The sequence below is a fragment of the Hyposmocoma kahamanoa genome, unplaced genomic scaffold, assembly GCF_003589595.1.
Source record: "Hyposmocoma kahamanoa isolate Upper Pololo Valley unplaced genomic scaffold, ASM358959v1 80, whole genome shotgun sequence".
Classification (NCBI taxonomy): domain Eukaryota; kingdom Metazoa; phylum Arthropoda; class Insecta; order Lepidoptera; family Cosmopterigidae; genus Hyposmocoma; species Hyposmocoma kahamanoa.
This window is the reverse complement of record NW_020654051.1, coordinates 5,805,265-5,927,710: the sequence shown is the minus strand read 5'-3', so window position 1 is coordinate 5,927,710 and position 122,446 is coordinate 5,805,265. Positions and strand designations below refer to the sequence as shown.

The following is a 122,446-nucleotide window of genomic DNA, read 5'->3' as shown; positions in this document are numbered from 1 at the left end:
TGAAGCTCTTGCTTCAATCTGCATTGAAGCTCTTGCTTCAATCTGCAACTCCTGTAAAGTGGCGATGGTTTCAAAAGGTTGGTTGTAGCAGTAAGGCGGTGGAGATCCGTTGATCAGTCCGTGTTCTTTCTCCGCGAGTCTTGCCGTCATTGTCCGCAAGTCTATACAATCAGTTGTCACGGTTCTACTGGATCTAAGATAACTATAGTTGGTTACTACGTGCATGGACCACCAAACAGTTACCACATTTTGAGCACATCCCGTAATCTAAACTCGACTACACGCCGATACATTACAGGGCTCGTGTCTCGTTCTCATATAATTTATTAAGATTAATAGGAAGCTTCGGCGTCTATTTGGTTTAAGTGGTACTGACATGCTACGTAGGATATATGGAATATCTAAGTATAACATTACAATATAAGGTAAAAAATAGATGGCGCTAGTCGAGTAGTTAGTTGCAAAGGGAAGTGAAAAAGTCAAAACTGCATTTGTACTTTTTCCATCCTCTAAGATTTGTACTGTATAAATATAATGCAAATACATTATGTAATTTATTTTCTCTATGTCTACAAATAAATGTCGTGTCATAATTACAAATTTCAAGATGAATATTAGGTAAGTACGTGAAACGAAACGTTAAATTTTAGTTCGAGGCAATACCACCCGAGGGCGTCAAAGTGCGTCAACACCATGGTGATGGCAAAGGCGACGTCAACTGTGTGAATAAATTTATGTTTTCTACGCGAAAATGTTGTTTTTTGTTCGTTTATAAGTTAAAAGACTGGACACAAAGTTACTTGAAGTGTTTGTCTTTTACCCAGTGCAAAGGTTCTCATCTGAAAGTTGAAAGTTTTGTGTGTGAAGTTGTAACGAACTCTGCATCGAGACTTCAGATGTCAACGAGGTAAGGAATGAAGCTTATTTCAAGATTACGACTTCTAAAATTAACACTTTCGTTTTCACGGTATTAAACTTGGTAATTAGGAGCAATGCAGTTTGATAAAGCGTGTCCGTTTGCAGGTAACAGTTATTAATAATTCTTGTATAAGGTTAGGTTGAGTTCTGTGTTGTGGTATTCTTGCTCAGCGTTTTTGGGTACACGTTCCGAAACCTTTATTTGGCGGCTAAATCATCTACTGGCGCATTCTATATATTTTGTTCAACTTTAATAAAGTTTTATTCTGTACGTACGTACGTACGTTATTATGACCCATTTTTTTAATACTGGTTATGTCCCTGTCTTTCACGCTTGTTTGAACTTTTTGGACGTATATAACAAAATAATATAAAAAAAAAGTTGAACACTTAGTAGTGTTTTTAAGTTCCCTAAATCAAGTAAAATAAACTTTGCTTCACTGTAATTTGTAGCAGTAATTCATTTTAATTAGTGTAATTTTAGTTTTAGTGGTCATTTAGTAGGTATTATTCACTACATAAAATGTAAGCTTCTTGAGACTGCAGACACATTTGTTTTGGTTTTGTATGATTCAAAAGTACTTGATCTGTTCTAATATTGAGTTTTAATAATGAATTTCTTTGTTATTGCTTTTTTCTTTCTTACTAATATTTTTAGTTGTATATTAATTATATCATGCAACTTGATTTCTCAATTGAATATTCTATTCAAGGAAATACACATGATATAAGTAAATAGACATATTTGTTTTAAATTTTTAATTTAAAGGAAAATAATAATAGTTAAAAATTTACAAGATCGGATCACCAATTCTAGGTGCGGTCACCTGTGAGATGAGAAACTTATTTTCTCTGTTCCTCTAAGCATTAAATACACAACCTTATGCAGTGCTACAACAGATGTCTTTTGAATAAATTATGAAAAATTGACAAAAGAATATAATTATAAATGTAATAAAGTAACAGAAATAGTGTACAAAAAATGTCATTTCATAGTTGCAAATTTCAGCTTTGTGTGCAACCAATGGGGTATTTTTACATAAACACTGCAAGACAGAAACACTGGAGCTAAATTCCATGTACAAATGAATATATTCTTGCTTCATTATAACACATTTTTTTTGTGTTTTGCTATGGGATTACAGATCCTCCTTATTTTCTTTTCGTATTTCCTCCTATTTACTGTATAAAGAAGCCATGCAGAAAAACAATTTTTGTTTTAATTTGAGCAACCTTAGATCATAAGGACTCATGCTTTTTACATCAGCTTCTTTTGATGTAGACTTAAAACAAATCTAAATTTCTAGTAACATATATATACCATACATATCCATGTTTAATCTGATTACGCCCTTGAATCTCAAGAGTCCAACCTAAACCGTCAATTAACAAAATTTCGCGTGACAGACAGTGCGACTGCAGTGCTGCTGCAGCGCGGGTAACAGCGGCTAATTTGAACGCGCCCTTAAAGGTGTGCTTGAAAATTTTAGAAATGACATAAAATCCTGAAGAATATTTTCACTACATTTTCATTGACCTATATTTCATTACAACACATTTTAAAAACATCATTTCTTATTAAAATAACGTCTACCATAGGGCACAATCTAAAAAGTAAAGCACATAAAAAAACAGATGTGTCATGAATCCCTCTTTTAAAAAAAGAGTTTCGCAACAATCAATTCCCTTTGTGCGCGACATCAATGGGCGGTCGGCGGTACCTATCCTTTGATCTTGCCGCCCTTAGAAGATGCGACAGTGCGCTAATATTGTACCCTCGGCTCAGAATGGCGTAACCGCCCTTTTTAACTCACCTCTGTGATATATTGAGTTTTACATTGCTTATGAAGTCTTCACTTTTGATGTGTTGTTGAACATAATTGTGTAAAGTTTATTTTTGAAGGGTTTGCTGTTATCAAGACTTGTTCACTTTTATCATAACATCCTTATTATTTCAAATATGAAAGTCATTTATTTTTCGGGACTGTCTAGATTCAAATGTAATTGAAGAATATCGCACCTCAAACCACATACTGTCTTAACTTAAAATTGTGGAATTGAGAAAAGTCAATTATTAATTATTGCGAATATTGTGACTGTTTTTATTTACATTGATATTTAATTATCCATTTATAAACAAATTAATTTTCACATCATGTTTTCTCAATTTCACAATTGTGAGTTACGACAAATTTGGTTTCGAGTGCGGTAAGTTTTTTGGAATGCTCAATTTGTCTTTGTCTATATTCCCAGTTATGCCATGTACGCAAGTACCTTATATAGATTTAATTTCCAGGCCTCATAACTGCTGTTTCTCTATAAAACTGCACACTTATTTTACTGTATCACTGACTTTCTGCTCACTTCGGTATAAGTTTTAAAATGTAACATATGTATAATTATTATTTGCAATCAGGCTGTTACGACGTTATAAGTCGGCTCACCCAACTGCCAAAGGGGGCACAGCTTTGTTACAAGTGGGACTTACTGTCCCTAGACTGCAGATCACAATCGTAAGTAGACTTCAAATAAGAAAGAAGACCCACTTACTTTGTAAAAAGTATATAAAATTATCGAAGTTCTGTTTTTTCTCTTTGTCGGGTTACATTTTTTTTAAAGCTAGTATAACAAAATTTAATCTTGTAATGTAAAAACTTGATATGCGGGCATCTACGTGATTCGGTAGAAGTTTTCAGACTTTTTCGAAAGACAAATATCGGACTGAGACATTCGCAATCTATTAGGCGGCTTCTTTCAGCTAAGTTTTCCAGATGCGGGAAAATTCTAATCCTGGACATTTTTAGTATAGGTTTTGTGAACTACGATTAGAAGCATAATAAAATATGTGTATTCTAATATACGAGTGTCACTACATATTTTAAGAGCACAGTTTTTCACTGCAACTACAATATTCGTGTAGAAGACTGTTCTTAAACAAACTTAGACTACCTATTGTCATCAATATACATTCATAACATGTTAATTGTGACATAAGCCTGTTTAGTATACAGTAATGGTCCTTAGATTGCTTTTTATATGCGCTGTCCGAAATCTGATGTATAACATAGATGTACACAAATAGAAACACTGGACGAGACTGGCGCCCATCAAGGGGCCGGCAAATAGTCGACGCAATTAATGTTCGAACCGACTCTGTTGCTAATCGACCGATAGAATTAAATGAACGGACATCACTAATTGGCAGAAGACAAAGGGGCAAACACTCGCCTTTGTGCCCGTGTCTAGTGACACTTGAGGCATACACCGGAGACCTATTGACAGGACCGTGCCGACCGAATATGTGGGCCTAGATCAAGACTTAAGGTCAGCTAGCCCCTTACCAATGGAGCTAGATTAAACACAGAGCAGGGTTAACCTTGTAACCGCCAACTACCAAAGACCATTTTCATGCCAATAGTTTTAGAGAGTCCATTTGGCTCTAATGTTTCCAAGAAGCTATTAGAGTATATTGGGATTACTGTTTACGTTGAAAAGGGCCCTTGGGTATCCAAAATTGATTAAAGTGTAATTTGATTCGGCCCTGTCTGGGACAGGTATGTTATCGGGCAATGTGCGGTTGAGTTATCTGCTTGATCTCTCTGGCAATATGTATATATCACATGTCAATCAATCTAAGTAGATTGAACTACTAGTACAGTCTACTCACTAGATAGTTCGTGGACGCGTTCCATTATTATGGCCGTTGCGAAATTTAATTTCTCGGGATTAATTTGAGTTTGGCAATCCATTACGAGGATCATATTCCATTAATAAACACCAGCACTAGTGTCGCAATATTCATTCAAAGGTAAAGGCTCGGAAACGTCAGGATTGAATCCATTTCGAATTTGATAAACTCCGCTCAAAGGCATAGATTGTGCATTCATTGCCCGTGGTCCAACTGCGTAGTCCAACTAGTTGGACCAAGGGCAAAAAACTTTGCCCTTCGCTCAACTAGTTGGGCTACGGGCAATATTGTATGGGCATTGGACCTACTAATCGATTAGTGCAGTCACCGTCAATATTAATAATGTTGCTGGTTCTGGGTACCTACAATTGTTCTCTAGGATGATTGATCCCTATGACAGTTCACAAAAAAATCGCATTATATAATCTTGTAATAATAACGTGCACTGTGGATTTTATTTTTGTTATGTAGTATATGTATCTCTATTGTTTTCTGAGCACTTCACAAAGTTTTGATTTAGAAGCCAAATTAAAACACAAAATTAAAATCGAGTTCTTAGGTTTTCGCGATTGTACGATCGCGAGGTGGTACAGTATTCAACCAGTTATGTCTAATATTGATGCAAACCACCCCATTTTTTCACTATAGTTACAATAGTTATTAATTAAATACCTTATTTTTAATTTTACAAAGAAAACATTCCAATTTGTGCTACATTAACTTTACAAATTATTTTATTGAATGAATTTTTATTAAGTTCAATTTAGTATTAATTAATAATAGAAATTAGAATAAACTAAAACATATTAATTAGTACTGCAGTCTTATGTCTGTTTGGGATTTTTCATTAGAGGAAATACTGGATCCCAAACTGGTGGTACGGAGAAACCATCTTCGCTGTTGAAATTAGGATGTTTTTTTAATTTCAATGGCCTCTCGCAGCATCCTGGGTAGACTTCTTTTGGAAGGACCTGGGGTTTGTCAAACTTCATTGAATGTGTAGGTTTATCCATGACATGCTCGCAGACTGCAGACTTGTTTACGCGACGGTGTTTGACATCAGCTATATGTTCTTTGACGCGGGTACAAATACTTCGCTTTGTTTGTCCAATATAAGAAAGACCGCACTCACAGTCAAGTTTGTAAACTTCTGCAGCCTGTAAGGGAATGTTACATTTCACGGGTCTCAGGAACTGAGAAATCTTCCTCAGGGGCTTGAAATAGGTCTTGATAGATGCACGCCTGAGGACTCTTCCGATCTTGTCTGTAACATGTCTCACGAAGGTAAGATGGCAGGTCTTCGCTCGACTGTTTGCATATATATTCGCATGTAGGACTTGCTTTACATGCTGAAGTTTTCCTGCCAGATGATTACTGTCGCAGACACCATGTGCTCTCTGAAACAAAGATTTGCCCACGGTAGCTAACTGGCTAGGATAGTGATAGGAATTACCATTGAGATACCTATCTGTATGGGTTTTCTTTCGAAATACAGTATGGCCTAAGGTGTTATTAGGATTTCTTTTAATTAAAACATCTAAGAAAGCTAAAGTACCACAATTCTCTTGTTCCATAGTAAATTGGATCTTAGTACTAAAAGAATTAAGATGGTCCAAGAAAGAAGGTATGCTATCTTTAGGTAATATTGTGAAAGTATCATCAAAGTACCGTTTGAAAATCTTCGGCCTAGCTGGGGCCATGGGTAAAACTCGCTCCTCGAAGTCTTCCATGAAAATATCGGCAACAACGAGAGATACCGGGGAGCCCATCGCTATACCGTCAATTTGTAGGTAGAATTTATTATTCCACAATAGATAGCCTGATGTTAGACAGTGTTCTAATAATTCTACATATTCAATGGACATATTATGTTCCCTTAGCTTTCTACGTACAATTTCAATGCAGTCTTTTACTGGTAGGTTGGTAAACAGCGACTGAACATCAAAACTGACCATAGTGTCATCATCAGTTAACCGTAGATCTTTGATTCCACTGATGAAATGGTATGAATCCTTCACATGTGTAGAAGTGTTCCCTCTCAATGGTGACAGTACCTTTGCCATGTGTTGAGCCAGTTTGTAGGTTAGTTTGTCAATCTGGCTAACTATGGAACGGAGTGGGGCGTCAGCCTTATGTATTTTTGGTAACCCATACAGTTTTGGAGGTTTTACGCAGCAGGGTACAAACTCACTTACATCAAGTTTCAGCGTATCGGAGTGCTTAGATATTAAGTTAGTTGTTGTTTTTAATATCTTGGTGGTAGGGTCTTTCTTCACCTTTTTATACATGCTTTCATCCGATAGTAAGTCAGTTATTTTGCTGTTATAATCTGACGTATTCATGACCACCGTCGCGTTACCTTTATCTGCACGGAGGATGACTAATTCAGAATCTTCGCGGAAGGTCTTCAGCGCGTTATATTAATCTCGCGTAAGATTCGGTCTGGGCTGTTTATTTGAACGCAATATTGACGAAACGTCTTGGCGTATTGCCTCCAAATCTTCCTTTCTCATGTTGTTTTTAACTAGACAATTCTCAACGTTACAAATAATTTCTTCGTGTGGAACACGACTGCGTAATTCAAACCCTTTTTCTACCCGTTTACAAGCTTGACTGTGAGTGCGGTCTCTCTTATATTGGACAAACAAAGCGAAGTTTTTGTACCCGCGTCAAAGAACATATAGCTGATGTCAAACACCGTCGCGTAAACAAGTTTGCAGTCTGCGAGCATGTCATGGATAAACCTACACATTCAATGAAGTTTGACAAACCCCAGGTCCTTGCAAAAGAAGTCCGTTATCTATCCAGGATGCTGCGAGTAGCCATTGAAATTAAAAAACATCCTAATTTTAACAGCGAAGATGGTTTCTCCGTACCACCAGTTTGGGATCCAGTATTTCCTCTAATGAAAAATCCCAAACAGACATAAGAGTGCAGTACTAATTAATATGTTTTAGTTTATTCTAATTTCTATTATTAATTAATAATAAATTGAACTTAATAAAAATTCATTCAATAAAATAATTTGTAAAACGTTTTGTATTAGACATAACTGGTTGAAGACTGTACTGCCTCAGTCAACCGTGACTATGGGACCTGTAAAGGGTCCGAAACGTTCGGTTTGTTTGGAAAAACAAATAAATGCTATTTAAATCCGGAAAAATAGTTTCATTTCCTACAAAATTAAAAACCAAAAAAGATCGCAAGTGTTGATTAAGAACAACGAATTTATAATGGGAGTTCAGATGGAACTAATAAATTCCGAAATTTCTGTAGCACATGCTTTGGACAAACTGCGTTAAACCAATCGGACGCCATTTTTTTTTTCAGAAACGAGCATTCTTTTGATAAATTCGCCAATTTTACTGTTCTATGTTTTGTGACGGTAACCCAAATAGTCTAGCTAATGATCACAATGCATCATGAAAAGCCCCAATTGCTACAGTTTTAGCATAAAAAATAATTGTGTTTTAATTTTTTCTCGAAATTGTTAACAAAAATAATTTTAAGGCAAAATAAAGAAAAAAGACTACCAACCATGGCAACTTATTACAAAATTTGGCGCAACTAATCTTCTTCTTTTTTCTGTCCTTATCCCACGCTAGGTGGGGTCGGCACAACACGTATTTTATGTGAGTACGCGTTGTAAACGGATTTGGCATGATGTTTTATGACCGGCCGCCTGCCTGACGTCAACTTTCCTTGGGAATACTCTGTTTAAAGCGTGGCCAGAACCCCTTTCGCTATGTGCAGGGTGCACCGAGTACAGGCGAGGTTGGTTTGTGGCCCTGGTAAGTGGAATACTTATAGAATTTATAGTCTTATTTCACCCTAGACCGAGTTTGCTGATTCCAGATTCATTCCAGAGTAGATATGACGTTGAGTTTTAAAGCCAGCTACGGCGCTCTTCAGTGACTGCACGCACCATATGATATTTTCACTTAATAGTGATACTTACAAAAATAATTCATAAAATACATTAAACAGTGCACGTTATTACAAGGTTATATCTTGCGATTTTTATGAACTGTCACAGGGATCATCCTAGACAACAATTTGTACTTAGCTCAGAACCAGTAACATTATTAATATTGACGGTGATTGAACTAACCGATCAGCAGGTCCAATGCCCATAAAACATTGCCCGTAGTTCAACTAGTTGGACTAAGGGCACAGTTTTTGCCGTTTTTTACGCAGTTGGACCACGGGCAATAAATGAGTTAGTGGTAGACGTATAAAGAGTAATTTTTGAGAGCTTATTGACATTCGACAGAAAATGTTCTTTGATGAAAATTAGCATAAAGTTGACCTTTGTTGTATAGAGTTTTACAAATTTTATAGCCGTTCTAATTTTAAAACTATTTAATTTAACGGGAAATTGACAAACGGCGACCTTAGTTATTGGTTCCTTGATTTGTTATAGTATCCGAAATAAAATTTCTTTTCTTTCTGGTCAGCGGACTAAAGCACGTAAGTCAAAATCCATCATCATTCATTTAAATTAATACATCTACTGGCTAAAGCACATAGGGGCCATTCCAAAGTGACGGGTGGGACATTTTGACTTCTTTTTTCTTGAACTTTAAGTTATTTCTCCGTAAACATTGGTTAGTAAGACTTAAAATGAAAATATCATGAAGCCAGATATGCAATTCAACTGCGACTATTTATTTACATAAATTTATGACATTGTTTATAATCAAAACTTTTAATTTTCTAAGTGTGCCGGGTGGGACACTCACGACACCCGCCTGTTTAAGTTGATGGCTTCATTGCTAAGATCAAGACAAAGTATTAATATTTTGTTCAGCAAGTTTTTTATATGAGATAACTTGAACGTTAAAGTTCTATTTTATATATACACTTAATTAATAACTTTGATAAATTTTAAGGAAATTAATAGGTTAAGTTGTGACGGGCGGGACGAGTTACAATTGAATACACTGAATTAATAAAATTACACTGTTTAATATGAGATCCATCGTTAATAAGCAAATATTTTATAAATTTTGTCGTATTAAGACATTATAAAATATAAAAAAACAGAATTAAAGAACTGATAAATTAATCCTATTATTTTTCTTGTAACACTATCTATGACGTCATGAAATCAAAGTCACGCATGTCAAATGCGTTAATAAATTTGAAAAATCCTGCTGCATCCTTGAAGGTTATGTATCTTATCAAAATATATCTAATTTTAGAAGTTTCGCTGGAATATATAGTTAAAACTAGTGGAGATTTTCATGGATTTCCTGATACTAAAAACCATCAGGAAAAGTGTTGTCACTTTTTAATTTTCTTTTTGTGTGTTAAAATGTCTCAATTATGAGAAGAATTATAAAAAATTTGCTTACAAATGATGTATCTACTTATAAACAGTGTACTTTTCTAAAATTCTTTATATTCTAATGTAACTTGTCCCACCTGTAACAAAATGATTTCCCAATCGTCACAATTTAACACATCAAACGTTAAACTCCGAAATTAAAGCAACTGTAAACATCGTGAAAACTCGAATCCATGAAAATACAAACATTTATTTAAAGTAAAAACGTTTAGAAGTGTGTCCCACCAGTCGCTGTGACGGGTGGGACACACTTTCAAATCTTAATATTTACATTCCAATTTACGTGCACAATGTCCAACCAAGCCAAAATATGTCCCTTAACATAACTGATAGATACTTTTACAAAAGCAAATGCCAATAGATTGCATATTTATTGGTTAAAATAAAAATATATATGTTTCATTGTGACGGGTGGGACTTGAAATTAGTATTTATTGAAACTTTAATAACTCCTCACCATATATACTTCCATGCACACATTTATCACTGGTGTAAAATTCGTAAATTGTATTTTCTTCGACATTAATAACCTTTTTAGAAAGACGCACAAATAACCGCGAAAATTGTTGTTAACATTGTAGGAAAAAATGATTCACTATAGATAGTCAGCACTATGACTGCGTTAATGAAGACAAAAAATACAATAATTGTACAAGATCCGAAAAATCTCATTTATTTCTAATGATTTGATTTACTGGGCGTATTCTAGTTATACAATTAAAACCAAATTGTGTAATTTATTTTTTGAACCGCGGTGTCATTTTCGCTGGAATAACCCATAGTAAAATTAATTTGTTAAACTTTATTCTAGAGGTTATTTAACTTTCAACACTAAAAACAACATAAAAATATATGTAGTTATATATTAACAAATGAAGCACTTTTTTGACTTATATGCTTTAGTCTACCGACCCTAGATTTAAACTCGTAATAAAGTGTGCCAGCTGAACTACCTTCTTTTAAGTTCACTGTGACATTAGGAGAAATAATTTTATCACCATTGTCAACCCACTATAAGTATTTACTGATCATTAACAAATGTACGTAACATACCATCGAGGTGTGGGTGTCTACTCTCGTATTCCGCCCGATGTCTGTCCGAAATAATTACTGTCAAATAATAATACTGGACTAAATTAGTTAACAATGTTAAGTAGGTTAGCTTCATTCGCATCATGCGTTTTTTTTAATTTGGTCGAGTATTACTTATTTGACTATAATTGTAATTGTAATAGTACAGGGCCTGCAGGTTGATTCAGAACTCTTCGGTATTTTAACCGTATCGTTTGTTGAATATCGTTCTCGAATTGAAAGGCGCTTTCCGAGCTATTCAGAACATTCCGAGTAAAATGTTCGATTCGGATACGATATCGTTATTCAACAGCGTTTACGCAGTTAGTCGGCGAAATAGATTATATGAAAAATGAAAATCCTTTTATATACATTTGTAAGATTTTAAAGGCCTAAAATATAGGAATGCATTAGTCTCGTATTAAAATAAATTGAACTAAATCCAGATTTTATTTAAAATAATAAAAGATTTCCACATTACATTCTTGCTTTGTAAACAATACGACGTTCGATAACTTTCATTCGATAACTGTGTTCTGAATAACATTTATAGCCTTTGCCTGTCGAGAAGTTCGAGTAATCGTACGGGTGTGACGTCATTTCGGTTCGGTTTCGAATACGACAGTTTGGCGTTCGATTCGGGTATTGTGAATAAAAATGAAAAGAAATCGTACGATATCAAATCGAATCGGTCGATAACTGAGTTATCGTAAGGTTCTGAATCGACACCCTGAACTGCAAAGCAACCGTTCTTCCACCGTCGTAAATAACTTATTTCACAGAAAAGTTCCTTCTATTACGTCTGTTGTCACGTTAAAGTGTTGTCACTTCAAATGGACAGTAGGGGATGACCAAGAATACTATGCATTTCTCGTGTTTCGGGAGCATGCTACAATTTCACAACGGACGGTGAATGGTGCTCGAGTAGCAAAACAATCCCTGCTTGTCAATTATTGGACGCTCAGACAAGCCTTACTCCTTGATTTGTGACAGAGGAACGAAGATGGAGTAAGTGCGCATGTCGATCGTGTTTTCGACTTAGAGGAACGGTTTTCTGATATACTGTTTGACGTATGCACGCTGCGTAATAGCTGTACACGATGAAAATTAAAACAAAGACATGATGCGAGAACAGGGCTTAGGTATTTTGCCTACAACCAATCAATGTTAAATTAATTTTGGCAATTTTATAATTCAGTATAATTATACTTTGTAAGTGATATCACAAGAGTTGTTTCGTTAGTGGCACTAAAATTAATGTAAATTTAACTAGGCTATCAGTTGCTTTTTTTTTGTAAAGAGTTTTCAAAATCTAGAAATACTGAATTAAAAACAATCTTTTCACCTGCAATTTCCAGAAAATCGTTAAGGATTTTTATTACTTTGTAACGTAAAACGGAACGGAATCTCACGGAACGGATCGGATTTTTATAACTTGTAATTTTTTGGCTAATGGGCTAATGGATGAAGTAGCCAATGTCTTGAAATATATATTGACAGATCAGATGTCAATATCATTCTTGTATAATTAACGGAAAAGGCGGCAACTTTCGAGACGGGAAGTTCGATAATTTTTGCCAATTTTGAAATAAATTTTTCGTAGCTAATGCACTGAAATACGCAATTGTTTTTAATAAGCCTAAAAATGCCAACTCGTTGCTCAAAAATACATCGTTCTTATCTTCACATGAAATTAACGGTTTTATTCCAGCTTTAAATTCAGAATGCACAGGAGTCATCAAATTCATCCCAACGGACTTAACATGCAAGCATTTATTTGATAAATTGATCAGTTCCCAGGAAATATTATCTGTCCGAAGATTCGCCAAGAAGACTTCTGAAGTTGCAGACAGTTTCACTGACATTCGCTGGTAATGCGATGAAATGCTCAAGTAAGTTATGGTCTGTGTACACTTCCTGTGGAAGTGTATATTAAGCCTGTATTACAATGCTACAAATGTATAGGTTTTGGACACACAACCAAATATTGCAAAAGAGATGTTGTATGTTCAATCTGTTCTCAAGAACATTCATAAAGATTGTACCAATGTCGATAAGCCTTCGTGTATCAATTGTAAAGGAAAGCATATTGCTAAGGCTAAAATATTTCCAGTAAAACAGAATGATGAATAACGATGAATTTCTGTTGTATATTAGTAACAAGAAGCAATAATATCGGAATATTTACACAGATGGATCCAAAACCAAAGACAACGCAAAAGCTGCCTATTATGATTCGTCTGCTAAATTTGGCCGCTGCTTTAATCTGGACAAGAATACTTCGATATTTACAGCCGAAGCTTATGCTGTATATGCGACACTTCAATATATAACAAACAACAATCACTCCTTTTTCCTGATCGTAATTGATTCCTTAAGTGTTGCCTCTTACAAAACTAATATCTATATTATTAGAATTAGACAATATTTATATGAAATTAATGATAAACTTATAGAATTTATATGTGTGCCATCACATTCAGGAATAACGGGGAATGAAGTTGTGGATAGTCTAATGAAAATTAATGTACCAAACATTAATGAAATAGATCCATCATCATATGATTATTCACCACCATCAGTTCCTATGACCGATTCTACACAGTACTGAAGATTCGTATGTTTGATTTTTGGTCACGAGACTGGGAATACACGAAACAATTGAAAGGAAAATGGCATGGAGAAATAGAGAAGAATATTCCCATGAAACCGTGGTACTTTAACTTAAAATCACCATCAAGAAAATTTATAACAACCATCAACAGATTACGCTTTGGACATGGAAATTTCGCAGCTCATTTGAACAGATTAAAACTTAGAAATTCAGCCACAGGTGAACATTGTAATAATGATGAAGCCACTCTCGATCACTTGCCTCTATATTGCCCTGCCTTCAGTGCGCAAAGACTGCTTCTTATAGATGGCCTACTAAAGATTTGTAAAGAAGAAGACATTCCCCGCCTCTTACCATCTTTACTACAGAATACGAAGACTTATGTACATGTACGCATACATTCTTTCCACCATTGAAGAGATATAGATACCTTCAAATACTTAGAAGAATATATTGAAAGTAGAAAGTTTTATTTAAAAAGATAGGAAAAAAACTTGACGGTTTGGCTTGATGGATTATTCCGATGCTGTGAAACTAATATTAAAAAAAATAGGTAACCAATTAAAATTACGTTTTTGAATATTTTTTTTAAATTATGATTATGACTAGTATTGTTATAATTTACTAATTATTTACATAATTAAAAAGTTCATTGAAGAAAGGTTTTTGCAACTTAGATTTGGTACTTACCAACTTTAGGTTACATGAAAGTATTGCTCGAAGTACCTAGCTACACAGCTGCTGGCTGTCTCCGTACCGGAGTCACCAGTAGCCATGCAGGGATTCGCAATGAGTGAGTTTTAAATAACGCACACACTCAACATAGCCCCGCACTAGGGAAACCCTGTGTCGCGGGTGCCACGGACACACACATAGACAACTACAAATTACACCCAAACTCACGAGAGACATAAATGTAAGTCATACAAACATTTCTCCCGGCCCGGGAATCGAAACTGGGACCTCTGCGTGGCAGTCCGGCATGGTAACCATTCGGCTACGGAGGCACTTTCGTTTCAACTTAGCACATTTGACTTCATAACTTTGAACGCAGAGACGATTTTTGCGCGCAATTCTTCGGCACTCGTAATCTCCTTCTTCGCGTAAATCAAAAGTTTTCAGTCGCGCTCTTGCAGTTGATGGTAATGCAGGTTCTGATGAACCTGGTAGCAATTCTGTTTTGCACTAACTCTTATTTACACACCAAACCAAGTGAGCGTTTCGTACTAGAACTACTAGAACGAAACTAGAATTGCGGCGAGTTCGGCATAAAAAATGTCAATTTATGTTTGTTTAATGCCGCCATCGAAAAGGAATTTTGTTCCCTTTCGATGGCGAGACGAGTTTAATGATAAAAATGAAGATCTTATTAAAAAAATCAGTCTCAAACATCCGATGTTTCCAATACCATACATATATAAAAAATGGACACTATCTGCCTGTTCAATCTGTATTTTTATTCCATTTGTTACCACTGGCAACTACAGGGATATTTTAAATTCCTTTTTGTCGCCAGTGGCAACAACGGATATTTTTATCCCATTTGTCACCATCTGGTGACATATCGACGCTTGAAGGACAAAATGGGATAAGCGATACTTGGGCTAATCAGCTATGTTTCTGATTCCAACGGTATATGTAACTTAATATGATAAAAAAAAATTGCCTTTCAAACGTCGATATGGGTTATCTTTCCCCGTTTGTCCCCAGTGGAGATCACCACTGACAATTACTTAAATTTTTTATCCCGTTTGTCACCACCTGGTAACAACATATTATGGTTTTGTTCTCATTTGTCGCCAGTAGGAACAACCTATTCTTAAAATGAGCGCTTTATAAATGCGCAAAATATTATTTTCAAAATCACCATAGACATAGTAACATTTTTTTTAAGCTAGTGGCAAAATTGCACGGACTTTTTGGCTAACCCATTGCGTTATATAATACGGGATGTCCCTCCTAGTAAAATCGCAACGTTTGAAGAGCCTCGTTACTACACCTGGTCTCCGACACCCCTAACGATATCCTCAAGGATTGCCTTGAGAGACTTGACTGCACAGGCAAATTGCTGTGTGAAAAATGTGACAATTTAAGTATCTATATCTAACGATGTCCTCTAAGGGTTTGAGACAGTCCGCCACACTAGCCCACCACGAGTTGGGTAAAGTGCCCACTGAGAATAACTTATATAACGCCTCTTTGACATTCTTTATCAAGGTGTTCTCACACGTTGTTATAGCTGTACATAATTCGACAAATGCAGTCACTTGGAAAACTGATATTTTGCATTATTTATTGGCAAGGATGACGGCTAGGGTTGGACCACACTTATCAGGACAGTGACCTTACAATAAACGGAGTTTGCTGTAAACGGAGTAAGCGGAGTTTGCTGGTACTTATAGCAAAGGTTTTTCTTTTTAAAGTACCATGTGTCGAATATTTATATTTTACTATTTTTTTGAGTTTTATAGTATAAATAAATAAAATATTATATAGTTGGTATTTGTAACGTTACGTATATATACACTTCCAGCAGCTATGCAAATAAATATTGTTATGAGTTTAAGCGCAGTGCTTTGGTGTGCTGACAAGGGGGTCAATAGTTAGATTTGAGTGGTTCTATTCATAACTGAGAACCATGGCACACTTTGTAAATATACCTATGGTAAAAGTTTAATTTTACCCCAGTGAATATATTAGAAGAGTCAAGCGTTGATAAAATTAGAGATGGCTGCCTGTAATTATAGAGTAAAGAAACAAGTGAATATAATAATAAAACTAAGTCTCTTCAATATGTACAAAACACGCATTTTTAAGAAAATCATCCGATATTTAGAATGATTTATATGTTTATTTATTAGGTTTACCAACGTCTGTGTACAATATTACTTATTGTATCTTATCATACTTTTAAAAGCGATGTAATTGCCACAAACACTTAGAGGTAAACACAACATGCGCTAAAACAACTACGTTTAACTAAAATTAAAAAAAACGAACACTTACACCTTTGACAAATAACAATATGATTAGTGTGATATGCAGAATGTCGCTGCGCACACTTTATTTCAGTTATTTTTTGGTGTTCGGCTTGTTTTTGATATTCCGCCGAATAGTTAAAAACAAGAAGAATGAATAAGAAAAAACAGTAATATATTATGTAACTTTTATTAATACTGCTGTGCATTATTGCAAGTACGTTCGCGAAAGCGCAATTTTTCGCTTCTTTATCTAAAAGGATATCTAACATAATTAAAATGAGTGATTTTTCTAAGAGATCAAAAGAGATAAAAAAATTCTAAGAGATCAAAGGAAAAATACGTACTTGTTACCTATGTAGTTTACTCATTACTAAATAAACTAACAAAATCAACCAAGTAGGTACTTATTATTTGAAAACCAAAATAAAATTAAGTTTTTAAAAGTTAATCAAACTGACATGAAATAAACAATTGATTTCTTCATGAAGTTATAAATTTAAACAATGAACTTGAAGTTTAATGTACCTTTTATGTTTCATTGTACAGATCTATGTATCAAAACTGAAGTTTGATGTTTTATTTTTTGTGCCAATTTTCGTATGTGCGTTAATATAAGGGAAATTCGGTCACGCTCCTGGCCAAATATTCGGTATTCGGCGAGAGGTCGAAAATACTGTTAGTTGCAACACTAATTTGAATGCAATCGCCAACGTTCGTAAAGTTCCGAAGCTTGGACTTCGGAAAATAAATGTAACAGTGAAGGTCCTAAAATAAGGCTACGGCACGGAGCGCCAATTCTACACTAAATGTGGGACACTCGAAATTTTAATATTCAAAATTTCCCTACGCATTTCTCCGAGTTTTAGATGTGTTCCGATGTGGAAGCCTTAATGTACTTAATATAAGGCTGTATGATAGAATGTTACCCTAAGGAGTATCAAAAGGTTTTATACATTTCATATGTTGATAAAATTGTGGATTGACGTCAGATGTATGAACTCCGAGCTAACTTCGCGACTTTTCACCAAAGCCCACTCTGCTCTTTCGACGTCGCCGAGCTAAGAAACTCGCTGTTTATTTTGTAATGTTCGTTACGTGTGATTAATTTACGTGAACTTTATAGCAAAGCTTTAACTGCTAACACTCAGCGGCGTAGTTGCAACGCTTTACTTTTTTCTTCCAATCACAGATCTTTATTTTGTGATGGTTGAAGTTATTGCCTGAATAGCGAAGTCTGATCGGAAGAAATTGGTAACGCCGAATTCCGTGGCTGTGTTTCAGTACGTGTGGGGTTATGTTATGAATCCTTTGCGGCTGTAAAACATATAAATGTTATTTATAACAGCTACTTTTTTCTGTTTAGTTTAAAAGGACAGTCTCTGGAATACTCTAAATTAAGTAACATGGTAAATAATTTGCATTAGGTAATTTGTAACACTATTGTTAGTTAGGTTCGAGGCGATAGTAATGAGGATAATTATCATTATCAATTCGGGATATGCTAATGTTTACATAATTAAGAAAATAATTATTATTTGAATATTATCGAGATAATATTATGTAATAATAAAAAGGGACAATATTTCATTCACCACTCATCTCCCTTGCGCTTGACACGGCAAAACGACTGTCTGTACCTGAACGTGAGTTGTTAATTTTGTTGTTTCCCTGCCATAAAAATAAACAAATATAGAAAAAAAAATCGTTTCCCGCGTATAGACCAATTGTTGTTTTATTATGTTTATTCCTGAAGTTAGAAGTTTTAACACTGACAACATGACATGTGCAAAAAACAATTTTCAAAGCTCTATTGCCATTAAAAAAACATTAACACTACTTCCACGTCTTGGATAATCGACTGGTTGATTATCTTACAATTACATTTTATTGATGTATGTACTAACATTTGCCTCATATGATAATGATCTGATAATTATGGTCAGCCTTATCTTGATAATTTCGACCATTAATATTTAAACAAGAAATCTGTCCTTACGATATACACGCACCTTTCAATAGGTAGGTACCTACGTAACTGATACTCGTAGATCATCAAAAGACTGACTTTATGAAACGATGTGGTTAACACGGGAAGTTAAGATTAGTAACGTATTTCATTATTGGTGATTAGATTATCAAATGTATAATTAGAATTGTTTGGATAACGTATTTTCTAAGAAATTAAGTACCTATCTACGCGGTATGTAGGTACATATTGTGCTTCCGATCTACGTAAGTCAGAAGCATTGTTTCTATAAGTGTTGAATTAATTTAAAAGCTTCACAAACTTCTATTTCTTGCAACGGAAACAAACTTAAAACACGTTTTAAATTTTTTTTACTCCGTACAACAAACGACACTCTAAATCACTATCTCAATTAAAGCTCACAATGTACACAGGAAACATCCGAAAACAGAAGCCAAAAGCTGATTAATTGATATCATCTACGACTTCACAGATATTAGTAGCTCGCGGGCGCGGGAGGGTGTGGGAGTGTCGGCACGGTCAAAGGGCCCTTTGATGTTTGCCGCCGGCTTAATGCACCGCCCGCGGCCCCCGCACTGTTCATCATTAGCAATTTCCCTGTAATTTATTATCTTTACCGCTATTTATTTGTCTAATTTCATGGATGTGTTATCATTATTGCAATTCGCACATTTCAATTCGTTCGTCGTACTCTTTTAAATCCTTTTTTCGAACAGATGAGTTTCGACTTGTGAAGGGGAACGAACCTGTTTTCATTCTACGTTACATGTTTGTAGTGTATACATATATCCTACTGAGTAAAATTTACTTGGTTCTTCGTAATAAATAAACATGTTGGTTGGTTAATTATAATCGCATTGTTATAGTATTTATAACAATGTGATTATAATTAAAGAAATCTGATTGCTGTATATTAATGTCTACGTGATATTGTATTTATGTTAGCCGTCCAATTTATAGTTTATATTTCCAAAAACTGTCTGAAAATTCAGCAACACGTGCTTTACGTGCCTGCGGCAGAGTGTGGGGTCTCATTAGCAAGACTTTGTGACTGCGCCGGCTGGATCAGGAAGAAAATCCAGCTTGTCGCAAGCCGCCCTTTGAAGTTTCATGTCGCCACGATAAGTGGTAAAAAGAGGCTTGATTGTCATCGCGATAAGTGATCCCAGACCTTTTTTGATCTAACGAATCGAAAACAGATATCTTGAATTGTTTGTCTTCAATTAAATTTTTCCATCTCCTTAATTATAATAATAACAAAAATAGGAAACCACAACAATTCCCTGATCACAACTAGAATACTACCCAGAACACCCAGACCAGAAAGGTGTCACTGGCTCTCCTCATCTAGCAATCAATCGAAATCTATTGCGTTTTTGAAATGTATAAAAATAAGGGACGAATGTAAATTACAAAAGAATTTAATGCTAAGTATAATGTTTTGGGTTTTCACGATCTTTTAAAACGACGGCGACGGTACAACTTCCTATGATTTAATTACGAGTTTAGAGTACCTGCGCAACTTTGCCATCCTGCGACAAGCTATCATTTATTCGCCATATTTCCTGTGGACAATGCAGTTTCAGTTAATTCGATAGCGGCCACTCGCCGGATGTTAAACTAATTATGAACAAACCGACCTGCCCGCAGCGCGAATTTGTCAAGCTCCATTAGCTTACTATTGTTTATCTTGGATATTCCAACAGGCCTCAAGTTGACAACATTACGACTTATTAATGGCGAAGGAATATAAGAGTCAAGTATCGGAAGTAAGAGAGTTGCCCCATGATGCGGGAATGGCTTGAGTGGATTAGAAAAAAAAAAATTCACGTCAGAAAAGAGCGAAAACGACGTTGCGCGTTTCGCTTCCGCTCGGGTCGCCGGCGCAATCTATGTAGGCCATAAAGCTTTTTCTGACCGGCTTACTCCGATTCCGTATCGATAACATCGATAATCATGGGATGACTCCCTTAGATGCTACTAGGCTTGCCAGATGGCCGGAAAATCCGAGATTGTCCCGAAATTTTTCGTCTTGTCCCTTGTCCAGTAATTAGACTTTACTGTCCCAGACTCCAAACACTTAGAAGTTGTTTTGTACAAACTTCCTAGAGTCCTTTTCATAAAAGAAGTCCCCCTAGACGCAGCGCTGTAGTCGTGCGAAGGAATGTCGAAATATTGATTGCGGATGACGTATTTTTTTGTAGGCAATTAGCTGCAATTAGCAATTAGACTGAGTGAGTATTAAAAACTCAGAAAGATAGTAGAAAACTATGTTACGGTCATGTTATGACTGTCAAATTAGATAGATGGCTAAATTAGTTCCGGCAATTGCCGCGGGATTTATTTTCGTATATTTGTTGCTACGCCCCGTCTCCCTTACCCCAGTAGATTTGTCCCGGAAAAGATAAGTCAGTATCTGGTAATCCTAGATGGCACGCAACAAATACTGCAATGCAAAACAGTTTCAATTCAATACCTATGAGTATAAATTTCTTAAGCAAGCCTACTACCACCTATACCTAACAATAACTTCTTGTAAATGTAAATATCGTCTCTGGAAAGCGATAATGCTGTAACCCGCAATACCTCCAAAGATGCTTTTCTTGCATATTCTTGTTCAGTTTTTTTTCTGCTTCGATTGGTCTGAAATGAAAAATAAACTCTGGACAGCATAATTTTTTTAACGCTTTGTTCTGAATAAGGAATTTTAAAACGATTTAACCCACATAAAATCCAGTGTTTTTTTGGGAAATGTCCGTTACATCAAGAACACGTAATTAATTTACTGTGCCTCTGATTAGAGCATTTTTTCGTTCCCTAATATTAAAATTGTACCACTTACAGCATTTACTTGGGTGTTGTTAAGTATTAACAATGTGATTTACAGCGTTTTAAAGGTCCGAGTTTTAACAGTGCAATGAGTGTTACGATATTTAAAAACAAATATAAACAAGTACAGAACTACTCCTTACGTCATTTTATCCTTCCCTCGCTAAATGACACCGCGATTTGCAGCAATCTTGAGAGACTACGCATGCAGCAGTGAGGGTACTTGTGTGTGTTGTCCGAAGTTTTTTATAGCAAAATCGAAAGTATTTTTTCAATTATTATTGAAAAAATTATTTCTTTTCCTTATTGTATTTTATTGCTTATTATATTTAATCTCATTTGTTTACTCAGACCATAAGAGTCATAAATTAATGAATTACGTAGGACTCGTAAATACAATGCATTTAAATTATAGTGAAAATTAGTCAAATCACCGTAATTAAAGTGATTTTATTCGACTGAGAAATCCTATTAAGTTCAAAGTTATTGTGATATGTAGGTATGATAATATGTTTAGGTGATTATTATTCACTAAGTCACTAAAACACATTTAGATACAATATTGCAAACAAGCCATTTTCTGGATACATACATATATCTCTCGCCGTTCTCCTATCGGGGCAGGCAGAGAAATGTTTATACCTGTAGTGCGTTTCCGTCTTTTTATTAAGTTTTTCTCGCATCACATAACAGTAATTATCATAATTTATTCAGCATGAATCCTGGCACAGCCAATAGCACAGATTATGTCATAATAGTTACTATCAATGGTCTAAATGACTGTAGGTATGTTAAGTCATGCATACCACAAAGTTTAATTACTAATGAAATAGATACACGTATAAAATATATTCTACACATGCTAACAAATATAAAAACACAAATAATGTCACAAAAAAGAAGAAAATGGCTAAGTGAGCTAAAAAAGAACAAAGAAACAATTTTCTGTCGACGAACACTATGCTACTAGATCAAAACTATCTTAGGGTCGTATTCCAGAACTCTACTCAATGCTCAAGTCAGGATTTGAGCAGACTTGAGTATGATTTGAAGCACTGGAAATACGACCTTAATGGCAAGGACTTGAGTATGATTTTCAGTGCTCACTGCAATACTCAAGTCCTGACTTGAGTATTGAGTAGAGTTCTGGAATTCCAGAACTGCACTCAATGCTCAAGTCAGGATTTGAGCAGACTTGAGTATGATTTCAAGCACTGGAAATACAACCCTGATGGCAGGGACTTGAGTATGATTTCGAGGGCTTTAAACCATACTCAAGTACAGATTTGAGCATTGAGTAGAGTTCTGGAATACGACCCTAAAAGACTAAGACTGAAATTTTAAATAACAAATTACTACGGCCATCAGACGGTTCTAATAAATTGTAATCTAATCCAATGTGCAACAATCTTCCACCGAGACTAATTTAACCAGATTCAATGCTACAAACTGCGTCAAGAAGCTCAGTGACATGTCACCAAAAGATATGCAACACGCCAAACTCAAAACTAGTCTTTACAAAAATCTGATGCCCACGGTTAGAAATCCTGAGAAAAATTTATTCAAAGTATCTACTGAAATGATCATAGAAAATGTGTACTTTCAAAAAGACCAATAATACAGAAGCTGGTTGCAGTTACCGGACCTAACCAGTTACCACCCGAAAATATCAATGGTGTACAAACAGGTTGCAGTTCATGGAATATGACAAAGAATTACGACACTATTTAGAAGGTTTAATTATAATATTTTTTTTAAATTTTGAAGTTTGCTTAATGGATGAATATAGTTTGGTTTTAATTTAAATTATAATCATGATAAAATGTTTCTATATTTTTACTATTTTCGTTCATTATCTAGTGCCTACGGGGAATAGGGATGGTTTAATTATTATTAAATTTATACTAACACGTAATAATTTTAAATCTTTAACATGTAGATAATCTTTTTCCTTGTGCCAGGCAATAAACTAAAATAGAAAATATAAGAACAGAAAATGAAAAACTAATAATTAAGACTAGTGGATGAAAATCGTTGATTATTAAAAAAAGTTGTTGATTATTATTCTTTTACGGAATTTAAGGAATTTATAATTCATCAGTTCTAAGAACGATGTAATATGGCACACAAAATGTCAATGATTTTGTTTTATTGTGTTAAATCTCCAATATTGTAATTCGATTTGTTTCATTGTTCTCATTGTGAGCAAAGTCTTTTTCACAAATAGTGGTTTTTTTTTAATAATAAACATTTTAAAAGCCATGTAAATTGCATGTGATTTTCACTAACACCATTTTAATGTAACTTCCTTTGGTTTACAAAAATACTCTTACAGCAGTATTGAATTCCGTAAATCTTAAAGAAGTTAACATTTAAAGACCAAAAATGTGTTAAGGAGCTCTAATTCATTTACATCACTCTTAAAATACCGTTTTACGGTATTAGTCACACCTTCATACAAATTAACTTGAAAGTTACAGCATTCTTTGGGGTTTAAATCTCAAAATCAAATTGTCGTAACATGGTCGTAACCCACATAATTGTCATTAGGAGTCCTATTTTTTATAGGTTTATTTGGCTCGAACCGTTTCTGAGTTATGATTGTTTTTCGTTTTTGCAATTTTTGTTTTGGCTCTAGTGAAAAGTTGTGTTTTTTGTTGTTACAGCATTATCGCTTTCCAGCGACGATATTTAACAAAAAACATAGAAAATAAATCAACAAATTAGATATCAAATGTCAAATGTCAAAATTGTCTAAGCCCGAGCTATCAAGCTCGTAACATATATGTAGTGACGTAGTGTATAATGTAGTGTGGAGGTTGCACGCGCAGCCTTTCAATATTGTCTTTACGCTTTTTATGTACACAGCATTTCGTTCAATTTATGATTTAGTCTTGTAACAATTCTTTTGTGTTAAACAACTCATTTTGTAGTTAAATAAGATCTCTGTTTAAAAACCGATTTGCCGACCACCTATACTTATCACCCATCACGAAATAGAAAACAAACAAAATTAATGCATTAGCACAAATAGTTAGCTGTTAAATATAAAAATAATGAGTTCTAATGACGCGCTGAAGCATAAAATAAATTACGTTAAATAAAGCAGCGAATTAACCAATTACTGTGTTTTCGGATTTAAATGGCGTAGGTATTTTTTGTTTTTTAACAAAAAACAACATTTCACCGTTACAGATTCCATTGTCACGGCTGACTGAGATACTAAAATCATCAATGAGCTATGTCTAATATTAATCTTAATCCACTTTATCGAAAATGTCTTTCACGAGAATAATAACTTATGAGAGTAAAAAATTTAAAACAATCAAGGAAATAATTATGTTCTGTTAACAGAAAATGGTTTTCAATAAATTTTCAAACCCTTTGCAATCCAGCTGCACTTCTACGAAGCGGGGTATTAAAATGGCGGAATCAATGTCTAGAACTGCAAAGACGAGATTAAAACCTGTTAGAGGAGTGCAGAATGGAACTTACGCATCGATTGATGCCGCCTTGCGATCTTGGGGCAAACAAAGACTCGGTGTCAAAGGCTGGTGAAAAGAAACCAGTGACAGAGGCAGTCAACAATGGGCCTGTTTGCGACTGTGCACTAAATGAGTAGCGGTAGCGAGTCTCATAGCGGAGGAAAGCGATGTTTCGGCAACCAACTGCATTTCGGTACTAGGTTTAAGCTACTTCGGGAGTAAAAGAGATAACAATACTGGTTTAGCAATTCTTTCTACGCACATTGTGCTGTTGGATCAGATGTTTGCGCATGAGAGTGATAATTTCGAGCTCAGTTGGGAATGGTTGCTTTTCAGTTGAGAGAACAAATGGTAGGAATCATGTAATACCTGTCGCTAACCATCATGCAAACCAATATGATGGAACTTACATGTCGAAGAAGTTCACAACCACAGAAATGTAAAATAATCAATAGAAGTCGCATACCTACGGTGACATTGTCGCAGCAGAGGTGGCACCAGTGCGCGAGCTGTCGTTCAGTATTGCTTAAAACTGCAGAACTAAGTAAAACAGTGTGTAAAAATGGTGTTTTGCAGCAATAACTACTTGCGGAAACTTCCACAAGCTGTAATAAGGGAATTACATTTTACCGGTAAATTTACTTTGAAGCACAAAGGCTGTTCTTATTAAAATATATTATTCACTATGAGAATCGGCTTATTCGTGTTATCGTCAATGTGAAGATACCATTGCTGCATAAGCTGTCAAATATCTACGGCGTTAGAAACCGCACGGAGCAATGTAATACGTTATCTACGATATCGTAACTTTAGCTAGTGATTTAACTACATACTTTTTGTTTTGATAAATTATCGACATAAATGTTTTGTGCGTGTGACAAATTATATGTATTTGTTTTATCTACCACCTTGACATATGGTGCTCAGACATGTACGCTCACGTAGGAGACTGCATAAAAGTTGAGAGTTGCACAGAGGGCCATGGAGCGCGCCATGCCCTGAATCAGACTTGTAGACCAAGTTCCGAACGTTGAGAACCGACGACGGACGAAAGCCCAGGAAGCTGGAACTCGGATCATGGAATATCCGATATATTAAAACAACAGGCAAAAGGAACTGGTATCTTACAAGCTATGGTAGAATTTGTTCAGTACATTTTAATGAAGATGACTTTAATCCTACAACAAAAAGTAAATACTTTATTATACATTAATTGGATCGATAAAATAAACCTTATTTTATTACTAAAGCAAAGACAAGTGTTTTAATCATCGACCAAGCCTCATCTCTAAAGATCATGAAAAACGAAATAACAAGTGTCGACCATAAACAACTATGTGGCGACAGCCGTTTCGAAAGAAATAAACTAGAGATGAAACGGATATCCGGCAACTATCCGGTATCCGGCCTATTTTACTATCCGGCCGGATACCGGATAATAGAAGAATATTCAGCCGGATACCTGGTATTTAAAACTACGAAAAATTCATGATCAGTACGCCAAAGACATTGATTTATTGATTAAACATGATAGTAATAGGATAAACAGCAACTAAAGGATCGTTGACGATCTGTTTATTATTTGTAATTGAAAGAACTATGAAGCTGAATAACGCTATCTACAAATTTAGTTCTCAAATTTCTGCATTAAGTGGTAAAAGTTGGTTCTATTTATTGTCATAAACGAGACCAGCTTCAGAGGACAGTTGAACTATAAACTCTTGCAAACTTTGTTAAATGATGTACTACTTGTTATTGCCAGACGACCAAATGAAAGGATCGCGATCGCGATCGATTTGAACAATCTTCTGTTTTCGTGTACACAATGTGGCACACAGTGGGATCACAAACAAATTAGTGAATTCAATTTGAAACAAAATAATAACGGGCGTATCAAGTGCAAGGCTTATATAATACTTGCACTAACTAGAAATTTTAATATAGGCAAAAAACGATGTAATTGCTTTTTTCTTCTCTACCTCGAGAAACTTGCATTCGGCACAACAAACAAACAGCACTGATATGAAAATATTGCCATATTTGCTTTTTTTCACTGTTAACATTTTTTTGTTATGTATTTGTTTGTATTATCGAATAAATTAATCGTTTTTATAAAAAACCAAGTGACCATAACAAATCAAATCGTCAATATGAAAATGCAATCATTCACGGTCGTGCGCGCATTAAACCGGTCGCGAAATGTTTACGGCAGTGGGTCAGATATCCGGCGGCTGGATATCCGGCCATCCTGCCTAGGTGCTCGCCGGATATCCGGTATCCGGCCAAAACACTATCCGTTTCATCTCTAAAATAAACCTTGTTTACACTTTTAGTGCCTATTTATTTAGATTTCTGTGTTCACAACCCTTTGAAAGCATATCGAGTCCTCATACCGTACAGGGTCAAAATGGCCAAAGCCACTCTTTGCAACGAATCCGTGTCCTAGTGATTAAATAAAAAACCAATACTAAAGATCTGAAACAAACATAGAGAATTTCGTAAGGTTTATTAGAGTTGTGATATTTTACCATTTGAACGTTGCATGTTACCCTAATAAGATTTAAAAGAAATATAAAGTATGAGCTAGCGTTTTTCAAAATCGTTAATGTCAATAGCAATGTTAAAAATAATAATAATTACGTTTCCTGTAGTAGCGGAACTTTTATTCAATTTAAAAATCCTCCCCCAATAACGACATTCCCGCTGTCGCACGTAATTTGTTGGCGCACACAGATGGGCTGCCGCTTTGAGCGCGCGGCGTTGATACGGCACCGATAAATATTGTGACATCCTTTGAGCGTTTGTTATACCCCTAATGTACACCAAAAGTCATACTGCGCCACCAACACGCCACTGGACCGGAATCATAAAGTTTTTCACTTGCTAAATATGCTATCGGGGCTAACACTCTCGTAAGGCTTTTTACTCACGAACAAAAGTGTGCCATTGTTTTTAAATGTAATCTAACCTGACGCCCAAAATTATCTGTAATGGATGTATAAAAGGCCAGTGATTTATTGACACTTAAAAACGCGTAATGCGAAGTCCTTTGATCGAGAAATAGTGCACCTAAATGTAGGTACTACAAATTCACACAACACTGACACTACATCCAATAGCATTTTCAATACTTCTTTTGCAATATTTTCTCGGCGATTTTTTGGAAGTAAGTAATCAAATTAAAACTTCTTTGGTTTTCAATTGTGTGCTTCTAGTCATATCTACGCATGCTCCTAAACGTGTACGTTGCTTGCTTGAGTTACACAGCAATGTGAGTACCTCAGTAGAATGCAATAAAAACAGTTAAGTAACTTATTTTAGTGCCTGCATGTAATTGTAAGCAAGTAAACCACTTTAGCAAAGTTTTCTATTAGGCGTCAATTATCTAAAGGTGCGAAATTACAAATGAGCGCGCGAAATCAATCGCCAAGCGAGGACTTGAGAGGCGGCGCGGTAAGATCAAAGAGACACAAAGGGCTCCACTGACCGCTCTACGCCCTACTGAAACGTGTGAACCTGCGAAGCTGCCCTTCGCACCCAGGGTGTTGCAGCCCTCGTATAACTCAAAATATATTTTATTGTTAAAAGTATTTATTGATCGTTTGTTTTACAGTTTATGTTCTGCTACAGTAGGACATCTTTTATTTTATCGATTATGCAATTACTGGAGATTTAACAGGAGTTTAAAAATATATTAGAAGTGTAAAGCACTCGTATTTTCTTCGGAAGTAATTAAAAGACAGATAATCCTTAAGCAATTGAAGTGTCAACCCTTCCAAACGGCGCTACAGCAAAAAAAAATTATAAAAGAGATTGGAAAACGTCATCTGCGTGGAGTACACTCGATAGCTCAATACGATCGGGTGATAGGCAGGGCGGTGCCTGTCAAAGAGGTGATTTAATCCAAGGAACGATTTAATTAGAAAGTCGCAACACGATCTGCGACGGAGAAGGAATAATGTGAAAGGGCCCTATACTCTACATGCTACGACTAATGCTACAACTAAAGGACCTTCGATTTTGTTAATACCTTACTAAGTTCATAGAAACAAGCATCTTCTAAAGTGTATAATGTAAATTTTGACGAAAAGACGTCAGAATCAAATTAATATCTCTGAAATAATAAGTACTGTCAATTATAATAATTATTACCATACACCATATTTACCTGTGAAAGTTTTCACATCAATTAACTGAACTCCACTTTATGTTTTACTTTACGTCTTGAATCCAGCAGGCTTTAAAAGTTGCTAGCAAGTCTACTTTAAAACTTTCCATGTGATATACCAAAAGTACACTTTGCTTCGTCTTCAAATATTTCTGTTTTCCTTCATCCACGCGACTCAGGTTCAAAGGGAGATATAAATGAGAACGTTCACTCCTTTCTGTGAGATTTCGTTGAATTTTTTACGCGGCCTGTTTGTATGTGGAGTGCCTAATGAGAAATTTTTGCGATGCTTAATGCTTCACATGTTCTATTAATTGTTGAAATATACATTTATTTTTCTCAACGCGACGACAGGGAGTTGTAGCTTTTAGAGGTTATTATATGAAACTCATTGCTGATGTTTTCTGCGAAAACAATTTCAAGGAGTTGAAATAATAATATTAGCTTTGTTTTATTCTTTGCCTTTGACTGATTTAATAAAAACTATTATGCAACTGTTAGACTGTGTTCTCTGATCACTAGTATATTGACTGGGTAATTATTTAAGCCCGAGTTGGGCGCCAAGCTTCGAAAAGGTATGCAATACCTATCGTTAATGATTAAATTACTTCTTATACTCGAAGTGGATGAAAGGAAGAAATTAATAACGGCGTGCTCTTTGTCTACGCCTTGCAATCAATTCTTTGTATTACAAGGATGCCACAGAGTCCTCGGGTAACATCAATTTGCAATTTAGGGTTGTCTGTAATTTTTGTCTTGCTAAGTAGATTATTTTTATCAGATCAATTAATCAATAATTTATATATTAATAGACACATTTAAAGATTTCTTATATTTGTCTTTGGCTATGGTTATTTGTTGCAGTAGTTAGTTTTCGTTTTAGTGAATTGTAAAAAGTTTCTTAATCATAAAAACCATATAATACGGGTATTTTAAATTGAATAAATGGAACTATGTTATGTACAAATTTATAACGAGCAGATTATGGTATCGAGTTTTTAAGTTTTCGCTACTACTACAAATTGGAAATGAAACTATTTTTAGGACCTAAAATCGCGTATATTTATTTGTTCTCAAACAAACCAACGTTTCGGGCTCCTTACAGGTCTCGTAGCTAATCGCGGAAATCCGAAAAAAATAGTTGCATTTGTAATGAAGATTATGATGTTTGCCTTAATCTCGTTGTGGGGCTTTTTATTTCTACTTCTGTTATCTATCATAAAAAAATCACATAATTGACAATAAAAATATTGATAGGCACGTATTGTTACCCAAAAGCTTTGAACGTTGGCAACCCTTAGTCAGTTGTATTTGGCCTGCTTCAAAGGAGAAATTATTATTTAAAGTGAAAGTTATTGAGTTTCGTTAAGGTTAAGTGAGCCTTTGACTGTCCTTGTCTTGTCTATCGGCTGGAGGTATGGGGAAACGGCGTCGAATTTCGCTTTAGATACCTTTCTATTCCTTAAATGGGCTTAAATTAATTTTAAAATATTGATAAATAACTGGTATGGTATAGGTACCACCAACGTTATTTGGAAAAACAAATCTTGAATAAAAAAGTTTTAGTGGAAAATGATATAGAATACAATATACTGTAAAGAGTTCTCGGTGGGGTTGGGTGTTATGTAGACGTCATAAAATCCGGTCCAATTTCTTCGGTTGTATCATTTACGTCAATGCCATTTAGCAGATTTTATAGCAAATATTTTTTTATAATATAATAATACAAGTAAAATGTTATAATCATAATAAGACATTTATTATTAGAATTTAAAAATCGCCCCAACCGACTACCATTGCCAAGTAATACCTTGTAATACTAATACCTTGAAAGTCTATTTAAAATTTAAATTTTATCATCTAAACCATGGGAGAGGCGAGAATCTTGATTAAATAACCGAAATAATAATAATAAAAAGTACTGGAAATACAAATATGAAATATTTATGATTAAAATTAAATCAACGTACAATATAAAGATGAAAATAGCACATAAAACGATGTCTATAAAGTTTAGTAGCACTAGATCTCCATGTGAAAAGAGTTCGTCCAGGGAAGTCCTGCCACTTATGTTATGAAGGGAAATTACAGGCACATGGGACTTGGTCAACTTCTGTCTCAGAGTGACGGGCGCTGTGGCAGTGCCCCTCAGATCTGTGATAAGTGATAAGTAATAATAATAATAATACAATTGTTTATTTATCAATTTATCACAATACACACAATAAATAAATCTAAGAACTATTTACACATTATATGGTTTAGTAACAGACAACAGTGGTCGGAGATAAAAAGGTCTGTTGCTCAGCACATTGGCGGAGTGTTTCTCAGCGCCGCTAACATTCTTAAAAAAAAAACGAACTAACACATAATATCATTCCAGTTCTACGACTGCTTGCCAGCAGATTACTAAATACTTAGCAACATACAGAGAGAGACAAAAGAGACAAAATATAGATTTATTGATCGAACATCTCGATCAATAAATCTATATTTTGTTTTTTTTTTTTGTTGTTTGATTGTAGGGTACATACAACACGTACCTCCAAGGTTTGCCAAAACTAGAACCAGTTGAAATATTACTTATAGAAAGTGGTGAAATTGCAGGCATATGTAACTTGTCAACTAATGGTCCAGATAAATAGGGTTATTATGTCAAAAACACAGAATTTTCGGGTGAGCAATTTTAAAGTTTCTTCTAGCATTATTTCAACCGCTATTGTTATTTGGTTCACCTCACATTATATGGATTTAAACACACACATTTAATACTATTTTTGACTACGTCATAGTTCTTTTTCAGTTCCGTAGTTTTGAGAAAATCTTGAAATTGTTCAGAGAGATCTTGAAATTGTTCAGAGAGGTCTTGAACATAAAATATTTGTGATTCAGAGTTTTAACTAAATTATTCACGCTTAATAGTTTTAAATGAAAGAAAGAATAATATTAATTCGATAAACTTTGAATAGTGGTAGGTATCTCAAAAAGCTGCTCTATACTATAAATAAGCATAAGAATTCAATGAAAAAAATATCCCTAATGAAGTATTACTTTGAAATAATCGTCTTTGTTCTAGAAAGAAATATTTTTAAAATACACTTACCTTATTAAAAACATGCTGTGTTTTAATACCCTGTTCAACGAACGACGACGCCTTGACGACTACAGCTTCGTGTGTAATATTGAATACGACTGTGTTGGTCAATGTTTGGGGCCAAAACATGCAAAAAGGTCAGAGATCTACCCTGCCTGTCGCGCCATTTGACGTCCGATCTTTATAGCACCTTGTCCATTAGAAAGATCTCGATTTTTGAAATGGGACTGCATTTTAAATTAAAAAGTCCAAATTTTTGAGTTGATACCCTGTTCATCCAAGGCAAACATTATGTCCCATGTTGACGGGGGCAGTCGCAGTGCATATAAGCATCAAGCATTTTCAAACGTCGTCGTTTAGAAATTAGAAATTGTTAATATACGTATTACCGTTGATAGGCAATACGTTTACCCTTTGTGACATTGAATCCACGTGAGGCTTCAACGGTCGTTCTCTAGACAGGTAATCGAAGTTGGTTTGGTTGATCATTAATTTCGTGATCTTAATTTGCCATTTACAACTTTACCAATATCGCTTCTTGACCCACGGCGATAGCGAAATCTTCAAGTTAATATTAAATAGTGTTATCCAACGCAAGACCAAGACAAGACCAACCCCGTACTCGGTTTTTTTTTATGATACCAACTGACGGGACGAACAAGTTATGCGCCTGATGGTAAGCGACACGCCAGTCCATATTGAGATTTAAATTACAAAGATCTGAGGGGCACCGCCCCCTTTTTTTTTGACGGGGGGAAATCTTTATGGATACCCCTGAGCCCAGGGAGACTCAGGGGTTATGTGGGGACTCTCCCTCCAGACTGGAGGGCCTACCCCACTAAAACCCCTCGGGTTTCCCTCTCGCCGGTTGAGTCGGCGCCGTGGGATCGGTGAACATTCACCACGACGCCGCCCGGCCGCCCTAGGTTGCGCTAGGGCTCCCGCGCCAACGGAGGGGCGAGTCGGTTGTCCTCCGACCCAGACGAGTGAGGCCGTGCAATGCAGGCTCCGGAGTCCCTGTCCAGAGCCCGCTGGCCTCACTAGGGGATCAGGCGAGCAGCGAACTGCCTTCGCTTTCTCCCCGTACGTCTACGCCGAAGCGGGTGCGCGTCCGCCGCGTCCTCGCGCACCCGCTCCGCGGCCTCCTTTTGCGACATAACCTCCGCGCAAAAGGAGGCCACCGCCTCCCAGGACACCTCGCTACCGAGCATGGCGGCAACCACGCTCGGCAGCGAGAGGTCCTGCCCTACAGGAGGGGCACTGCCCCTGCGCCGTGGGCAGTGCCCCTTAGATCTTCTGCATTTGTTATGGACAGGCGTGTAGCTTACCATGAGGCGCACGACTTGTCCCATCGCTTGATATTATATAAATGGAAAATGAATGAGTATGGGAAAGTATAAATAAATGTTTTAAAGGAATTACGGTAAAGGATCTCCATTAATATATATATATATATATATATTTATTTCATAATTGTCTTATTAAAAAAAACTTTTTATTGATGTACTGTACTGGTTAGTAAAGAACAACGCCCGAGCTCCGTACAATCCTGGACGAGCTAAAAAAGTAGACGACCGTCAATCGTAGATACAGGGTTTAATTTATATGTATGTAAGTTCTATTTGTATTTTATAATTATACTGAATGAAATTGTTTTTCAACTAGTTGGTTTAGGCAACGTTTTTTTGAGGTTATGTTAATGATGAACTTTAATATGTTAGTTTGTAGTCAGACTACAATATTCTAAGGTTAGCACTAACAGCTGACTAATTAAATTTAATTGTTTGCTAACTATGGCGTCAGCCGTGACCATGAGATCTGTCAAGGGCCCTAAACGTTAAGATTTTGATAAAACAAATATACGGGATTGATATTCCGAAAAAGTTTCATTCCCTATTGTTCTCTAGTTTTTAAAGGTCTAGTTAGTTTTTAAACTTTTATGCAGTATATACAGCTCTATTTTTGAGTGTAAATAAATAGTGGAACGTCGCTATTCGCAAATTCCCGATAGCGTTGCGGCGTCCATCAAGGCGCCTGCTGCATTATGCAGATTGTAGGCGCCACGCTGCTTGGTGGCCAGAGACGGCTGCAGGGTGCTTCTCTTTGAAAACATGCATGGCATTATTGACATTGCTATTTCAAAAGCTAGGCCTTACAAAAGACCGATTTGTCACGTAATTTTTAACTGGTGACATGTATCGTGAATCATTTGTATTGTAGAATTAATGAATTTTATCTTTTCTATCCTATGATACCATGATTAGCCGTGAACCATGGAACCTGAAAAGGCCCCGAAACGTTGGTTTGTTAGAAAAAAGAAAATATATCCGTTTCAGATTCGAAATAAATAGTTTTGTTTCCAATGTGTTGTTACACATTGGAAACAAAACTATTTCTTTCGATTTATCACGAAAACAACTCGAAATTTATCTTTTCTAGTTTAGCACCTTATTATATACTGAGTAAAATTATGGAAATTCAGGACCGTTTCAAAGTGTAACCATCGAACCAGAAAAAAATCTGACTTTCACATCTATTTATCGTAATAAAAAAAGATTCAACGTAAATTATCATTGTAACATCTCTGTTCAGAAAAACTTCCCCTGTCTTTAAAAATGTTCACAACCAGAATCCGTGTCTGCGTATCGCGCGGCGGAGGCGCGGGCGCCGCTCGGTCTGCGCCAAACCAAATTTATCACATTGCCTATTCACTCCGGGAACATCTGCCTGCGAGAATAGAAAAATCATGAGGCTCACGCCTACTCGATAAAAAAGTTAAGGAAATGGATTTTGGTTAAGAAGTTGGAGTTTCCCTTAGGTATTTCAGCAACGTGTAGGCGGTTTTAAAGATAGAATGTGACCACTTAGACAGATGTACCAATTTGTACTTAAATTATATACTCGAGAGCGTACGAGCGAGTATGAGCAGCGTCTGAAAACGGAATTGTCTGAATAATTTCAGACATGTAATTTCAAGTTGTTTTGGTTTAATAATAACATAAATCCGTCTGTTGAGAGAAATGTATTTTTTTTATGATACCAAGTCGTTACTTAACGAACAAGTCGTGGGCGTGGTAGTAAGCGACACGCCTGTCCGTAACAGTTGCAGTGCCACTTAGAGCTTCTTTAAAACGTATACATCGGAGGGATACTGCCACTGCGCCCGTGATCGTAAGACATAAGTTGACAAGTCCCATGTACTTTTACCAGCACCCTTAACTTCCAAACCGCAACGCAGTAATGCTTACATTACTGCTTGGCGGCAGAAATAGGTAAGGTGGCAGTACGTCTCTGGACTAACTCTTTCACAAGAGTCTTTTTACGATTTGCGTTATTAAGTTTTTGCACCCATATACTTAATATTTGACGACCTTCACGGTCGAGTTGCTTTCACACCGGTTTTCATGTAGTCGCCATCTCTGAGGACCCGGAGTCGATTCGCGGCCGGTTCATTGTAGAAAACTAATTTTTCTATATTAGGTATCTCGGGTAGGTGGTGGTACTTCCGATTTCCATAACACGAGTGCTTACTACTTACTCACTAGTTACTTGCTTTGGGATCGGAGGTACGTATGTTATTTTGTCTAATATATATTTATACGTTACATTTTAATATATTGTAACAATGTCGGGATTCGGGGGACGAACGCCATCGAGTCGGCGCGGCGTCGCCAAATAAATTGACTTTGTGTCCCAACCCCGCAAGTGCATCGGATAGACGCCCAAATTATTATTCCAATCTGAGACCCCAGACTACGATGTTATTGCTTTAGCTTTATCGAGTTCCTTTCTACTCATATGTAAATACCAAGTATGTCCCGAAAAGGTAAATATGAGAATCGAGCCGTAAGTATGGTATTTTTTAATTCACAGACACAACACTGAGAACCCTTTACAATTGGATTATGGTTTTAAGATGTGGCGCAAGAATAGGTATAATAACTCCTTACAGTACTTCTTTATTGGAAAGGAAACTACTTTTTCCGATCTAAATCGCGTGTATTTGTTTTTAACCGACTTCAAAAAAGGAGGAGGTTATACATTTATGTTTTCCGATTTCTCTGTCCATTGTGAACCGATTTTGAAAATTCTTCTTTTGTCTGAAAGGGTGCACTTTCGTGGTGGTCCATTTGTCACCAAGTCAGAATCTGATAAGGGGAAGAAGAAATCGAGGATAATCCTCAAATTTTATAGGCATGTAAGTGTACTCACGTATTTCTCCATCAATTGTTGACTGATTATAAAAATTCCTTTTTGTTTGAAAGGGTATAACTCTCGAGGTGGTCCCTGATGCTGACGCTGCTGTTCCAGGCTTATTACGGTTATCACAAATTACTAATTATTTTCCGCAAATAAAAGTCGACTTTTCACTTTACACAATACATGTTCTCGACCAATCACAGTTACCATGACAACCAGAAAAAAGAGGTGTACAAAGAAGTCCGTAACAGGCCCATTGTCACCAAGAAGTTAGAAACTAATGAGGGGACCCCTTGGAAATCGAAAAATCCGATAAAGGAACTTTTGAGAGCGGTTTTTTTTTTCAATGAAAAATTACAATTATTATTTAAACAAACCAAAATTTCGGACCCTTCACAAATCCTATGGCCACGGCTGATTTCAAACTGACAAAGATCGAACGCACTCGCATCTTTTCTTTGGATCAGACCCGTGTCCAGCAGTGGCAACGTGTATTATCCCTTACAACACTAATAGGCATAACTAAGTATTGTGACGCAGATCAATTATTTAAATCTCAAAACAGAATTCATAGTCGAACTATGAAAACAACTTTTTACTGTCAAAATTGTAAGTTACATCTATTTGTTCTAAACAGGACGTTATAACAGTAGACAGCATAATCTAAGAAGATTATGATTAAAGATGATGAGATTAAACTAAGAAGTTTTGGCATTAACTGTATACCCAGATCTCTCGTTAAACTCCGTAATATATTTATTTGTATCTAACATGTTCTTGTAGACAAAGTTCTTTGATTTGTAAAGCCAATGTTGAACTATGTCTATACTTAAGCCGTTCAACGTCAAAGAAAACCGTTATTTGCATAAAATTCACGGACAGGTTATAATAAGAAAAGCGTCTTTTTCCCGAAGGATATTCTTTACATCAAACGGAATGCACTACTGACAGGGTTACTTCATACTTTATCTGTAGGTACATTCTGTTTTTCTTTCATACTGTTTATTACCTTGAATTACGCCTATAATCTCGGTTATCGTATATTCCTAAAGGGCAATTTAAATGAATTTTATAGGGCGCCTTACAACATACCCTATTGAACTAACAAAGGGTATTTAAATTATTGGTCTATAAAGAGCATTTTATACGCTGTTTATAGTAACAATACCAGGTTCGATTGTTTAAAGTTTTCACTAAGCTCAGCCGGTCAATTGAACAACAAACTAGATTTCTAAATTTTTTTTATTGAATATCAAAATGTTATTTACTACAAAAAATATATGATATAGTCACATTTTTTTTTGTGCAAACTTTCCACTGGTTTATTATTGTAGCCACGTTAGGTGATAGACGCTGGTTCGAGTCCAGTCGGGTTAAGGAATTTTTCTTTATGTTTGTTTCATACTCATATGTTTATTAAATTTCTACACTTTTTTTTTATAATATCAAGTGACAGGAAGAACAAATCGTGCGCCTGGTGTTAAGTTACACGCTTGTCCATAACAGTTGCAGTGTCACCCAGAGCTACAAATCGCAAAGATCTGAGGGGCACTGCCACTGCGCCCGTCACCCTGAGATATAAGTGGACAAGTCCCATGTGCCTGTAATTTTACCGAATGGTTTTCTTACATGAAATCTACATGGTTTCCTTAGATCTACAATATATAAATTGTCCCTTAGACATGTAGTACCTTGCTGGGGCTTCGCAATATAATATTTATTTACGATTGTTCGAACAAATATTGTTCTCGCTAAATCGAAAAACAATAATCTCAGTACTGAGTACTAAAAAACCGCCCTCAAAAATTCGTGGAATTACATCTATTTGCCAAGTTTTGTTAAAATCGGTTACCGGAAAGTGCCACCTTAGAGGTGGAACATTTTCTTCAAATTTAACAAACCCTCTTTACAAAAAAAGAATCATCCAAATTTTGTCTGATTGAGATCCTCCTCTTTTTTAAATTTTGTGGTTTAACTCTTTACATATAAAATCTCTTAAGTAGCAGCCCTGCGTAGTTGACAGTCCAGCCGAAGGACCATAAGATGAAAGGCGGCGTTCGGCACAACAAAGCTTTGTCTCGCGCCAACTCTGACTCCGCGACGCTTCACTGCTACCCACTACACCTCAGTGTGAACACTCCTTCACGAGCTCGACATCTGCGTATTGGTCACTCTAAAGTGAGTTTCTTTTTGTTCTCTTTTATTACAGTAGCAACGCCTGTAACTACTTGATATCTTATACGTATTAACTACCAACATGATAAGTAATACTCTTGTTTTTTGTAAATTTATTTATTTAGGACTACCAACAAGCTTAATCAATAGGACTACCAAAAAGCTTCATGGTGAGAAACGACTGAAATGCATAAATCATAAATTAACTATGAGAAAAATAGTAAAGGAAAACAATTACGCGAGAAATCACTGGGAAAATAACGTTCTGAAATGTAGTGCTGCATGAACGTTATGTAAATGTGATTTGAATACCATGATATTTTACTACGATCATATTAATTTCTTTTTTGTGATTTTTTATGATGCCAAGTGTCGGGACGAACAGGTCGTGCACCTGGTGGTAAGCGACACGCCTGTTCATAATATGTAGTTCAGTGCCGCTCCAGAGCTATACATCGCAAAGTATGATAAAGCCTCTGCGTACCCCTGTGGGAATCCAAGGGTGTGAGTATGAGTACACTTATGTGTGCGAATGTGTGTGTGTGTGTGTGTGTGCCTGCGTGCTAGTGTGTAACAGAAGCTGTAACCAATAGTATTGCCCAAGGGTTAATCCAAATACTACAGAGTCAGATGGTCAAACATGGAGGCGACATACTCAATTCCTACTTTAATTGCTATAATAAATCTTCGGCTTAGAATAATATATCATAAATCATAAGTCGCAGAAGAAACAATGCTTAATAAGAAAGGTAAATACGTTACCCTAACGTTTCTATATTTTTAATAACATTTATTTATCACTCCTACAATAATATAAGTACAATTATTTATGTAAGGCAGACGCCTGCACTAGGAGTGCCCTCCATTCGCCTCTTTGGTTGCTCAAGTTCTTCACTTAAGAATATTTTTTGCGTGTAAATGTGTGTGTGCGCGTGTATGTGTGCTTGCGCGCGCGCAGGTTTAAGTGTGTGCATGCGCGCAGGTTTAAGTGTGTGCATGCGCGCGGGCGTGTGTAGTAATTTAATTTTTGTGTTATAATATTTAATTATTTCCGTTATAAAGCCATTATTGGTATCTAAGGCAGTTTTTCTGTATCGGATTCATTTAAACTGTAGTTAAAAATAGCACATGGCTAATTGAAGACATCAGCTTTTGCATAAATTGAAGTAGTTGTCGTAGCGCCAGTTGTTTACTCGGGACAGTGTAACTGAGTAACGAAAACAGCTTACCAATCCAGTTCGTTTGAACGTTCTAAAGACGTTTCTTTTTCTTATTACATGAGCCCTGTGATAACTCACCTAGAATTACAAACGGTTCTTTTGTACACAACTAGGTTTTTATGGAACTTTGATCACAATTTCTCCCAGGTATTGTTGTTTAAAGTAAAGCGTATCCTTTACCTTACGTAGTACGCAAATATACAAAAATTGCCACGAGAATTTGATATGTTTCTTTCATTTCATACATTCAACATTAATCTAACAATTACTTTACAATTTAACGACGCTTTTTACGAGCCAGTGTGCGAGCAATGATGTCATTGTTTGTTTGAGTCCCATGTTGGGCGTCAATAAAGCGATGGGGTGGCAAATTGCCGTTGCAAAGTTTTAATTCGAGTCGTATGCTCGATGATGACACAACAGAACACAAAGCATAAAAGTAATAAAGGGGTGTCGAGCGTTCGCGATTCGCGACCCCGCTCCAGGCGGTCACACGTTGACAAATATTAAAGCATTTGGTTTTAAGTTAAAATAATGAATCAAATGCGGCATTGTCTGTTTCTTTACAATTTAACGAAATAAATGTGCGTTTGCGACATGTTCTATTGTCCCGCTCCCGATGGTCAGAGGGCAAGTGGCGGCGACGACGAGAGGCAGGCATTCGCTAATCGCAAATAGACAACTCAAAGTGGGGCGTGCAAATTCGAGGCCGTCCGGGAACAATAAAAGTGCAGGTGGACTAACCCCGCGCCCTCGCTTCACATCAAAGGGGAGCCCGCGAGACCATACAAAAGCCCTAATGAGACAAACCCGTGGCGTAATCGAGGCGACGGAAAAAGATGAGGCCCGAGAGGTACGAGGCAAATTTTAATAATTGTCAAAGCGGCGGCGCCGATCAAACGCGAGGGGGCGCCCTTCCCGCTGGTGGTTCGCCCTCCCCCGCCCCCAGCTCGCACCTGTGACGTGTGCTCACCGCGGGCCTCATTAGTGCTACTGATCTAATGCGAATTCGAACTTCGCCAGAGACGTCTAATTAAACTTAAACAGAATTTCAATTTTATGACTGAAATTTTAATACTTAAAGCCGAGCCGCGAAGGTTCCGCAAAGGAGCACGTTCAAAGGCGTCGTCGTGCACGTTTTCGCAGATATTAAATGTGTTGACAATTTAATTTTTCATTTCCTTTAGGCGGCACGGGGCCGGGGCGGCGGGCGCCTCCCGAGCGCGGGCCCGCCGCTCCTTTGACGTCGCGATATTGTCTTTGTGCGCGCTGTGGGGTGAGGGGGGCCCCCGGCGGAGACTTTGTCGCAATACAATGTGTATCAATAAAACTTAGGATTGGCTTTTAGTGGTTGCACTTACGCTTTGTGAGGCGGCGCGCTCACCCTTTGACATTATATGTGGGGCGCGTGTGGTTGTGTGAGTGTGCGGCGGTGGGTAAGTGTGCGCGGCAATAATGCACGCGAGACGAGCCGGCGCCCGCGGCCGCTGCCGCCTGCACGCCGCCGTACTGTTGCGCTGCACCGTGCCGTCGCGCCGTATATTAATACAGCCGATCGACGGTATTGCATCCGCGGCTGCCGGCGGCTGGTGACGCCGACGCTGCTGGAAGCGCTTTATGAGGTTTTCAACCGGTTCTCATAATGATACTACGAGCACACTGACAACTTGTAAACGTTTCAACTTAATAACTTTGCCAATATCCCTTCGAAGCTGTATATACTTACTATAAGGCGGTGTCCTTTATCGAAATACTTAGATGTTCATTTAAATTCCTTATTTGTGTTTAGTGACAATAGAAGTTTACAAAACAGTTCAACCTCACAAATTTGTTTTCATTTATCTGCGTAGACATATACACTAAGTAGACATAAAAACATATACACTAATAAATAAACACATAGAACCATAGCGCGTACCAGCTATGTATCTACGTTTTTAAGGAGTTCGAAGTAAAGCATCGTAAGAATTATTAAAGAAACCACTTTTGCCATTCATACTTCATAAAAAAATCCTTTGGCAATGTAATCTTAAGGTCCTTTTTGGTCAAACAACCTCAAATTGAATGTTTATCATGTAACAGTTCTTTTATACTGGCCACTCTTTGATGTCTTTCAAAGAGATGCGTAGAATTTCCAAAACGCTTTGATAAAAAAAGAAAAAGCTTGTATCCTTTGACCGCAACTATCGGGATTGCATTCATGTCACGGCGTGCAAGTGGAAAACATCAGAGGGTCGCTTTGCTCGACTGACCACAAAAAGTATATACATTTTTGTAATAAAATTACCTGTTTTAAAAGGACGTTACTACCGAGATTAAGGCGAAGAGATGTAGTTAGTTGTCGGCCGCTGATCAAAGGGATGTTTCGACCAATGGGGAGGCTGTATTTTGCGTAGCCCCTCCTACATTTAAGGCCACGTGCGACGCGCGCACGTTTCGGAGTTTGAATTCGGGCAGTTGCGCCTGAGCTGCCGTCAGTGACGAAGCGTCGTCGCGTCTTTACTAAAATTTACGAAACGTTCGTGGACTTTACGAATTTCGCTAAACTGTTTCAACTGTGTATTAAAAACCTTAGCATTGTTAAATGTAACGTTTAACTGTAAATTAATACATTTCCTTATAAAAATAGATATTCGTGTCTTAACTTGAATAAAGAAGTGTAGTGTTTGTTAAAGTTTTGTAAGTGTATCGTAACTTTTGGATTGTGCTTTGAAGTTTGGATTATAAAAGCGGTTATCAGGTATAAATTTCGTAACAGTTTTGTGTGACGTTTTACTGGCAAGTTTGGGGTGGTGGCCGTGAACCTTCTTGGCAAGTTTTTGTCGTAGAACCCTTGGAATATTTGTTGTTAGCCGCTTTTGTTCGTGTTGTACTCGCTAAAGTTATTGTTTTATTAAACTTATTGTTTCTATACCAACAGAGTTGTATTGTTGTTAGCTTGAGTTACTTTGCTTAATTTTGGTTTCTATTGTTTGAGTCGATAATAGAAAGGCATATTATTTATGTTAAATGTTGTTTTGCTTATTTATAAGCACTTATATTTTGAATTGTTATATTTTAATGTAAGGCACTCAGCTTTGTGGAAGTACTTAATGAAAATCTTTGTTTTATTCAAGGCACTTAAAATTCTTTACACACTGCATGCTTGTTAGTTTTTGTTGGTTATAGTTTGTTTAAAACAATAGCTTTGTGCTATTGTCTGAATGCTCTGATTATGTAGATGTGTACCAAACTTAATGGTTTATTAATACTGTTAGTTATTAGTTATAATATTATCATTTGACTCCAATCTCATCTGATGGTATCACGTTTGCCTTGCATATAGGATGCCTATACACTTTTGCCTGGAAAATGGCTCGTTTTGTACTTCTAGGGCACTAAAGAAAGTTCCACTCATTATATCAACTATCCACTGATAAGCAATAACGTGTTAACCCACAAAAGCTCGAAAATTGGGATATTAATGCTAAATTGTAGCTTATCGTCTCGTTTACACTTACATGGAACATAAATCATTAGCCACAACCACGAACAATATTAAATTTTTGAAAAGTGCCATAACAACGAACACAATTTTTATGCGCCATTATCTCAAAAGTGCCACAACCACGAATAAAATTTTTATGCGCCATTTTCTCAAAAGTCCCACCACCACTAACAAAATTTTTATGCGCCATTTTCTCAAAAGTCCCAGAACCACGAACAAAATTTTTATGCGCCATTTTCTCGAAAGTTCCACAACCACAAACAAAATATTTATGCGCCGTTTTCCCAAAAATATGATCATGTCTGTTGATACTATTCCTTATCAGCAATAACATTTGATAGTATTGTACGTTTTCTTCTATACAAAAGAGTTCAACGCTATTATTCCGTCTTTACCGTCTACAGAACATCTGCTTTGTATTGTACGCTAATACACAATGGACTCGGGGTGACCTATTAGTAACTGTTAGCTACATTCATCCAATATTCTCTTTCATAATACTTTGAGATTACTTTGCGTACAACTTCAATAATAATAAAACAAACTGGGATAAAGCTCTCTACCCTTGGTCATCAAGTTAAAAGTTGTATTACTTAAACTTTAAAATATTCCTTCAGATTTCCCTAAATATAAAGCGGAAATATTCAAAGGAACACACATTACCATAAAGGATTACAAATTTCAGGAGCCTGCAATGCATTAATTAACACTTAAAAATCAACATTCACTTAATGTATGCTTAAATTGTGCTTAGGGGACGAATATAATTAAGCAGTAAGTACTTGCCGGTGTGTTTCCTTGTTCGAGCGACAATTTATCACCGCCCTCCTATAAATAGCCACCTAGGGATAAAACTTAGGAGATAGACGGCAGTAGATACGGCGATATCGGGAAATCTCTCTTTTTTCGGATTTGTCTTTGATTTGTTATCTACAAGAATTTAAAGTTATAAAAACTTTTCTGAAAAATTTTATGAACTCGATTAACACTTAAAAATTCCCGACGCGAGCTCAAGTAATCGTAATAACCTATTTTTCGTATGTAAACAAATTACACTTGAAATCGTCAAATTGGTTAGTAAACTATTTTATTTATTTTGTTTTTAACATTTTAGAAAAATTCACGGACAGATAATACGATTTTAGTTTTTTATAGTTTTAATTAAATTTAAAGTGCTTACAAGCCAAAAAGAGATTTTGAGGAAAAAACAAAGAACAAAGTTACATAAAAAAAAAGAAAGAAAAACATTAATAATAGACAAGTGTGTAATCATTATGTTATTAGGTACTTATTCGTAAGGTATATTCCCATAAGAAGAATGAATAAGAAACTCTAGGGTTACTTTTACTAAACAAAGTTTTGAAAACATTTATCATTTAAAATATTTATTTCAGATAACTTAGAAACTACAATTTTAATTACTACAATGAATTTTTGTCGTACAAGTACGCAGAAGCTATAATAATAAATATAAAGTTTTCGTTTATACAGTTCTAAACGTGGAAGGCAAATTTTAAATATCAACAAGAATTTTGTTAAATTGAAGCGTATACATTGCCTATATATGACATATATTTAGGACGCTAATATCTTATATATTTACACAAATAATAGAAACATTTTATTTGTGTAAATACGTGGTTTACAAAGTTCTCATTTCTAAAGATCTTGTATTCATTCAGTTACGATGTACTTCCAAAAAATTAAATACATAGTTTTTCCAATTACAGGGCTATCAAAATATATTTGTAACGCTAAACATATTTTATTTATTATACGTGGTTTACGAAGCCGCAATTCCAAAGATCAATAAAATATTTTTTTATAATAGTTACTTTTCTAACGTAATAACAGACAATGTTAAACGTTAACTGGGTACTTATTTCGACAAAATGCCATTATACAGCTTAAAATATGTGCCAACGTAGCTTAATATAAATTAGAGACACAAATAAATCCAAAATCATCCTTTAAAACCTCTTCTGGACTTTGAAGTATTAGCCGGTTTTCGAGTTGACCGAAGCGGAATATAACGTATAATTATTCCTCTCCGGACTATGTCTCTCATATATGATACAATTAACTATATCTTGCGTTTTTTATGCGAACGTCGTGGAAGGGTTCGTTTATGATGCTCAAACTTCCATTAGTAACATCTGACGTCAAAAAATATAATATACTTTCATGTTATGTTACTTAAGTCAATAACAAGGTGACAAAATTTTGGTATGATTCATCGCTTTTCTAGTTAACGTTACTTTAACGGAAAATGTCGCACTGACGTAAGTTGTTTGGCATTCTCGATACTGGTTTACCAGAAGTATACAGAAAAAACTGGACCTCGTAAAGAAATTAAAATTATTCTATCTCGTAATAAAAGAAAAATAAGTATCAAAATTCCTCGTCTATTAAAAATTAGTTCAGACGTTACTGTATGGGCGCGTTCCCATTATATCGTGACGACAGATAGTCGTACAGTTTAAAGTGTCGTGACTTGTATATTTAAATGAAGGTGTGACGTGTTACGACTACAGACTGTCATGACAATGGGAAGAGCTAGAAAGACAGTCGTCAGACGATAAAAAATAGTCACCATATAAATATGACAACAGATAATCGCAGCTTCAAACGATTCTGTCGTGCAAACGACAAGGCGGCTGTCGTGCACCAATAAATTGTCGTCACGATCTAGTGGGAGCAGGCTAGACGCGACAGTCGTCCAACAATAAATAAAACGTTACGACATAATGAAAACGCGCCCTAAGATTTCAAAGCTACAAGAAGTGCTGTAAGGGTTGCGCAAGCGCACGGGCGCTGCTTGTCTACTTGTCTCACGGCCCGCGCGCGCCCTGGCCCCGTTTTTGAGAAAAAGGATCGCTGTGCTAATTTCCAAACTCGGTTTTGCTCAGATAAGGCGAGGTGGCTTTGATGTGCCGGCCCTCTGACTCCGAGAGCTTTCAATGAAAGGATTTTTTTCATCTTCTTTCCCTTTGTACTTAATTTAAATTTCGTTTATATCAATGCTCCGAGTTTCCTTTGGGTGTGTTTTCTCTTTTACTTTGTCGCGCTTATCCTCTTCAATTTGTTATATTCCAGTTCGCTTTGTAATTAAATTTAGTGTGCCTAATCTCAGCTGTAATTTATAATATTTTTTTCTCTTCTGCAGACTACCGCGCCGGTGTAATTGCAATTTATAAATTAGATGTCCCTTTGATTTTGAGTGTTTCTTAGAAGCCGGCTACTCTTAGTGGAGTTACTTTGTGTTCGTTAAAGCTTTGATAAACGTTTCTTTTATAATTTTTCCTGCGCCGCTCCACCGATGAATCCAATTCTAATGCAGCAGAATATACATAATGGTGTTATTAAATTATGTTACAGAACTTCATTATATAGCCACTGAGTGAAACAGTACATCTGATTTATTTATTTATTTGAATTAGGTTCTATAGCACACTCAGTGATAGGTTAAATCAAAGGCTTAGCAATGAAAATATACTGGAAAATTTTAAAAACTGTCGACTCTTAAATTTTCGCTTTTGGATCAATCTATATAATAGATATTTGTTTTGAAACAAAATCAACGTTTCGGGTTCTTTATAGTTTCTAATAACAAATAAATATTTTTCGAGTTCTTAGGTTTTCGCGATTGTTACACATAGGAAATGAAACTATGGACGCGAGCATGTCATGGATCAACCTACACATTCAATGAAGTTTGACAAACCCCAGGTCCTTGCAAAAGAAGTCCGTTATCTACCCAGGATGCTGCGAGAGGCCATTGAAATTAAAAAACATCCTAATTTCAACAGGGAAGATGGTTTCTCCGTACCACTAGTTTGGGATCCAGTACTTCCTCTAATGAAAAATCCCAAACAGACATAAGACTGCAGTACTAATTTATATGTTTTAGTTTATTCTAATTTCTACTAATAATTAATAATAAATTGAACTTAATAAAAATTCATTCAATAAAATAATTTGTAAAACTTAATATAGCGTAAATTGGAATGTTTTGTTTGTAAAATTAAAAATAAGGTATTTAATTAATAACTATTGTAACTACAGTGAAAAAATAGGATGATTTGCATCAATATTAGACATAACTGGTTGAAAACTGTACCACCTCAGTCAACCGTGACCATGGGACCTGTAAAGGGCCCGAAACGTCGGTTTGTTTGAAAAAACAAATATACGCGATTTAAATCCGGAAATATAGTTTCATTTCCTAAATAAATATTTTGTTGAATCTAGAGTGGCTTTGTGACTTGAAGTAAATTAATTTGCTCTTGGATAATATATTTCTGTCTTATAACTAAAATACATTTTTGATACGTTTTTTTACTATTATCAAGTAATTGTTCTCTAGCGTCTATCGAGAGGATCGTTTTGTTGGATCAAATAAATTTGTCTTCATAACATTGACTTTATTAAGTCAATGCTTCATAAAAAGAATTTTGTCTTTTTCTAAGTAATCTGTTTTTTACCGTGTGTGGTCACGGCGAATTGTAAACTGTCAATTATTAAGTATTACAACCACCACACGAAGGGGATGATTCCAAAATTAATACCAAAAATTGTATTTTACATTTAATATATTGTACTCGAGTGGGTGTGAGGATTTAGTATGAAACAACTGATTATTTTTTTCAATTTCATACGGTTCTACATTGTAAAAAAAGTTCGAATTAATAGCTGAAAGTTAAACACACCCCTTCGGACGTAATGCAATTAAGTTAACACGCAGTAGAGTAATACAACCAAAACAAGTTCAGGAACCAGCTTAGTTCAATATTAAGTATAACATCTAAGTAAGTAGTATTCGACTTGTGATTTCTCAATTTGTAACAAAGTGATGTCGAACTTTGTTGAAAGACGCGGCGCGTATTGATAAAAGGCAAACGCCTACAAAGTGAAGAAAATTCAAATGAATCTTATAATTTTGTGTCTTTTAGATTTTAATTAAGCTTATTTGCAGTGCAAATCGATTTAAAATGTACGAAATAAATCGTTTCTTTATAATACAAGTTCCTTTATAGAAGCAGTAGAGCTCCTTGTGAATGAGTTCGTCCAGGGAAGTACTGCCACCTTACTTATTTCTGCCGCCAACCAGCAACGTGAGCATTACGACGTTTCGCTTTTGAAGGGTAAGGGTGCTGTTGAAATTACAGCCACATGGGACTCGTCACCTTACGTCTCAGGGTAACGGGCGCAGTGGCAGTGTCTCTCAGAGCTTTGTGATTTAAAACCCAGAACCCTGTTGCAGTGCCACTACAACTGTTGTGAACACGTTCCTCCACAAACAGTTAGACCTTTAAATCGCAATGACCCGAGGGGCGCTGCCACCGCGCCCGCCATTCTGACACATAAGCTGGCAAGTCCCATGTGCCTGTACTTCACCAACACCCTTACCTTCCATGACCGGAACGCAGTAATATGAGCAGAAATAGGTAAGGTGGCTGTACTTCCATGGACGAACTCTTTCACGAGGAGCTCTATTGTTTCTTGAAGTTCGTCTAGGTTTTATTAGTTTGTAATCTCGCTTTAACAAGTTTGTTTTTAACCCCTTACCCAAAAAGAGGCGTATCGCTGAATATCTGCTTGTCTCTATGACTGTGGCATCGTAGCTCTTTTTTATACTGGTGCGCATTTGATCTCCATCTCACCTGATGGAATCACACGGGGTAGACGATGTAGCATGCACATCTAAATAATGCCTGTTCGCTCTCGCCTTGAAAAGGTCCAAGTTATAGCGTCCGCTGGCAGGAAATTCCACTTCCTAGCAGCTCGCCAACGAACTCCCGAACGGCTGGACTAACTTCAAAGCAGTTTTATTTCTGAAGGCTGGTTTGATCGGGATTGTTCTTAACTATGTTTGATTAACGTCTGCTCAGCTGTTCAAAGATCATCAGCTCGTTTCCCAGTTAGTGTAGAGATTTCAGTCATAAATTAATATTTATTTTACTTCCGTTCCGTTCATTGTAAATCCGATGAAATTACAATAACACAGCAACCCTGGTCCGTTACTGCAACCAGGACATTGCAGACTACGTGACTTCAGAAGTTGACTTTATTAACGTTTTGGAGTACGTTGTTTAAATGGTTATCTTTTATTCCAATGTGTTTACCAAAAAATTACGAATGGAGAATCTTGGGAAAGAAATTTATCCAGAAATTGAATACTGTTTGGCAACTAAAAATAGTAATTTTATATTACATAAATAGGTAACTACATATTGTCATTGATTGTGTCGACCCTTCTCTTTTAGGTGAAAGAATTAGGGTGTTGTCGGTGTAGTACACGCCGTTCAAACCTCTGCAAAGCTTTTACTTTGATTCGACGTGTCCCCCACTTTTCTTTTGGTTTGGTCAAAGTGACTTGTTCTCGGTCGTCTTTGTCCACGTTTCGATCAGATTTTCATGAAGTATCTCCTCTTCGGTTCTCAACAATTTTTAAAGATATTTCTGATTTCCTTCACTCTTGTTAGTACTTCCTCGTTAGTTATTTTAACATATCAATTGAAGAGACGAACAAGTCGTGTGGCTGATGGTAAGCTACACGCCTGTCCATAACAGTTGCAGTGCCACTTAGAGCTTTAAATCGTCTAAAGATCTGAAGGGAGATACTGCCACTGCGCCCGTCACCCTGAGACATAAGTTGACAGGCCCCACGTGCCTGTAATTTCACCAGCACCCTTACCCTTCAAAACCGAAATGTCGTAATGTTCACATTACTGCTTGACGGCTGAAATAAGTGAGGCGGCGCAGTACTTCCCTGGACGAACTCTTTCATAAGGAGCTCGAATGCTACTATAAAGAAACTATATTATTTAAAGAACGATTGAATTAGAACATTTGAAATTGTTAACATTGCAAATAAGTTTAGACAAATGTGGCGATTAAAATGACCGATGACGACTGACGGGGCAGCGCTCGGCCTTTCTTTAAACCAGTGGAAGTTTTCTAATTTTGAGATGAATGTGGATTTAATAACTATAGTCTGAATACATAGATTGAAGTCCAGTTGAAAACCAAAGTTTAGCAGTTTCTCTGTAGTACTTAAAGCGAAAAATCTCTATATAAAAATTATGTCCCAAGTTAGATATTTCTGTTTTCACGATTTTATATGATCGAGTAAAGTACGTTTTATTGTGTAATAAATTGGTACATTGTTTATACCATATTCTTAGGTGCATCGTATATTTTTTGTAAGATCTGGACGGTTTTTATAATGTTTATTACCTGTTTTAAATCTTTGATACTTTAGGCTACTGCACTAATGTTACCGGCGAAACGCATAAATAGCAATTTTTCGCTTTTTTTTTTAATTTATTGAATAATAAGTGCGCATTTGACTTCCATCTCACCTGATGAAAAGTGACGATGAAGTCGACGATGGAGAATGCACACCTAAATAATACCTTTCACTCTTGGCTTGGAAAGGCCCAAGTTACACCGTTCAGCGAACATGTCTGCAGGCAGGGAGTTCCACACTCCATAGCCGTTCGCCATATAATATGGAAGCGAATCTTTGGAATATCCACAACATAGTTATGGGTCTGGTCCCTTATGATAGAAAGAGGCAGGCAGAAATAATTCGTTTGTGCACTTTCTGTGATTTTTCCTGTATAATACCCATAAGCTGGCAACTTTATGGCGGTGTTCAAGGCTCTGCAGCATCACCTGTACTAATTCCGAGTCGCCTCTTGGAAAGTAGTACTAAGTATTTTCAGTAGTACTTCTCTTACACATGCTCCCAACATACTTACATGTAATTCACCAACGCTGTACATACTTTGAAAGACAAAATGTAGCATCTAATGGCATCGCGCCTTTGATACAGTACAAATATGGAATTTGAAAAAAATCCTCTTGCCACGCTTTTCAGGTGAATCCAAGGAGGCCAGTTGGTATTTAGCAGAACCATCCCCTAGGTGGCAGCACTACTCCATACACGACTGGACTTGTGCTTTTTTTTACTTACAAAGACTATACTATATACTATACTGTATACTATATACTATACTGCCTTCGGAGGAAAGAAAAACACGAGTAGCGATGTCTAAATTCGGAGATAAATGTGTTTAAATATTTATTAGGTTTATCTGATAAAAAGTATAGTTGAAATATACGTTTCATATTTGCTAGCTTATTTAGTATATTATAAATACATATTTATACACATGATTTATACAGACATTTTCATTGTATTTTCATCTATGCTCATAGGAGAGAGAAAAATATTATTGCATATAAAGGGCATAACTAATTTAAATGTGATTTTTAATACTTGACTCGTGAATAGAACTAAAGGGCATAATTTTATTAAGTTGTGCCTTTTTCGAGTTGTTATATTGTAATTGCCCTACATAATGAGGGCACTGTTCCGTACATTACTAAGTAAAATCTTTTGATATTAGTGTTTTTAACATAATAAACGTCAAATATGACTTTTTATAGTAAAAAATCTGATTATTGATTAACTGATTTTTGAGCTTGTAGTATATTCAACATTTATAGAGATCTATTTCTACAAAAAAATAGATATGCACGCGACTCAATTTTGATAAAAATAATTGTGCCCTTTTTCGTCCCGAGGTCAGTATACATCGAGACAATTCTAAATTAAAATAACTTAATCAATATGCACGTAGTATCCTTTAACATACAAACAGATTCTCCAAAGAGGAGGTTTCTCGGAAACTGAAGGAAACCAGTCAAAGGCTTCTCGGGACAAACACTTGTTTGTCCTGAGACGCCTTTGACAGATAAAGTACTCCGCTTTGCACTTGCAAAATCCCTTTATGTCAGGGAAGAAGCGTTGTTTATTCGTAAGCCACCAACATAATTTTGAATTTAAGAAAATCCTCGTCGCCAATGTAATCTGATCCTGGCTGAACCTAAATTAGAAATATGTAGAAACAGTCCATGGTATTGCTCCAGTTTAATCAGTAATTAAGTTCCAGTGTTACGTAGTAGTTCCAGCTAGGATGGCTGGAACTACTACGACAGGCTGGCCGCCTGTCGCATGTGCCACTGAGTGTATATTCAAGATTTGCAACTGATTTGCTACCTTTTCTAAATAATTGCTACCTTTGATATGTTACGAGAAATAAAAAAAAAATTGACCAGCCATTCTGGCGTCAGGATAGCTGAATTTTTCAGCATGAAGGGAGCAGCCATTTCCAGAAGAATGTATTACTAATAATTTCTACCTATTTGCTACCTTCACGAATTAAAGGTATATGCTTCCTATCTACATTAATTAAAAAAATATAAACGATTGAAAATTTTACGAAGAAGTACCAACGCCTGAGTTTTGTATTATGGCAATAATACAACTAATATAATAATAATACTAATTGAGAACCTCCTTCTTTTTTTTGAAATCGGTTAAAAATATAGTCGCAACTCACGGGACGCTTACGTCGATTTAATTTATTCGTTTTTAAGTCTTTTTACAACTCTGACTAGGTCATGTAAATATAATACAAAATATTATCATAACACATTTTAAATGTCTATGTGCATTATGGAAATAAGGAAAAACAAAATTAGCTAACCGTGCCGCTGAGGCAAGGACGTTGCACTTGAGCTGTGTTCTAATGTACCCGATGTATTTTGGAATTACGTTTTGACTAATTACGTTAATTAGTTAATTTTCTGAAAAGCTTACCATCTTAATAACGAGAGCTATTTTAGGTTTCTCTGCTTCACGTTCTTCTCGACTCTGACGAAATAGAATATTGGCGTCAAAAGTACAGCACATCTTAGTTTATCAATCCATCAATAATAAGTTAATAAATATTTAAATCTTTTGGAATTAAATGTAGCATTTTCTGTAAAAGTTAACGTCCACCAACCCACCACATACTCCGTGTCGTCCGTGTACTTCGGAGTTGCGGCTCAAACAACCCTACAAAGACAGCTAAACACTTTTAACTTTCGACATCAAAGCACTTGCCCTATTTGATCTCAAAGGGTCATCAATATAAGGAAATTTGCAATGATACAATGTTTTCCATCGAACACTGGATACGTATATTATGTTTTCTTTATTGGATACAGGATTGTTTTTTTTACAGAACTAAGTTTTTAGATGTGCTTGATCAAATTATTATAAACAATTATGGCGCTTCTCACTAAGTAGTGTTGATTGTCTTTAGTAACCTTACTATTGCGGAGAATACAATTATTAAATTAGGTGAATTGACACTCAACAATATCCTTAATAAAATGTAAATAGGTTGTCAATGGAAGAAGCTTATTATAATAGTGTTTGTAAGCTCACTGAGTCTGTTGCGGAGGTGGCAGACAAAGAGTTTGCCCTACGACAACGGCGTTAAGGCCCGGGACCGGCTTCGGTTTGTTCAAACCGTCATCTAATAAGTGTAGGAAACAAAGGGCAATGTAAATAAGATACAACAGCATGCCCTATAATCCTTATAGAGACGAGCTTAATCAAAATTTGAATTGACAGTGTTCTGTTTAGAATTGAGAATTAATTTAAAAAGTGTATCCTCGAACAATTAAAAAATTGTATATATTAAACTTTGGCGAACCTTTCAACAAGATCAAAATACTCCAAGATTCATTTGTTCTCATAATTGTATTACTTACAGTTTAATTAGCGCAGCTTTCATCGGCGGCGCTTTGAGATTGTGAACATTTCAAATAGATTTCACGAGAAGCACTTACAAAGAGAGCACCCCTAATAAGTACTGAAGAGTCCTCGCACGTGTTTATCAAAGACAGCCTTTCGTTACTCACCGTCTGAATAGCCTCAAAAGAAACTCGTGTAAAATGCTCCACAAAGTGCCGTATCAAAGAGAAGGCGGGCGCAAATATCTGTTTCGTAAACTAGTAAAAACGGAGCTCTCAAAGGTACACGTACTCGCGGCAAATTAGGCGGAGTTAAATACAAGCGCCGCTCACAAATATATTACTTTCAGAGTGACTCGCTCATTTTTTATGTAAGTCGTCGTAATCGTCAAACGAGATCGCTCCTATGAGCATATTTTTGACAATTTACCGGTTCAGTCCGGCAGTATTTTTGCCAGGACCTAGTAGGCGCGGCCCGAACAACTTGTCGTACTGCGTGAAACGTCTGCTCGTGTGCTTGCCGCTTCACATGTGTATCTATTTAATGCTCAATTCCCACATAATTTAACTTTGCGATCAAAGCGAAATTTTGCAAAGAGCTTCCCGGCACCGGGACGGGGGCGGGTGCGAGTGGGACGCAGACATCGGAGTTCTCGAGATCAAATGCTGGGCCAAATTAGTCACTCTCCGTCTCTCTATCTCAAAGCCGATCCGTAGCAAAGTTTGCGCGAAGATGACATCAAAAGGAAACCACACACTGGGGTGGCGCGCCCGACGCCCCGCACCCCCGGCCCCATACTTAAATCCGCCGTGTCTCGCTGTCTTATTGACACGCCGCTGACGACTTGCGAGTCTCTGCCGCCACCGCCGCACGACGCGGGCCACTGTTACTCCACTTTGCCAGGACTTATTTAGTTAATTAATACGGAATGTCCTATTAAGTTGGCAACTCCCGCAAGGCTGTATACTCGCGCTCACGGCTGAACTGTAACGAAACTTTAATGGCATGGGTATGTTTGGACTGATGTATGTAGATATTAGATACTTTGCCCTTTCTATTCACCTTACTTACGGTGTTTGACGGACTTAGGAATACTTTACGGAGCAACTGCTTTTAATAAATAATAGGTAATGTTATTTAGTCTTGTTTCGCACATCGCATAAATTCATTGAGGATGCCTCCAATGAAAAACAGTATATAATATGTTTGACACGTTTACCCAGTACTACGAACAATGGTACTTATAAGTACTTCCACGTCCATGTTACAACACTGCTACCGAGTTGAAACGAGTGTTTAAAACTGCGCAACGGAAACCTTGGGAAATTAAAAATGATTTCGAAACTAATTTTATATTCGGCCCAAAGTTTCGTCTAAGTCATAAAATTTAAAAGCACAAAATAACTGCAATTATTAGGTTTCCCGAAGTTGCGAAGACTTAAAAACTCGCGAACTTGTTTCGCCAGAATGCTCTAAATGTTTTCTTATTTCTTGGTTATGTGCAATTGTTTCCTGGTGTTTCACAAATTTCATAGGGTGCAAACGTTGGGATCACGGAAGAATTACTAGTATTTATGTGGTCTGTGGTTGGGATATTGACGTTTCACGGTTATTTATTTGCTACATACAGAATGCTTTATCCCAATTAAGGGCTAACCCGTTGGTAAGAAATGTAACGTAATGAAGGAAGTAACAACAATAGTAACCTATTTTTCTGAAGAACATGGTCTTCGAACTGTGAATGTAGCGGTTAGTTCGTTATCAGCAAACCAAACGGCAAAGATAGTGGTCAAATATTTTCACCAGAAATTAAAATTGGCTAGAGGGAAGTCCTTCCTGCCTGTCTTTGGAATGAAAATGACCGAGAAAGTTGTCCATTACGTTGCAGGTATATCCGAGACAGGACCAACTTTGTAGATTTTTACCAGATCTGGAAAACATTGATGATGTGGATGATTGATGATGTGTTTGGAGTGTGACAAAAGTGACGTAAACCAGTCCTGGAGATGTAAGTGGTTTAAAAGATATCGAGTTCTTTGGTTTTCGCGATTGTTACACTTAGTCAATAGTCAATCAAGCCAGTCAACCGTGACCATGGGACCTGTAAAGTGCCCGAAACGTTGGTTTGTTTGAAAAAACAAATTTAAATTTAAATTTAAAAACGCGATTTAAATCCGGAAAAATGGTTTCATTTCCTATGGCTTAAAAGATTTTGACTTGTTGAGGTTAGGCGGCTTTCCTTCAGTCATCATTACGTGGCCTTTGAGGAGGAGCTGATGAATGGTGGATACTGGAAACGTTTGAGACATCCGGGAAGTGAACCATCATTAGAAATTTAAGGATTTATTTCATAGAAGTGGAGTGTATACCAGCGGGTTTCTTTAGGAGCCCTAGTTGGTGACTCTTCACGAGTACTCGGTGGCGCTGAAGATCCTTCTCTATTTTTATACTAAGTCTTTTTTCTTTTTTACTTGTTAAGTATATAAACGTGTCTACTTATTTACCTACCAACGATTTCGCTACGTCAAAATACGATAGTGTTTGAGTAGTAATTATTTATAGAATCTGAATCAATTGCAAAGCAAAGCGATATTGAGAATTATCCCAAATTGTAATCGAACTCGTGTAAAAGGAATTTACTACAAGGAGAGCGTTTGAACCTCGGGGGTGTGGAAATATCATTATAACAAAGCCACAAACTTATATTTGCAGATGAATATATTGGAATTAAAAAATTTTGAGAGACGGGAGAGCTGCGATCTATCGTAAGATAATATGTGTGTGCCAGTGCCGTGTGCGCCAGGGTTGTAACTTTTTTTCACAATACAAACTCTGCACTAAAATTAGAACACCATATTAGTTCTTCATCATCATTACACGTGGAATCAATAATTTTACTTACTTTTGTTCTCCGTAATCTAGTACAAAATGTCACTGTCAATGTGGAGTACAAAAGCTGTTAAACTATAACTGATAATCAATCAAACAAATAATTGGTCAAATTTGTTTAAATTCATTGTTGCTCTGGATATCCACTTATAATAGTATATTTTTTTAAAGAGACGTTAAAAATTGAAGTCATGATTGGCAACCCTAGATGCATCTGAGTTTATGAGCGGCCGGCGCGGCCGGGCCCTTCTTCCAGGAACTGCGCCCGCGCCTATACAAGCCTCTACCTACGCCGCCGCCGCCCGCTGTATTTTTTCTGCAGGTGACAAAATCTGGATTTTATCCAATGCGGCTCTGGATTTGTTTCTTAAATAACCTTGGTAGGGTTGTTAATCTCGACTGTAAATTGATAAATATTTTTTGTTTATAAAGTTCTGTGGGTGTTTTTGTGATGGTGTTTCTTTATAAATCTGTCTAGAAATCTGTAATTTTCTTTGTATGTACTATTTGAAAGTACAACCAAAGGTCTTATATAGAACCTAGTTTCGAGACTTCAATAAAGATGGTCAACAACGTGCTTAGGAATGTGAAATTTTGTTATTTACTATCCACTTGCCTCCCATGCTTATGAATGTATTGTAGCTAAGTAAACCATCGTGTAGTTTAAGATTTACTTATCAAAACTCAATTCTAACCTTGTAAACATACCAGTGAAACCACCATGTTCACTCTTCTCGATTTCTAATTGAATTCCTTTATACTTGTCCTCAAAAATGTCATTTATATACTTAGGAAACTATTTTTTTTTATTAATGATTACAATACTTTTGAAAGGTCTTGTAGTTTATGTTTTAAATTAAAAGGTTTTGGTTGTAACAATAACCGCGCGTTTAACAACTGCCAATGACTCACAGTTGGGGTTTACAATTTGCTCTCGGATTCTATCTATCGTATGTACCACCTGTCTACTTCATATTCTGCGCCGCGTCCATTCTTACCCTCTATTACTGTAATATAATTATAATTTTCTCGCATCAGCCTTGTAATGTGATGGCTGTGTAGCAGTTGCGACCTTGTTGCTAAGGGTTAGGGTTTTGATTGTTACGATGTTGAAGGGTAAGTAAGGTAGTTTGCGCGGTATCGGTGCACAGGAGAAAGCGTAACGATGGTAGTCGTTAACTCGTGGCACAGAAGAAGCAAGAAGGAATGATGCGAGTGCAGTACTAGTAGCAGTAGAGCTCCATGTGAAAGAGTACGTCCAGGCAAGTACTGCCACCTCGCCTATTTCTGTCGCCAAGCAGTAATGTGAGCATTTCTTACTGCTTCCAGTTTGAAAAGGTAACCGGCTCAGGGTGACAGGCGCAGTGGCAGTACCCCTAAGATCTTTGCGATTTAAAGCTCTGAGTGGCACTGCAACCGTTATAGATAGGCGTATCGCTTACCACCAGGCGGACGACTTTCGTTCGTCTTGCAGCTTCATTGAGTGCCTGGTGCAATTTTGTGTATCTATTTACCTATGATATTAATTTGTAACGGACTTAAGCTCGATACAAAATATATTTGTGATATCGAGTTCTTAGGTTTTCGCGATTGTTACACATAGGAAATGAAACTATTTTTCCGGATTTAAACCACGTGTATTTGTTTTTTCCATCCAGTCAACGTTCGGGCCCTTTACAGGTCCCATGGTCACGGTCCATGTCAACCGTTTGTTTGAAAAACAAATATATACGTAATTTAAATCCGGAAAAATAGGTTCATCGTTTCCCATATATCTGTTATGTTTACTTGTTAATTCAGGAACTTGAACAATTACTGAAGTCGATTAAGTCAGTTTAGCCTGTGCTGATGGGTAAGTTCCTTCCGTGAAAGGTTATTTTGAGCTTTTGAACATATGTCTTGGCACATTATCAATCCGTTTATTAACGTTACGTGTCAGTTTTGGTCCTTTATTTAACAAGAAAATATTCGTTATTGGTAACTTTAAACAGGTAAATGCTTTGGTGTTACATTTATTTTGTTTCGCCTTATCTTATGGCTGAGACCGCGTTATCGGCGTTCATTGAGCCGGGACCGGTTGTGCCCGGAATGCTGGCGCGCGCGCCGCTTTTTGCTTTACCGGCGCGCCCACGCCGCCCGCCGGGCCCGCCGGCGCCAGTGCACTACATCTTGCGTTATTTGAGCTTTATTTCACGTTTGTTGAAGTAAAATCTTATGGCAAACTCTCCTTTTGATCTTTTAAATAATTAAGTACCTGGAGCTGCGTCGATGTCGCCTCTTATGTTTTATTTCTACAAATTAAGTATATCAATTTTAATATCTAACTTAAATCTTTCATTATTGTTTTTCTCAATTCGACTGTATTTTTTTAATGTTCCGCGAGGACTCTGTGGAGGATTTGTGAAGCGATTTTCATGATTCTTATTTTGTTGGAAAGAGGATGCCTCAGTATTGGTCCCACTTAAATTTGAAGAAAATATTGTACCCCTAAAGGTGGCAAACTATGGGATGAATCCGGTTTCGCGCACTTCCCAGTAACCGATTGTTAAGTGTAGAGGGCTGGCTGCTTATAGAATTATAACCAAAACACTTGACAAATTAACGCGGTCTAATCTTAGACTATGGTAATTAAAGGACGTGTTACGTTGACATATATAAATCGGACGTTATATGTATATGATGCATTTCGACGTCGAAAACATAAACATGTTATTGTCTTTGTTTAACTATTACGTGTCGTCTTAAGCCAAAAGAGATAGCATTACATTGGTCTATGTCAAACACGGGAATCGAAAATACGTAACGTCATCATAAATGCCAACCGTGTCCATTTCGCAGTACATGAGGTACATGATACCGTTGTCAAAGGGAAGTATATCAAATGTCAAAACAAATGTTTTTCCAAATGTGCTATTGAATTATTCGCATGTATTATAATTAAATTGGACAAAAATATTGACAGTGAGAATAATTAGGTATTAATAAAAATGCGACGCTGCAGCAGATGTGGCTTTAGAAAAAGTACAAATCAATCGAATGTTACATTGCACAGGCATGTGTTTTTTTTGTCTATAAATCTCTAGTTTAACAACTCTAATTATTAAAAATTACTATTTTTTTAAAGCCTGCAGTACAATGACATGTTAGTCCAACGTTGCCGCGTAAAGGCCAATACCATCGTATAGACAGCTTATTTGCCTTGCCTTGCCATCGTTCGGTTTAATAATAATATACCACTCGAGATTAAATTATTAGACTTGTATTTGTTTTGGCATACTTTGGTTACAGTAAACTAAAGAAACAAAAAAAAAACAGTTTCAACATTCAAGCGATACATTTGCATGTCGATAATGACTTATCGATAGATTATGGTACAACACTAAAGAAATCCGCCATTTGTAACTTTCAAATTTTGGTTATAAGCACGTTGATTCTGTAGTTAGGGCAGCTCCTTTCTTTTATTTACAAGGCAAGGCACAAAAGGTAGGTACAGAGACAATTTTGACAGCAGAGATCTTACACAATGACTTAGATTTACGTACATTCAGCCGTAAATGCTGTAAATGCGAAAAGTTTTATTTCATAAGAATTCTATAGATACATAAAAATCGCAATATATAATATATAGCATTGTGTTATTATTGGCACAGCATTGTCGGATCGTTACAACACAAGAGGCAGTCCGAAGATCTCGGTAAACAAGACTACGGATCATCCGCCATTAGCAAATTGCCACAAATATTAACATTACTCTTTGCATTGCAAGATTGGCACGCGCACTTTCTATTGATATTTCAAACGTTCTCTATTAACCGTGAACTGTAGTCGTGGAAAAAATAACGCTTCAATAGTCGTGGGTTCAATGGACCCATGCATTTTGGGATGGTGATAAAGTAGAAAGTGTGGTATATTAATAATATTTTTTATTCAAACTATTATTTTAACTTTAACAACTGCAGTATTGTATAAAATTAACGGTATACATCTATGTCTATTATATCAGTAATAATTTTCTTAATCTAAAATCAGATCTACTAAAAACAATCAATAAAAAATTAAACAAATGTCAAAATACAAAAACTTTTTTGTAAAATATATTGTTTTACAAAAAAAAAATTAAATGTACGTTCTCGTAAAAAAAACTGACACTAGTGCAATTTAACCTAATGATGCACACAGTTTTTTACATTTTATCATGTAAATAGCCAGGTATGTAAGTTCGCAGAAAGATCCTTTCAACTTTATTTTCATTAGGATTTTCGCTATCAGATATTTCAGAATGTTTCGTGATCACTAGTTCGGACAAAATCTTCGTAATCTGAAAACTCTTTATCAGAATTTTAAGTTACAATATTGCGTGCAGATATAGAATTTTAACCGATTTCTCCCTCATCGCTGTCTAAATTAGCGTTCAACCATTGCTCTAATATGTCTTCTTGAATTACTAAGACACTTCTTAAATTTGGCCATGACAAGGAATTGAAATAAAAAAGAAAAATGGATAAAATATGTCACACAAGAAATTTACTATAGTCGCGAGATGTAAATCATTACTTACGTTTGGAGCAGCGAGCAAAACATGTCCAGCAAATCATGTACGCGTTTCGGCGTGCAGTCGGAAGGTACTGAGTGGGAAGAGCTGCGTTGCCTGCAGCGATTTCTATGCGAGTTTAAAGAATGAATTTGGATCCACTGGACCCACGACTACAGTTAAGGGTTAAACAAATACAGGAATATATAACAGGACAAGAGCACAGGCAAGCAGAAATGTGAGCATTATTGGGTTCCAATTTTGAAGGGTAAGGGCGCGTTCAAATTAGCCGCTGTTAGAAGCGCTGCATCCGCGCGGCGGCCGCGCAACGGTCGCGCTGCTGAAGTGCGACCAAATTTTCCCATGCTTTTTTTATCCAGTCGATTGGAATAACTGCTGGAACTGCAATATTGCAGGTTGTTGTTTTATAATAAATTCTTCAATTCAATTTTCATCCATCGTGGTTAATTTGAAAAATTAACTTATACACCTCACTAACAGTGACTGCAACCGAGCATAACTGCAGCGCGACTGGTACGCGGTTGCAGCGCTTAAGAAATTGTATGAAAAGTGACAGTCGCGCTGCTGCAGCGCATCTAACAGTAGCTAATTTGAACGCGCCCTTAGGGTGCTGGTTGACTTTACAGGGTGACGGGCGTTGTGGTCAGGGCTCCTCAGATATTTGAGGTTTAAAGCTCTGAGTGGCAGTGTAACTGCTATGGATAAGGGTGTCATTTACCACCAGGTGCGCGACTTGTTAGTCCCATTGCATGATATTATAAAAAATATCGTCAACCAGTTATTTGTTCCACTGTTAGGCACGGGAAATCTCTAAAGAGACTGTTAAGAGCAATGATTCTCATAGTGGTCTATATCGATCCACTCCAACCTAATCTAGCTCACCCAATGGTGACCTCTGAGTTTTCGAAGAAATGACTTGAACGATGAAACTTTTTTAGCAGTAAAGCTCTTTGTGGAAGAGTTTGTCAAGGGAGGTACTGCCACCTTACCAATTTCTGCCGCCAGACAGTACATTACTGCATTCCGGTTTGGAAGGGTAAGGGTGCTGGTGAAATTACAGGCACATGGGACTTGTCAATTTATGTCCTAGGGTGATGGACGCAGTGGCAGTGCTCCTAAGATCTTTGCGATTTAAGGCTCTGCGTGGCACTGCAACTGTAATGGATAGGCGTGTCGCTTTTTTACCACCAGGCGTACGACTTCCTCGTCCTTTCACTAGGTATTATAAAAAAAAGATTGTAGTTATAGCATTTTTTGACTATGTATTATTAACGTCCGACACAGTGGCGGCCAGTATTGGGAAATATATTTAAAAAATATGTTTACGTGTATTTGGCGCTGTCTGTTTACAAGTGGTATCATGATAAGATGATCTGTTTTTGCTAGGCAGTTAATTTGAAAAACCGCGCAGCATACTGAATGATAGTGCCGCGTGGCAATGACCTTACTGAGACAACGCCGAGCTGGCCCGAACGATGCAAGAAGCGAGTGCAAGCGAGCGATTATGCAAACAATAAAGGCTTACTATTATATAATAAAGATTTTTTTTCCAATCAAATATTAGGGACTGTAAGATTAACTCCCGGATATCCTTCCGCATCGATCGAATGCGAAGTTCGTAACAAATTTTGTTACAAGCCTATATATAAGCTAAGACTAGTCTCTATACTTTTCGTGGTTCTTCAGTTTCTTGTTAAATATATAGTTACAAAATCAAAAAGAGCTCATTGATTTTGTAACATATTTAGGTATACATATTTATTTATTGGCATAAATTTTTTTTATGAAATAATCCACTAATTTCTTACTATTATTGATGTAAAAACCGAACAACACAAAGAAAAATTCCTTAGAGCTGACTGAACTCGAACCGGTGTCTGTTGCATGCCGGTGCCACCGCTCTTAACCATCTTGCGAACTTCTCTATGCGCTTGTTATAGATATTTGTATTGGGTTTCATTCAACAGCTTTTTGCCGTAGTCTGTGAGAAACTTATGAAAATTTCTTCAGTCGTCCAACAACTCAACACTCAACCTTTAGATTTATCAGAAGATTGATAAATATATCGCTATTTTAATATCTAAAATCAGTAAAATAAATATTGCAAAAGGTAGAATTGCTTTTGTCCCATTTCCAGCCAAAAAAATTCACGAAATAGTTGATTGTTATTGAAGATGTCATGTCGTTGTATCCGGGAATTGCTATTTAGGAAAAAGACTTCTGATATCGAGTTTTTATGTTTTCGCAATTGTTGCACATAGGACATGAAATTATTTTTTCTTGATTGAGTCAACCGTGACCATGGGACCTGTAAAGGGCCCGAAACGTTGGTTTGTTTGAAAAAACGAATATACGCGATTTAAAGGCGGAAAAGAGTTCCTTTTCCTATATTAGCTTCGGATATACTTACTGTTATGAGAAATTTTTGAAGTTTCTTCACCATGACCATATTTGTTGAGAGACCTCAATTTCCATCAGATAGAAAGTTTTTGTAGTCAAATCTATCATATTGTCTCTATGACCACCAAATTGGAAAATATAAAAATGACGCGCTCGGAAACATGTCTAACAAATTTGTTCTCGCTGATACTATCGACGTAGATAACAACAATATTTTCAAAAACTAAATACTGCTATGATTTTGGGTAAAAGCAAATCCTTCTAAGGTACATGTAGAGATTATAAAATCTAGCCATCATGGCTATCGGACAAGACGTACAGCTTAATATTAACGATGCTCTTAAAGACTTTAAGAAAACCAGAGAATTAAAATTCTAATTAAAATAATACGACGTTATTTTTTTATCCTTTTCAAATGGGATCAGAATATCGCTGAATTTTTACCCAATACCTTTGCGAAATTGCAAAAAAATTAGGACAGCGAAATTAGGTACCGCCCTGTTTAGCAGAATACTACGCTATGTCACTGATCTCAGCGACATGGCGTAGTAAACCCAATGTCCTCACGATTCGGTCGATTAGATACAAGTTACATTGATGGATCCAGGAGCAATAGCTCGTTATTCTGAATTCCGTCTTCCTAATAGTCGTCTATAGGTCACCTGATGACTCCTCTTCACACATTTTCAACCAAGCACCTCCGCTGTTTGTCTTCAGGCTCTTGCATTAATATATGTTGTGCATAGACAACAAAATTGAGTTAATTTTTTTTGACAGCAACACTTTATTATTTCTGCCGCCAAGTAGTAAAATGAGCTTTGCTGCGTTCCGGGTCTGAAGAGTAAGATTGCTGGTGAAATTACAGGCACATTGAACTTGTCAGCTTATGTCTCACAGTGACGGGCGAGTACAGGTCTTTGCGAATTAATGCTCTGAGTAGCAGTGTAACAGTCACGGACAGGCGTGTCACTTACCACCAGGCGAACGACTTCTTCGTCCCATTACTTGGTATAATAAAAAAATACAGACGTCAAAAACGCCACCATTCTGGAGTCTAAAATAACTTCAGTAGTAAATGCAGTTTTATCTAACTAATGTAATGTATAAGAAAGATATAGGTATAGGAAGAAACTATTTTTCCGGATTTAAACCTTACCTTAACTTATCTGTTATATAACTGGTTGATGACTGTACCATCTAAGTCAACCGTGACCATGGGATCTGTAAAGGGCCCGAAATGTCGGTTTGTTTGAAAATACAAATATACGCGATTTAAATCCGGAAAAATTGTTTCATTTCCTATGTGTAACAATCGCGAAAACCTAAGAACTCGATAATGTAATGTAAATAGATGACTTCAGTGGTCGAGTGGTTAGCACAACGGTTTCCATAATGTAGTCATTTCTTTCGATCTCCGGCCGAGTCAATGTACAAAAAACTAATTTTTCTATAATACTGTCTTGGGTCTGGGTGTTAATGGTACCGTCGTTGTGGCCGATTTCCATAAGATAAGTGCTTTACTTACTTACTTTGGAATCGGAGCAACAGATGTGATGTTGTCTAATACATATTTATTTACTTATTCTATTAATGCTTTTTTATTTTGTTACAGAATGATATACTCCTCATACGCGGCACCGTTTAGCTGAGATTTAAGGTAAATATCTTCACTAAATTCACTATTTTTATATAATCTGTTATGAACAATAACTTTGTGTTCTTAACAATACCCGACCATCATCTTCATGATTTGTTGATCATGACCAGTGTCCCTTTTTGTACGAATAAAAATAAACTAGAGCAAGATGTGAGGGCGTAACGAACTCGTTATAGCAAGTTAATAGCTACAATAATATTTCTGCAGATTTTCCTGCACAATCAAAATGGTGAAATCCCATTTCGATTTACTACATTTAATCTGCAGCGTCGACACAATCTGCCAATAACGTAACTGTGACGTCATTGTATCGTGGTAAAATCGTAACGAGTTATTACGCTTTTGTGCTTGGTTCTGTTAGATCTTGCTGAATTCGAGTTTCAGGAGTATCGCCATTTTTATTGTTTTTTTTTCTTGTTAACTTTTTAATGTTAAGCACTACGAGTATACTTACATAGGAAATACAATGGGCCTCAAGGCCGCTAATTTAACTGTCTCCTTGGCCGAATTGTTCCCATGCTGAACTGCCTCGCAGAGGTCCCGGTTTCAATTCCTCGGTCGAGAGAAATATTTGTATAGGTGCCTACAGATTTGCTCGACATGGTTGATCGAACAATGTCGATCGAGTGCCTACAGATTTGCTCGACACTGTCGATCGATATAATGTGTTTTGAGATAGAAATTTTGCCGCATGTTTACTTGTAAAACTGCAAGTACATGCAGTTATATATACATATATAGTATACAGTACAGTGCATATACTTGCAGCTTTACAAGTAAAGATGCGGCAAAATTTCTGTCTCAAAACATCATATCGATCGACAGTAACGGTCGGCAAAATCGAGCATGTTTGTAGGCACCTTATGGCCTACGTTTATTTTTCTCGTGAGTTTGGGCGTCATTTGTGATTGTCTATGGCACCCTCGTTTGTTTTATACAACATGCATTTATTTTGAACACTGTAAACAAAATATAAAGTAAACATAAACAAAAATTTATCCATAAAATGACCTATGATAAAACCGAAAACTTATTAGGTTTTATACAGTACTTTTTTCTCTTATAACCAACATACACTCCCAAACACATTCAATCATTTCCATTCTACTGACAGGGAGGTCACTACTAAAATTATAAGTAAATTATAAGTAACTTTAAATTTAAACTCAAAGGCTCTAGGCGTACTTTAGAAGACAATGTTATCTTTGAAATCTGTCACATGTTCTTGTATTCACGGAAGAGCGCTGATGTCCGAAATACAGATAATTAATTATCTAGTTTAGACACAGATGTCTAGCCCTAAATGCAACATTGCAAGCTTAAAACATTCTGTCAATGTGAAATTTGTCTGTATGTTTATGAAATAAATTTATTATTATTACTAAATTACTTAAATATATAATTTCCATGGTAGTTTTAGTAAGGCAAAATCGATCGTTAGTTTATGAATAAATTCCTTCACTGCCTAGCTGCTGACATTCTTTTGAGACACAACTGACATTGCAACTGGGTTTTATTAGAATAACAGATATTATAATAATTGCATTGTAGTATTTTTTTTAATAATATTAAGTGACAGGACGAACAAGTCATGCGACTGACATCATGTCAGTGATCACGTCGGGGTCACCACTGTACAAGGCGGGCTGCGTTCTTCCAGTCGGGGTCACCACTTTACCATGACGCAGGTGAATGGATGTTTGTTGTTCCGCTGCGCCATGGTGATATAAGGTAGAAATAAATGAGTCGTTGGTTGATAGATGACTGTTATCTGTTATCTTTTGCTTCCACTAAGACGTGCCTGAATGTCGGAAGAGGGTTCGACATTCTGGCACGTCTGGTGGCTACAATAAGCTACACACCTGTCCATAACAGGTGCAGTGCCACTCATCTTTAAATAGCAAATAGCAAAGGTCTGAAGCCACTGCGCCCGTCACCCCGAGACCTAAGTTGACAAATCCCATGCGTCTGTAATTTCTTCTTTCTTCTTTGTTTTTTCTTACCCTTCCAAACTGGAACCCAGTAATGCTCACATTACTGCTTGGCGGCAGAAATAGGTAAAGTGGCAGTACTTCCACCTAGGTATGTCTATTCCATTGGTGGCGGAAAAGTTTCCTTATGGAATACAAATACGATTTCTGAAAAGATTTAAAGATTCTTGTTGATCATCTGTGGGTCGGATTGTTTTCGATTAATTAAAATAAGTACAGTAAAATGAAGATAAACTGTAATGATTTACATGTTCCTGAAATAACGTTGTTGCAAAGATTAGTAAAAAAAAACACCAACAGGAAAACAATTGTTTTAAAAAAATTAAAATACGTAATCCAAATTTTGGGTTTGGTTGTAGAATTTTAATCATCATTTCCTAACAAGAATTTAATTATAAGATTGCTATGTAAATCGTGTATATTCTTCTTTTATCAAACAAACCAAGGTATTGGACCCTTCATAGATCCTAAGGTCACGTCTGATGTATTGTCATCGACCAGTTATGTCTAATATTAATGCAATCCATTGTTGTTGTTGTTGTGTTGTACAAAAGTAATTAATTTAAACACCTTATTTTTACTAAAGCGATTTTTTTTATTAAAATTATCTGGAAATAAAATAAAACATATTAATAAGTAAGCAGTCTCGACGACTTGGGATTTTTCATCAGATGAAATTCTGCATCCCAAACCGGTGGAAGAAACCATCTTCCCTGTTGAAATAGGATTTTTTTTTAAATTTCAAATCTCTCGCACCATCCTGAATGAAAAACGGACTTGGTTTTCAAGGACTTGGGGTTTGTCAAACTTAATTGAATATGTAGGTTTATCCATTACATGTTCGCAGACTGCAGAATTTATTACGCGATGATTCTCAAAATTTATTTATTTACATAAAACCTTAATATTACCATTTTACATGAAAACCAGTAAACTACAGCCATAAATTAGACATCAGTACCTTGATTATTGAATCAACTTAGTATGACTTTATAAATATTACTTCAGCGAATAAACTGGATATACCGTCTATACTCCGTCCAACCATTTATTTAACTTTTGACATATGCATGCCTCCGAAGTTCCGTAATTATAGACATACAACCACAGACAAAAAAATTGCAATACTTTCTAGACTCTTTTATTTTTTAATTTTAGTAAAGTGGCGTGCTCTTTAGCTCCGATATTTATCGAACCAACAGATTATGTAGCGAAGACTATTCAAGTTTTGTTACCTGTCTAATAAATTATAAATGAAATAAATTATAAACATTTACAATAAATTCTTATTGTTTATTATAATGAATAGACGGATTCTTCTTCATATGAACGGGAATCATCACTGGAATCCTCATTAACATAAATTATTAATTCTTGAGTATACAAATTGTCAAATGAAGCATCACTATCCCAATCATACAATATCTTCTTTTTTGAACCCGCTCACATTCACGATTAAAACTTCCTCATGAATAAAATCGATTGTTATAAAAAATCGAATCGGAAACGCATAAGGACATCACTAATTGATTAGAATTCGAGCTATCAAAAGTTAAATAAATGGTTGGATGTAGTACTTTGTGTTTAATTTATTCATGGAGACCGAATGACTGCATTAAATTCAAGTATACACCTGGTGGTTTACCTTTTATCGCCCTATAAATCCCAAATTTCTACAAGCTTTTTTGCAATATAATAAAAAAAAACTTACTACTTCAGATTTTTATTCACATTATGAATTCACAAAAAAATGCAATTCGCATTCACGTTTGAACTTTAAACGATACCGTAATTTCGTTGTTTACGCTTGAAACTTCAAAAGAAACTGCATAAAAAATATTTTTTATTTAAACCTGTGTTCGCATAGAGGCAAATTAAGTGACATTATGGGTATAATGCTAAGGTATGAAAGTCGAGTGATGTATGCTAGGATGGACCGAAAAGAGCTGAACCCTGGAAAATATTCGCTTTCGAAAGCATGCCTTTGAGACCTGTTTTCTTGAAAGCTGTAGTTTATTTTGTTTTTTCTTATTGGACTAGTAATTTTTGAAAATTTGCTTTTCGAGAAATTGTTATTACAGTCTTTGTCTCGGTTTGGTCGTGTATAGGATTCCACCTTTTTTTTTATTATAACATCAAGTGACGCGATGAACGCGCCTGATGGTAAGCTACACGCCTGGCCATAACAGTTGCAATGCCACTCCGAGCTTTGAATCGCAAAGATCCGAGGGACACTGCCACCGCGCCAGTTACCCCGCGACGCAACCTGACAAGTTCCATGTGCCTGTAATTTCACCAGCAGCCTTACCCTTCGAAATCGGAACGCAGAAATGTTCACATTACTGCTTGGCGGCAGAAATAGGTAAGGTGTCAGCACTTCCACTGCACAATGGACGAACTCTTTCTGCTCTACTAAACCTCAACTTTAAGGTGAAGTGAGATCCATAATAGACTAGAGAATAGATAGAGAGTTTTCCACCATGGGATCTTTAACATTTAGACTGACGCCAAATTAAAAGTTTTTACTCCACTCATCTACGAATAAGTAAGTTTCGTTCAATTGTTATTAGAGATATTTTCTTTTCCGTGTTCCGTAATAAATACATCAGGAGACTATGAATTCTTTTAACCGACTTCAAAAAAGGAGGAGGTTCTTAATTCGACTGTATGTTCTTTTTTTTTGTATGTATGTTGCGCGATAACTCCGGTATTTGTAAACCGATTTTCATGATTCTTTTTTTGTTGGAAAGGGGGTACTTCCATAATGGTCCCATTTCATTTTGAAGAAAATTATCTACCTTTAAGGGTACGCATGAACATTCATTTTTATAAATAGCGCCTAACTTTAATTTAGGAGCAATTATTTTAATGGGTGATTTTGCTATTTCTTCAATTCAAGGCGTTTTTCTTTCAATATACTTTGAGTAGTGAGAACCGATTATTATTATCTCCAGTGTAAAGTCCGGAATAGTGGCGAACTAGGGGATATTTCAATAAAACTTAGCAAATAGACATAATTCCACGTACGTTTGAAGTCGGTTTTTTTAGTACTCTGTACTGAGATTATTACCATAAGAGAGTATACTGTGTTTTTAAAAGGTATATGATTAATAAATATCGTATAATGAATTTGAGGCGCGCCTCTGCGTTTATTTCATACGCTTCAAAATGCGTAATCACGATACCATTTCTATTTAAGCGCCATCAGCCCCAGAGTTTGTCCCTCATTTTAGCAGATGTCGGCAAACCAACATACAGGCTATCTCCCTACGTTCCTCCACCATGTGCGAGGTTTCCATTAAGCGACTTTAATAAGACTATTGTTCATAACAAGTTTGTTGTTTTGCTTTTATCCACTTTCCACGCCCTTTCAATTGCAGTGAATCTAGTTCCTGCAAAATTTTTTTTTTCCCCATTTATGGTCCACCTTCGTTCGTTCTTTCTTTATCTGTGTAACTTTTCTAATAGGCGCTTTTAATGATCTCGCACTATTCTTATTAAAAATGAAATTTTCTTGTCCACAGCCACGACGTCTGGTTTACTGAAATATATACAAACCAGTTGGATTCTTTTTCAATTCGTCATGTCATGTCATGTCATGCTTGTCCATGCTTTTGGAATAAGTAAAAAAAATCCGTAGCAATATTAGTTGTTAATAAATAACAATTTGTCTTAAAAGTAGGTTAGTAAGTAATTATTTATGCATTAAAATGAAAAAGGAGTTCACAATATAACCATTCCGAAACCTGTTAATTCCGTTTATGGATATATATCCCTTTCACTAGTTCCATCCAATATTTGTGGATGGGACCCTCATCCCTATCCGCAATCATCTTCACGACGTCGTTGGTGCTGCAGCGCAGTCAGCATCTCAGGTAGTTCGCTTTTCGACGCATAACCGCGAAGAAATCATCAATGGGGCTTCGGCAAAATGTCATCATTAGGTATTTCTCCTCTCGCCGCAATTCGCTGAAACGTGAACAGTATCTGATCTTTTGGAACACTGGTTTTCAAACCGTAGAGCTCAAAAACTTAGAACATTAATCGGTACCACATACATCGTTTTTAAGCAGACAAGTCGTTTATTCCCAGTAGTGCTGACGTTATCCGAAGGGATTTTTTTTCTACCCACCGTATCATACTCGTACTCTTTATTGTAACTGTTTGAAGGGTTAAAATGCTGTAACTGCTGTTTAATGCTGGCTACTGCGTGATGGCGAGTCTGTCTAGTCTCTGGGGTTATATAATAGTTCCTCGCGGCAGCGACAGCCACTCCTGCCGTAAGATTGAAGAGGGTCAGCGTGGTTAACCGTCGCCGACGTTCCACGTTGATTCTTTTGTGGCCGGATAGGTCATCTGTACACAAAACCTTATCCTTTATAATGCGGGTTTGCCGAAGATATATTTGCTAGTAACTAAATTAACATAGGTAACGAAAATACCCTTACGTTTTCATTTGGCCAAATAAGTTTGGCTACTAACATGCGTGTACATTAAACTTAAGTAGGGTAAAACCGGGATTGATGCCCCACTTTTTGAAAGAGCCTCGTAATTTAAAAATTATTAGTTTACCATGAATAATTCCTATGGATGTAACTAGTTTAATCTTTTACATTACATTTAGACTTGATTTTATTGATCTAACATTTACTGATTATGAAGAAATTGACTTTTTGCAAACCTATTTTTTTGAGGATAGATGCCTACATAGGTAGATGGATAGATGCCACAAAATGAAAATACTAACAAGGATAGATGCCCTTCAGAATAAAATAATAAAATTCATAATAAAATGTTTTATTTGTAATCTTTAATATAATGTGTATACATATTGAAATATCGGGAAAATAAAAAGAAGTCATACCGTGGTAAGAAACCTGATACTAGTGATAATCATTTAGTGTATACATATTACATCTTTAATAATAAATATATACGTATTTAAATTTACTATCTACTTCACTTCGTATTTTTGTAGCTATGAAAACATTTACTTGTCTGTTTCACTAAAATAATGTATTTTCTTTTTTCTTTTCTTAACTTTCTTGTCTTGTCTCTTGCCCCTAAGGGCACCTATACCCTGCCTGCCATGAACTGCCTCTGTGGTCGAACGGTTACCATGCCGAACTGCCACGCAGAGGTCTCAGGTTCGATTCCCGGGCCGGGAGAAATATTTGTATGGGCTACATTTATTTTTCTTGTGAGTTTGGGTGTAATTTGTGGTTGTCTATGTGTGTCCATGGCATCCGCGACACAGGGTTTCCCTAGTGCGGGGCTATGTTGAGTGTGTACGTTATTATTATTATACCGCGAAAAATCGAGGCGACTATCCTACTCGATATGGATAGATGCCCTTTTATTATTTAACTAAGCTATATACAAAAGAGCAATTATTGGCACCTAGGTGCGCAGTTAATGAACTAGGGCATAGTTATAATAAAAATAAAACGGAATTCATTATAACTTACAAAGTTATGCAACAGTAAATGCTCGCGACCGTTTGTCGTGTTCGTCGCGGAGATAAACGCATTCACAAGCCAAACGCGTCTATTCCACACGAAGCCCGGCAGGACTTTTGACGAGTGGTGTCTATACGCCTTATTTAAACTAATTATTCTTTGTTGCGATTTGGGAAAGTTAGGTTTTTTGAAAACGAGGCATCTATCCCACTGCGGCATCTATCCCGGTTTTACCCTAATATTTAGGTTGATGCGTATAGTTATATACCCGTTTTTCAAGATGGAAAATCTTTGAAAAAGATGGAAAACTTTTTCACGTTAATCGATTTTTTCACTTTAATATATCTAACAAGATGCATACGATTGACTGAATTGTAAAAATTACATTTCTCTCAAGCCACGATTGGTCGAGACGACTGGCAGCTGCGTTCTTTATTTATCTAATTCCTTTCTCATTCCTTTTGGATTACATGTAAAACGGTCCTACAATACTTTAAAAAAAAGATTATTTTACTTGCAAATCTTTTTCAATCGTTCGATTTAGATGTTACCTTGGCCCCTACTTCTACTTATCCACACCCTTTTGAGTTAGTGAACCCAGACTTACGGTCGGATTCTAGAACTCTACTTAATGCTCAAGTCAGGATTTGAGTATGGTTTAAAGCACTCGAAATCATACTCAAGTCCCTGCCATTGAGGACGTATTTCCAGTGCTTGAAATCATACTCAGATCCTGACTTGAGCATTGAGTAGAGTTCTGTAATACGACCCAGAGACACCCAAGGTCTGGCAGTAACTTTGCCCAACGTATTAGCCAAAGGGGCCACGCAACTACCACTTGTTTAACGCTAACTTAACTTGTTTGAAATATCATTTAAATAAAATATTAATGCTTTAGTTAGTGAACTGAAGACAATAAAATAATAGCGATGATAAAAGTTGTTGATACCATGTCGAATCGTGAATGGCCTATTTGTAGAAAGTGCGTTCTGTTCTGTTCAGACGGAATGGCTGGATCGACGACGGTATGTCCAGATGTGCAGTACCACCCACCACGGCGTTCATTGTTCAATAAGCATTAATCAAGCTTCGCAAATGCTTGTCTGCATTCATTTTTCCTTTTTTTTTATATAAGGTCGACTTAAAATATCTTAAATCAGAAGACTATATACGTTTGTGTCTTATGTCTGAAGTTCAACTGTCAGACTGTATAATAGTTTGTAGACATACATTTGTTATTTCGTCTACGTGGCTTTTAAGTAACGTACAAGATATATAATACCCTATATTCTGTCTCATGGCAATTTGTCTGTAACAAAGTTTCAAAGCTCAGTCAATTTTCTATCAGACGACGGCTACACAATGGAAAACGCAACAATAATAGGATTATCACATTGTCCTCAGACTCGGTAATATTGTCACATGATCCAGATTTTATTATAAAACACAAAAGCGGAGACGTAGTGAAAATCTAAATCAATTTTTTGTTGCAAAGTAAATGTTAGCAGTCCCGTCTATGAGTACCGACACCGGTCTTACGTCTATTGTAGTTCAAATTTTGTAGTAAATCTAAGAGCGGTTATACACGGCGGGTTTTAGAAGCGATGCAAACACGATGCAAGCGCGCGACTGCATCGATACAAACGTGCGATTGCATCGCTATACTTAGGATTTATAGGCGTTTGCATCGATGCAATAGCGCATTTATATCGATGCAATCGCGATGTATCGTTGCAGTCGCGCGTTGGCATCGATGCAATCGCCTATAAAACGCGCGTTTGCATCGCTGCTAAAGTCGCCGTATGTAACCACTCTCACGTAACTATTAGGTAGTAAATACCTAACCTACAGCCACTAGATTTCATGGTATTGCAATTAATCATATTAGTGGCGAATAGATGGCGCCATTTATAATTGACCAATATTGATCTTGTAACCTTAACAATAATAATAGTGTAAAGTGACAACATTAGTTTAGATAAAGGGTTAATTTGGTTGTTTGTATTAGAAGTGTCCTGCCTTTTGTGTTTTTTTATAATGTCTAGTGACGGGGCGAACTAGTCGTGCGTCTGATGGCAAGCTACACGCTTGTCCATAGCAGTTGCAGTGCCACTCAGAGCTTTAAATCGCAAAGATCTGAGCGGCAATGCCACTGCGCCCGTCAACCTCAGACATAAGTTGATAAGTCCCATGTTCCTGTAACTTCACCAGCATCCTTACCCTTCAAAACCGGAACACAATAAATAGTTTGGCGGAAGAAATAGCTTAGGTGGCATTACTTCCCTGGACGAATTCTTTCACAAGGAGCTCTGATGATACTAAAACTTGTACCTAACTCTATTTAATTCCTGCTCTTATATAACACGAAATAGGTCGTAGTTTTACCGATTGAAAGACTCTCAAAAACGGTACGTTCTGGCGAAACCAAGGGTTGGTAACGCTGATGGTAGGCGTATTAGTTTATTCTCATTATCCAAACAATTGCGAATAGAGTGCCTACTCGCAATAAGAAAGTGCACTCGAAATGTCATTTGATTACCGTGATTGCTTTCCAGGTTGTCTCCGAGTCGGAGAGTTGCGACGTGGGTTACGTTGCAAATCATATTTATATTACTATTCACAATATTGAGATTGAGAAAATGTATTTTGCTCGGCTACGATGCCGTATATTTACGTAAAAAGGTGTCTGTGTTTTGGCGACCGGATTTTTCACTTTTATGCCCATTTTTTTTAACTGAACAACGCCGTGTACTGTAAAGATGTGATCTATATGAGTTAAACGATGTTCGGGTAACACTATACCAGTAATATTTCAAAGAAACCATTTTCCCATAATAAATCAAGAGTTCAAAGTTAATGGTTCGTTATCAAAGTTGAAAAGTGGTTGAGTTAGACATATGTAACAACTTTTTACATTTCTTTTTATTTTTCTTTCTTTTATTTCTTCTATTATATCCTACAGGGTGACCCCTAAAGATCTGCTAGATTTTGAAGGAATGATTGTGCCCAAAATCACTGCAAAAATCAGCGGTTCCACACATTTGAGTCGAGTAGAATAGATATATAAATGTGTCCATAACAGAAGTTCTTTTTGATAGATCAGTCACCTTTTTCGATGTCATCCAGTATTGTAGCAAAAGCTAAGTTTATTCATAGTTTAACTTGTTTCACTAACTGTTTGATAAGGGATTTGTGTTTGCAATACCCAAATTATTAAAGTTTATTATAGCACACAGAATTATAAGGTTTTAATGGCGTTACATAAGAATAGAAATGCTGGCGTTGGCACCTAACAGTAGATTTTAGAGGTTATAGTAGAAGTATTGTATTGTATCCGGGGGTGGGAGCCTAGAGATCTGTCACACAGTTTAACACCTAGTATGGACTCCAGTCTCTTATCAAGATATTTCTTTTTTTAGTAAAAATTGAAATTACCTATTTATAAGTTTATTTATGTAAGGACCTTGATTTTGACCTTAAAGATTATTATTAGGGGTCAAAGAGTAAATGGATGTAATGGACTTGCAGTTATCAAATACAATAAGGACATACACGGAAAGCTGGTGACATAATTAGACAGATAAGGTTATATATCATTGTTATTCATCGTATTCTACAACCTGAAAGTGCTATACTAGCGTGTAATCCCACACACATTGATTTTAGTCGTCCACATACTCGGAGCTTTAAATGCAGCTCATTTCAAAGCTTTTTTTATTCATAGGTATGAACAGAGTAGGTACTCTATTTTCCGCTCGTCCTCGCAATGTTTCCAATGAGTAAACCTGTCATAACAACAGTTGCACTGGCATTGAATGAATATCATTAATGTCAACCGCAGTCAGCTGCTGTCAAGTTGTCCGCGTGCGGGTACAAATGACGCCACGGGGAGTCGGGAGTCTTCGATGTTACGAAAGGGTTCGTTGGGGTAACATAAATTTTATTTGTTTGAATATGTATACTGATGTTATTATTTTTACGTAACAACACGTGTAAATATTTTGTACACTAATAGTAAGTATATATAAAAAAACAGCCTCCTGTTTACTCGAATAAGGATATGATTGGATTGCTATACTGTGAGCAAGACGCGCACGTCATTATCATCATTTCAGCCGAAAGACGTCCATTGCTGTACATATTTTCCAAAAAAAAAAAAACAAAAAACTAGAAATACTATTTTTTTCTCTGAAACAATCAACTTTTCAACATATTTACATATGAGTAAAACTTGTAACAGTTGTTATTATTATTTATATTAAAAAACCATCTCGGTGTTCTACAACTTGTAACTATGATTACGAAATATCAATTAGGCTTTACGTTAAACGGTATTTACATAAACGTTCTAAATTGCTATTCCATTTACTTTGATCTCTATTTCATTAAATTGTACACAATCGAACAATGGACCTACCAATTGACGCTATTTTATGTTCTTTGACCGTTATCAAATTCTTGGTGAGCCTTAGCTAAAAGACCATCGGTTTAAAAGTAAATAACAAAAAATTACAATTATGAAAGTAATGTTACATAAATTAATGTACTAAAACTAAATACAACAATGCAACTAATAATATCAACTTCAAATGGCGTTGCGTTTTTTTATACCTTGCATTACTTAGTGGAGCTGATAAAATTAATTTAAAACGGCAAATTCAAAATGTCTTTATTTCATAGGCAAACAAATAATAATTGAAATCGTTTACACCACTCATTCGTAGGGCACATTCCCTTCATCAAAATCTAAGAGTTGCTCTTTGGAAATAGATATTTCTCCACATTCAACGTTTAAAATATTAATGTCATATGCAGAACTAACCTGAAAGAGTTAAAGGCGTCACACCCATGCTTTTTTGTCATTCGAGCACGCATGCAGAAGTTGTAAATAAATAACCTTTCGTAATCGATGGTCAAATACAAGGGCAAACTAATAATTTGATCATTTTCACTTTTTTGTGGGAAATGCTTCATTTCATTATAATGTATAAGGTAGCGTTAAATCAAAATCAAACATGTTTAAGGGAACCTCGAAATACAAGGAAATCTTGAAAATATACCGATTGAAAGTTTGGAAGCCTGTCCTGTAAAATTGTGATTTTGCGCTTTGGCCCACTAACCATACATAGGACCCATTGATATATTGAGTTCTTAGGTTTTCGCGATTGTTATAAGTAGGTCAGTGGTGTCCATGGGACCTGCAAAGGGTCCGAGACGTTGGTTTGTTTGAAAAAACAAATATAGACGATTTAGATCTGAAAAAAATAAACAGTTTCGTTTCCTTGTAATCTTTCGTATATTTTTTTGTTTCAATATCATTTTAAATGATGGTATGTTTTTAATATCAACAGTAGAGCTAGCACGACTTGCGCGAGAGCCACATAGAGCGAGCTTTAACGTCGCTCTCGCGTAAGGGAGATGCCACACGGGCGTTGCGTCGGAGTTGCGTGTCGTCATGTTGAAATAGTGGCATCTCCCTTAATCGGGTCCTGCCTTGCTACCCTACAGATTCTTATTATCTTATTATATAAGCATATACGAGTACATTTCCTTTTATATTAATGTGATTTTGTGATGACGGCTGGCAAAGAACATAATAATAATATTTCAATTGTTCTTAACATTTTTTTTCTTAATTATCAAAATTCACTAATATTTCGTAGGTACTGCTCAAGTAAACACTGTGTTAGTATAATTATATACGTAACAGTCAATTGTATAATAATATCTCTTTCTACTTCCAGATAGAGATTTTAGGAATAGGAATAGATTTAGAGACTTATAAAACGAACTTTGACGTCTAACGACTAAGCAAAAATGGCATACTAAGCAAGGTTTTACACTAAGCATACTAAGTATTTACAAAACCAACTTTGCCTAAGTTTAAGCAAGAAATTAAATTAAACTTTGATTTTACTTTGTAATCATAATTTTTTACTTAAAGTTAGTCCAACTTCATTTAATAAATACGAAAAGCTTGCTTTAGCTCGCCATTTTTGCTGAGTCAAGTCAAATTTCAGTTCATTGTATAAATCACAGCCGTAGAAATGTAATATATGTACATATATTTACGAATTCTTACATGCTGAAGTAATAGGAACTCTCGAAGAAGAGAATTAGAGACGATATTTCTTTAAATTATTTGATTATGAATGATACAAATTGAAAACAATTTATTACACTTTAAATTGCGGTTTAAGTACTCAAAAGAAACCGCAGTAATTGAATGTCGTATAATCGGCAACCGTCGGCAAATTGTCCATCTTTTATTCATCTCGCCAATCAACTGTAAGGGCCATCCAGAGGCGTTATTCTCAAATATGATCTCCCTTTTTATCGTATCCATAACTCGCTTTATTAGAAAGGGAACGAACGACTGTATTTCCTTAGTTAACCAATGCACTAATTTATTATTTCGACATTTAACATTTGAATTGATATTTGAATTTCATATTTGGATTTGAAGTAACAGGTATATAGAAAAAAAAATATATATACATTTTTTACGTATCGCAGTCAATTTATCAGCTTTCTGTTCGTTCGTCAATTCGAACATTTTATTGTGTCTATTGATATAAAAATGTATATTCATGTTCCAAAAATAGAAACGGAGACGTTTGGAAGCAAAAAAATATTTAGAAAGGAACGGCAGCAATGAATTTAGACGGCACTCCTTTCCCATGGAATAACATCTTTTTGGAGTGAAAGTAAGATCATAGTTTGTGTTAAAACATCAAACATTGTTGTAAAACTTTTGTTGGGTACTGGGCTTTGTGGTCCTATTTATCCTATTACATAGTTATCTAATAAATTTCGGAAATGGCTAATGTCAAACCTACCTAGTGAACCATTTTTTCTTTTTAAGAAAAAGCTAGAAAAACAAAATTTTGTTTGACGCCAGCTTTAGCTGGTGCCACAAAAGTACCCTTTTTAAATCAATGTTATTTTCCCAAAAATGTTACTTTTGAACACGTTCATATCATTATTGAGGATGCGAAATTGTGATCTCCTGACGTCAAAGCCTGACTGACGTACACTAGCCTCGCTTTTTTACCGACTTTCAAAAATGGAGGAAGTTCTCAATTCGCTGTATTTTTTTGTGTATGTATGTTACGCGATTTTGGTGATTCTTTTTTTGGAAAGAGTGTACCTCAATATTGGCCGCATTTAAATTTCAAGAAAATGTTTGACCGCTAAGGGTATCTAATTAGGGGATAAATCAGATTTATTGGATTTCAACCACTTTCCGTCAACCGTTTTCAATAAAACTTGGCAAATCGATGTAATTCCACAAACTTTTGAAGTTGGTTTATTTTTTTTTTATAAAAATGATATAATTTTGCATAATGAGTTTATAAGGAAATTGGAAAAAATTGAGTTCCTTCTACACATTGTTTTCATATCTAAATTGGTTTTCATATCTAGGACTCCACGATTCAGGCTTGCCTAGTGTGGGCACCGTGGTAAACATAAAATTGTGGTAAACATTCTCTGTCAAATAAATTTTGTTTTGCATTTTATTTCTATTTATATTTATTTGCAAGTAGATCTGTGATCAGACAGAATCTATTACCAGTGGTTTGTCGAACTATTTGTTGCGGTCGCAATCGGATTTCATTTTACTGTGCACCTTCGATAGTATCGACAGACCTCTGCCGCAACGCAGAGGTGACAAACTTGTTGTGTACTTCGAAAATATTCAACCTAAAGTAGTTTTTTCCATAAACGATGCTAACGAAATTCACTGTGACCTGTAGGGTCATATGGAATTTCTCAACTGCACTGATAAAGTTGTTTTGTTGACAGCTAGCCACATTTTCGTCATTTCCACATTTTTGGGATATCTACAACCGCCTACTGTTGGGATTTCAATCGTCAGTGGGATTGACAGTGGGAATGAAAGTGTCATGGCCATTTTCGATTCAGGAAAAAATCTCGGTATTGATGTGTACATGGCCACTTCTATGGTTTGTATTCATTTTGTATTGGATTGATTTTGCTTACAAAACAGAACATAACTAATTAACCATTTTTCAACCAGCAGTGACACTCCTTGTCAAAGAGTTCGTCCAGGGAAATCCTGCTACCATACCTATTTCTGCCGTCAAGTATAATGTGACCATTACTGCGTTCTGACTTTGGAAAGCAAGGCACATGGGACTTGTCTATTTTGTCTCCGGGTGACGGGCGTAGTGACAGTGCCCCTCAGATCTTTGCAATTTAAAGCTCCTAGTGGCACTGCAACTGTTATATGCAGGCGTGTCGCGTACCACCAGGCGCACGACTTGTTCGTGCCGTCTGCATAAAAAAATTGTAGAATCGATATTAATAATCTCAGTACAGAGGACTAAAAAAACCGACCTCAAAAGATCGTGGAATTCATGTATTTGCCAAGTTTTGTTGAAATCGCGTTACCGGAAAGTGCGCGAAACCGGAACCTTCCCCTAGTTTGTCACTTTTTTGAAGTCGGTTAATTATTATTAACCGACTTCAAAAAAGTAGTTTTTGTTTTCTAAACGATGTATTGATATTGATTAAACAAAACGACTTTGTTATGTCGTACCACGTGTTGTATACGAACCCGATTTGCCGCTTTCAGATGTATCCAAAAGCGTAAATTTTTTTTATATTGACATATAAAAAAGATGCCTTATTACGGTCCCGAAGGACGAAAAATTTACCATATTTTACTACGTTATTGCGAAGTTTTATAATAGTCACCTGTTTCCAAAAATATTTCATGTTGATATTTTGTCATTTTCAAATGATATAATGATTAGTATTTTAAGAATTTGATCTCGTTTTTGTTTGATAATTTTTATTGCGTTCTTAACCACTACGGGCTATGGCAGAATGTCAGGGCAATCTATCTATTATCTAATTCCCTGTAACGGATTTATAGATTAGACTTTTTTTTATGTTATATGGCTCTAGAATACTTTGTGCCAACTTCAAGTCAAGGGTATAGATTAGTTTAGAAAAAACGAATATTTGACATGTTCATTTTATTATTAAATTGTATTTTTTAAATAAAATTACAATAAAAAAAATATAATTACGGTTTTTTTATGCTACTTTGTTTTATAAGTATTTACAATACTTTACTCTAATTTCAAATTATTTTAACTAAGTATATTGCTGCCTTCTTTTAATTCTACCAAAAAAGCAGAATGAAAACGACAGCGTAATCTGAAATGTATTATAATCTCGTTTTATAAAGAGCATTTATTGGAACGAGATCTTCAAAAACAATCATGTGCTAAACGAATTCTCTCGATTACATTTGAAATAAAAGTTCTAGCTGTAATGTAATTTGAAAAAACGTGACGTGTAACTCTACACCCCATCCTGGGGCTGATTGGCTGTCTGAAAACAAATCACGATATACAAAACGACCCGGGGCACTTCACCGTTGTCGTATTCTATTGTTTGTCTCCATTACAGGCCTGATTAAACCTGCGATACAGCTAGATGGAGTTGAGGGAGCTGTGTAGGGACATCATTCTGTTTGTTTTTTTTCGTGTATACTAAACGATGGGAATTTGGTCTCATTACTATGTCACTATATTTTATGTGCTAGATGCTCATGTGCCAGAAACTTTACAATTTTCCATATTGTATTCACTTTCCCTTGGGAGCATGTACACAGTTTACGTATAATAATGTGTACTTGTCCGAAAAATTTTTTAGTATATTTATTAAAAAAATTTGAAATATACGAGAAAATAATAAATAATAAAAAAAAAATAAATAAAAAAAATACAAAACAACATGATACAACATTATGTACAATTCTATGTACAGTTCTTTTTATGCTGAACTAGCCCTTGACTTTATAGATCGATACCTCCATTAAACACTACGCCAACTTCATTTTGGACCTATTTTGTATATTGGGTAATTTTTTTCACAAAATTCGTACTATTGTTTTTTTCGGATTTTGTTTTTTTCTTTATTTTTTTTTCACAAAATTCGGGGAGCTTAATATTAGTAAATAAATATGGCTGTTTACAAAAATAACCGAAAATTACCAAGAAAATAAAGTTGGCCTAGTGTTCATTGGAGGTATCGAGATATTCTTCCTGGACTGGAGAATTGTTGCTCGTGTAGGTACAGTGAGAACAAATCAAACATTGATATTTTTGGTCGAAAGTTACTTGATGTGCTTAAAAGTCAAGTTTTTGGGATCTTGACTGTACCTATACTTAGTAAAAATCCTTTACCACCTCAGGCTATATAGTATAAACGTATTACCCACGATTCTTTTATGGAAATCGTTCCAAGTCATCCTCAAACCCCGCACCTTTTTGGGATCTAGCTAATCCAGGTGGAGGAACGATTCCGTTGCCTCAGGCTGGCTGCATAATGGAACAACCCCTTAATCTCGGGGACAATGCAGTCTGCGCGCGACGTTTCACATACAATAGACCTATAGCGAATGGGGGAAACGCGAATGCGACTGTCAAGACGTCTTTCGTATGAATTGCCGTGCACTTGATTTTTTAAGAATATTTTTTTTTACCTACTTCAACCACAGATTTTAATATAAGGATACTTCGGGGAAATAAAGTCGTCAAAGCCCAACTGAAAAGTTTACACGGCGATTGAAAAACTACATTTATTAACGGTTCGGTTCATATTTTGTGGATATTCTTAGAATTCGCACGAAGCATTACGCTTCCACATTGATATTGCGGACGATTATGAAATGGAATTCCCTGCTTTTCATCATTTTTCGGCATTTTCAAGCCGAGAGTGAATAGGCATTATTTAGGTGTGCATGCTACATCGTCGACCTCCGTCACATTCTGTCAAGTGAGATGGAGATCAAATGCGCAATTATTTCTTTATATGCAGAGTTATTTTTAAAATACGATCAATCTCGCATGATTATATTACTAACACTATAAACAACAACTTTTCTATTATGACTTTAATTATTTATCAAATTTTGCTTTCATACAAAAAGAAATAGATCGCTCTAAACGGCAATAAATCTGTGCTGGCGCGGAGGACGCTTGCGCGTTTGAACTTTTTCTATCAAATACATATCTAAAATGTGTCAGAGAAAACTTAAAAGTTACAATATTTTTCTCAGGTCTCAGGACAACCCCCCTCGCTCTCTCGTTAGGTACCAGTTATCTTTTCCTTCCTTCAATTCCGGTTTTTATTCACTGTTCATGCGGTCACACTTTGGAACGCACTTCCTATTTCTGTTCATGAAAGTACATCATTAGCTACTTTTAAATTGAGAGTTAAGGAGCATTGTTTATCTACTGTTCCATCCATTTTATAGGTATTATGTTTTGAAATATGTATTTATCTAAGCTTTTATCTAGTTTATAATACTTTAGTGTTATTAATATTGTATCACATGTTTTTGTTTTTAGTGCATGTAAGACCGTTGTTATTCCGCGTTTGTCCTGTATTTAGGTCTGCCGGAAGAAATTTCTTATAGAAATAAGCAGTATCTTCTGTTTGTGTTTTCCTTTTATTAAATGTATTCTGTGCTTTTGTTCTTTTATTCCAGAGCAATAAATAGTAAATAAAAAGTTTATTTTGATAAATATATACTCCCGGACACGTAAGTGGAGCGAACTCGCATTTTTGTCGTAAAGGGCTAGAATACAAAAATAGTGATATCACCGAAGAAAAAGTTTTCCCCCAGTTTTGCAAATCCAAATTCCCAACAAGGACTTATGGAAAAGAAAAAAATATACTAGTTTGAAATTTGCCTAAGTTTTTGATCATTCAAACATTGTTTTAGCTTAGGGCACTTAATACTGAAAATGCGTGGTGGCTCGAATTATGTGTCCGGAAGCGTATTATGCGTTGTAAAAAGTCGTGGAACTAAAGTTGTTGTTTATAATGTTAGTAATAGGTGTAGGTCTTTCCAGGTTGTTAGTATTTTATAAAGAACCATGTATATGTATGTTATATTATACAAACTGCCTCCGTGGTTGAACGGTTACCATGCCGGACTGCCACGCAGAGGTCCCAGGTTCGATTCCCGGGCCGGGAGAAATGTTTGTATGGCCTACATTTATTTCTCTCGTGAGTTTGGGTGTAATCTATGTGTGTGTCCATGGCACCCGCGACACAGGGTTTCCCTAGTGCGGGTCTATGTTGAGTGTGTGCGTTATTTGTTTGTTTATTTATTTATTTATGCCAACTAATTTCAGTCGATCGGACAAGTGGGAATTTTTAAAATTTTTAATTTTTTTTTTATTTATAATAATCAAGTAACGGGACCAACAAGTGCGCCTGATGGTAAGCTACACACCTATCCATAACAGTTGCAGTGCCACTCAGAGTTTTCAATTGCCACTGCGCCCGTGACCCTAAGACAAGTCCCACGTGCCTGTAATTTCACCAGCACCCTTACCTTTCGAAACTGGAACTCAGTAATGCTAAATATATGTTAGCGGTGTTTTGATACCGCTTTGGACGACTCGTTTTTTTGTTATTAATATTGTAATTTATTTACATAATAATGGCACACTGAGTAAAATCCTTAAATTAGTGTTAGTCAAATATTACTTTTTATAGTAAAAAATCTGGTTATTGATGTCAGTTGTGGCCTTTTAGGCTGCAAGTATATTCAACAATTATTGAGGTATATTTCTACAAAAAAAAAGACTGCTTTTTTTTTCCTCAATCCGAATTTGTATGTAACTCAATTTTCAAAAAAAATGTTAGTTGTGCCTTTTTTCATTCCGAAGGCAGCACTATCCGTTTCACTGCTGGACACAGGTTTCCGCAGAGAATTTAGGGCACAATTCGCCTTACAGAGCCCAATGCCGCCCGCATCGAAGACCTCATTATCTTATATACCGAGCACCCCAAACATTCTACGTTAAATTCATTATAGTAAGCCAGAACAGCTAGACGCGAGAGAGTCGTGATATGTGAACAGGCTACATGCGTGTGTCGTCCAGCAATAAATAAAACGTTACGACATGATGGGAACGAGCCCTAAGGGCTTTAATGTCCCCGTACAATTAACCAGTCCAAGGAGAATAGTTCGTTCTGTTTGTCTATAGCTTGCTACTAGGTCCAGTCACTCAACTTTACCTGAATTTTTAAATTAATCACTGTACAAGGCTTCATGCAATTGATTAGGAGGAACAGAATAAACTGTTTTTATCTAATGAATGAGCATTGTATACGCTTTCATAAGAAGGTTCCTGTTTATGTTGGAAGGTTGCCATTTGTTAGGGTTCCATCTATTGTGAAACAAAGAGTGTTTACAATAAACATATTGCTTCTGTCCAGATGACAAAAATCCATCAGACCACTATCAGGTTGCTTCTGACTAAATTTTGTAGAGTGTTTAAGGTTGAGCCCCAAAATTGACGTTTTGTCGTATTTGTATTGTTTTTGGCTATGTTGAGTGTGTGCGTTGTTGTTATTATTTCTGTCGCCAAGCAGTAATGTGAGCATTACTGCGTTCCAGTTTTGAAGGGTGAGGGTGCTGATGAAGTTACAAGCACTAGACATTTAAAGCTCTGAGCGGCACTGCAACTGCGTAGTGGCATTAAAAAAAAATAGTGAACTTTGTCAATAGATCAGTATCATCAACCCATTTATAGGTCCCTGGTATTGCTGGGCATGGATCTCCTTTCTGGCGATGCTACTACCTAGAACACCCAGACTCGAAGCTCGCTCGTATAGATATCTCGTGCTTTATTTCGCTCTCGCGCTGGTCGCACCCTGTCGTGCTAGCCCTACAGGTTGTATAGAAGTTGACAAGTAACAAAATAAGTTTCACTGTGTCCATGGCATATATCGACTGTGAACTGGCAACCGGTACTATCTCAATTTTCTAAAGAGATCACGTTTTAATATCATTTTATACTATTTCATACTCCGCAACGTTACAAGAAATTCCATCTCAGATACATTTAACATACAGGCGTGTAACTTACCATCAGGCGCACGACTTGTTCGTCCCGTCACTTGATATTATAAAAAAAACATTTAATTCTGGCGCCAGAATCGACTTCATTCAACTTGTACTACTAACAGATGCTATATAAATGACGCAAACGATTCATTTCTTCATCCTGTAAAATTGTCAGAATTGAGATAATGCCGGTTGCCAGTTCACAGTCGGTATAAGAAATAATAAAATCGTTTATTTATCTAGTAACATAACATGTAGTAATCTCACTACAGAGTACTAAAAAACCGACCTCAAAAGTTCATGATACCTCAATATTCATCCCCTAGTTTGCCATCCTTAGGGGTGGAATATTTTCTTCAAATTTAAATGGGACCACATCTGAGGTACCCTTTTTCCAACAAAAAAAGGATCATCAAAACCGGTTAACAAATCGCGAAACATACCTACTTACATACAAAAAAATACAGTCGAATTGTGAACTTCCTTTTTTTGGAGTCGGTTAAAAATAAATATAAGCTCTGGACAGTGTTTAGTAACAATAATAGTGGTGTGAGATAAGGTCTGTAGCTGAGCACAACGCCGCTGATCTTCTGCTACAGCCTCGCATGTTCATAAAAAGAAGAACAACTAACACACATTATAATTCTAGTTCTAAGATTTCAAGCCAATTATTAAATATTTACCACACACATGAATCGTTAGATAGATTTTTTTCGTTACTATTACACACAGAGTACTATCCAAAGTCTACAATGCCTACCTTCAAGGACTAACTGTTGTAAACTAGGCAAATTTTTCAGGTATACGAATATTTGGCCTAGCATTACAACATCCTGAGCAGGAAGGTCGTAGCAATCTCGTTCTATCAATGAGTTATATTGATTTATAAATAATAATAACTTTTCGTAAAAAGAAAACCGGCCTCAAAAACTAGCCCCACTTTCGGTGTGTTCGTTGCCGGTTCAGCGATAAGTAAAACAAATGAGTCCAAACACTAGTACTGTACATTGTTGAGAAGTTCATCTCATCTGTCTGCCATTTACATCGTCAGCTCCACTCTAGGTGGCATAGTTGTAAAACAGCTTTGAAAAATTTGATGATATCAATTAACTCTGATGAAACATAGAAAATATTCCACCCTTGATTTACACATATTATTATTATTGTTATTATTATCTAGAGAACACCCTAATTAGTGATGTTAGATATAGTATGTGCTGTTATTATTATTTGTACTATTATTACCTCATGAAAAATTATGTCACTATACAAACTCTTCAATTTGTTATAGTTTTCAGTACATTATAGCAACTAATTAAGGTTTATTTCTGTATACTAAAGAATATTGGAACAGCGGGCCTTCCTGACACAGGTAGATGATACCTACTAGGAAGATCCAGTTGTAAACTCATTTAACTTTTCAGACAAATAAATAAAAACTATTTTCATTTCATTTCATTGGAATTGCACTACATTTATGTGCCAAGTTTTATTAAAATCGATTAACGTTAAATGGGTGAAATTCAGTAAACTTGATCCCCTACTTTGCCACCCTTAAAATATCTTCTTCCAATTTTATACCTTTTCGATAAAACAGAATAGTCGAAATCAGTTCATCGGAGTAATTCCGTAACAAACACACAAAAGAAATGCAGTAATTGCGAACCTCATGCTTTTTTTTTAAGTCGGTTAAAAAGGTAGAGATACGACTTATCAAGAAACTAAGTAGGGTGCTACCACGCAGGTGTTGGTAAAAAGGTCCCCATATGAGGATTGGAAACGGTCACGTGCACTCAATTTCCTGAAGGGAAGGCGAATTGTCAGCGGGGCGACCCACGAGCGGACACGCGTCTGATTGGATGCGCCCATTTGTAAAACTGCTTTATTTGAATTTGGAAAGAGATGTTTCGTATCAATATTGTTTTCCCCTTTTTTTTTTGCTTTTACTACGTGCTCAATTTTAAGTGCTTTTTTTAATTCGTAAATCTAATGGAAATGAAATAATTTTCATTAGAGGAACTTTAAATAAATGGTGTTTGGCACCTAGACAGCGTTTTGTGCTTATGTTATTGTTCGAATGCAACGAAGTGGTGTGTTTTTAATTGAATTGTTTTTACAGATGCTTGTTGCTCGATTTGCGTTAATTGCATTCAGTTGTATTTTTATTTCAATCACAGAGTCATTTTGAGCTAACGTTCGTTTCAATTTAATAAAAGTAACTTACTTTTGGTGAATATTAATGTATGTTTCTATCTATGATAGAATATAAAATTCTACACAATATTGAAAATCGAATTCCATCGTTCCCGCCAAAAATTCCGATTCGTCGATTTGTTCTGAACGTATTTGAATTTGGAATTTTTATATAATAGAATTTTCATGTATACCGTTCGACTGCGGTCAACTTGCGAAGCAAAAATTTCACTTGACTGAACACTACGCATCCGATAGACCGACTGGCGCAATCCTGTCATCCGGCAGGTGCTTTATTTTTTTCCATCCTTTAAGGGTGCCACCCGCGACACATTCCGTCTTGCATTCTATCAAATCATTTTTTTTTTTTTAAATTTTCGGAAGCAAATGTAGACAATGACACATTGGCAACTACGAAGTTCGATCCAAGTTACACCTTTTAATATGGCCTTCTGGTACTTACACAGTTGAATTATTTTATACTACTTTATCAATGTTACACATTATAATAGTTTCAGAGACTAGCTCTTGTACCACATATTAATGAACTTGCGCATTCAAGGAGCGCTCCATTAACGATATTAGAGCTGGTTACAGGCAAATTATGTTTAGTTATCTTTGTATGCACGCGGTACACACAAATTAGGTTTGTTATTATACGAGTCCCTATAATAAATAAAGAATTTACCTGTGCCGGATTCAGTAAAATGTGGAAGGGGGTCGCAAATTGCGGTTCCTGTAAACACGTATTTTTTTTATTTCAAATAATTTTAATGCAACATATACACATTATATTATGTATTCATGTACACTGAACTGTTACAGCTACTTTGATCTATTGCTATTTTCATTACGCCGTACAGCGACACAATATTGTGCACACGGAATAAAACAAAGTACCTTTACTGTCCACTTGTTCGCTTCCAGATTTAATATTCCAATTTTTCCTTACAAAGTGCTTATTTGCGTCAGTCCAGAAACATTGGTGGCAGTCGTCGGCTCTTCGGCCAAATAAATTACCTTCCTTCCCTTTGCGAATTTGATTCTTTTGATCATTTCTAAATCAATTTCGTCGCCCCTACCACGAGAGTTGTGTGGACTTGTTAAAATATTGGAAAATGTAAAACTTTTTCACTATGAGAAAGACCTTTCCAGATTGCCACGTTTTGTTTCAAGTCAATCCGAAAATTGATTATTAAACGGTTCTACGTAAGAGCTATTGGTACACACGCCAGCACATCTTGTTTCGTTGCACTGGAGGCGATTTTCGAACAAAAATGTGTAGTCTGGTGTGCCGTTGTCCATACTTTCAATTTTCTTTTTAAAAAGTGATTAAGCAACATTAAATGAAGAATTGCAAATTCACGTGTATTTTTACGCAACGAAACCCGGGGTATTACGTTAAAGGCCGCTTAACGTAGGTAACGTTAGTGGGGCTAATTCGTCAAAGGGTGGTCGCCCTTTGTGCCGGCTTATGGTAATCAACGCGGAGTAGTAAGGATTTGATTCGCACGCGTGCCGAATATAATAACATTTATCAACTAACCAAATTTAATCATAATGAACAATAACTTACGAGTATGAATATTCAATCACTTTTAAGGTCGATATTAGTTTGAACGGAAATAATTCAAGTACATTTATTTCTTTGTGATTCACAGTTTTAAAAAGCGTTACAAGAATGCATTTTGAACCGCTCTGATACGCCTTGCGGCAAAGTTTCGTAAATTTTCTATTTTTTAAATTTTCTAAGGAAGTTATGACACGGAATTACTTTGGAGTTACAAGAGCGAAATCACGTCGGCGTTCGGAGGTGAAGCGCTCTAATTGTATGGATGTAAGTACGTAGTAGCAGTAGAGCTCATTGTGAAAGAGTGCGTACCGGGAAGTATTGCCACCTTATCTATTTCTGCCGCCAAGCAGTACTGTCAGCATTACTGTGTTCCGGTTTTGAAGGATAAGGGTGGTGGTGAAATTACAGGCACATGGGAGTTGTCAACTCATGTCTCAGGGTGACGGGCGAGGTGGCAGTGCCGCTCAGATCTAAAGATTGCGATTTAAAGCTCTGTGTGGCACTGCAACTGTTATGCACATGTTTGTAGCTCCTATCCTATCAAGCGCACGACATGTTCGTCAGGTCACTTAATATTATAAATAAAATAAAATCTGCTTATTGAAAATTTGAAAAAAAAAAATCAAATTTGATTATTTGAATCAATTATACAGTAATGACATACAGTAAAAAATAAAACACAATGTGACAAAAATGTTTAGACAATAGTAGCCTCTACACGGGAGGAGTGGATTTATTTTTAAATATAATTTTGACCCTTACTGCTGTCTGTGAAACTCGAAGCGGATTTATCTAAAACTAAGCCCACAGTTGCAACATCACAGGACAACACAATAACAACAGACAAAGCATAGCCTAATAAAACAGGGTTGTTAATAAACTTTTTTGGTACATTAATGAATTAATGCAAGCAGTGTAGTTATAGACAGGGGTTATATAAGAAATTAAAAATAAAATAGATAAAATAATGAACTGGAAAAAACAAAAAAAGGTAAACATTTTAATTGGTTTATCGCCAAAAATTTTTTTTTAATTTTAAAAGGACATTGGACATCACGAGGATGCACTTTATGTTAGTTGGATTAGGGACATCTTGATGGAGTAAATCGTAGAGAGAAACGTTCAGATTTGGGCAGTTAAAAAGGATAAGAAAGTTAGCAAAGGAACGTTTTGACTAGAGGCCTCTTGCCAATGTCAATGTCACACTGAGACTGAGAACAGTGTGACTATTTGTAGCAGATTGCTGCCATTTGGGCAGGTTTAATTTTTATTCATTTTCATTTCGGCAGAACATGTTAACGTGGTATTAAATGTGGCAGAGTTTGACAGATTTGGGAATATACAACGAGTTCTTTCTTATTTTTGGGAATAAACTGAAAACTTGTTGTTTTCTGCTACTGCGAACAAACACTATGAAGCGAAATACAGGACAATGTTGTAAACATAACCTATATCAACTTTAAACCCCAGTTTCTATAGGTTGTACTCAATTAGCTTTTTTAATGCTAGTTATGATAATGAATCCCAAGTATTGATAGGTATCTTTAATGCACATCGTCAAAAACACTGGCTCACAAAATAAACGGGATATCGCCATCCTTCTTTGCCTTACTTTTACTATGTCAAACCTTCAAATAATAAATAAAAATGAAAGTCGCTATCAATTTCTTAGAGAGCATATACCTAATTTTAGTTCCTTTTATGCAATTTTAATTTTAAACGTGGCAGTAACGTTTTCACTTAGTGTATTCAGAAAATAAATTATATTACTTGAAATAGTGATTTCTACTCAGCTTACTTATATACAATTTTATATAGGATTCTTAGAATTATCAATAAAAAGTTAAATGTTCCTTTAGAGAACAACCAAAGCACATGTTTCGATTTGCGCTTATGAATGTTGCATGCTCTATTGCAGTGTTTATGCATATGATATGCTTTGACGTTGTGTTAAGGTGTATGACGCTCTGACGATCGCATACAATTTATTGTCCAAAGCAGAGGTGCGCGGTATCATCCGAACTCAAAGGACGCCGACAAAGAGCCGCCGCGGCGCGGTGCGGGCGGCATTAGCGGCCCCGTTTGATGCCTCCACCCTCTCCTAGGGCTGCCAGCTGTTTCCCTGACCTAGGTTATCATAGTTAAAACTCCAGTTGTTTCTTTGTTGCTTCTTTTTAAGGACATAATATGGTCAGAATTTTTTGTCCTCGTCTTTAATCGTACTTAGCGACAACTATTTATTTTGTATATAAAAGGCGTCTTGCGGCTGTGGAACGCGGAGGAAAAATACTTGAAACATTAGATAGAATGTGTTGCTTAATGGAGACATTGTTTTATTTTTTAAAGTAATAAACACTGCGTCCAAAGATTTCTGAAATTTATTTCCCTCACTTGGGATCGACTAACCAAATGTGAAAAAAAAAGTCCCATATTTTTTTGTTGCCGGACGAAAGGGGCAATTATAAGCGTTCATTCCTTATAAGTAACAGCGTCTTACGGAAAGCAACATGTTTAATAATGTTTTTCAATAAATTTAATAATATTCACTTTCGAAAAAAAAACACTGAGATGTTATGAAAGTGGAATTTTCAATTTATTTGGCGGTAAGCAACCCTATCGCTCCCCCCAGTATCCTGAAAGCTCAAAGTGAGTGTGTTACTCTTTAACCTGCGCGATTCGCGACCGGCTAAACTTACCACTCCGCTAAATAAAGTTAAAAGGCTCCTCCAGCGTTGTCTCGACTCGCCTTTGATGTATGGTGAGAACATCCTCCCCCCGCCCGCTGCAAACTGTTTACCGCAACCTCTAACTAAATGCCTTTTCCGATTGGGTATGGTATAACCCCCTACGATTGATTACTGTGTTAGGTAGTGCTAAAGGAATTTCTCAGGAAGCTTTCCATCAAAGCGGACCCCTTTGACGACGGATTTCTAATACCGGGAAACCCTTATCATTTTGATCTCCTGTTACTAGTGGTTACGTTATTGGGAGATGTTGGATTCATTGTGATCTAATAAGCTTTTGAACTGGACGTAGGTTTTTGGAGAGTGACTGACGAAAATATACAAGGCCAACAATACGTACAACCACATTTCTGGAACTTATCGTATTCAATAGCTAGTAGTAACTTTTGAATATAAGTAATGGAAATAAAACCTGATTATGAAATTGTTCACTTTTGACTATGAAAAAAAAAATTTAAAAGAAAAATTCGGACACATGTATCATACGTCAACTCTATCCTTCTTTTTCACACTTCATCGTTAAGAAACTGCCCCTTTACACTTCGTTTATAATCCTACACATTTATGTTCATAGTGCATTGAGTTATTATTCGTTAATACCTTTTTAATCATATTCCCTCATTACAATATTATAAACTCTGTTTGTGACTGGAATAATCTACGTAATAAATAGGTAAGCACACCTGGATCCGTCCCTTACATTCGGACCTTACTGAAATTTAATTAGCGTAATAACAGAGCACAGTTCCATTACCAATCAAAGGAAAGCGGAAAGTTTGTGTAGATCAAAGAGTCGTTTAGTGCGTGCCCAAGCTAATGACGCTTTAGGGACTTCACTCAATAGCTCTCTATATTGACAGTATCGATCAAATTTATAATGTATACTATATGTAAAACATTCGGTCACATTTGGAAGACGTAGGATTTCGTGAAATACACTTCCGGACACACAATTCGAGTATTTAGTGCCCTAAGCTTAAACAATGTTTGATTGATCAAAAACTATTATGCAATTTTGAAAATAGTATACGAAACGTCTTTTTCGTAAGCCCTTGTTGGTAATTTGGATTTGCAAAACCGGGGAAAACTTTTTCTTCGATTATAACACTATTTTTGTATTCTAGCCCTCTACGACAAAAATTAGAGGCGGCTCGAGTTATGTGTCCGAGAGAATATATTAATTTTTTTAAACGATTTTGTTCATTCTCAATTTTATGCGACTCTGCCTAAGTATAATCATACGAAAATGGATATAACATTACAAAATTACAGCTATTTTTTAATCATTAATAGACACACAAAATAGTTGCCACTCTAATCGATGTTACAATTTGAGGTTTTAATCTAGATAGAGGTACTGTGTAAACCAAACATAATTATGTACACGACATGACTATTCATCTCGTAAATAAATATATTAAAAAGTAAGCGTACACTTTCTTTAATGAATAATAATAAAAAGATTCACAAAAACTTAAATACTCGTGGAAATAGCAATATAAATGCAAATAATGATTAACAAGGAAACGAGGTGAAGTATTTTGGATATTATTACGAAATCTAAGTATAGATGTTATCGTAGAAAAGACCTCGAGATTCTGATGTTAGAACTCATTCCTCATAATTGATAGTTTAACGAAATTTTTCTTAATTATGTATTTACACGCGGCGCCAAATTTTTGTCCCTCATCATCATCCGCAGCCTAATTTCATCCACTGCTAGGTATAGGCCTCCCAAAGTTGGTTCCATCCACCACGGTCTTGTGCTAGCCGCATCGGCCTTCGTTTTGCCCCTAATTCGACCTTATTTTTAACCAATAAAATAATATTTATTTTTTGTTTTTAGATTTTACCGGCAGCAAGAAATAAACCAAGAACTACAAAAATGCAGCGGCTGTGAAGCTGCTACACAGGTGTGTAAATCTACTATACACAACAATTTTTTGAGTTGAATACAACACTATAAACGTTAAAAAGTACTTAAGTAATTGTTTTCATACAAAGTTACCGCCAAACGTTGCGAAGTTTCAATACAAAGAGCTTGTCGCCATCTGTATTTGATTTTTGATACTATGCAAATTAATGTCACGCGCTGACCTCGCTGTTCAAAGCGTCTTCGCTAGATGGCGTTGACACACAGCTGGTAATCACTTCATCATGGCGGCTTTGTGCTGTCAAATGTCATGTCATGTCAAACGTTGTTGCTCATGTATACAAATTCGAACGGTCCAAGCCCAAGCCAATTTAATTGTTTTTAAGAAACTTTTAAATTAATGTCTCGTGTCTTCCGCAATAACGGCATTCTACAATACTGTGATAAGTAAGCGTTTTAAGTTTCATTCGCTGTTTCTTTCATCATCGCTCTATAAACATGAATATTTCGCGTTTCAGTGTAGTGTTACGGGTAAATGATAATTTATTATGGTCAAAACTTCCTTAGCGATGTGTTATTAGTTCAGATTAGAGTTCATTGAGTAATAGAGTGGTGGGTAAGTAATGCTACATGTTCAGAAGTTTTACGCCGTCAGTTTTACGAGCTTTTGCCTTTGTTTACAAACTGTTTCCTGTCTAAGCGCTCGTCATTATCAGTCAAGTTTCAGTTAATTTGGTACTCGACATTGATTATTATCTTTATAAGGTCTACTAATACTCTTTGGTTGGCTTTAATTTGGGTTTTAAGCTACTTAAAACTTTTTGATATTCACATAGATCTAAATAAGAAATTTAAACTATACTTTGCTGTTTCTTTAACATGTTATATTTGTGTTAGTGTCATGGTCTATAGTTCCACCACACAGTCAAAAAAATGTATTAAGTCAAGAATTTAAAAGTAATTTTTATTGAGAGAATTTATTATTGGGGTGTGAGTTATTGATTTCATGGATAAACCCTTTCATAATAAGGAATCTCCATACTTTGTATAGCAAAACGTTCGAAATGTACCCCATTGTGTTGCACAGTTAGTCTCCGTCTGACTGCGAATCTTTCACTCGGACAACTGCCTCGGTGGCGAGCAGTCGCATTAGTCTCAATTCAAAGATTTCTATTAGCAAAAAATTAATAATAGATTCTGTCTATAATATTAATAAAATAATTCTATTAACTGGTGTCGTACCTCCAAAGTGCATTGTTTGCCTATTCACAATAAGCATGGTAAGGTCCATTATGTATTTTTTTGGCCCTTTTATAATTTTTTCTGTTACTTACTCATTCAACCATGAAGTTATGATTTAATTTGTTTTGACATGTGCATAATATAAATTTACTTATGTTTTATCCTGATTTTGGGGCAAAGATTTTAGCGGATCATAAAAAAAGATTTTTAATAATTTTATCTGCCATTGTGAGAAACATAGTGCTTTGTAAAAGAAGTTTATGGAATATGATATTACATTATTTGTTATTAATAAATTGATTGTGAGGTGTTTAGAGCCTTTAGTTGTAAGTTTCTATAGACTATTATTGAGTGGACGCTTCTTTTGGGACGCCGATCGATGATGGAAACTCTTGACTTTAGCACGCTGTTTCATTTTTTGTTGGCTATCCTTTTCCAATGTACAGAAGTCAAATATGAGGAGCGGGTATGATCCTTATTATGCTTAGTATTGATTTTTTTTACGGTGGCTTGGTGTTTTCATATTACGCAAGCGGTTTATGATGTGCAGACTCTGGAGTATGCTTGGGTTTTACGCACCCTTCTCAATTTAACTGTAGTATTATGGTATTGATTTCTGCCAAACAATGAGGCTTATATGATGAATTGATGCTAGAAGCTTTGTTCAGTGTATCTATAGTGTATTCAGAATATTTAATGTTCTTTATATATGTGAATTTTCATCCTTTGCCATTTGAGCGTTATACTTCTATTTTGTCTTTTATTCAACGTTGTGAATTGTTCTGTACAAGGTTCAACAAAGACTGGTTAAGGAGTGTTAAAGATTTGATATATTAATTAAATGGCAAGTTACTTTTCAGGTTCTTCAATTGTGTGCATTTAAAACAGAAATATTTTTACGTTTATACATACAGGTGGTGTCACGCCATGCAGCGCGCGGGTGGGAGAAGGGCCTGTGCGCCATGAGCCACACTCCTGTCGGCGGCCACCCGCAAGGTATCACTTCCTACAAATTGAGGGTTTTAGTATAGTATCACAATCTTGTTATGCTCTTGTATTGTGTTTGTTATTTTGAACATTATCGGTATTATTGGCATTGTTTTTATATAGTTGTTATTGATAATTTATTATTATTCATAATTGTTTTTGATAGTTTGTTTTTGTGTTGTGAGGAATTGGAGTGTTCTAATACAATTACTCTACCATGAAGTTGAAATATCCATGATCGCTAAATTTCACGTAATATTTCGTATTGAACGTTTAAAGTTTAAACTTTTCTTTTGGCACCAGTGGTGCCATACGAAATTTCCAAATATTTAAATACATTTTGTTTGTACTAGCTAGACATACAGTTTCGTTCTCTGATGCAGGTTGGGAGTACAAGCTTGCTGACAGGTCGTCGTTACCGCCGGCGTCTGGGGAGGAGAAGAGTAAATCTCAATCCAAACATGTGTTCACACAACCACATCTTCCTAAGTGAGTAAAGTCAGTTAAAACACGCGACGTGACACTTGGTATTGTGAGTTAAAAATTTCTTTACTTTGCACCCTCAGTGTAATATGGCCACATCTGCAATAATACAACTTTCCGGGAGACAGGTTTAAAGATTTTATGAGTGACATTAGGCCTCAACCTTTTAATAGCAATACAGCTCGTTGTGAAACAGTTCGTCCAGTGATGTACTGCCATTTTACCTATTTCTGCCGCCAAGCAATAATGTCAGCATTACAAGCACATGGAACTTGTCAATTTGTCTTAGGGTGACGGGCCCAGTAACTGTTATGGACAGGCATGTAGCTTACCGCCAGGCGCACGATTTGTTCATCCCGTAACTTAATATTATATTAAAAAAAATGTTTAAACAGGATAGCTCACATATACATCATTTGTTCATGTAGTTTGTATTATTTTTATTTATAATCAAAACCACTTTTGACTTATGAACACATGTAGCTTTATTATATCAAACGGTACGATTTTATTGGGAAATTTTACTTGAAATCTTCAAAGTTAGAACATATGTGCAACTCATTGCCTTAATTGATGTGTGAATTATTTTTTATTTTGCATTAAAAAAATTAACCTAGATATAAGATTGTGACGCAAACTTACGCCGCGGGATGCGTGATAGAGGTTCGTATAGTTAAGATAGAAAAGAATGCGTAAGGCAGACCCCTCAAAAGAACGCATAAGTGAGTCAACACACTTATCGACACGGAATCGTTTTGAATAGGTCTGAAAAAACTTTTTGCCATGCACAGAGCGAAAAAGAAGTGCGCTTCGCAACCGCTCCGACTAAGCACCGCGAAGCAAAACGTACATCGACCTTTTCGCTCTTTTTACATAGACATAATACAAGCGTGCTAAGAGGCTTATAGGTGACTCGGTTAGTAGAGACGAAGTTGAAGCCGCTTATCAGTATTTTACAGGATATATCACGGAGAGTGTGCGATGGAATTACACGATTTAATTCCGCCTTCCCCTTTCCATCATTGGGGGACTAGGCGTAGCCTCGGATTCCACTCCTATGTTATGGATGTTCTAATGATACGCACGAAGCTTTACGCTTTCACATTTATATGGCGAACGGCTACGGAGTGGAATTCCTTGCCTGCAGACTTGTTCCCTGAACGTTATAACTTGGATCTTTTCAAGGCGAGAGTGAATAGGCATTATTTAGGTGTGCATGCTCCATCGTCGACCTCACTTTCCATCAGGTGTCATATATAAAAAAAAAAGCTTTTTATGATCGGCTCGAGTCGATTTTGCATCGATAAGTGTGGTAACTCCCTGAGAAAATCTAGGAGTTAATAATTGCGTAAAAATATAGATGGAAACCTGAATGAGCTAAATGTTATCACAAGGCTTTTTCTCGTTCAAGTGAACATGCACTGTTAAGAGTTTGTAATATACCTTAATGTGATATAAATCGTGACAGAATGGCGTGGCGCGAGGAGACGGAGGGCTCTTCAGGCGGCTCGCCCGCCGCCTCCCCACCCTACATGCGATGGGCGCGCTCGCTGCACAACTTACTCGAGGTGTGTACTACATGGATTCTTATATTGGCCTAATATTATTGATATGACTTGTTAGCTTCCTATGTTTGGTCAAATATTTAATATTTATTATTGAGTGCCTGTCCGTGCCGTGGTACCTTATTAATTCACCAAAGAACATTCAATTTACGCAACGAAAGACTTATCGTTTTGTTTTGTTTTTGCGTTTTTGCTAAATTAATTTTATTGATTATTAAGATATTTAGAAAGTTGTAGTAGTTTCTCCGTACCACCAGTAGTGTAGGTGGAGTATACGCCAACCTTCTCTGTTCAGCACCCTAATTTTGAGTTTCTGTTACTATACAACATTAACTGTTTCCCTTATTTGATCTAATTCACTTCTTCTAGGTCTTCCCTCAATCTACCCTTCTGCAATACAAGCCGAAATAGATATATTTTATCATCATGAGTATTATGATTATGTGGCCGTGGTAGCCTACTGGTTTAAGCTATTGCCTCTCAAATAGACGGTTCAAATTGGGCTTGAACCTCTTTTGGAGTATTTGGGAATTTAAGTGCGAACTTCATTTGAATTTACCATAAGTGGTGAAGGCAAACATCGTGAGGAGACCTGCACACATCTGCAAATCAATTTTATGGTGTGTGTGAAGTTCCTAATTTGAACGCAACGCATTCAGACCGCGTGGGAACTAACTACTACTAGCCCAAACCCAATCATGTTTTTTTTTGTAATTATTTCTGAAAAACGCGTGCGTAGGACGCGGAGGGCGTGCGCTTGTTCCGCAAGTTCGTGGGCGGCGCCGGCGGGCTGCACGTGGACCGTCTCAACTTTTACTTCGCCGTGCAGGGCTTGCGTCAGGAGACCGAGCCGTCCAAGATCCGACAAGTCGTCTCCGCCATATACAAGTTCGTACACACATTACATACACAAAACAGCGGTGGTAGTCCAGTGAGATAGCGGTTGCTTCCCAATTGAGAAGTGGTCGAATCGCAGCGGTTATGAACTTATACTTTAATTTTCAAGTTACGTACATTTGTGAACGTTTAGGAGCTGTACATCTTGCTGTGCGCATAGTGAAGAAAAACGACGCCATGAAACCTGCATTATACTAACGTAACGATTATGTCCGAAACCCTTTTCTGAGAGGAGACCCGTGCCTAGCAAAGGGACATATGATGAGTTGATGAAGATTATAAAAATAAAAATTTTATGTATGGCCATGAAGTCGAGCCGCCTGGACTCCGGTATCGCGCTGTGAGGTTTTGCTACAGTATGATTTACTCGACGTTTAAGAGGGAGCAGAGGAAAAATTCCTAATCTTCGATTTGATTTTAGAGGAGTATATCCACTTTAAAGTTAAAAATAAAATATTGTATGAGTAACTACACGATATATTTAAGCATAGAAATTAATCAGAAACATAAAACAATAAAGTTTCCTCGATAGATAAAAATCACGAAATGACCTCTAATTTTCACATTTTTTCGATTTATCCTCAAAATTTAACCTACAGGTTATTAGGACAAAAATTAGATAATTAATTATATTTATGCATGATCGACAACTGTCACTATGGATTTTTTTTAATCCCTTTAGTTTTAGAGTTATTCCGCTAAAACGAATTTAGTACTTTTAATGCGCAAAATTCAACATTTCCTGTCGCATGTCACGCGAACTTCAGGCATATATTTGTTTGACAAATTTGGGCGGAGCCAACGTCAAAACTTTTTTGGCATGAGAACTCTTAATGAAATAATGAAAACACCGTATATCAAAAGCTAATATTCAGGCGGCCTTGTTCCTAACTAGCAATTCCAGGTACAACGAAAGGTTACATCTTCAACAACAGTCAACGTTTTCGTTAAATTTTTTGGTTGTTGTTGGAGATAAATAGTTGTACCTTTTGCAATATTGCTTTATTGATTATACTTATTAATATAGCGACATCTCTGTCGGTGAAGAAACTTTCATAGATTTCTAATAGATGGCGCTACGACTGAAAAGCCGTTACAGCCAAAAACAAATATCTGCGAGATACACATGGAGAAATTTGTATGGTTCGCTAACTCGTTCCGTAACTCACTTGGGAGAGCGATAGCCCCAATTGGGGGCAAAAGTCGCTGGTTCAAGTCCATTTTTCTTTGCGTTTGTTTGATCTTTGTATCAATTGATATAATATGTTTATGCTTTTAGATTTCTACGCAAGTCTCAGCTAACGATGCCTGAGCAGCTGAAGGCACAGGTCAAGCAAGGACTCAAAGACGGCGCCGCCATAGAAAGAACCATCTTCGACAATATGGAGCAGGAGGTTTGTATTGCACCCACATAAAGATTGTCTTTTTTGAAGACGGAGTAAAATGACATTTGTAGGTATGTCAGTTTTCATAAAATTTTTGTATAAGTATAATAAATAAATCGTTTTGGAAGTCATGGCAGTGAAAAGGCGCTGGCTCAGCATAAAAGCCGCGTTTCCCACGACTCTGCTACTCTACAACCGTGTTTAAAGAGACGCCACTCCTCATCTCATAATATAGTCCTCTGGCTTTAATTAAGTAAAGATTATATATATATATTATGAGAAAAACAATATGATAAAATGTCTGTGTTTGTGTGTATGTGCGTACGTGCGTTTATATCAAAATTTTATGTTACAAGATAGTTATAACCAGTTTTCAAAATGTATGTATTTATGTTGAGTCTACGTAAAATAATTTGCGTTTGTATGGGTGTATATTTCTTACGAGCTTACTTGACATTAAATGTCTCGTTAAAAATTGGATGAATATTGTTTATGCCTTATATTATAATAGACAAAATGTAGTGACTGATAACGATGACAGAATAGTAATAATAACACTTTTAATTGTTGTTATAGGTAACGCGCGACATAACAGAAACGACATATAGAGCGTTCTTACGGTCGGAGGCGTACGTGTCCTATGTCTCGGCGGCCACGCAGCCGTTGTCGTCGCCCGATGCATCACCACCGCACGCGCACCGGGACGTAAGTACCACTACCAAAACAATATCGAGATGTCCACCGTTTTCCACAATGCATAGTCTAGCACGGCATAGTAAATTTTGTTCTAAATTGTACAACACAAACACATTTTGTCTCACAGTATAAAATGCTGAGATAATCCTCTCACGCAATACTTCGACACTGTTCACCTCCTCCGAGTAAACTCCGATTTGGGAACATTTCAATAGCTTGCCTCACACTATCACCACTTATTGAGTAAAGTCGCACCATCTCAGTCAATTCAACGTTAGAATAAATATCCATTTTGCGGTGATCGGGCGAGCGGAAGTGCAAATAATTTATATGTCTTCGTTAAGTTGCAATTTGCAAATAGCAATTTCGCGTATGCGCCCGCGCCTCCACCCCCGACCTGTGCTTTGTATTAAGCCGCCTTGACGCCACCCGCCGCTGCGTCGGAGCAATAATAGTGATGTGCATAGATTTCGACAACTAATGTTATTCACAAGTAGTAGTCGATAAAAACAAAAATTAAAAAAAATATTTTTTGTAAAGTTTAAGTTCCTTAGTTTATTATTTCTTTGGGTTCAGAATCAGGAATATAACGCACTCTATAAGTATGTCCCACTTTCAAATATACAGCCTGTATATGCCTTTGGTCCTCCTGTGTTCTTGAATTTAGTTTCGTTTGTGAAAGTCTGGTGTCTATACTAGGAACCTTAACTTAACCTGTGTTATAGATCACGCGGCTCTCACACCTCTGAGCAGGCGTATGAAAGATAGGCATAAGGCAGGAATTTACGTGTACTTAAACAATTACAAAATAAAGCAAAATGAAAATTGACTGTCGTTAACTTAGTTTTAATAACATTGGAAAGCGATTGTTTGTATGTTTTGTTGTAAGTTTATGTATGGCTGGGCCTGTGTTTATATATACTAAATTTAAGAAGAATTTTTCATGAAAAATAGGGATAGATAAATAGGACATAAGTCATAAAACACACATATATATTTGGGAAATCACATGATATATGTACTTCTAAACTGTGAGCTACTCTGATTTCTATTATTACTTATATGTAGATGAAAAGGGAGAAGCCTGCATGAGAAGCATTAGTAAATGCTGGTTTTCAGTCTCCGCCTGCGTTCTCTGTCAGACATAATGTGACATTCATTAATTTGAGTCGTAAAAATAGACTGGCTGTTCTTGAAAACTTCACATTAAGAGAGTATAGCTCTTTATTAGTGCCTGTTTACGATATTTAGTTAATGATAAATGCAAACAAATATATATTTACACAGAGTAAAGCATGAAACTCACTGACAGCCGGCGGCGCAGATCGGGTCCCGCGCCCGCTCGTGGTGTGTTGTCAGAATTACACCCGCCGTGCTCCCGACCGGACACGCGCCCAACTCGCACCCGTTGTCTGTGTGCTTCACGCTTTACCCCTAGAGTTTTTCTCTCACTTTTCTCAAGGCAATCTGCCTTACGAAAGAGTAGTAGTGCTTAATCAACTTGACGACTTTATAATTATGTGAAATCGTCTGTTTGAAGGTAAAACCACATAAGTAACATTTTAAACAGAAAGTCTCATTTATATAGCTATAGTAAAAAATCACTATCTTTTTCCACGTGAAACTCAATAATAAAAAAAGCTATAAACTCAATAAGAGTTTTATCCGCAGAAAGATGGTGATTTTCTTACAATAGGTACATAATTTGGAGATTGTGGTTTTACCTTTAAACAGACGAAATATAGATTTTTAGAGTTTGAAGAATTATTTATGTGGCGAAGCAGTAATGTGAGCGTTACTGCGTTCCAGTTTTAAGGGTGAAATTACAAGCACATGAGCCTTTTCGCTTGTTATATCAATTTCTGTTGCTGAAACTTTACAACCGGTGTTGGAACAATTAAATGAGTCTGAATAGGAATGCTAACATCAAAGTGTTGCTTACTTACCAAAGCCTTGCTAGCTCGAAGGTCCATTATCAGTCGTCGTTAAGGGACCGTCCAACACGAATTAACTTAGAGTATTACTTAAGTTGGGTGTAACTTTCGTATAAAAAAAAACCATAATATTATAATAATAAATGTATGGAATTGGTTGTGGTCCATAGTGTATATTAAAAATAATTAAACTTTTATAAAAACTATCTATCCCCGTTTTGATTCCCGGGCTGGAAGAAATATTTGTTTGGTATACATTTCACTCGCTTTCAGTTCGGGTGTAATTTGTGGGTGTCCATGGCACCCGCGATACAGGGTTTGCCTAGTGCGGGGCTATGGGTCGTATTCTAGAACGCTAATTTAAAGCACTAGAAATCATACTCAAGTCCCTGCCATTAGGGTCGTATTTCCAGTGCTTGAAATCATAGTCAGATCCTGACTTGAGCATTGAGTAGAGTTCTAGAATACGACCCTATGAGCCTAAGCGTTATAATTATTATTCGTGGCGACAGACGTTGCTTCGTGTCCAGTCGGATCGAAGATTGTTTCTTTGTGTATGTTCAATCTTTATATCATTAATAATATGTATTTATAATAGTGTAATTTGAATACACTTTGTCAAACCATTTATTTTACTTTTGACTTAAGCCCGCCTGTGCCTAACGAAGTACAAAATGAATGATTAACAGTCAACCATAGACAATGCAGTAGGTACTCCTTAGCTTCGATATTTATCGAACCGACAGATTATACAACGAAAATGATTGAAGTTGATTTCTCCGTTCTAGGTTTGGGTACCTATTTAATAAATTATAATTAAAATAAATAGATTGTAGGTAATTTAAAAAAAATCTAATGGTTTTGTGGATTCTTCTCCATATGAACTGGGATCATCACTTGAACCCTCAATAACATTATATATTAATTAATGCGAATGTGAACCGTCTCACATAAAACTTCCTCATAAATAAAGTCGATTGTTGAAATTCTCGAATTAGTGAAAAACATCACTAATTCGAGCTGTCAAAAGTATAATAATGGTTCTGGGAGACCTGTAATATAGTAGCAATCTTTGATAGTATGTTGTCTTTGACAGTTCGGCGTGTCCGCCAGCGGAGGCCTAGCGACCCTCCACGAGGGACAAGAGCTGGGTGCGACGGCGGCCCCCACGGCGCCTGCGCGGCTCACGCACGACGCCTTGTTGGCCACGCAATCGCGCCGCCTGCACTCCGATATCGCGCCGTGAGTAGCCTTTGCCACTGTCTGATTAACGTTAACATTTAATGAATTAGTGATATAATGAAAACTACAATTACAACATCGAACAGTAAGTATATCTGAAGCTAATATTCAGCATTTCCTAGATAGTACGAAAGGATATCTTCAACAACAATTAATGTTTTCATAACTTTTTTTTGGTTGCAAATGGAGATAAAAACAGTTGTATATTTTGCAATATTTATTTTATTGATTTTACTTATTAATATAGTGACGGCTCTGACAGTCTTCTAGTAGCTGCAACATGGCTGAGCGAAGAAACTTTCACAAGTTTCTCGTTTGGTGGCGCTAAAAAGACACGCAAAAAAGACGTTTAGACCCAATATAAAGATTGCAACGAGCACATAGAGAAATTCGTAAGATCTGCTGACTCAGTTGAAAAGCAGTAGCCACGGTTCGGCAACAGACGAAGGTTCTAGTCCAGTAGGATCGAAGGAACCTTTCTGTGTTTGTTTGACTTTTGAGTGAATAATAAGTTGTACCTTTTACTGTATATTTATTCGTAACCTCGTCATAAGCTGACGCACTAACTAGTACATAATTAATTTCAAAGGTAATCCTGTCATTTGTTTTAATGGAAAGTTAGCTGATAGCTTTTAAAAGGCCACTTTAATGTTGTGCTAATTGGGCATTTCGCGTGGTCCGATTGAGCTGTGCCGCCATCATTCATAGCATTCAAATTTCAACGAATTTAAAGTGTTCAATTGATTTCATATGTGGGTCAGCTTTCGAAAGAGAACCTTAATGTCATTGCGATTAGGTTGTAATCGTAAAGGGCTTGATCAGACCGCTAGGAGTTACCGCAATTTATTGGTTGTATTAAAGTTGATGCATTAAAAATTTCAAACTTTTGTGTAGCCTATAGACCTTTATATATTTGCGTCCTTTTAGTTTTTTTGGCAGTATGTTTTCATAGATATTAGCTATTGTATCCACATACAGTGCACCTAAGTATTGTACGATAGTTTCGAAGATAGATTCTCCCGTAGTAATGCATGAGAACTTCCTCGCACTGCCTCTTTTAATTTTGATTACAATTATTTGCTGAAGAACGATGGCGTATGTTTACTATTATGTTAGTTTTGTAAAAGTAACTCTAACGTGTCTTCTTTTAATTTAAGTGTTGCATACGCCATCATTGTTCGGTTCAACATTATAATTTGATTTCGTTATTTAGCTTTACTTATGTTCGTGTTGTTTGCCCCCATGTGTGTCCCGCGCTGCATGCTGCCCTGCCGTTCGTTTTCACGCTAAACGCTGTATTACCACTCTGCCCTTTACCTTTTTACTTATTATCCTACTGTTGTTTTTACAATAAATATCACAAAATCTACTCCTGAAATCGACCCTTTATCCGTTCGTGTACCGTTTTCCAATTTCCAAATTCAACTTAATTATATGAAAAATTAAAATTAAACGTCATCATTACGTTATTAACGAACGTCTATCTTTTTTTTTTCTTAATATTTACTTATATCATTCGAATCTGATATTTTTATTACCATGTCTTCAATTACCCCTTACAAATATTTACGCTAAATATTTCTAATATTTTCGCTGTAATCATTATTATCCTCGACACTATCTCCTCCAATTACACCGAAAACATACCCCGTTCCCATTCCATCGGCCCGTTACTCCTATCGGGTGGTAAGAGCAGACACCGCAAGCCGTCGGTGTACAGCGCGCACGTGACGTACGCGGGTTACTGCCCCGCCTCGCGGCAGGATTCGGAGCGTGCCAGTCTTAGCAGCGGACGCACCGACAGCGACGCCGTCAGCTTGTCCGGCAGCAGTGTGTGAGTATGCACGTAGTTCATGCAGCTACTCAGTTCACCATCCAGAAAACTCATCCAAATGATCTACAACATGTGAGTAAGGGTTGACAATGCGGTGATACCGTTAATTATACAGCAAACTCAGATCTCTATGCTGAAAACTCATTTCTGGCAATCTGCAGCATGTGAGTATAAACTTAGTTCGTCATACAGCAAACTCAGTCCACTACGCAGAACACTCGGTAGACGGCTCTGCAGCGTGTGAGTAAACTCGGTTGACAGTGCAGTGACACGGTCCACTACCAGCAGGAAACATGGATTACTATGTAGAAAATTCAGTTCACGATGCTCTCTGCTGATCTGCAGTGTTCTTTCTCAAATTGAAACTCAGTTCATAAGGCAGCAACTCAGTTCTTCTTGTACCAAAACTCGGTTTACTACAGAAAGTTTACAGAAAATTTAGTTCACGATGATGACGCGGTAATTTTCTTCTCTAACCACTGTTTGGGAACAAGCATGACCGTCAGTTAAAACAGCGCGTGAGTACAAACACAATTTACAAGTTCACGATGCAAAGGACTGTATTCTTCACCCAGCAACTAGTAATAACCCTACTAGCTTGAAATTGTAGCATTATAGTATTTGAGGCTAGTTTCCTTACCCTGTCAAGTTTTTTTATGAGTGCCTTTACAGTAGTTCAATAATTTGCAAACCCTTTTTTTATTCATCCAGTTAGTTATCTTTTGGTTAATCCTTATTTTTGCACTGCTTAGTTTCATTTGCCATTGACGTTTTAACAGATGTATATTGTAGAGTATATTTTTAATCGTTACAACAATAACAATATGGGCATCAATATTTGGTACGCTCTAAATGACAGACGTAGTAAAACTGTTCTATAAACTATATATTCGTTGAACGCACGTCATTGCATATTCTTAACAAATTCATGAACTTATTATATCTGAATCACGACTTGGATATAAAAATAAGATCCCGCTCCGATGTGGGTTGGAAACAATACAATACAAATGTTATATTGCTAAATAGCAATCTCTTCCAGGCAACCTTCGGGTTACACGAAAAACTGTAAGATAAAATTATTTGAGGGCGCAACAGAATACACATATTGCATATATACAAATGAAAAAGAAAATGATTGTATTAAAATACTAAATAAATAACTAAATAATAATATTAATAATAAAATAATAATTAAAGCAAGTTTTAATTTCTATTATGAAATATGATTGCAATACGTGGCAAAATCAAAGTTAAAACTTGTACCTATGTATAGATTAATAAAGCAACTTCTGAATATTTCATCTTACTCCGCAGTTAGATTCAGATAGTCAGGACCTCAAATACATACAAACACATACTGCGTAACAATTTACACATTAATTGATTTTCATTCAGCGTTTCCACGAATGATTTTAATTCCGTTCCTTAATCATGCGTAACAAGTAATAGCAAGAGTTACTGGTGACCCCGACGTGATAAATATTATTCATAATTTAATTGTTATTGAACTTACTCAGACTGTGTATTGCGTGTACAGAGATGGCATGTCGGTTCGCGGCGTGCGCGAGCGTGAACGGCATCGGCCGCGACTGCCCGGCATGGACAAGTATGCCGTCATCAACAAGGAGCAGGACACCGGCATGGTAAGATTCCAACATTTTATTTTAAAGAAGAATCTTTTTTTTAATTAAAAACTAAGTGCGCATTTGACTTCCATCTCGCCTGACGGAAAGTGACGATGAGGTCGACGATGGAGCATCCACACCTAAACAATGCCTATTCACTCTCGCCTTGAAAAGGTCCAAGTTATAACGTTCAGGGAACAAGTTTGCAGGCAGGGAATTCATTTATCTATCTATGTGTTTGGAATAGTCTATTCCGATCACTAACTATAACCTACTAGTTTTACCTCATCACAATCACAAGCATCATCAACCCTACGTCTCACGGCTGAGTACGAATCTCCTCTAAGAATGTTGAGAATTAGTTTAAAATGGAACCCAGTTATTTCTAACAGGGCATTACTTTTTTATTTTCTTTTTTTATTGTTAAATATGAAAATGGAACTATAATTTTGAAAACAATGGCCTAACAGAATGGTAGTATATTATGGTGGCTTTTTAACGTCAGGAAATCCTCCTTCAACATGTAACATCTATCAACTCAGCTTAAAAAAGGAAATTTCCATTTTACGTGTGTATGATTCTTTCGCTCCAACCTTCTTGTTTTTGTAAAAGATGCATGAGAAACTGTCGTAGGCCTGATATGGTACAAGACATTAATTAACGAGTACATATCAGGTAATCCCTCGAACGCAACGCGTCTCGTCAGAGGCGTTGCGCGTCCTACCGCCGGCGGAATTTGCGCCGCTGCTCATCGAGAAGCTAGAACGCGTGAAACGCGACCAGGACACCAAGGAGCGCCTGGAAAGAAGACTCCAGGAGGTCAGTACAAGTTCAGTTAATCATCAACCTGTGAACGTGCAGCTTCTGGGCACAGGTCTTTTAATGAATATCCTTCAATGCATGTTGGTTTTTTTATGATATCATTCCTTAATAAAGGTAGTTCGGTCATTCTCGTGCTCACTACCTAATTTCCGTGGCAATATTTATTATTTAAGTATTGGATTTTTTATCCTGCAACAATATTTAATATTCGAGTATTGTACCGTGAAATATTATATAATAATTACACGAAAATATACTTAAATATTTAAATAATAAAAATTGCCGCGGAAATTAGGTAGTGAACACTATTAATCCGAGAATGACCGAATTAAGATCCATTTAAGATGAGTATATACGTTTGGATGGAATTATGCGGATGGAAAGCTATGTATGTATATATAATACGGGCTTAAGATAGACTAAAAATACTAGTTACAATATCAATGGTATAAATGAAAAGAATGAAAATGAAAAAAAAATTATTTCGTTTTTTTAAGTTGTTTTTACACAAGGTTGATCCAAGTCCAAGTCCAAGTCCATAGTATAAATCTTTTATGTTTTCTATTTATCTGTTTATTTTAAATTAAAAGTCTAAATTTAAATGTACTTGTTTTTGGCGCCTTTCCTTTAAATTACTTCTAGTATTGTCTGATTTTCAGGTAAGTTTTTTGTGCTCAATTTTAGTGTCAATTTTTATTATTTAATTACTTGAATATACCATCATATTATACCTTTGATTTTTGAGGCCTATACCCAGTAGTGGGTGAAATCAGGTTGTATATGATGATGATTGTCGGATTTTTCATGCTCGTGCACATCTCATACTTTGTTTTCACTTTTGAATTAACTGGTACGTGCATTTTCGTTTATCTTGCTCACTCCTCGCTAGTCTTGTCGCCGAACTGATTTTTTTAGTCCGTTTTTATAAAATTTTGATTTAGTTTATTTTTTTATGTAACAAAAATTCGCTGAAATTGACTGTATTTTGGTAAAGTTCTTTTATGTTATAGCTGTGTAATCGATAATATATTTAATAATAACTGAAGAATTTGAGTATAAAACAATTTCTGAAAATTACCTTGTTTTCTTTGTGCACTTGATAGTTTCAATAATATTTTTTTGTTTTATCGTAATGAAGGGCGATGGCGAAGAAGCGACGCAGGCTTTACCTCCGCAGTTAGTGGCGGCTGCTATCCGAGAGAAGCTGCAACTCGACGACGATAACGACCAGGACATACTCGGTGAGTTAAGATGATTTTATTCCATTAGGGTGATATTTGCCACTGCGTTTTTGATATTTGCGCATACAGAACAACAATTATAATATACAGAGAACAGGAATTATAATATAATATCATTTATTTTCTCCCAACCATTACAAAATATAAGTACATAATTGAACATAGAGATTTGATATGGGAGGCAGGAGCCCAAACTAGGTAAGCCCTGTGCTATGGCACTCCTGGCTCCCCTTCTCGGAAATAGTACAGTCAGTAAACAAAATAATGTTATTAGATAGGTAATGACAAAAAATACTCTCATTGTTTACCTAGAGTCATAAGCAAAAGGCAAATAAATTAGAAATTATTAAAAAATTCAAAAATGCAAAATATTGGAATATTGGAAGGGATTACGTATGTGTGTATGCGTGATCGTGTACGTTGTCACGTGCCTTTGCGCGAGTGTGCTTGTTTGTGCCTGTGTGATGATGTATGTAAGTATATAGCATGAGACGGACTAAACTCAATATAATACTCGTAGAAGGTCTTCGGTTTCCTCATAACTGAGTGCATGTAACCAGTTTGATAAAGTTTTTCGAAGCTCTGGATTAGATTTGAAATAAATCGATAGTATTTTGTTTGCTGTGTTGTATAGTTTACTGCCCTAAAAAGCGAAAAAATCTTTGAGCAAACGACGTTGTGACCGACACCACGTTACATACCATATAATTTCGGCGCTTTAATGCAAACTTGTGTTCCGAAATATAAACCATCTACATATGTGTGCTGTCGTAAGATGGAGAAAAGAACTTACAACTGTCTTACGGTCAACACTCCGGTCTCCGAGTAAAGATCTCTTGTTGAGATCAAACGTGGCTTAAATAGTGCCACTTTGAGGATGACTCTCTCGGATCTCTCGAACTCTAACATACGCGTCTTTGGTATTCCGCCCCACACGGTTATGCAATAACTAATTACAGACTGACATAATGCTACGTACACTGTCTTGATGACTTGACGATCACCAATATTTATTGATAGATTTTTGAACACGTAAGTAAGTTTACGAACTTTATGAGCAAGATTTGTTATATGTTCGTCAAACAACAAATTACTGTCCAACGTAACGTCAAGATACTTGAAGCTTTTCGTATCTTCTAGACGCGGGCAATTACAGATTGAGTCGGTTGAACCAAAACAGGAGTGAACAACTATGCAGTGGCGAGTGTCCGATCGTCTCGAATGGAGAATGTCATATATTTGGATTTAGAGGCATTCAAAGTTAGGCTATGTAGAGCCAGCCACTGACAAATAAGGGTAAAACCCTGTTGTGCGAGGGCAAATACTGAGTCCCATGTGTCTCCGAAAAAAGTAAGTGTGGTATCGTCAGCGTATGTTGCAATTTTCTATATTGATATCACACAAATCATTTATATAACAGAGAAACAGGTAAAAATTACAAATGTTTGGGCCTTTAGGGCCCTCATTGTTTAAAAATTTAATAATCTAGCTTCAGTTTCTTTGGAATTTGGGACTTGGAAATAATTGGACGCTTTGAGACAAGGTTTCGAAAAAATGCACACAGCACTAGCCCTAATTCAATGGCAATAAAAATTTATAGTTAATTAAACGATCAATTAAAAAATGAACAATGTGATAAAATATTTAATAAATTTCTAAAACAATTTCTGTAAAATTTCAGGCAAGTCTTTTGTACTCAATTTTGGTGACAATTTCTTTTTGTGTAAATATTTTTAGAATATCATCATGAAGTATTATTTAATATTCGAGTGTGGTAACCTGAAATATTCTTTAATGTTTCACGATGGTATATTCGAGTAATTAAATAATAAAAAATGTCACCAAAATTGAGTACAAAAAACTTACCTTAAAATCACTGTTAACATTGTTTTTTGATTTGATCGAGTATTACTTATTTGACAGTAGTTGTTTCGGACTAACCCCTGTCTCCAGACACTGCTGTTTCGTAATATGAAGTGTTTAAATGAATTGAACTGTTTCATATTATGTTTGATGAGAATTATTAAGGGTACCTATATGTGAATTGCAATAAATAGAGGGATAATATTATTTGATCCTCAAAGTGATCTATTGTAAATGCAATGTAATCAACATTTACTTAGTTTCAAAAACAAGTATCTAAATTTTATTTTTAATGCTCATTTGTCTTAGTTTTGAAGTCCAACATAAAACTATCAAAGTTAATTTATACAAGCATTTTTTGCGTAGCTGAGATTAAAATATCGATTCATTTAATTTTTTTATGTCTCAGAGAAAAATGATCAATCGTTAAAAAAAGAAGATCGTTTAGATTTTTTGTCTGCTGCTTTTTTACAAATTTAAAATGATCATTCAAATACGTGCCATAAATAAATGAACTCAAATGAGTTTTGGAAATGAAACTTTTTTCCGGATTTAAATCGCGATATTTGTTTTTTCAAACAAACCAACGTTTCGGGCGCTTTACAGGTCCCATGGTCACGGTTGACTGAGGTGGTACCTGTAAAGGGCCCGAAACCATGGTTTGTTTGAAAAAACAAATATCGACCCCTCCTACGTAAGGTACCGTACATCGAAATTGCCAAGTTTACAGTGGAGCCTTTTAAAGTTCTGAATTCACTTAAATAAGCATAACACGTGACTTTAGCATTTCTCAGTTTTACTCGGGAAAGCTCGTTACTCACATAGTGTATTATAAAATCCTAGATATCGGTTAGATGATCTATTAGATCTGATCACTCTATGTGAGTAACGAGCTTTGCCGAATAAAACGGAGAACTTTAAAACGCTCCCCTGTAAACTTGGCAATTTCGACATACGATACTTTACGTGGGAGGGGTCTATATACGCGATTTAAATCTGGAAAAATAGTTTCATTTCCTATGTGTAAGAATCGCGAAAACCTAAGAACTCGATGTAAAATGAGTTTAATTTTGATCGGGCGTTCAGACCAGCACGTCAGCCGGGTTTGGTCCGAGCGGACGCCCGGGGCGTCGCCGCCGGGCACCAGGCGCGCGCGCCCCCGCCACGCGCCGCACGCGCCGCACGCGCACCGCCGTGCGCCGTCCGCGCTGTCGGCCGACTCGGGCCACTACGACGCGCCGCCCGACCAGCTGCACCACTCGCACTCCCTCACCCGCAGGTATGTCTACTGTTCCTTTTCGCGAACCGAAACGATCGCCTCTATGTGCTCACCTGTATAAACCAAAATCCGACCCCGGTGCGGACTACCCGACATGTACATACGTAATGCCCTAGTAAAGGAAAAAAGGATGTTTGTATTTTTAAGAGCGTTATGCAAAGAATTTTGCAGTAAAATAAAAGAAATGTATTTGTTTAAATATTCATTTTTTTTACCGGTGTTGCTTTATATTAATTTACAAAATGTCTGCCACATTTTTGTGGTGATCCCATCGATGTGAGAAATCGTGTGGACATTTTTTATTTTTTTTTATTATTTAAAAGTTTTTACACAAATTTTTGTTTAAACCCATTGCTATGTACAAAACAAACGCATATAGAAATTTATAAGATCTGCTGATTCGATCTGAAGCTCAGTTGGTCAAGAGCGATGGCCCTGGTATGGCAACAGACACTGGTTCGAACCCAGTCAGATTGAAGGAATTTTTCTTTGCGTTTTTCGACCTTTGTATGTCATAAAAAATATACACAGTCGAACATAGAAACTCCTCCTTTTTTGAAATCGGTGAATAGAATAATACTCTACTAATATTAATTTACGATGTAAAAAAATACAGATTATTTAATTTCCGTCGTTTTAGTCGTATACATTTTTTCGAACTTAATCCATCACGTGCAGAGTTTTGAAGTTTACTTTTTCTATTTTTCTACTCGCATCACTTTATATATGCTCGTTTATTTCTAGTACTATTTTAAAGACATTCCCTATCTGATCGAGATATGTACGTTCCATCCACTAACTACTAGCATTCGAGTATAACATAATCATAACAACTACAGCAATTATTCAAACATTTCATTGGAACTAGGTGAATTGGTGTCATAACCTGTTTTCATTCAAAATTCAGTGTTTACGGACAGGTCTGTCTGGACTAGGCTACAAGTCGCAATTATTATTAGGTAACGCACAATAAAAAGCATGTATTTTGGTATGGACGCACATTTTTTCAAAATTATGATCTACACCCGTAGCCTTAGAATGAATTTTACTATAATTTGATGCCGTCGATACAAAGGTACCTCTCGAAATACTGAAGACGTCATCAAACTACGCTTACTTATAAGAACCGTTCAAAGAGTGGCTTGGCGTTATGCTCGTTGCAGAAGCGATCGCGCTATCGCAGTTTATTTTGATTTGTTAATAGAATTAAAAATATTTTGCAAGACTAGAGTGTCATAGCCTTGTTAAATATTTGAGATATATTCTTTGAAAAGATGTACGTTCTAGATGTTTTTGCATGCACATTTTTGCGACTATTGGCTTTTAATAAGGTGGATTTTTATATTCGGAAAGCGCCAAACCTCATATAGATAGTGTGTTCGCCTAATTACTCTCTCTCTAGAACAGCGACTCCCCAATTTTTTTTGTTACTGACCGAAAACGAGGTTTTTGTAATTTTATTTATGTTGCTGAATCTGCGTACCTCTTGGTTATATATTCTTTGACCCTGCAGGGAACCGCGTACCCTAAATTAAGAATCACTGTCCTAGAGAAAAGAACACGGGTTGGTACACCAATACGATTCAATTTTTTTGGCACAACACATTGAATGTTTATGTTTCAGAGCATTAAAATTCCGCTGCCACTTTAAAAGTAAAAATTCACCTTTTATGTGTTTTCGTGTACGAGCGTCACAATTTGTTAAATCGTCCAGGCTTTTTAGACCTGCTATCCATCGATAACAACGTGTTTAGACTACCAATAGGTGTCTTTATTTTCACTGTTTTCTTTATGTCAAAATAAAGACGTGCTATTGGTTATTAAAACATGTCTCAGCTTTGTTGGATAATGGACCTTACGATGAGGGACTTGACGCACGAGCGATTTTTAGGCGAGATCTGAAATACGGAAAAGTGCCGAGGTCCATTTATTAAGTCTACTCCTTTCTATGTATGTAATCTGTCTTATTTGATTATTTATAAATATTTTATATTTATTAGATTTACTTGTCTTACAATTCTGTTGTCTTCTTTTACCTTTATTATTGTTATGTTATTAAGTAATAGTAAAATCGAGCAGCTTTGTCATCTATTTCTCGATCGAGTTTGAAAGTGGGGAGTCGGAATACTGTAACACAAAATACTCTCTCACAATGGCCTAGAACGCCATTTTAGCCTTTGTATGGCCTATTGCAAGATCAATACCATTGTAAGAATAAGAATAATTATATTTTTTTTTTCAATTACTTTATTGTCATTCTTGACGGTAAAATAATTGAATAAAAAAATATACTAGCAATATCCCCACGGCGACAAAGACGCCGAAAATTCACGTATCGAAAACACTTGAATACCGCTCGTGCTGCTGCGTCTCTATCGTACAAAAATCTTCAATGTATTATAATATCACAATATCTATTCACAGGTCATTCTCTAAGAAGACGGTGACAGAATTAACCGACAGTGGAGTGTCAGTAGTGAGCGAAGGAACAACGAGTGCAGGTGGTGTAGAGCCCCGTATTCTGCTGTGGATCGCCGAGGGTTCCGAGCGGCTCGAACGACGCGGGTACAGGGAACTCTCGTCGCGCGGATCGTCTGTCGATAGAGATGACCGTCGTCGCGATAAGCAACGACAACGGTAAGACCTGTCTTACCTTACCTGTTTTGATCTTGATCAAAGTCCTTGACGCTGAAGTGTTAAGGCCCGTTTACACGGCTAACTTTCAGCGCGAGTAAACTTCCGCAAGCCTAATATACAGAGTGTTCTTTTTAAGTCGGATAGTATGGGAAAATTCGGAATCATAGAATATACAAGGAAAACGAAACAACAAAACGTTATTAATTATATATGAAAAATAATTAAATTAAATTAGAGCAATTTCTGCAGTTCCGATTTTTTTCTTTATAAAAAACTGAGTCTATAGCATTTGAAAAAAATTGTCAATTGTCAATTCATTTTGTATGAGAAATATTTCATGAAATTCGCCAACTTTTGTTGTTCTGATTTTTACAATGAAATGATCGCTTCATGAAATTGAGTCGATCAGCACTAAAAAAATGTTGATTAATTTTATTAATTTTTGTGAAAAACACGCTTGACCAAATAATTTACTATGTCAAAATTGTTTTCACAAAACAAAACTTAGTGGTTGCTAAGAGTCTCATTGTACCTTCTATGGTTACGGATTTTCCCATATTGTCTCATTAAAAAAAAATCACTGTATAACCAACGTTAATCAATATATCACATTGAATATAAAAGTTAATTAATTGTTATACCGTGATAAATCACGACTTGATCTGGACAGTGAGAAAAAAATTCCCACTACCCTGTCAAGTCTGACCATCACTCTGACCATCGGGGACACTATATAGGTGTTTGTATATTCGTACGTGTGCTTAATACCTATAGCGCAGTAAGAAAAAAAAAGCTCAAATAAACACTTACTCATGTTGAAGCTCTCTCAAGCAAGCGGACTTTCAGGAGCTTTTGTGGAACGTCTTTGAATTCGACGAATTCGCAGCTTTGCATGACGTTTGCTATTCGTAGTGTCCAATAAAAATTGAATTCAATATATTAATGGCGAATCTTTAACCGTTAGTAAGACGCACGGAATCAATATATTTTTATCTAGGCCTACTGTTACGTAGCAATGATTTCTAACCAAAATTACGATAAATAAAAATGCACATCTATAATACTTACTATCTTGTTAACATTTGTAAATTCAGTGGCAGCGGCAGCAAATCAAGCAGTACAAGCGGCGGTGGCACGACAACAGTGGCGGGTGGCGCCAGCGGGGATCAGCAGACGGTGGTGGTGGTGTCGTTTCTGGATGAGGCGGTGCCATACCGATTCAAGGTGCCTGCCTCGCCGCTTACGCTGAAGACCTTTAAGGACTACCTGCCCAGGAAGGGAAACTATAGGTCAGTTATATTAAGATTTATATATATCTTCAATCATTAATACCCACGCAATTGAGTAAAAGGTTATTTCTGTGCCATGCCATTTTTATGGCGTGTTTGCACAGGGTGACAGGGATCACCAAATCAGTATAAAAACAAGTTTGTACACAGATTTAGAAGCCGTAGACCTCCTTGTGAAATTACAGGTACATGGGACTTGGTCAACTTACGTCTCAGGGTCACGGACGCAGTGACAGTGCCCTTAAGATTTTTGCGATTTAAAGCTCTGAGTGGCATTGTAACTGTTATGGACAGGCGTATAAATTACCTACAGGCGCACGACTTGTTCGTCCCGTTGCTTGAAATTCGTCGAAATGTTCAACAAACTAATTTGGTAGGTCAATATATTCCCCGGCCCTCGGTAACGCGCATCGTATTGGGTCACGACCACGTTGAAACTTATTTGGCCAGACGTCGCTTGCCGAAGACGACAGAGTAGTCGAGACGTGTCTGACAGTGACAACATCTCGTCGACTATTGGGCAGTGAACTACGGTCGACAAATGACACTTGTGACATGACACTTGCCAGTGACGGTGGTTAAGTTCTGGGCCGCGACAATATATAGTAGTAGTATATTATACATGGAAAGGGCCACTTTTTTAGTTGTTTGTTTTGAACTTAACGTGTTTGGCGAGTTGTTTACATTAACATCTCATTACTTTATAATTTTTTTTGTTATTAACCTTACCCTTAGCTTACATACTAAATGTTAAATACCTTACGTAACGCCGTTGCTTTCGTAATAAATAAATAAATTAAATAAATTCCGCTTTCCGGTTTGGAAGAGTAAGGGTGCTGGTGAAATTCCGGACACATGAGACTTGTTAACTAATGTCGCAGGGTGACGGGCGCTGAGACAGTATCCCTCAGGTCTTGCGTGGCGCTTACCACCAGGTGCACGTCTTGTTCGCCCCGTCACTTAATCGGAATTCTAAAAAAAAAAATCGATACGATATGAATGAGAAGATCAGTAAATAAGTGTTAACTAAATTAATGATTTGTCGAACAGGTATTTCTTCAAAACCGAATGTGCTGATCTGGACAACACGGTGATCCAGGAGGAAGTTAGCAACGACAGCGACACGCTGCCCATGTTCGAGGGAAAGGTCATGGCCCGGGTTAAGAGCATCGAGTGAACGTTACGCTGCCTGTACACATTGCTGGTTACGTTCTGTACGAACTAAGCTGTCAACATCTGGTAATAAGCACGTTTGGTTTTTAAGTGGAGAACCCTCAGCGGGCTACATCTCGTATACGCTTAGCAGGTTACATGAAAAATCTTTGTTAGTTACATCTGGCATTCACTTTGTTACATCTGGTTACATTTTGTAAATATGTTGCTGGCATACACAAGAGCTAGTCACGACATGTATAATAGCTATGAGTTGGTTACACCTGTTGTATCGACTGATAACTTTGTATTCACATCATACATACTTTATAATTTGTAATGTGATAGGTGATAGATTAATACAGAGCGACACTGTCGGGTATCAAATTATGGGTACAGAATATTCCTCTTTATTTGTCAGCTGATTTAAACATTTGCTATTTATTAGGCAAGTGCTCGGTATAATTTGGTACACAACAATATCGCTTTTGCGTTATTTCTCAAAAGATCTTAACATTAAGTAGACCTATCAGATATAAACGGAGACTGCTTCAGAAACTGAAAACGACTTGTTTATATTGTTACTATTTGAAGTTCAATTTTATGAATTTCGAGCCTTTATAGCCGGTTATGTATGAAACCGTATACTTGGGCAAAATGAACCCAAACTACCATTTTTTTGCTGACCACTTAATCTTCACGTGAAACCTTTTTTAATACTTCTACAACTCTAGTACTCATTGTATAGAGGATTCTCCAATAATAGACCGAGTGAATGTGTTGGTTGTTTGGCTTGGATTATTGGTTCGGTTAGAGTCGCCTATCTTGTTGCCTAAAAGATAAATTTAGAATTTTTAAATGGGATAGTCGAGACTCGCAAGTTATATGGCAAACGTAAATTAAAATTTACAACAAATCAAATATTTCTATTATTATAAACACCGGATACTAAATTTCAACCGCTATTAATACAAACATAGGGAATGAAACTATGCATCGATGCAGTATACAAATAAATGTAAAATACCTGTAACAAAATTATCTACTAAATCTCTGCTCTTCCGGTAAATAAAGGAGTTTAGAGTACCGGCCGAAGCTTTATTTTATAATATTGACAAATTATTTAAAAATGAATGTTATGAATTGGAACAGAGAGTATAAATGAGTGCGATTATCGCATATGACAATTTTTATGCACGCATTTTTGCACTAAATTATCAGTCGAAAGCATTGACGTCGAAAGTGATTGCTATCTTCTACAGTACGTTATATAGTGTAGAAAAGGTAGCGGATTGGTGATAATAATCATCATCGTATGCAATAAAATTGATGCTAAAATCACGCAACGCGCGGCTATTTGTATAGTAAAATCTGTTCCTCTCGTTAGTTATTACTATTTTTTAATTATTTTTTTACTCGGAGCTAGAGTACGCTTACTATTGTACGATTTTATTTTTTAATCGCTATTTGGTTCCCATATCATTGCGTACATTTCTAAAGCTTAAATTCGATAGGTGTAAAAACAATACGTTTTCAAACGAATACTTACAATTTTTTTTAAATCCCGAAATTTCGCGACTGCTTTGCAAAACAACTTTAACCTAGTGCATACCGACTAACCGGCGAAAAAGCAGTGTTATTAGAGAATGATATTTGGAAAGAATATTTTTTTAAATGACTTTATTTTTGGAATCAGAGATAGGAGTCTTCGTTTCTATGGTGGAGATTTCTTCGGCGAAATAGCTTGTGACGATGCCGACCTCCTTCATCGCCATCCCAGCATCCGCTTATCTGGTTCCTGGCCACTTATTTTTGAAATTGTGTATTGTTCTCGAATTACCTTTTCCTTCATTATACTTATGACTGTTTGATCCGTGGTCACTCCCATCAAAATTCTCGAAACGAGAGGTTGTGCCATTTCTCTGGTAAATTTTGTTTGAATATCTAAACATTTTCTTCGTGCGTACGAAGAAACACAATTCTAGGGTCGGCGGACTAAAGCACATAAGCCAAAATTCAACATCATTCATTTAAAATAATACATCTACCGGCTAAAGCACATAAGTCAAATTCATTTGTTACTTCATAAACTTGTAACTTTATTCTTGAGGAGTCTTTTTCAAATTTATCCTCTTCACATCTTTCAACACTATAAACAACACAAAAAATATGTATTAACAAATGAAGCATTTTTTGACTTATGTTCTTTAGTCCGCCGACTCTAGAATTGTTTGTGCACATTTGTGCAAAGAAGTTCCGAATCATCGATTTCGAACAGCTTCGGTAGTTGCATTTCAATTGCACCTTTGCAGCCACTATAAACTTGTAAGTAAAATAACACTTGAGTATCAAGCTAATGGATTACAAAACAAGATAACATAAACCTGATTTAGTTTTTAGAAATGTACGATCAGAATCGACACCATTGTTCGCCAGTTTTTTTTTATAATAAACCCTAGTTTTACTTGAATGACTGCTTAGTTTATATAATTTAAATTAAAAATATTAATATTTAGATATAGTGACGTGTTATGTTAATAAATAAATAAATATAAAAAAGATATATTTCCGTTGAGGATTCGGCGTAAGAACTATTAAATGAAGTAATGAAATATTAGGGCAATTATTTTTGGAAATTACTGATTTTATAGCGTCATTTTATTTTTACAGAAAAAGCAATGCGATGAAGAATATTTCAAATATTGAAATTACTATTTTATATTTTTCCACAAATTTTATCTATAACTAAATCAGTAATTTCTAACAAAAATTCCTAACTTAAAAAACAAGATCATTGGGATTTCGGAAATTAATTACGACAATATCAGCAGCAATTTTAAAATATTAAAATGTTAACAAATTATTTTTTTTGGAACTAAGTTGGTCAAGAAATATGTGTCACAATTTTATAATTTAATTAATGGATAATACGAAAATAGACTGAGTGTCCCAATACTTCCAAATTGTATCGAATCAACTAGTCTTCATTTGCAAAGTGTGTTACATTGAACGAATGAATACATCATTAAGATGCGGTCAACTTCGAAATGATCTGAGCGTGTAAAACTACCAAATATCTCTTTTAAATTTGATATTAACCAGCTTTATTTAAATGATTTTAAGGTGCTTGTTGGTCGTCTGTCGGATGCGTACACTGATAAGAGGG

The 122,446-nt window shown here is 36.3% G+C and overlaps 1 protein-coding gene across 3 annotated transcripts; it reads left to right on the top strand.

Annotated features, from left to right (window-relative positions):
- Positions 1–816: 816 nt before the first annotated feature.
- Positions 817–120,533, top strand: LOC113233815 (axin-like). Of its 3 annotated transcripts, XM_026469027.1 has the most exons (18): positions 817–907; positions 65,321–65,365; positions 95,078–95,144; positions 97,261–97,342; positions 97,717–97,822; positions 99,285–99,384; positions 100,121–100,269; positions 101,558–101,672; positions 102,240–102,368; positions 105,390–105,535; positions 107,232–107,369; positions 108,910–109,015; positions 109,673–109,816; positions 110,958–111,060; positions 114,010–114,202; positions 116,627–116,839; positions 117,934–118,128; positions 119,179–120,533. In XM_026469027.1, the coding sequence occupies exons 4-18, from the start codon at positions 97,309–97,311 to the stop codon at positions 119,303–119,305; spliced, it is 1,998 nt and encodes a 665-aa protein (XP_026324812.1). In that variant the 5' UTR covers positions 817–907; positions 65,321–65,365; positions 95,078–95,144; positions 97,261–97,308; the 3' UTR covers positions 119,306–120,533. The 3 variants fall into 3 exon arrangements, with proteins under 3 accessions (XP_026324812.1, XP_026324814.1, XP_026324813.1); XM_026469029.1 differs by lacking the exon at positions 107,232–107,369; XM_026469028.1 differs by lacking the exons at positions 817–907; positions 65,321–65,365; positions 95,078–95,144 and adding an exon at positions 95,460–95,551.
- Positions 120,534–122,446: the final 1,913 nt, after the last annotated feature.

What these genes read in the sequence shown, in the direction of transcription:
- LOC113233815 (XM_026469027.1), top strand. Translation starts at nt 97,309, where the DNA reads ATGAGCCACACTCCTGTCGGCGGCCACCCGCAAG. An exon ending in GTCGTCTCCGCCATATACAA is followed by an intron (nt 100,270 to 101,557) that starts GTTCGTACACAC and finishes TTATGCTTTTAG; the next exon opens with ATTTCTACGCAAGTCTCAGC. An exon ending in TCGCACTCCCTCACCCGCAG is followed by an intron (nt 114,203 to 116,626) that starts GTATGTCTACTG and finishes ATCTATTCACAG; the next exon opens with GTCATTCTCTAAGAAGACGG.